Source organism: Dermacentor silvarum, unplaced genomic scaffold, assembly GCF_013339745.2.
Source record: "Dermacentor silvarum isolate Dsil-2018 unplaced genomic scaffold, BIME_Dsil_1.4 Seq1012, whole genome shotgun sequence".
Taxonomy (NCBI): domain Eukaryota; kingdom Metazoa; phylum Arthropoda; class Arachnida; order Ixodida; family Ixodidae; genus Dermacentor; species Dermacentor silvarum.
This window is the reverse complement of record NW_023605447.1, coordinates 43,808-187,986: the sequence shown is the minus strand read 5'-3', so window position 1 is coordinate 187,986 and position 144,179 is coordinate 43,808. Positions and strand designations below refer to the sequence as shown.

At 47.9% G+C, this 144,179-nt stretch overlaps 1 protein-coding gene across 1 annotated transcript; it reads right to left on the bottom strand.

Moving 5' to 3' along the window:
• Positions 1-54,663: 54,663 nt before the first annotated feature.
• LOC119434343 (E3 ubiquitin-protein ligase DTX4) lies at positions 54,664-116,942 on the bottom strand. Its single transcript, XM_049659452.1, has 13 exons — positions 116,591-116,942; positions 116,357-116,502; positions 100,073-100,260; positions 98,290-98,367; positions 97,538-97,615; positions 96,776-96,853; positions 96,027-96,104; positions 94,434-94,600; positions 93,085-93,149; positions 91,440-91,577; positions 83,724-83,975; positions 80,852-81,091; positions 54,664-54,926 (listed from the first exon to the last, which is right to left on the bottom strand). The coding sequence occupies exons 1-12, from the start codon at positions 116,817-116,819 to the stop codon at positions 80,882-80,884; spliced, it is 1,707 nt and encodes a 568-aa protein (XP_049515409.1). The 5' UTR covers positions 116,820-116,942; the 3' UTR covers positions 54,664-54,926; positions 80,852-80,881.
• Positions 116,943-144,179: the final 27,237 nt, after the last annotated feature.

Below are 144,179 nucleotides of genomic sequence, written 5' to 3'. Positions count from 1 at the left end.
TTCAGCTGAAGGCCTGCTCGCCTGAAAACTTCAAGAACTGCCGACAATCGGCTAAGGTGACTGTCAAATGTCGGTGAGAACACGATGACATCGTCAAGGTAACACAGGCAAGTTGACCATTTGTATCCACCGAGGAGGGAGTCCATCATCCTTTCAAATGTGGCTAGGGCATTACACAGTCCAAAGGGCATTACCTTAAACTGGTAAAGTCCATCGGGCGTAACAAATGCGGTCTTTTCACGGTCTTGATCATCCACGGAGATCTGCCAGTAGCCTGACCTCAGGTCGATAGAAGAGAAGTATGCAGAGCCGTGTAGACAGTCGAGAGCGTCATCCATCCGCGGCAAAGGGTAGACGTCCTTGCGCGTTACCTTGTTTAAGTGGCGGTAGTCGACGCAGAAGCGCCAGCTGCCATCTTTCTTCTTCAACAGGACGACCGGTGATGCCCATGGACTGCATGAAGGTTCAATGACGTCCTTCGTGAGCATCTTGTCGACTTCACCCTGTATCACTTCTCGCTCGGCATGGGACACGTGATAGGGACGTCGTCTGATTGGTCTGGCGTCCCCAGTATCGATCTTATGAGTGACCACAGATGTCTGTCCCAAAGGACGGTCATTGAAGTCAGATGTCGCGGTAGGACTTCAATATGCGCCGCATATCGGCTGTCTGTGCAGGAAGGAGGTCAGACGCAATCATCTTGTCAATATCACCGTCGACGAGAATGTGTGAGAAAGAGGAAGGGGCAGAGGATAAAGAAGCGTCGGTGACGAATGCAGAAACGGCACACTCATCGATAGAAGCAATGTGGCCTAGAGTCATGCCGCTTGGGATGAGTTGCGTGCACCAGCTAAAGTTCAGTATGGGTAGCGACGTGTGATTATCTGCAACTCTAATAAGCGTGTGAGGAAGAGCGACGTTTTTTGGCGAATACGACGTCAACGATCGGGGTCAAGATGTAATCGCCATCGGGAATGGGCGAACAAGACCGCAAGTTCACATACATAATGGCTTGAGGAGGTAGCCTAACGTTATCCACTGACCACAAGCGCGGTTGGCGTGTAGTAGGATCGTCATGGTAGCACGGTAGGTCTAGCTGAAGCAAGCCGGTTCCACAGTCAATAAGGGCAGAATGGGCAGACAGAAAATCCATACCGAGAATGAGGTCATGGGAGCATTTCTCGAGCACGGCAAGGAGTACGCTTGTGGATCGGTCAGCAACACTTATTCGGGCGGAGCACATCCCTAGCACCGGAAACGTTCCGCCATCGGCGACACGAATGAGTGGTACTGTGGGTGGTGTTAGAACCTTCTTAAGGCGGCGACGAAGCTCCGAATTCATCACTGATATCTGAGCCCCAGTGTTCACTAGAGCGACAACATGTGCGTCATCCAGTTTAACGTCTATCAGGTTTCGTCTGGTCTGCAGTGTGGTCAGAGGATTTGGCAGGCGGGTCGTCGATGCAGCATCACCTCTGGGAGCTGCATCGTCTATTTTTCCCGAGGGAGTCGTTCAATCGGCGACGTAGGGCGGCGAAATTGGGGCGAGCGAGATGATTGGCGACGCGACAACGGCGAACGGGACTGGTGACCACGTGGGGATGGCGAACGACGATACGACATGGGGGGAGCGTCTTCAGCGGTGGTTTGGGGATGCTCGTGGTAGGGCTGAAATCGGCCGTGATCCATGTCGGGGCGACGGTTGTTTCCATAGGGAGCCTTGATACGTCGCGTCTAGCCAATAAACAACTACATGGTGACTGTAGAAAAAGGAACGTTTATTGTGCTCTCCACAGTCGTATTTATAGGGGTCCATGACGTACACGTCACGTGATCCAGGTTGCCAGCCGGAGACACCTCATTATCTTCCCCCTACAGATTGAGGCGGACAGGGGCTCTGCGTTGGCGGGTAGACCTTCGGAGTGAAGTCTCTGGATCAGGGGCTTGATGCGCCGGTATACTTTGGCTTGGTATATCCAGCCTTGACGGTCCTGGCATCGTGTTGAAGTTTGCCGGTGAATCTTGTTCTGTCGGTTGATCCTGCAGTGGTAGTTCTCGTCTTCGCCCTTGCTCAAAATCTCCTGGCATGTTGAAGTTTGTCTGTGGATTTCGCTCTGTCGGTAGATCCTGCAGTGGTAGTTCTCCTCTTCGCACTTGGTCAAAATGCCTTCGTTGAACCCCTTGCTGCGTGTCAACGGTGACCATTCTTGCTCCCTGTTGTTCCCTCACTGTGGCTGGTATCCATTTGGATCTCGTCCAGCTTCGAGTCCAGACCCGTTGACCCTTTTGCCAATTCTGTTTGGTGTTCTGGCGCTCTGCGTTTCTTGTTTGCTGGTTCGGCGTGATGCAGTCTATCTTCGTTCTTATTTGGTATCCCAGCAGTAACTCGGCCGGAGACTTGCCTTCTTTGAGAGGGGTTCGACGGTAGCTGCATAAGAATCTGGAGCGTCTGGTCTGTAAATTTCCCTCTCTCATCTTCTTTAATCCGTCCTTGACTGTGCGGACTGCCCTTTCTGCCAAACCGTTGGACTGGGGATGGTATGGAGCCGTGGTGAGGTGCTGTATTTGATTCCTATCCATGAAGTCCCGAAAAAATGCACTGGTAAATTGTGTCCCATTGTCGGTTACTATGGTTCTGGGTAAACCGAACCTTGCAAAGATGACTCGTAGGGCGTCCACAGTGTTTTCTGACGTGGCTGACTTCATAGGCAGTGCTTCAATTCATTTAGTTGTTGAGTCTACTGCGACTAATATCATGTGCCCGTCCACTGGTCCTGCGAAATCTAGATGCAGGCGGCTCCATCTTTCGTTCGAGACTGGCCATGGTACTGGCGTATGTCGTGGAGGCATCGGTGCGGCTTCTATACAGACGGTACAGGCTCTTACTAGGCGTTCAATTTCTGCATCCACGTTTAGAAACCAGAACAAGGATCTTGCTGTCTTTTTCATAGCTGCCATGCACGAGTGATTATCGTGTAACACATTTAAGACAGCTTTAATTGCAGCAGTAGGTATGACGATTCGATGTCCCCAGAAAATCAAATCCTGCGTGATCGTCAGTTCTTGTCTCTTGTTGAAATAGGGACGGTATCGCTGTTGATGCTCCCCTAAGAAATTCGGCCAACCTTGCACAATCCACTGTTTGACCTGTTGCAAAGTAGGATCCAAGTCCGTCAGCTGTACAAGGTCCCGTGCTGTGATAGCTTTGCTTGTTAGAAAGTCTGTGTACAGCACATACTCCGGGTTTTCTTGTAGGCCCTGAGACTCTTCACTGGTCTGGAGTGGCAGTCGGCTCAGTGCATCAGCATTGACGTTGTCTGCACCCTTTCGGTACTCTAAGACGTACTGATAATTGTCCAGCAAGAGGGCCCATCTTTGTATCCTGGCTGCCGCCATGGGAGGAATGGCTTTGTTCGGATTGAAGATACCCGTGAGCGGTTTATGCCGTCACCAAGACAAATTGGTTTCCGTACAAATAGTCTTTAAACCTGGTCACCCCAGACACAAGTGCCAACGCTTCCTTTTCCAGTTGCGAGTAGTTTCGTTCTGCTTGATTTAACGTCCTGGAACGGAATCCGATGGGGTAGTCAATTCCATTTACACGGTGAGAGAGAACCGCGCCAACTCCTACTGCTGATGCGTCACACTCCAACCTCAATGGTTTTTTCGGGTCGAAGGGCTAGAAACTTCGAAGTCTGAATTGCTCCTTTGACGTGCTTGAAGGCCGTCTCTTGTTTGTCCCGCCACTCCCATGTGGCACCCTTCTTCAGCAAGTCGTACAGTGGAGCCAGTGTGAGTCGACAATTAGGCAAAAACTTGGCATAGTAATTAATCAGGCCTAGAAATGCCTTGAGTTCCGTCACCGAAGTCGGCGTCGGTGCCCTTACGACAGCTGCTATGTTGTCATCCTTGGGCTTGAGGCCAGAAGCATCCACGCGGTGACCCAGAAAGGTTACTTCTTTTTGTCGAAATCGGCATTTGTTGCGGTTCAGTCTAAATCCATTCTCTCGTAACCGCTGAAGCACTTTTCGGAGTAGTGTGAGGTCATTTTTCTTCTCCGCTATGATGATGTCGTCAAGGTAAACTTGGACACCTGGCAGATCCCTGAAGAGCAAGTCCATTCGTCTTTGAAAGATGGCTGGCGCTGAACTTACTCCAAACGGAAGTCTGTTGAAGCAGAATAGGCCCTTGTGGGTGTTGAGCACAGTCAATTCCTTGGCCTTGTCGTCCAAGGGTAGTTGATTGTACGCTTGTGTCAAGTCGAGAGTGGTGAACACTTCGCCGCCGTTTAGCCGTGCGAAAATGTCTTCTACCCGTGGAAGGGGATATTGTTCAGTAACCGTAGCTGTGTTCACAGTGAGACGGAAATCTCCACAAACGCGGATAGATCCATCCGGTTTCACAACAGGCACGACCGGTGTGGCCCATTCCGCAGTCGTTACTGGTGATAAGATGCCATCTGCTACCATTCGGTCCAACGCCTCCGAAACTTTGTCCACCAAGGCATAAGGCAGGGAACGAGCCTTACAGAAACGAGGAGTTGCTTGCACTTTGAGTTGGAATTTCACGGGTGGGCCGGTGAATTTCCCAAGTCCAGGGGCAAATACATCGCTGAATTCATCCAGTAAATTCTGCAGAGCTTTATCCGGTTGTGTTTGAATCATAGATACCTGGTTGGGTTTGAGCATCGCTATCCCAGATTGATTGAAGGCTTTTATAATGTCTCTTCCACAAAGTGACGGGCCGGGGATGTCGACGACGACTAAAGATCCGACTACCGTCTGTCCATCACATGATGCAGTCATGCGTACTTGACCCGCTACGGGGAGCTCTCCCAAAAAACATGATAATCGAACAGTCGTGTTCGTTAATGGCGGCCAATAACGGCGATGCTGCCGAAACACCGATGTGGAGACGACGTTAACTGGCGATCCGGTATCCACGATCATGCGAAGTGGTACCCCATTCCAAACGATTTCCTTAACAACAGGACTCACCATGTCTCTGTTGCTGTCTTGATGTGCCACGAGAGTATAAAGTGTTTCGTGGTCGGTTGAGCGGTCATCGGCATCCGCCAACATGGGGTAGGTACCGCGAGGCTTACCTCGTATTCCAGAACGGCACACCCGGGCGATATGTCCACGTCGACCACACTTCCGACATATGGTTTGTTGATGAAAACACGCTTCTTCGGAATGTGTGTCGCTTCCGCATCTCTGGCACTTTTGAAGACGCTGCTGAAATCTTCCTTCTCTAGACGGCGTTCTCGTATAATGGACCACCCCCTGTTCCGAGGCTTGCAGTTTCTTGCGTTCTCGCTCGCGTTCTGTGCCGAATAACGAAGTCTTCTGCCTCCGACAAAGTCAAATTACGTCTGGTGAGTAAATGCCGCCGGACATCTTCATCTGTAACGCCGCAAACGATTCGATCCCGAAGCATACGCTGCAGGGAGATTCCAAAATTGCACTGTTCGGCCAGACGCCGAATCTCTGCGATGAAGCCTTGTACTGTTTCGCCTGGTTGCTGCGTTCGCATAAAAAATGCGTAACTTGCGGCTATCTCATTGACTTCCGGCGCATAATAATCCTGCAAATATCCAATGGCTTCTTGGTAGGTAAGGTTATTGACTTGCCTTGGGTGACATCGTCCTTGAATAACTCTTACCGCCGCGTCGGGCAACGAAGATATCAAGATGGCGGTCGCTTCGTCTCGTCTGTTATCTCTTGCGCTTCCAGGTATGCCTCGAGTCGAATCTTGAAGGTCGTCCATGTAGTCTCGATTCCATCGAACACGGGTGGTTTTCCGAGGCTCATCCTTGCTTTCCTTGCGTTGTGAAGCCGCTGCGTTCGCTTCTTCCTCGTCGCCACTGATACGTCGCGTCTAGCCAATAAACAACTACATGGTGACTGTAGAAAAAGGAACGTTTATTGTGCTCTCCACAGTCGTATTTATAGGGGTCCATGACGTACACGTCACGTGATCCAGGTTGCCAGCCGGAGACACCTCAGCCTGATACCAATACCACCGGCTGTTACAATGGCGGGCCACGTGTCCAATACGACGGCAGTTAAAGGAAATGGGACGGTCATCAGCAGTCCTCCACTCGGCTGGGTTGCGATTACGGAAAGGCGGCGTCTGACCTTGGGCGTGCGAAAGAGAGGGACGGCGGTAGATCGGCTGCGAAGGAGCTGCGGCGCACACAGAGTCCAGGCCAGCATTGGAGAGCTCCTGATGAACGATAGCTTGGACTAGTGGCACCATCTGGGAGCTATGATCACAAGTACGGCCACACGTAGAAGCAGGAGACGCACCGTCAAGTTCACAATCGGATGATCTTTTTGACGTGTTCCACGGTGAGCGGCGCCGACGGCTCAGGTACGTCTTCGCAGGACCACGTTGCTGCCGTGTTCGGAAGTCGAGCGAAATTATTGGCAATGCGTCGACTTCTGGCGGCCTCAAAGCGCTTGCACTCTTGGATGATGGCATCGATGGTGTCGCAGTCTTTGCAGATTAGCAGGTTGAAGGCATCATCTGCTATGCCCTTTAACACGTGGCCTACTTTCTCAGACTCCGTCATGCCGTCGTCGGCTTTGCGGCAAAGGGCAAGCACGTCCTGTATATAAGTCAGGTATGACTCTGTCGCTGTCTGTGCACGAGATGCCAGCTCCTTCTTTGCTGCTGCCTTTCTACCTGCGGACTTGCCGAACAGGGACCGCATCTTTTCCTTGCATGCATCCCAGCTCCCAATTTCCTCTTCATTATTCTGAAACCACACCTTCGCGGTTTCCTTGAGATAAAATAATATGTTTGCCAACATGATCGTCTCATCCCAGTGATTATTCTTACTTGCACGCTCGTACAGGGGTAGCCAGTCCTCGATGTCGACGTTGTCAGTCCGCAGAATGTGCCTGGGTCCTTTAGCTGAGCCAGGACGACCGTTGTCGTTGCAGCCGCCTCGGTGGGCGCAGACACTTCTTCCGCCATCGTGGATTAAGCCAAGCGTCGGCCGCTGCGGAGCTCCGTTGTACCGTGTGGGTACCCAGCGCGTCCCACCAAAATGCCACGGGGATGAGAGTAGCAAAAGGGATAGGAAAATTATATTTACATGATATATACAGAGAGAGAGACGGCTGGCAAGATGGAAGAACAACAACACGAGCGCTGCCCAGATCGTCGTCTTCACCGTCTTTTTGGCGCATTCTTCCATGCTCGGCATAGCGCGTAACAATATATTCAGGTATATGTATATGCCACACCTCCTTATATGACGTGCGGTATATACGGGTTATATTGTCATATCATTCTATCAGTAATGTTGCTCATACGTTGTCTTCAATTCTTGGCAAAGCTATTCCTCAGAATTTTGAGAATGACAATCCACAGACAAATGTCATGAAACAAAACACCCACAGCGCATGCCTTTTGTGTTAAATCTTCTCACAATGAAATATTAAAAGCGCGAAACAAAAAGGAAAACCTGAAAACGATGCATTTTTTTTTTGGCGCGGTTGTGCACTATCTCCGGGATCGGCCCACACAAGAGGCCACGTTTCTGCCACCTGCAGCTGTCGGGAAGCATGAGAAGCAGTCAGGGATCTTTGAATGCTATCGCTTTCCACTCGTAAAAGCGAAGCTTAAGCTTCCTTCAATTTGTATTTAGCCATGCTCTAACTTATGGAGTAAGAAACGAGAAGTTTCCCATGTGTTCATTTATGTCAGCGTGATTGGTCTAAATTTGTGAATAAAATAGGACTCTCTTTGTTCCCGTTCACGAGAAGAGCGGAAGCCTGAAGGGTGACACCTATTTTGTCAAATGAATGCTCTGGCAAGCTGATATGTTTTGAAAATTGGAGATTTGGTAGAGCGCGGGAGTGAGCTCTGTGGTTATTTCGACGGAGTCTGAACGCGTTTCCAGTCTGGCCCATATACTGTTGGCTGCAGACGCCACAATGGAGCATGTAGACCACATTGATACTGTCAAAATTTAGAAGTTCCTTAATTTTGAATGTAAGATCAGAGCAAGTAGCCTTAGCAAGGCAGGTTGAAGTCATGTGCTTGCAGACATTGCAGCTTTGTTTAACAGCCTGATTCTATGTTTTGAACCGTGGTTGTTCAAGCTTTGACGAGGATTTTTTTTAGATTCCTTCCCCGGTGATAGACAACTCGGGGTGGATCTGTGAAATTTGAAGACAAGCGTATGCTCTGCTGAATAATATTAAAGTGTTTGGCTAGGGTGTTGTTGACGTGCGGTTATGTAGACGAGTAAGTGAGGACAAGGTTAGTTTGATATTTAGGATGGCGGGGCTCTGAGCCCGTCAGAATTTCATTTCTGTCTAAGGCTTGTGCTCGGCTTATAGCATCATCAACAATACTTTCCGGGTAGTGCTTCGCCACCAGGGCCGTTCTGAGTTCCTTTGCGTAACTTTCGAAGTCTGTCTCGTCAGAGCAGATGCGGCGGTATCGGTGTACTTTCAAATACGGGATGGCTTTCTTTCCTTGTTGTGGATGCCTACTTTTGAAATCAAGATATTGGTGGCGGTCTGTTGGCTTTTTATACAAGGTTGTGAATGTGCGATTATCTTTAATTTGTACAGTGACATCAAGAAAGTAGCTGTAAACTTTCCACAGCATTTTTATCGTCCCTTCTCGTTGTTCCCCACTTTGTCGCTATGTTTCCCAAGTCGTAAGATGTTGTCGGTCATCTTTTGTTCCTACCGATCACCACAGCCACAGTCGAGCGCTCCTTTCCGTCCCTGAATCGGGTTTTGTCGTCAGAGAGAAGCCGCCTTCTGCCTAACCACGTGAATGAGCTGCTGAGCATCACCATTGAAGGCCCAAGTGCCAGCCGTCCGAGATGCTACTGATAATGACCGACGCGTTTTTCAAGATTTTATCGCGAAAGCGCATGGTGGGGTGTTACAGCAAGAAACCCAGGCGGATGTAACTGTTCGGAATGTAGTTGAGAATGCCTACATATATTTGTGGCGGACTAGTTTTTTGGTACGAAGGACTTTGATGCTCACTTCTTGGTTCATAATTCTTTCATTAGTTTAGTTATGCAGTGATTGGTCAGGATGTGCGAAGTACCTGTGCTTGTACATATTCAACCATGTGTGCAGCAGCACACATATCCTGTTATATCAATGTCATGCATATCGGCCGACATCGAAGCTCCCATATATTCCTTCTGCGTGTGCCTACAGTGTCCAGCACAGATTCGATTTCCTGGTGTGTGTGCTTAATTAAGAGTTGGTATCCCAATGGGCAATGAAAGTCCGGTGGGCATCCACTGCTCCGCCAGTTTTGGACATATGGATGTCCGTCGGAGATCCACAGAAATCCACCGGATTTACTACGGACCTCTATAGGACGCTTATGCGCAAGAAAACGGGCAGTCCGTCGAAAATCTCATGGCTGCCAGAACCGTATATACAGACGTTACAGGGACATGCACAACCATGCACTTGCCCCTTTTCTGTACATCCATCGGACATGCACAGGAACACAGTTATTGAAACTTCTGCAGCGACGAGGTTGCAAATTCGGGGCGCTTGAAATGTGGGCACTGTCTTTTGTTTTGCTTGTAGAAGCGTGCAATATTGCCACGAAAAATTCTGTGAATTCACGATAGAGACTTTATGCGACGTCGATTGCAGATGTCGCTTACACCATACGCACTGCAGAAACTGGTGAGAAATAATCAAATAGATGATGCCCCATGGATGTCCCTCTGTCGTCTGAAGCATGACGTCCGCATTAAATCCAGTGCAGATGTCCTTAGGACGTTCGAGATTAAAAATAAACGGACGATCAATATAGCCAGCACACAACGTCCCTGGGTAACCCTGAAGATAATCAGCTCTGGACGTGGACGTCCGGATATAATTCGGATGTCCACCGAATTTTCATACCCCATTGGGATGTTATGCCTAGTGCACAAGCGCGTGTGTTTTACAGCATCTTCCACGCCTGCGTTGCGCGAGTGGGGTTGAGAATACACGCAGAATTGTCGTGCGACTGGACGCTCGAGGCACTTTCCGTGCATTTGCGGGCTTCTTTCACGCTCAGAAAAACACTTTTATGTAGCATGTATTGAGCAACAGATAGCTGTATCGGTAGTTTTTCATGTTGCTCTACAACTTTTTTATTGACACTTTGATAATTAGGACAGTACTTCTCGAGTTCGATAATTAATTACAATTACTTAATTAAATTTCAGTAACGAAAAAATTACTGGCGGCAACTCCACTGTACTAGAAAGAATACACACTAGGTTTTCTTCGCGTAACGCCGTTCCTCTTTTTTCAAATCGTGCTGCGTGATAGCTGGGACACCCTCCATACATAACCCTCCGTATAGAAATCCTATGCAATACAGGAAGTTACTCGGACCTAGAACGCCAACGCTTAAAGCTCGCCGCATTGCTATGCGTGCATTCACTCTGCGAAAGGTCGTCTGCTACGCTCAAGCGATGTAGGCGGCGCCACGGTCGAGGAAGGAGCGCGAAAGAGAGGGAGAAACAAGGAAGAGAAGAGTGTCGCTACTTTACGAAGTTTAAGGGGTTTTAAGGAGAACGTCTTGTTGCGCCCCCTCTCGGCAGGCAACATGCAGCGCCTCCGCCTAGGCCCTCCTCTGAGCCCACTACAAAGCCTTCTATATAGTCGGGTACAACTTTAGAAGGCAGGAGGAGGCCCCGCCCAGTTGACCGGAGCGCAGCAGCCAATTACTCCGCGATTAAAGAAATAGTGCCGCTCAAAAAATTGGGTACAGCTTCTAAAACGCGCATTTGTCGGTATAACTAAGATTTGTGAATCTTGACGAGTGGTTTGGTAAAACTATCATGATGGAAATGCTACAGCACATGCCGGATCGCGAGAGAAACATAACTCCGTGCCTTCTACAACGTTGTGCATCGTCTGCTATGAGCAAGATCGACGGCACCGGGCGTAGCAATCGCTGGCTTAAGATTCATATATCCTTTTTGTGTGTTTGCACAAGCTTATTTTTTTAATGAGTTGGGCTTATTTTTAATTAATATTTTGTTTCTTTTTCGCGGTTGCGAACCTGCGATCTCGTGAGTTCGCGCACGATCGCGCGCGGCATTCCGTGCCAGTTTTCCGCCATGGAGCCCAGCGAGGTGACATCGGAACGCGATCCTTTGTTGCCGAACGAGCGTTGTGTCGCCTCGATGACCACACCACCAAGGAGCCTCGGCAAGAACAATAGCGGCCACATCCTGAACAGTGATTCACGCAACATGACTTTCCTCTGCTACACGTTTTGGCGTAACAGGCAGCCTAAACGCAGCGTGGAGGATACGAGCAAGTTTGTCGCCGACATGCTCGGTGTCAGCGAAAGGACTGTGTTCAGTGTGAGGGAGGAAGTTAAAGCTTCGCATTTTTCGGGTGGAAAACTGACGAAGCCATCGCGAAAGCGCCCACGCAATGCGGAGAAGACGCAGCGCGAAGTTTGACAGCTTCACGTTGTGCGCGCTGAGTTCATGTGTGCACGATTTCTTTCGCCGCAACGAGATACCGACGGTCGAGAAGATAACTACCGAGTTCTCGGAGCGAATGGAACTCCCATCACTAAGGCGGTGTACTGTGCGTCGCCTGCTTGTCGAGATCGGCTTCAAGCACTAAAAGAGAAGCCGCAACTCGCTGCTCATCGACCGGAATGACATCACCAATTGGCGGAATCGCTACCTCCGTGACGTGGAGCGCTACCGGGCGGAAGGCCGAAAGATCTTCTACCTGGACGAGACATGGGTGACGGCGGGACAAACTCGGTCGATCGTGTGGACAGACACCGTGGTGCAGAAGCGCGGATGACTGTTCGCTCGAGCAAATGGCCTGACGACGGGTCTAAAACAACCTTCTGGGAAAGGTCAGCGCCTGATCGTGACGTACATCGGCAGCGAGGATGGTTTCGTCGACGGCTGCTTGGATGTATTCAGAGGCCAAAAGACAGGCTACTACCACGAAGAAATGGACGGCAATCGCTTTGAGGGCTGGTTCAATGACGTTCTGCAGAAGTGGCCAGCTGGTTGCGTCATTGTTTTAGACATAGATAGACAGATAAACTTTAATTCAAAGATAGTTTTGTCTTGCCCCAATGGGGCAAAACAAAACTATCGCTAATGGTCGGGGCCCCTAGTCCAGGGCTCCGCTGGCTCTTGCCATCTTCTCTGCTCTCTGGATCAGCTTGAGCTGGTCGTCGAGGGCCGAGCTAGACAGCAGTGCCTCCCATTGGTCCCTCGTGGTGTTCATGTCATGGTGTTCTATGTTGTGTAGCGTGCACTCCCACGTAATGTGGTATAGGGTTGGTGTGGCCCCACACCACGGGCATTCGTCCCTGTAGGCTGTGGGGTGCATGCGATGTAATATGTGTAGGTTCGTGTAAGTGCCTGTCTGGAGCCTACGCCAGGCAGCGGCATCCACCGTCTTTAGTATTCGATGGGGTGGGGGATATCGCAAGCGCCTCCCTCTGTGCTAGTTCAGGATTGCTGAATACTCGGGGTCAACTGGGTCAGGGTCATCTGCAGTCGGCGTGATGAGTGCTCGGTTATGTGCAAATTCTCGAGCTGCTCTGTCGGCATACAGGTTACCCGTGATGGCAGCGTGACCCGGTATCCAAATGATGCTTATGATGTTGTCGTCAGTATCCTCCTTGGGTATTTGGGCTAGGACTTGTGCCGCAGGTCTTGCGATTCTTCCCTGTAGGAAGTTGCGGCAGGCCTGCTGGGAGTCCGTGAGGATGGTCAGTGGTTTGCTTGCGTGTTGGCCTTCGCGGATGGCTAACGCGATGGCCAGCTCTTCCGCTTCCGTGATCGTGCAGGGGCGGGTCGATGCACTGGAGGTGACGTGGCCTCGGCGGTCGCAGACCACTGCCACTGCGCCCTTTTTCTTCGTTCCGTACATAGCGGCGTCCGTAAAACGGGCCGTGGTATCGAACCTGAATGTTTTCTCTATGTATTGGGCCCTCGCTTTTCTCCTTCCGGAGTGTAGGTTAGGGTCCATGTTGCGTGGTATTGGGGCAATGTGATACCTGTCCTCGACGTGACGAGGTATCGTGCAGGCTTCTTGGGTTCGTATTGTTGTGGCTTTGAATCCCAAGGTTTGTAGGACCTGCCGGCCCGTGTAAGTCTGCGCAAGTCTCTGTTGTTGAGACGTGAAGGGCTTTTGTGAGCTCGCTGAGGGTGTTGTGTAACTCCAGCGCCAATAATTTAGTCGATGTACTCATCGGCAGGCGGAGAGTGGTCTTGAAAGCCATCCTCAAGAGCGTGTCGGCCTGTTTCGTCTCGGATTGTGTGAGATGGTAGTAGGGCAGGCTGTATGTGATTCTGCTCACCACCAGGCTTTTGACCAGTCGGAGTGTGTCCGCTTCCTTGATGCCTCTATTCTTCGATGTTACACAGGATATCATGCCTGATATCGCCTTGACACTGGTTTTGAGGAGCGTAAGGGTGTGTGTAGCACGCTGGTTAGACTGTAGCCACATGCCCAGCACCCTGAGCAATGACGTTTCTGGTATGAGGCTCCCGTTGAGGTGTACCTCGATTTTTGGTGTTGGGTCTGTGGGGACTGTGTGGTTACCCCGGCCTCGCCAGACTCGTATGAGTTCAGATTTCTCGGGCGAGCATTGTAATCCCCGTTGGCTGACGTATTCTTGGATGCGGTCAGCTGCAGTTTGCAGCCGTTCTTCTTTTTCAATAAGGGACCCTGTTGTGGTCCAGAGTGTTATGTCGTCTGCGTAGAAGGCGTGGCGGAGGCCTTCTACGTCCTGCAGTTTTCTTGCGAGGCCGATCATGGCGACATTGAAGAGCGTGGGTGAGATGACTGCTCCTTGTGGTGTGCCCTTGTTGGGAGGGTGGTATACTGCAGTCTGGATCTCCCCAATCTTCAGCTCTGCCGTGCGGTGGCTTAGGAAGCTCTGGACGTACTTGTACGTTCGCTCACCGCAGTTGGTGTTGGCGAGCCCTCCTAGGATTCCTTGGTGGCTGACGTTGTCGAAAGCTCCTTTGATGTCGATTGCTAGAAGGGCATGTTCGCCGCTGCGGGGAACGTTGCTGAGGACTTCTTCCTTGATTTGGAGTCAAACGTCTTGTGTGGACAAGCCTGCGCGGAAACCAAACATGGTGTCGGGCAGGTGCTTGTTGTCTTCTAAGTGTCTCTGTAGTCTCTTTTGTATGATTTTCTCGTACACCTTACCGAGGCAGGATGTGAGCGAGATTGGTCTCAGATTTTCAATTGCCAATTTCTTCCCCGGTTTGGGGATCATGATTATGCGTGCGTGTTTCTACATCGCCGGCACCGTACCTTGTTCCCAGTGTTGGTTGAGAAAGGTCGTGAGCGCGGAGATGGCCTTGTCGCTAAGGTTTCTGATCATGGCGTTCGTGATACGGTCCGTGCCCGCCGCTGTGTTACGGGCGGTGGCTGTGATGGCCGCTCTCACCTCGTTTTCTGTGATGGGTTCGTCCAAAAGTGGGTTAGGTTGTCTCATGTATGGTGTTGTGCATGGTTGCGTGGGAGCTGGATTTCCATAGCACTTGTTCTTGATGGCGTCGATGAGGTCTTGTTGGCTGCCTGGGTAGGTGGGTAGTAGCCGCTCCAGGGCCTTGTGCCCCTCTCCTTTGGTTTTGGTGGGGTCCAGGATGGCTTTGAGTATGTGCCACGTCTTGGTGGTACCCAGGGTGCCACCGAAGGAGTCGCAGAATCTATACCTGTTCGCCGAGGCGAGTTGCATGGCATATTCTTCTGCTTCTGCTGTTATTTGTGCTATGCGTGTCTTCACTTTCCTGTTGTACTTCTGTGTTTTCCAACGGCGGGTGAGGCCTCGTTTGGCGTCCCACAGGTGTAGTAGGTGGGGATCCACCTCTGGGGTCTCTTCCGTTCTGGCACTTTCCTTTGTATGGTGTTGTTTCTGTCGACGTCGACGTTGTCGCACCAGTCTTCCAGGTTCGTGATTGTGTCCGTGTCCTGTTCTTGGGCTTCCCTGATTTTTCGCCAGTCAGTGATTTTGGCTGTGCCGATCTGCCTGCGTCGGCGTCCGGTTTGTAGCATTATGTTCAGTATGTAGTGATTGCTGCCTAAGTTTTCGAGTGTGTTGAGCCATTCGGCTCGCGTGGTTTGTGTGATGAAGGTGAGGTCGGGAGTGGTGTCGCGTGTTACGCTGTTCCCTTCCCTCGTCGGAGTGTTCGGGTCTGTGATCAGTGTGAGGTGACTCTGTTCCATTAGTGTTTCTAGCTGGAGACCCTTCCAGTCCTGCCTCTGATACCCCCATAGCGTGTTCTGAGCGTTGAAATTGCCCATGATTACCAGAGGGCGGTCTTTGGCAAGGCGGAGAGTGTCCCTGAAGAGTTTGCCAATGTTTGCCCGCCTTTGGCTGGGGGATCAGTAGACGTTTAGAACAAAGGCACTCTTTCTCTGATTGCCTTTGTAGACGAATTCTAGGAGTACATGTTGTGTACGTCTACGTCGTGTATAGATTTGTGTTGTATAGTTGTTATGTTTTTGTCTACGAGTGTGGCTACCTTCCATTTGTCGTCTTGACTTGCGTGGTATTCCTCGTAGCCATGTAGTGTTGGTCGGGTACCGGACGCTTCTAGGGTTATGACCCCTGGCGGCTTTGAGGATTGAGCGATCAATTGTGTCAGTAGCCCTTTTTTTCCTTCGGTACCCACGGCAGTCCCATTGCCAAAATTTCTAAGTTTTCTTTGACTTGCTTGTGTGGTCTAGGCATTGTTGGGTGTTGTGGTCGGTGATGGGTTTTGTGGTCGGTTATGTCCTGCCGCACGTGTGACTTTGCAGAGGTTCTGTCGTAGTGTTTTTCGCAGTTTTATGGAGTGAAGCTGGCCCTTAAGCTTGCTGTCTACAGCGGCTTCCATGTGCTTGATTGCTGCCTCTGTGCGTTGTAGGGCAGTCTGTGTTATTTGTTCCAACTGGGCGCGTGTAGCATCCATGAAGGCTTGCATCTGGGTTTGGATGGCATCGACATTGGTTTGTAGGTCAATGATGGCCTGATGTGGTGCCATCCCTTGTGGTTTTTGTGTGAGCTGTATCACTTGTTGTTTGAGTTGTCTGTTTTCTTGTGTGAGTGTTTGCATCTGTGCGCGCATGCTCGCGAGTTCCTGTTCGAATTTCGTGGGCGGTGGTGTCTCTGGTTTTTTGTACGAGGGGGAGGCTACTGCTGCCCAGCTTACCTCTTGTTCTTTGGTGTTGGTCCTCTTGGGTGAGGATTCCTTGGTCTTCCGTTGGTTTTGCTGGGACCCCTTATCTTTAGGTGCCGCTATGATGGGTGCACCCTGCTGCTGTTGCTTGGGCGTCGACTGAGACCGCCGTCTGGGCGACCGGAGATGAGGCCGGGGCCGCAAACAGGAGCGGGACCTGGACCTCGGGCTGGAACCGGACTGGGATGTGTAGGTCATCGACGACTCCGAGTAGTCGGAGTCGAAGTCTTCCTGCTCGGGGCTGAACCACCGTGGGCGGGGATGTCGTTTGGTTTTGGGGGCGGTGGTGGAGGCTGGTTTCCCTCGGGGGGGAATGCGCTTTAGTTTATTGTTGCAGTCCTTTGCGGTCGTGAGATGGGCCCCTCCGCACAGGGCGCACTTCGGAACACAAGTGTGTCCGGCTTCTGGGTTAGGGTGGTTGCAGGTATTGCACGCGCGAACCGCTGGGTTGGGTTAGGCGTCTGGTCGATGTCCGGTGTTTCTGCAGATGGGGCAGAACTGCCTTGTCGGCTGGTAGTCTCGGCAAGGCATCTCCTCTCCGTAGAAGTACACAAATCTAGGCACCTGGGGTCCCTCAAAGTGGAGCAGGGCTGTCTGAGATTGACCAAGCATACGGGCCAGCACGATGCGGACTCCATGTGTGCGGACACGAAGATTCGCCATAAGCTCTTCTTCGCTGGTGCCTACGTCGATGCCGTGTACGACACCTTTAAGCAGGTCCTCGGGTGTTGATAGATACACCTTCACCGGGTGTGATCGTGCGTGGAACATGAGGCTCATAATTTTCCTGAGGGTGGCCGCCGTATATATCCTCGTGAGGGGTGCTCATGATGATGATATTCGAGCCTGGTCGTAGGCGGGTGATGAAATCGTCCCCCTTGCAGGTCGGCGCCCCTCCGGTGGCTTGGACGATCGCCCTGGCCACTTGATGGGTCTGTAGTTTTCGAAGTATGAGGCCCGGGGCCGGGCGGATGATGATTTTCATGTCGGTGCGCGGGAGCGGAGGCGCGCGTCGGCGAGGCCTGCTCCTTGCAGTTGCGTCTTCAGAAATGGGTGTTCGGGCTCCACGCTCCTTGCAGGTAGCTGGCGAACTGGCTTTCGCGTCGGTGGCTGACGCCTGGGTTTTCGATGCCGCGGTTGGCCCGACTGGGTCCTGCTCACCCGTGGTTTGTTCTTTTTGGAGGCGGCGTTTCCGATGAAGGGAAACGACCGTTTGCCACTGGAATTCTTGATGGTGGAGCTGCTCAGAGAGAACCGCAGACGGCCCGTGCAAGGCCTCGTCAGGCAGGGGTGTCGGGTGACTCTCCGATGCAATTTCCATATTTTCCTGGTGGTGGGCTGATGGGCCATGGTGCCTGGGTTTCGGGCGATTGTAGCGTTGCGGGTTGGGTCGCCTCCGCAGCTCACCGACGATGCGGCGGCTGCTTGTGGGTGCCCGGCCTCCCGCACGCCAGCGTTCGGCATTAGGGCTAACCCTCCTGTCGGCGTGGCCGAACGAATGGGGCGCTCGTTGGTCGTAAAAACTGCGGCTCACCGAAGGTGTGGTTCTGCTGAGTCGCCTTGATGTTTACGAAGATATTCCGCTGATCCCAGCGGGTCCAGAAAATTTTGGGCGCATGGAAAATTCCAAAAGTCACGGAGCCGATGCGAAGCACGTCTGCACGCCTCGGTCGTCTTCTTTGTTTTAGACAATGCCTCTTACCATAGCCGGCGAGAAGAGAAATTGCCGACGACGGCCTGGAAGAAGGAACAGATACAGGAGTGGCTCACAAGCAAGAACATCACCTACGGTGAAAGGATGATAAAGAAGCAGCTGCTTGAGCTGGTGGCATCTGTAAAGTCACGCTTTCTGAGCTACATCGTAGACAACACAGCTGTAAGGGCCGGTTGCATTGTACTCAGGCTCCCGCCGTACCACTGCAAATTTAATCCCATAGAGCTTGTGTGGGCCAAGGTCAAAAATGGCATTGCTGCGGACAACAGAGACTTCAAGCTGTCCACGGTCGACGTCATCTTTCAGCGAGAAAATCAAGCAGGTAACGGCGGAAGACTGGAGGAAGAGCATTCAGCATGTGATGGACTTGGAGGCAAAGTTCAGACTTGACACGTCTGGGAGTGAGCACATTCAACCCATCATCATCCAGCTGGGTGAAGATGACACTGAAGAAAGCGACTCCGACTGCGAGCTGTCTGGCATTGAGCCACTCGACGAAGCATAAAGGCATAAAGGCATATTAACGAAAGAACAGCCCTTATTAGGACTACCAAAATTTTACTGGTGGGTTCGCAACAGCCAACCATCCATTCCGTGACCTCTCAAATAAATAAGCAGTTCCATTTATGGCATATTCCTTATAATAGAAGCTCAATTCTGATAAGCAACGTCCTGCACACATTGTGCTCGATTTAAGAAGTGGCATACAAACACATTTAAATGCAGGCATATCTGAATTGAAACACTATTGTTGACCCTGATTATCGTTGGCGGGCTCAAAATGCTCATTCGGGCAGCCACCATCGAGTTTGACGCGCCCCATAGTGAAATAGCAGTATTCAGAGCAGGCTTTATGGTTCTGTTGGCAGTCTGCACTGGAAATCACAGTCATGTCACAGCGAGTGGTGGTGAAAAAGCAGGAGACAACACGAAACTGACAGCCACTGTCAGCAGCTTGCATGCCAAAGCACATTCATGTGGTTGCATTGTTTATTTTGTTATCTGGCTCACACAAGTAATGCAATTAAGAGAACAAATATAAGACATCATTAGCTTAGTGAGGCCCAAAATGCTCATTCAGGCAGCCACCGTCGAGTTTGACGCGCCTCATAGTGAAATAGCAGTAGTCGGATCACGCTTTATGGCTCCGTTAGCAGTCTGCACTGAAAATTGAAGTGTTGTCATAGCCAATTTTCAATTCATTAATCTAACTCGAGCAAGTAATGCGAATACAAGCACAATTATTAACGTGATTAACTTTGCTACCATTTTTTGTCATATTTACGTACCGGAAAAATGCTCAGTAAAGTTGAACATGTTTTAGTGAGTCACTTTGTTCATTACAATCCGTAGGCAAAGTGACGGACAGATTCAGACAGTGATATTGGGGAAGTTATAAATGGTGAAAGTTGCAAAAGCTCTCACAGCACTGCTTTGCTGGACACCATTCACTAGAAAACTTCATTTGTAATGATGAAACCGTCAAGACAGAAAATGATACCCCACTGAACAATTTTATATATGTGTACCACCACATGTGACGGGCAGCAGAACCATCTGTTTATTAAGACTGAATGCAACAACATAGCAAGGTGCTGTTTCACAATATGGCACCTTTTCATGTGCACTTCTGGCAAGTTACCGTATGCACTGATGCATAAACACAAAAACAGGGGTAAGAGATGAAGTAACAGTGCAAGCCACGTGATGCTTTTAACATTTTGTATCTGTCAATGTTTCTGTTGTCACAGCTGATAGAACTTTCTTTGGTGCAAGTTGGTTGATCACGTTGCGGCAACAGCACAAGAAGCAAGGTCAGAATAGTAGGAGAAAACAAAGCAAGGTGACAGACTGAGGAGGGAAGGTAGACAAGAGAGGATGGCTTTAATGACATCGAAGAGGTCAGCCCTGCTTTCACAGGACTTGGTGCTTTGAATGAGACGAGTTAATGGAATTGTAAAGAAAGACGTGGCTGCAGCATGCTTACAAGATCAAATGCAAAAATGAAAGGATAGAAATAGGAATAAATACATTTACGCACGGAATAACTCACATATTCACACATATGATCACAAACGCGAGCGCGAAAACTAAGATATGAAATACAAAAAGGGCAAAATAACAAATATACACAAACACACAAGAAAACACGCAGACGCGAGTAGAATTATTAGGAGTCAGTTCACAAGCAGCTGTGCCTACTTTGTCGTACTTTTTTTTAATGTACATGTTGGCTCTGTTGCCTTCACAGTCATACGAATTTTTTAGTAGCGACATATCACGACAAAGCGCAAAGCTGTGTTGTGGGAAACCAAGTCGAGCGCTGACAGCACAGCTTATGCGCGATTGCGTCACAGCAGGCTTTCTACAGCTGGCGCGTGCAGTGAGCGAAGAGTTCTAAGCCACACAGCGACGCGAATTCATGCCAAGCTCCCTTGCAACGGCACCAGTGTATCAGTTCTAATTTTATATTAGCATTGAGGCTGACATTAAGGAAACAAACATGCTTCCAACGCCTGACCGTTAACAATCCAATGACATTCGCTCAAGCAGGCGTGTAGTCACTGATTGTTAGCATTGGTGGAAAGCAATCAATCGACGGTGCTACACCACTCGAACGACGCTGCTAAACGCTCGGCTATCTTATCACACTGCTGCCAACGATTGCTCGTTTGCACGCTGAGCTGGCAGCAACGAATCTTTGCGTTGGAGGTTGCTTTCACAAATCTTTTTTGTTAAGAAACTCGCCGGTTGGTTTCATCCGCTCACGCTTTTTTCATTTATCCTGATAATGGTTTTGCTCCATCACTTCACCACGTCCGACGAGAAACGCAGGGGCACAGTACACAAACACACCCGCCGCTCTCAGTAGGTACTAGACTTTGGCGAACTCTCCTCGTCGTAACTTCACTTAGGAGCAAAACAAAACACCACGGAACAAACACGTACGATGTTTGTTTGCAGCGGTATGTCGCCGCGGGATCCTGTTTCCACACGAAGCGCAGTGCAGCGTCACCGATGTTCGCTGCAATCTTTCTTCGCCGGCTCACGGCTCAGAACAAACGCACGCGGCACAAAGTGTGCATCGTAAGCTCACAATAATATTTCCGGCATGACAGACCACCACAAACAATTCGAATTCACTCTGACGAAGGGAGACGCACAGAGCTGACGCGACTCAGCCCAGTTCGAAGCGAGGGCGGCCATGTTAGGCATGTTCTCCGTCGGCGGGGACACCGGCCGTCCGGCTCATGACGTCCCCTGAAGTGCGCGCGTATTGGTGCCGGCTCGTGTGCATCCGCCTTTGAGGGGCAAATGCCGCTGCCTTCTAAAGTTGTATCCGACTATAGTACACCGTAATTGCGATGTCGGAGAGAGAATGACCCGCGCGCACCGTGGCGAGAGGAACGACGTCACCAACCGCGCTGCCAATTGCGCGCCAGACGTTCCTTCTCCCCTCGCTCCCTCATACTTGGCGCGTGCGCACTCCCCGCATGCTGCGCTACGTCACACCCATGCTGCGAAATAGAGTAGTAGTAGTGATTTTATTGAAGAAAAGTGACGCTTATTTCTGCTGCCCAGCACGGCGCAGCGTCCGGAGAATAGGAACAAGGAGATAAATATGTTGAAAGGAAGGGAACAGAAGGAGAAGCAGCAAGAGTCTCATCCCACCATGGAGGAGGCTGGTGATAGAGGCGTTGGCCTGCAGCGCTTAGCGATGGGCGGTGATCCCGTTCAATTCGACAAACTCCAAGAGGCTATCGAGAGCTCGGAGGTGGGGAGGCGACGGGAACAGGAGGTCGCTGGTTGTCGCAGCAGGTAGACCCTGTTTCCTGTAAGCAGTGATGAACCTTGAGCGGACCTGTGTCAGCGTTGGGCAAGCGCAGAGAAGGTGCTCGAGGGTCTCGGGCTCGCAGCAACGTTCGTAGGCCGGTGAGGTGGAGCATCCCTTGGCGTGCAGCCGCGCCGCCGTCCAGACGGTTTTTAATATTCAGTATGTACCAACTGACCCAGACTGCTACTCTAGTCCAGACACAGCCCGTGCGCAGTCGAAGCAACGTTGCGCGTTCCCTCCTGGTAAGGCCACACTCTAGAAGTGGCCTGGGACTCTTGCCGTTTGCCACTCTGACACCCGGGTGGACAGTTGTGAGCAGTTTTTTCAGGCGCTGCCTCGAAAAAAAGGAAGCGACTGCTCGTATGAGCGGCACTTCAGGATGGTGGGCGTTTTTGGCGAGGGTGTCCGCTGCTTCATTACTGGCTATTCTCACATGGGAAGGCAGCCAGTGAAACGACATGGCGACCCCCAAGGCAGCCAATGCTGAGAACTTCGAGCTGTGCAGGGCCCCCGTAAGCCCTTATCGGCGGTGGTTGATTATGCTCTGGCGCGCTGGCTTCGACTCGCAGAGCACTGCCACCGGTTGCCCAGGAGGGTCCTCAGCCAGGACATAGGCGGCTAGGTGGAGCCCCGCTAGTTCTGCCGCGGTGGAGCTCGTGGCGAAGGGGATCCGACATTGTCTGTTGACCGCCCTAGCCGGGATGGTGCAGGCTGCAGCGGCCGATCCGTTCGCTAGGACTGATCCATCTGTGCTAGAGCACTGCACGGGCCGATGTTTTCAGCCCGGGCCTGGCGCTGGCCCGTTTTTACGTTGGGCTGCCTGCCCGAGCCCGATCAAATGTTTTATGGCGAGACCCGGGCCCGGCCCGGGTCCGGAAATAATCTACGTTAAGGCCAGTACACGCACGAGCCGCCCACCGCCGCAAGCCGCACCGCCCTCGCGCGGTCCGCTTAAAATGGCTGCTCTGACGTCACGAGAGGCGGTCGTGAACTTTTGCCAGCATGCAGCATGTATGCGGCGACCGCACAAACATGGCGCTGGTTCGAAGCGAAGCTAAGCGTGAGGCCTAGCCTGCCTAGGCTGCTGTGGCAGTTTGTTTTTTGTGTTTTTTTTTATCATTCCAAGAGTTATCGAGCACTCGCAGAGATAGTCGTCGAACGCAGCAATCCGCTGTACCCTGCCTGACCTCTTCAGTTCGTGCGATCGCCAACGGCAACAGACGGAAATGTGTTGTGTTTACGCGAAGTTAGGAAGCAATGAAACCGGCGATTTCGTGTGTGTTGGGCCGTAATTCGCGTGTGCAGTACCCGCAGTACAAATGCGAAGGCCATCACATACACGCGCATTCTAAGCATGACACATGCATTCAGTACGCGCCAGGATGAAAACGAGTGCGATCGCCCACCTCAGAGTATGGTGTGCCTAGGTGCTGTGTGCGCGCGCTTCATCACTGCGAAGCGCGTACGTGTATGTGCAACGTGCAGTGCTGTGTTTTGTTTTTAAGAAGTGACGGTACGACCTGTAGCGATGAGCTTTATTGTCGCGTCATCGCAGCCATTCGTAATGTGCTGTTTGTGCCTTGCTTTATGTGAGCTGTTTTGGGGGCTGCGATGCGCCTTGGTGATCGTGAACACGTACAGAACGTTTGAGTGCTGGGGTTCTTACTTTTCGAAGTGAAGGGTACTGTTACGTATACGTGCAATGTGTCGCAGTGGTGCTAGGCGTATAAGTGTTCGTTTTGTGCGATGTGCATATGCTCTGAAGTGAACCGTGCATACAGAGCGGTTTGTACAGAACATTAGACCCGAAATTCAAGGATGCCAAAATTCAAGCAGGCGGGAACAAACCGTACTTGTACACATACATTGAAAAATAATGAGACCTCTTTCTCCTTAGCCGAACTTCCTTGTAGCTAAGCAGCTGCTGAGTTGGACACACGCTACAAGCTATTTAGGGGGCTTTTTATCCATGTGCTCTGAAGTAAACACTGCAGAAGCACTGCTGGTCGTTTATGCTCTTTGCATCTCAGTATAGGTATTGTAGAAAACCAGCTTTGCTTGCTTTTTACACGTGTTGTTTCCAGAGTTGTGTCTGCACATTTCACTCCTTACGAAGAGGGGAGGATAGGGAACAGCTTAAAAGTTATATCAAAGCTCCACGTATTGCAGTTGTTAATTTTGTGCTAGGTGTCATGTGCTGTAATGTAAACAATGCACATGTGCCACATGCTATATTTTGAGGATGTGACGACACAGCTACTCACCTTCTCTGCCACTGCCCAACCTTTCATGCTGAACAATGTGCTTTGCGAGTTATGCTGCATCTCAGTAGTTCCTTGCACCACTGGGGCAGCTACAGGGCTTCTTACCCAATAGGAAGGTTGAATGCCCCTCAAGGATGTGTTCATCCGCGCTGCGTCAGCTGCTCAGCGTCTGCTTGCCATCCTTTCGATACATCCACCACTGTCGGTGCAGTGATGCAACAAATGTTCCTATGTTGTAACTATATAAGCTGCGTTTCCATGAATGCTACTGTGGGGCTTCACTTCATCGACATGCTACCTGGGCAGTTCAATGCAGCCTCCTTAGCCAGTTTTAGTAAAAGCGAACCCCCCTGATGAATGTTCACATGCACTGCGCCATCTGCTCAGCGCACATTTGGCGTTTGCTCACCATTGTCATCATGTACTATACTAGAGCAGAGTAGGAAATTAATGATGCAGTGAACAATGAAACCTTCGTAGCGCTCTGCATCGTCAGTGCATCGCCATCGCTACTGCTGTGGTGCCATCTGCTAAATAGAAATCGAACCACTTTTACTGCCTGTGTAGTCCTAGCAGTGTCAAGGCAAACAGCTGATCTGAATAACAACAACAAAAAATACCTAATGCTTTGTCCTCAGTCTGAGATGAGACTAGGCAGTGATGGATTTTACCATTTATTCCTTGCTGTCAGGGAATACAGCTAGTAAAAGTGCAAATTGGGGTTGGATTGAAGTGGGTGGTCTGGGCTGCATGGGTGGTGCCATGTTGCTGCGTAATCACGGTTAGGGTGGCTACTAATGTTACCAGTGCTAACCGCCACAGTAATTCATAGTACAAGATGGGCATGCGAGAAGGGCCTAACATCTGTGAATCTTTTGTGAACGTCACCATATAGCCTCACCAAAGGACAACAGAAAGCTAGGCAACATGAGAGACGTAAGGCGTGGAGTTGACGAGGGAACAATATTTAGCTTCATGCACCTTCGCAACGATCCATCTCCTTACATTAATTATCTGCCATCATGTCAACAAATTCATTGCAGTTCGACTTGTCAATATAACATGCGTGTATTATGCCATTGTCATGATCTAAATAAAAAATTGAAGAAAGGTGCATCAGGCATTTTGCAAAAAAAAATTGAGTAGGAGGTTTACCCTCGTTTCTTATATGGGAGTAGGCAAGAGAGAAAGGTCCTTTGCGTTGCTGGTCGGGCAAAGAAAGAATGCCTCTGTACACGAAGAGCAAGTCACCTTCTTGTACTACAGATTCTTTGCTTCTATTTCGGCTCTTGCAGTGCCCGGTTGCAGTGACCTCGGGCTATCGTGTGTGCACGATGGTTTCCGCTGACGCCTTCATGTCCCGGTGTCCAAATTATCGTGGTGCCGGGTATTTCGTTGAGGCGATGTAGAATATCGCATACGATTTTGTGTAGATGGCCGTTCGCGTAGGCTCGACATGCTGACTGACAGTCTGTAAGAATATATAGTTCTTCGTTTTGTCTCGATGCCGAGATGGCGAGGGCAATAGCGGCCTCTTCGGCTGCGGCGACGTTCTGCGTACTAATGGAGGCGGATACCAGTTCTTGCTGTCTGTGTCCAGCCACGCTGATTACCATGCCCTCTCCATTCGGGTACATGGCCGCATCTGTCCAGCGAGCAGTGGAGAGAGTGCCGTATCTCCTTTCTATTGTTATGGCTCGTGCTTTTCTCCTGCCCAAGTGATATTCCGGGTGCATGTTACGCGGAACAGGCGCCACCATTATTTGCTCGTGTAGGGACTTGCGGAGTACTTCTTGATTGTTGGTTGTCGCCACGGGGTATTGCAACCTTCGAAGTGTTGCTCTGCCTGTTCTAGTGAGGTTGAGGCGCGTGATTTGCGCATGTCGGTGTGCTTCAATTAGTTCTTCTAAGGTGTGGTGGATGCCCAGGGATAGAAGTTTCGCTGTTCCGGTGCCTGGAGAAAGGCTGAGGGCTTGTTTGTACGCTTTCCGCAGTAACACATTTGTTTGGGCTTTTTCTGTTGATGTTAAGTTCAAATAAGGTGTCGCGTACGTGACTGTACTGACGATAAGGGCCTGAGTCAAGCGTAATAAGTCTTCTTCCTTCAAGCCATGTCTGCGATTGGCAACTCTATTAATCATGCGAGCTACGCTGTAGGCAGTTTGTTTTAGTGCGTTTACAGTGTGGTTATTGCGACCACTATTTTGCATGGAGACACCTAATATGCGGAGTGTTTGGACTCCGGGTATAGTTTTTCGGCTTAGGTGTATTTATATCGCCTCTCTCTCTGTGCTTTTTCTTCTTGATTTCTTTTTGAGAACGAGGAGCTCGGATGTTTCTGGGGAGCATTCCAGGTTGCACTCTTTGGCGTATTCGGTGGCAGCGTCTGCCACCGCTTGAAGGGCGTCCTGCTGTTCTCCATCCGAGCCTCGAGTTGTCCAAATGGTAATGTCATCCGCATATATTGCGTGACGAAGGTGCGGAATCTTCTCTAGATGCTCTGGGAGGTTTTTCATGGCGACGTTGAAGAGAAAAAGCGATAAGACTGATCCCTGAGGAGTGCCTCTATTTGGAACCTTTTTCTCTTTTGTTGTGAGGGTATCCACGCCTACCGTTACCGTGCGGTCCGTTAAGAATGCTCGAATGTAGTTGTAGATTCGTTCGCCGCAATTTAGTTGCGATAAGTTTTTTAGGATGGCCTCATGAGCTACGTTATCAAATGCGCCTTTAAGGTCCAGTGCGAGTATGCATTTTACATGTGTGGTGACATGGTCCAGTTCTTCTTCCTTCAATAGGAGTAGTATATCTTGAGTCGACAAATGCGGCCTGAAGCCGTACATCGTGTCAGGAAAGAAACCCGTGTCATCCACGTGAGGCTTCAGGCGATTGAGCACAGCGTTTTCGAAAAGCTTCCCCAGGCACTACGTCAGGGATATGGGTCGCATGTTGGTGAGACCGGGAGGCTTGCCCTGTTTCGGTATGAGTACTATGTGCGCGTGTTTCCATTCATTTGGTAGTGTTCCGGCTTCCCAATGGGTATTAAAGAAAGTCGTTAGGGCTTCTCTTGAGTTGTCGTCCAGGTTACTCAGCATTTTGTCCAGACCCAAGTTCAGACACACTACAAACTTACTACGACATGCTGCAGCACTACCGCCTTTCGAGAAGAACGATGCCGCCACCCCACCCATCCCTCACCAGAGCTGAAGCCACGACCTGGAGGCAACTCCAGACCAACACCTATCCTCACCTCACGCTCCTTCACGCGATGTGCCCCACCCTTTATCAGCCCCTTTGTCCTTTCTGTACAGAGCGAGCTACCCTCTACCACACCACATGGGCATGCCAAAATATCCCCAATAACTCCCCAAATCGGAACGCAACGCACGAGCAGTGGGAGATGGTGCTGACCAGCTCGGCACTGGAAGATCAGCGAAAGCTTATCGGCAGAGGCGAAAGTGCTGCCACCGCCGCTGGGGCCCTTGACTGAAGGCTCCACCCACCACGGAGATCGACGCTTCTCCGTGCCTCATCAAAATAAAGTTTTCTCTCTCTCTCTCTCTCTCTCTCTCTATTTCGGCTGCTACTACACCGTTTTAAAGAATTCTTGTGGTAGAATACTCCTTGGAAGACACTTTACAACTTTTATAGTATAACTAAAATTTTCCACAGGGCCCTGGCGAACGGTCCTTTTAAATTTCTAAGGGGCCCATCAAGGGTTTGTACAAATTAGATGAGTCGTTTCTACGTAAACCTCACATTGACAAGCTCTGCAGAAATCTCAGCAAGGCTTGTTATATTCTGCTCAAGTGCCGAAATTGTTTTGATACAGAAATCCTTCGAGAAATTTATTTCAGCTTGTTCCACAGCCATCTGTGGTACTGTGTTACATCTCGGGGCCATTCATACATTGAGTCATTTATAAAAATTCAAAAGAGGGCTGTCTGCTTTATGACTTCCTCACATTACAACACCACTCTTTAAACACGTACACATTTTACCGTTTACTTCATTACTAAATTTTTAAACTCTTGTAATGGTTAATAATAGCATGGTTACTGACTACCCACTCTCTGCTACCTACTTTACCGAATCAGGACGCTGTACACGCAGTGCACTAAAACAAAATTTTCTGGTTCCAAAGGCCTGTAATGTGTGTGGTAAACGGAGAACTTGAAGTGGTGGAGTAGTCGAGAGGAACGTTCAGCCCACAGAACTTAGAAATGCAGCTAATTTTCAGAGATAATTAAAAGTGCATTTTCGTGATCTTCTTTCGTATGTTTATTAATACATTCACCGCTTCCTTTTTATTTTTTCTGGTGCATTTTCCTTTACTTGTAGATGTTCAATGATACCACTTGCATTTTGAAGATTCTTTGTATTGTATTCTCTAATTCTTCGAATGTAAAGTACATATTATTGCTGAGTTTAAGTACATGTGTCTGTGCTAAATTAATTGCTTTGCTTCCTCTACATAGTTTTCTTACGGATCGCAACTAGCCTCGAGCTAGGTATGCCAATGTATTTGTTCACATTATATTTTACTCTGTACTGTACGCAAGAAATAAAGTTTAATTCAAGGAAACATTTTTTCTCACAGGGCCCCCTGGCCTGGAGCTGCAGCCCCCTTAGCCCATAGGTTAATCTGGCCCCAGTAGTAGTAACTAGTATCACAAATGCAAGTTATGGCTCGCCATCCCTTTTATCAGGTTAACATTGATTTGCACAGCAGAAATCCTAAAATTCATTGCATGCAGAAAACAGCCTTAGATCAAAGGACGCAAGTAACTTGTGCCCTCAAGAAGCTAAACCTTGGTTGGGGTTTTCTGGAATGAAAGCAGTTTAGGTACCTTAGTCTGAATCTCTATTTTGCTTGACTGCAGCATTTATCATGGACGCGAAGTGGGTCTTGTGACAGAAAGCCGGTGTGCACATACAAGAAAAAGTACTGCAATGCCGCTCAAAAGTTTTCTATGTGTATTGTGCAAAACCACAATTAATGTACAGGAATGACATGACAGTGGTCATAACTTAAAGCAACGGTTCATTACAGATGGGGTACACATGTATGGTCACATAAACATAATGGTGCAAGCTTGACATATAAATGATAGTCCTTTTTACGATAGAAGTGGCATGGTGACATACTGGGAATCAATGCTTGTTATTTCTTTATTCCCAAAATTATCAGTTGTACAATACGTGTGCCCCAATACAATGACGTATCTCTGAATCACAAATGTCACATCCTATCTGCCCTGTGAAATACTTTGCCACATGAAATGGAAATCTCATATACATAATCAATTATGGATTTTGCATTAGTTTTATGCTGCTTCTTGCAGTCTTGTCTTTCATGAGTACTTGCATAATGTGGGAAAGGGTACCTTGACATTCTAAATGTTATCTATATATGACCACACAACTCTTATTTTTTCCTGATCAGAGGAGGCTCTTGTGTCATTATATTAATTGAACTTCTTTAACAATGAATACGCGGCAGGTACTTGCATGTGAACAACTGTATGTAGCCTCCCAAAGGCAAGCACGTTGACGAAAGTATCTTTCAGTCATATTGGCAACAAAACTTTCCCATAAGCATTTTTTTTCACGAAAGGTGACCACACATCTCTTGATGTAGCTGACTGATCTTGTATGCTACAATTCTGTGCTGTTTTCCTTGAAACGAGTAGCTTTACATGTCTACGACACGTAGGTCCTTCATCAGCTTTTCTTTTTTTTCTACAACTTTGATGTTTTCTTGGGAACAATATATTGCACGTTTTTGAAAGCTAGCCATTCAGCAGCCATTCTTTCTTGGAAAGCTTCTTTACAGCCAGGCTCTAAAGTTGTTGATAGACTATTTATGTCGATTTTTTTGACGTAACAATCAATACTCCTGCATTTAAAACTTATCCTTTGTCCCCAATATTTAGCTCTCTTATTGCACGAGTTAAGGTGTGGTACCTAATTTAATTATATGGAAATAAATATTGCTACCACAGTTACATGTGTCGTCGTATGACTATTGAATATTTGATACATAATATTATATTCAATTCGTATTTGAAAACATTTACATTCGCCCACCTTTACTTATTGTACAATGCACAAAGAGGCACCCAAGCCATAGTGGTGCTTAATAAGGTCTCATTTTCGAGATACTATTTCCCAAATTGTGGGACGAAATACATTTGCGTTCCAGTTACTATCTTGCTTCAATGTAGAAAACTGCATTTTGGTAAAAAAATAAGTGGAACAACAATGCATTTTTACGCCGAGTTTGATGGCGCATAGATCCAACTGGCGTCATTCTGGAAACTCATCCTAAGTGGATACGCCTGACAAGCTCACCGGCTCCAATTCGTAAATTGCAATATGTGTCATAAAGTAATTAACTAAGAAGTCATTAGTCAATTTTTGTTATTAGCTCAATCTGGGTTTCGGTTTCTCGCGTTACTAATGTCCGCCTCATGATGATGATGATGATGATGATATATAGATTTTATTGGCGCAAGGGACAGGGATGACCAAAGAGCGCCAAGAAAGGTAGTATGAAGCAGTCCATGAAGTGGTAAAGGGCAGATGGTGATTGCACATGGGCTGTATAGGGGCCTAAAACCTACGATGTAAATGGCGTAAAATATATAGACACTAAAATAATGAGAATGACAAGTGATATGGGCTATGATCATAAAACATACTCTATGTCTGAATAATACAATAAAATTTGACAATCCAATGGCACAGCTGCCTCACCAGTGCCCTTGAGCGCAAGGGCCCAGAGGCTTGTGCCTCACAGTACTGCTATCGCAGCTGCACCCTCTATAGTGAGGGCGTGCTACGAATGTCTTGGGCTAATAACGTGCAACACAACATCGTTTAAGAAATTAAGCACCGCTTTAGACCCGAAGAGTGGTTCTGCGCCAAGAAATAGTGCGGGATGAAGGGGGATACACTGCTGGTAAGCTTGAGGAAAATGCTTTTTTCGTTCAGGTTCCGCTTCCCGACACTCCACCAAGACGTGGAGGACGGTCATCCTCTCGCCACATCTACCACAGCTAGGAGGTTCAGCACCAGTTAAAAGATAAGAATGGGTACCATAGGTGTGCCCTACTCTCAGTCGGCAAAAGAGCACATCACATCGTCGTGATTTTGATAGTGGCGACCAATTCCCTAACTGGGGTTTGATTGCATGCTGCTTATTCAAGGTTTCGGTATCCCACAAGTGTTGCCAATGGCTCCTGAGCTTTTTACGAAGGAATGGCTTTAGGTCTGTGGCTGGGACTGCTATGGAGAAACTGCTAGCTTTCGTTACCATGGCTATAGACATTTCATCTACTAGTACATTTCCTTCAATGCCTCTGTGCCCAGGCACCCAGCATAATACAACATGTTGGTTTGACATGTAGGTTCTGCATAGCAGTGCATAAAGGTCGTTGATCAAAGGATTTTTATGTTTGTGTATTGATTTTAAAGTTTTCACTACACTTAAGGAGTCTGTGAATATAATGGCTTTTGTGATATTTGTTTTTCTAATATGTTTCACAGCCGCCATCACTGCATAAGCTTCTGCAGTGAAGATGCTGGTTTCCGGGTGCAGGACGTCGGATTCTGAAAATGACAGACCAGCAGCTGCATATTATACGCCAGAGTGTGACTTCGATGCGTCTGTGTAGAATTGTGGACAAGAATACTTCCACTGGAGTTCAAGGAACTGCATACGAATGTGTACTTCTGAAGCGCGTTTCGTGATTTCCTCAAATGATAAGTCACACACTATCTCCTGCCACAACCATGGCGAAAGCGGCTTTGCTGGAGCCATTATTTCATGTGTAGGGAGCGGAATACCCATGTCCTCACTCAGTTACCTTACACGCAGTGAAAAGGGCTGTCTCACTGAAGGTCGCTTTTGAAAAAGTATACTAGACGTTGTATCGTTTATCGTTGAATAGCATGGATGTTCACAGTTGGAACTTACTTTCAGAAAGTATAAGAAACTAGAGTATGTCCTCTGCAGTTCAAGAGACCACACATCTGATTCTACATACAGGCTCTGTATGGGACTTGTTCTGAAGGCACCGGTCGCGAGGCGGATGCCTAGATGGTGCACAGGATCTAGCATCTTCAGAGCGCTGAGTGAAGCGGATTGGTAGACTATAGCACCGTAGTCTAACCGCGACCATATAAGGCTTTTGTGCAGAGTCATGAGGCTCTTGCTGTCATTACCCCACGTTGTGTGCGACAGGATTTTAAGGATATTTAGCGTTCTTATGCATTTACCTTTAATGTGCTTTATGTCAGAAATAAAGGTAAGCTTTGAATCTAGTATGACGCCTAAGAATTTGTGTTCTGCATTCACAGGAACGCGTTCTCCATGGAGTTCAATAATGGGCTCTGGGACCAAGCATCTTTTTCGTGTAAACAGGACACAGGAGCTCTTTTGGGGATTGAGCTTAAATCCATTCTCATTAGCCCACTTAGACAGTTTGTTCAGGCCTAGCTGAACTTGTCTCTCACAGATGGACAGGTTACATGACTTGAATCCTACATGCACGTCATCAACATATGCGCAATGAAATAAACTTCGCGGAATACAGGAGCGCAATGAATTCATTTTGACAATAAAAAGGGTGCAACTGAGGACGCCACCCTGAGGCACTCCAGTTTCCTGGACAAATTGCCTAGACAAAAAGTATCCAATTCTAACACGGAATGTCCGGTTAGAAAGGTAGCTTTCAATTAAGCTAAACATGTTTCCACGGATTCCCATTTCGGAAAGGTCTCCTAATATTCCGTAACGCCAGGTAGTATCGTATGCTTTTTCCATATCGAGGAATACCGATAGAAAGAATTGTTTTGAATGAAGGCATCACGAATAATGCCCTCAATGCGTACGAGATGGTCAGTCGTCGACCGGCCTTCCCTAAAGCCACACTGGCACGCATCAAGCAGTTTGTTCGATTCCAGAAAATGTAGAAGACGGCGATTAACCACCTTTTCGAAAAGCTTACAAAGTCAACTCGTAAGCGCTATTGGGCGGTAGCTTGTTACAGAGGAGGGATCTTTACCCTGCTTCCGAACTGGAATAACAGCTTCTTTCCATGCAGCTGGAAGGTAACCGGCAGTAAAAATTTTATTAAAAAGTACTAGGAGCGTACTTAATGTGTCTGTGTGGAGGTTTTTAATCATGTCATACATGATTCTGTCGGCCCCCGGGGCAGAGCTTTTACACATGTTCAAAGAAGCTTTTAAATCAGCGATACTAAAAGGAAGGTTATAAGCGTTGTTCTTTGTGCACTTGCGGTCGAGTGCCTTGCCTTCAGCTATCTGTTTGTGCTTAAGAAATGATTCGGAGTACTGGTCGAGCTCGACACACGCTCAAAGTGTTCACCGAGAGCATTCGCCTGGTCCTCCAAGCCGTTCCCTTGTTCATTGACAAGCGGTAATGGGTGGGTTTCCTGCCCCTTTAGCCTTCTAAGGCCATTCCATACTTTAGACTCTTGTGTGTAAGGTGTTATGCCAGACAGAAACCTCTCCCAGCTAGCCCTCTTTGCTTGTCGCCGCGTCCGTCTTCCCTGTGATTTTGCCAGTTTAAATTCTATGAGATTTTCCGCAGTCGGGGAGCGACGGAGTACACGCCACGCTCTGTTCTGTTTCTTTCGTGTCAGTCTGCACTCCTCATTCCACCAGGGGACCTCTCTTTTACCTGAGAGACCTTTTGTTTGTGGAATGAATTTTTCCGCTGCGTCGATTATAAAACCAGTAAAATACGCTACTGCGTCTTCAATATTAAAATTGTTCATAAAATCTTCTGATAAGTATGTTGACTCTTTAAAACTTTTCCAATCAGCGGACGGTATTTTCCAACGGGGGGCGTGGGGTGGACTATCATGTTCCTGTATTAAGTTAAGCATAACAGGAAAGTGGTCGCTCCCAAATGGGTTCTTGACAACATTCCAGTCTATGTAAGGAAGGAGGCTCGCAGTGCCAATCGCTAAATCTATAGAAGAATATGAATTATTGTGGATATTATAATACGTGGGCTTTTTTATTAAAGAGGCACACACCAGATGTTACCAAAAAGTTTTCAATAAGTCGACCCCTGGCATCACACCGGGAGTCTCCCCACAAAGTACTGTGAGCGTTAAAATCACCGGTTATAATATAGGGCTCCGGGAGCTAGTCAGTCAGCTTGTAGAACTCTGTTTTGCTAAGTTGGTGATGAGGCGGTATGTAAATGCAACAGATGGTTACTAATTTTTTAAAGAGAATTGCTCGCACAGATACCGCCTCAAGGGACGTCTGAAGAGAAAGGTTATGACAAGCAACAGACTTATCTACTATTATTGCTACTCCACCGGACGGGGTGACAGCGTCGTAACGGTCCCTCCGGAAGATAGCACATTGTCTGAGGAAGTTTGTTTGTTGGGGTTTTAAATGCGTTTCCTGAACACACAGCACTGTTGGCTTATATTTATGGAGGAGTTCTGTAATATCGTCGAGGTTATGGAGAAGTCCTCTCACATTCCATTGTAGGATTTTGGTGTCCATTTGAATAGTGTTTTATGCTGTATGTTCAAGAATGCAATGTTGGCTCACGGGCCTTTTCCAGGCGCCGTGACACGAGATTTTTCTTTTTTGGAGCGGTCGATAGAATCGCGCCGCTCCTTAGGCGCTGGTGGCGCCGTCTGGCCGGTTGTTGTGTCCATTGCATCTTGCGACACGCTGGACACACGCTCTTGCGAGCGGTTAGTTTGACGTGAAGGCCTCGTCTCGAGGGACGGGACCTTGGAGGCCACCAGCCGGAGGTCGATGGCCCCTTGTTCTGAGATGGCGGAGCAGCGCTAGCTGCAGCCGCCGAGGGGGCGGATGGCGTCACCGCCGGCTCACTATGCGTGTGCCAGACAGCCGCCGGAAGCCGTTGTGGCGCTGCCCCCTGACGCACCACTTCGGCAAAGCTGGTTTTCGGCAGGTGCGATACCCGCCTGCGTGCCTCCTTGAAAGTTATGTTTTCCTTTACTTTAATGGTTACTGTTTCTTTTCTTTTTTCCAGGATGGGCACGACCGCGAGTAGGGGCGGTGTTCTCCATCACAGTTAACACAATGTAGAGAGCTTGCACAAGACTCGGAGGAATGTTCAGGAGCGCTGCATTTTGCACAAGTTTGGCGGCCTCGGCAGTTCTGGGAACTATGGCCGAACCGCTGGCACTTAAAACATCTCAGAGGATTTGGCACGTATGGCCTTACACGAAGTTTGATGTACCCGGCCTCGATAGACTCGGGCAGAACACTTGAATTGAAAGTAAGTATTAAGTGCTTGGTCTGGAGTTCTTTGCCATCTCGCCTCATTTTAATCCGTTTAACATTGATGACATTTTGGTCACTGAAACCCTCAAGGAGTTCAGCCTCACTCAGCTTCAACAGATCATTATCTGAGATAACGCCACGGGTGGTATTCATAGTACGGTGTGGTGTTACTGTTTATTGGGCATCTCCAAATGACACTAGATTGGGCAATTTCTCGTATTGTTTGAGATCACGGAGTTCCAAGAGGAGATCCCCGCTTGCCATCCTGGATGCTTTATAGCCTGGTCCAAAAATATCAGTCAAAGTCTTTGACACAAGAAAAGGTGAAATTGTCCGCACTGGATGTCTGGTTTTCTGAGTGGATCACATGAAATCGGGGAAGTTCTGTGTTTGGCGTCCAAAAAACTGGAAAACATCTTCGGTGCGCCCTCTTTTCAGACGGCGATCAGGGAGTGGGGGGAAAGAACTTGCCATACGTATACGTGAATGTTCGGCAGCGGCGCAGCCACCCACCATGGAGCCAACGAGGGGACGCTGCAATACCGGAAAGATTGGTCCTGCAAACGCCAGCTGTACGCCACTACTATAACCAATATGGAAATCCAAGGTTGGCTACCCACACAAGGTTAACCTAGCTGCCTGGGAAAACAGAAGTAAAGGAAGTGAAAAGACAGGATAGATTGAAAGTGAGAGAGAAAGACGAAGATTAAAGAGGAGGACAGGAAAAGGCAACTGCCGATTTCCCCTGGGTGGGTCAGCCCAGGGGTGCCGTCTATGCGAAGCAGAGGCCGAAGAGGTGTGTTGCCTCTGCCGGGGGGGGCCTTAAAGGTGCGAACACCCGGCATCGGCTCAACCCCCAGGATCCCCCTTTCCCCAGACACGGCTCAGCCGCGCACGGCTACACGCGGGAGGGTCCGACCCTCATGTGCTCGGGTCCGTGGTGGCGCAAATCACCGAACGCCTGCTTGCGCAGACGCCCCTGCGGGGGGAAAGACGCAGATTGGAGAGGGGGGCAGGAAGAGGCAACTACCGATTTCCCCCGGGTGGGTCAGTCCGGGGGTGCCGTTTACGTGAAGCCGAGGCCAAAGGGGTGTGTTGCCTCCGCCGAGGGGCCATAAAGGTCCAAGCGCTCAGCATTGGCTCAACCCCCAGGATCCTCTTTTCCCCGGACACGGTTAAGCCGTGCACGGTTAGACGCGGGAGGGTCCGCCCCTCGTGTGCTCGGGTCCGTGGTGTCGCAACACACCAAACGCCTGCTGACGCAGACGCCCCTGCGGGGTCCGCCTCATCGAATAACCCAGCTCAATGATAACAATTATGCTACCTGCCACAGACGATTTCTAAAAATCTCTAAAACTTAAAAATGAACACCCTGTATAACGCTGCGGCGCTTCAGCGTACGTGCTACGCTGTTGCTGCGACAGATCCCTAGTTCATTGGCTACAGACGCGTGTGTTCACGTGCACGCGTGGTCTTGCAAGCTTACGCTAACAGATCTACAAAAAATGCGCCATCGCGCCGCACACAACAGAGTACATAGCGATGTATGTTGTTACAACATTATGCGGTAGCAATGAATTAAAAAAAAAGAAAACGAAAAAAAGGCGCAGGTAAGATCACTGCACAGTGTTCGAAAGGTGGGTCACCACGCCAACGCAACACATGCAGTCGCAGAACAGAATATGACAGTGCAAGAGTCGCGTTTTCGCCCTGACACGGAAGGTTGAACCCATGTCGACAAAAATATGCCAGTCTCGTCTGCTGTTGACGATAGTTGTCGACTTGGAACATCTATGCCCCGCCTCTCGGTTGCCAGCTCTCAAGAGACGTCGCGTCCCCAAATCGTCGCGTCCCCGAATCGAACCGCTCGAGCTAACTAATCAGAAAATTAACTAATAAGAAAACAAACGTAATAACAAAATCCTGGCTAGGGCCAAACTTGCTGGTCGCCAGCACACAAACGCTGCGACCGCGCTGTTGCATGTTGCCAGTCGCTGGTTATTTGTTTTGCCAGCCAGAGGGCGCATGCGAACGGCACCGCTCGAGCGGTCCCAGCGTGAATCGAATTTTGTGCCCGGTTGCTCCAACCGCCCGCCGCCACTGAACCGCCCGCGTGCGGTGCGGCTTGCGGCGATGGGCGGCTCGAGCGTGTACAGGCCATTACCCGCCCGGCCCGCCACCCCTTTACCTTAGGCCCGAGCCCGGCTCGAGCCCAGCTTGAAACCGGCCCGAACCCGGCCCGAGACCAAGAAATACATGTTTTTCAGAGTTGAGACGCCCGAGAATAATTCCCTGCACGTTACATGCACACCACCAGAAAGCCCGAGCCCGGCCGGGGCCCGGGTCAAAAAGCACACGCCGTGCCCGAGCCCGGCCTGAGCCCGTGAAAACATTGCTCTAACCGGCCCGGCCCGGGCTTTCGGGTAAGCCCAAGCCCGTGCAATGCTCTAATCTGTGTAGACCAGCAGACTTGCTTCCCGCTCCTCGTGGAGTTTGCAGGCTGCAGCCTGTTGCAGTGCTGCAGCTGGTGTCTGTCGTTTATTCCCTCCATTGAGCGAGAGATGGACGTCCGCGGGCCGATGGTGTGGTGGAAGAAGCGCGATTGTCACAGAGGAGTCCGTGATCACCTGCTCGTACAGCAGGCACAGACATCCCATCCGTGAGGACGGCTGGCTGCGGAGTCGAGCCAGCAGGACTCCGCCATCCGGAGCACGATGGAGGCGGTCAATGTGCTCCAGGGCGCGTTCGAGCATCATCAGCAAGAGTGGGCATTCACCAGCCTCGGCCAGTGTTGCAGCGACCGGTGAATACTTTGGGAGCCCCAGGATGCTCCTAATAGCACCTCTGTGCAGACCCTCCGGCTGCTCTCTCCTGGCTGGTGGGAGCTTGACCACTGAAAGGGCATACAAGAGCACGGACGTTGCTGCGGCCTGGTTCAGCCGCAGCGCCCACTTTGTGTTGCAGCCACGGCCTTGTTGCTTTTAGCTTGCTGACAGTTCCCTGCACCCGGCGCACCTTGGTAGTGGCGGCTTTGGCTGCAGGAATCCACATGAGGCGGTGGTCAATGGCGAGCCCAAGGTAAGTGACCATTTGCTTCCAAGGTAGGGCACGGCCAGCAATCTTCAGCTGCTTTGTGTAGCGTCGAGCTGAGGCCAGTCGATGAATCAGCATGGCGTCAGTCTTGGCTGTGGTGACGGTGAGGCCTATGCTACCAAGGTATGCGGTCACCCCATCTAGTGCCCGTTGTAGCGAGCACCGAATGGATGGCATGGACTTCCTCGGCACCCGGGTCCAGCATGCCACGTCATTGGCATAAAAGGAGCAGCTAACAGGGAAGCGTGAGTCCGCCGGGAGAGATGCGGGCAGGCCCGCGAGAGCTATGTTGAACAGGGAAGGGCTGAGCACCGATCCGTGTGGGAGGCCAGTCGTGATATTGCTGGGCTCACTAAGTTCCTTTCCAACGAGCACCCGGAAGGTTCTGGCGGTCAGGAAATCGGATTTGAAGCCCTGAGGCAGCCGCCCAGGCCGAGGTGGTCCAGGCAGGTGTGTGTGGAAGTCCGTCAAAGGCACTCTTGACTTCAAGAAGCACCAACATTGTCACGTCCCCCATGGCTTTGGCATCCTCCAGGGTGTACTAGACAATGGTCGAGTGGGCCGAACGGCGCTCTCCCGCTGAGGCACCGCGTGTGGAAAAATTGTGCGAGGGCGCTGCGAGCGAACTGGATTGGGGCGGAGACGCGCTCCGCTGCATATTCAACGTACTTTCGCTGCGGGCGCCGAGGCTGATTGCGCCTAGTACGCTCTTTAAATAGAGCTTCATTTCAACTGCAAAATTATGTTTACACCATTTTCAATCAATCAAGCAAAGGGTAATTTTATTACACAATAATATAAAAGATGCGTACAAGGATATTTGGTCCCATAGCCTAAAGCGGCTAGTGATGGGTCCAATACAAAAAAAATGTATTGCAATAATTAGCAGTCTTATACAAAGTAGCGAAAGTATCATACATAAGCGGTTAATACTATATCTATTCACAGAACTGCGCTGAAAACGAAAAAAAGAAAGAACAAAGAAAAAACAGCAAATTAACATACACATAGTTTTTTAATATAAAAATCTCAAGAACGTGCTTGGTAAGTTAAGTAGTGGCATTTGCATGTAAAGTCAAAATTTCTTGCGAGTTTTATTTCAAGAGGCAAATTGTTCCATAGCTTAACACCAGAGAATTGAATTAACCTTTCGCCGTACACATTCGAACATAAAGGAAGATTAAGATTACCATTGAGTGCATGCCGTGTGTTTAACGACGGAAACGTGAAAATGGTACACGGCAGAGGTGTGTTTCTGTTTAGTATTTTATTTACTAAGCAGGAAATCTTGTAGTTCCGTATGTCAGTAAGCGGCAGTATACGCAGCCTCTGAAATAGAGGATTAGAGGGATGACGCACCGAGGAGAAAGTAATCGCACGAACAGCCCGTTTTTGTAATCGAAATAACGGAGTAAGGTATGTTATGTACGTTTGGCCCCACGACTCGCAACAATAGCTAAGGTGGCAGTGAAATAGGCTAAAATATATTGTTCGCAGCAATGTCAAATCAAAGTATTGACGTGCTCGTATGAGAGTGTAACAGCTGAATGACAACTTTTTGCAAACGGTATACTGATTTGGTCTCTCCAGTTAACGTTACTATCAAATATAATGCCTAGATATTTAATAGTCGGAAGACATTCAATGGTCCGATTGTTTAATGATATGCTAATTGAAACGTTGTTCAGAGTTTTCATTCGTGAATAGAAAATAACGTATTTTGTTTTATCGGCATTTAGTAACAGTTGGTTTTCACGAAACCACATTGAAACAGCTTGTAGTTCATTAGATACCGTATATTGTAAGGTTTTAAAGTGAACTACCTGTGAATAAAATTACAGTATCGTCCGCATACATTAATGCTTTAGACGATTGTAGAATCCGCGCGAAATCATTAACGTATAGAGCGAATAAAATGGCACCCAATACGGATCCTTGCGGTACACCACATGTGACATTCCTAGATTCGGATAGAAAACCATCAATTAGTACTTTCTGCTTTCGTGATGTGAGATAACTGGATAAGAAGTCATGAGGGCCATCAGTAATACCATAGCACTTCAGTTTTTTCAGTAGTGTCGAGTGACAAATGGTATCAAATGCCTTTTTTATGTCGATGAAAATTCCAATAGCAATCTTTTGATGGTTGAGGGCAGAATTGAGTATTTGAGATAAGGTAAGGACAGCTGTTGATGTGGATTTCCCTGGGACGAAACCATGCTGTTCCGGGCAAACTATGTTATTCCTGCTAAGGAAGTCCTTAAGCTGTTGAGCGATTAATTTTTCAAAGACATTGTTTACTATACTCAATACGGATATCGGTCTGTAGCTGCCGGGAACATTATGGTTGCCCGTTTGTATACTGGTACAACTTTGGCCATTTTTAATACATCTGGATAGTAATTCGCATTTAATGAATGGTTAAATAAATGACGAAGTGGAGCACTCAGAATATCTGGATTGTCTTTCAGTACCCTAGCTTGTATACCGTCAATCCCTGTGGCTTTGTTCAGCTTTACATTTTTTATAGCAGACGTCACCAGCTCTTCTGTTACGACCTGAAAGCTAAATTGTGTTTTCACATCTTCAACGTAAGTGATGGGCGTGACCTAAATGTGTTTCGTAATGTTTTCGCCAACCGTGCAAAATATCATTAAAATCATTTGTAAGGCTAGCGTGACGTTGTCAGGGAGAATCTTCTTTTGCTATCGAGCCCTGTCACTTCTGACCATTTGCCACGTTTGTTTTGTATCGCAGTGGCAACGATACGTGCATAATATGCCCTTTTAGATTTACGCATTAGCCCAACTGACTGATTTCTGAAGTACTTAAATTGAGCCTTGTAATATACATTTTTTGTTTAACTTTAGCTTATTGTGATAATAATCTTTTTCTCAGTAGTGCAAGAATAGGCTTGTATCCAAGGACATATGGCGTGATCATACCTACGTCGTGTGCACGTATACCATGACTGCTTTATTGCATTCGTGTACTGCAAATAATGTTATCACATTCTACGTATGTCGTCGTTATACAGCGTTTCGAACATAGTGTGTTGCAAGAGGGTCCGTACTTGTGAATAATTAACGCGTGTGTGAAATCTCGGGAGCAACTTTTCTGTTCTACGAGTATGATGCAAGTATGATTGTGGTATGAAAAGAAAAGTCGGGTGGTGATCAGCAATTGCAAAATCATAGACACCAGCTTCTACGTTAGTATCAAGACTGCACAGCATGTGATCAATAAGTGTGGCAGAAGTTTCCGAAAAACGTGTTTGTTTGGTTATAACATTTCTAAGATTAAATGATTGTAGGAGGAACAAGTAGTCGGGGCACTGATTCTTTAGCAGATCTATATTGAAGTCACCAGAGATTATTATCTGAGAATGCGAAGTTACACATTGATGCAGCACACTTTCCATGACAGATATGAAGTCATCTACGCTTGAGCTTGGGGGGCGATATACTACACCGGCTATAACACCACATTCAATCGTCGCAATAGAGTTTCCGCAGATTGCTGAGTGCTCGAGATATCAGTTAGACGCTGAAAACTGAGCACGTTCCTGATAAACATGGCTACTCCACCGCCACGTGTCGCATGCACTCTCGGCTGTGACAACATCACATATCCAGGTATATTTACGCACTCATCTTCCTTTAGCCATGTTTCTGTTATTGCGATTATATCGTATTGAAATGAATGTTGTGACAAATAGATTAGTAGCTGGTCGAGATTTTTCTTTATGCTGCGGATATTGCAATGGAACATTGATATGATTTTATGTTTGAGCCACGCCCTTTCAACTTCTGCGTTATTAATCATCTCGATCGGTTACTGTACTCTTTCGAGGTCCTCCGCGCATGTCACGTGCAGAACCTTCGAATTTTCTGTCTTGCGCATTAACACTTTGCCGTCTGACACCCAGGCGAACTTCCAATTTTTTTCGCGTTTTGCATTCAGTGATTTTGCTAAAAGTACCTTATTTGCTGGACAAAGGTGCTCATTTACGAACACTGGCGAACTATCCTTGAATCTCAAAGTGGACGTGTTCAACCTCTGCTTTTTTGCCGCTCTCAGAACCCGGTCCCTCACTTTGCGGGAGTGTAATTTTACTATGATGTTGGGTTTCTCTTTGTCCTTCGACGGGACTCGATGAATTACTTCGATGTCAGACTCAGCAATTTCAGAGCCAATGCAAGTTGAAATTGCTTTCATTGTCGAGGTTAGATCTTCGTCTCGGGCGAAAGGTATCCCTTTTATTTCCAGGTTGGTCTTACGACTGTATTGCTGCATGTCAGTTAGCTCTTTCCTAATGTCTCCGAGTATATATTTTGCCAAACATATATACTTAAGGCATGGGTTATACATCGCAATGTCTTCAAATTTGCTGTTGTTGTTCAGCGCGTCTTTTGCTGGCGAGCACGCGTTCGCTACGCGGGCGCTGGCGGACGCCCAGTTTTTCTCGCAGAACCTCTGTACAGTACATTTTTTAAAATGTTTTAGTTGCTTTGGTGCGCCCATGACTCTTTACGGCCGGTACCGAATGTAGTTTTAGCCAGGCGAATTAACTGCTGTTTTTACCACTGTCTTCTAAAAGTAACTGGTATATCTGCCCCTCGCGGGGCATCAAGGGTCTTTAGCACATCGCTGGCATGCCGCTGGCGCCTTACGACGGCTGCCCGGTGCCTATGTACAGAGCGGGCTACTGTTAAAGGGAACACCGGAGCGCGTGACTAAAACCCCTTGATGTTGGAAAGCAGCGGCGCTCTTTGATCTACGCCGCAACACCCTCACCGGAGCCGGCAACGTCCTCATTTATTCCCGCTCTTTGGCGGAGCCAGCGCATCCGCCACGCGGAATGCCTGCGGCGCGCAACTACCCCGTCAGGTGACTCTGACGTCACGAAAAACGCGCGAAACTTACTTTCGCGCGCTTTTAGTTCCTCGCGCCCGCCATGCGTGCGCCTTCCAAGCGCTGGTCGCCCTGCCGCTCTGAACGCGTGTTTCCTAGGGTTTTCCGTCTTTCCGTAGGAATCTGAGCTTCGTTCTCCGTGGAAATGCCTTGCTGCTGCGCGTTTCAATGCAGCAGGTCAGAGAAAGGGCTAGCATTATTTTCTTTCCCCCGCGGAGAACGGAATGTCGTGCGCCGGAACAGTGGCTCCATGACATGGGGAGTAAGGATTTCGCCTCTTCTAAGGACGCCGTTTCTTGCGAGGTGAATCTTATAGCTTTCTTTATATTTGTGGGTGAAGTTGCATGGAGATTTTAATGCTCTTTCAATAGCCGGACTCTTCGTTCAGTTCAATACAGAGCACCTATAACTGTGCATATATGGAGTCGCTGAACTTTTTGGTGACTCTTCGTGCCGTGACAAAGCTTTTTTTCGTCCTTTCGCGTATGCTTTAGTTTTCAAATGTATGTAATTTAAAAAGTAATGCCTGTAACTCCTATTTTATAATTGTGTGTGCGCGCGCGTGTGTGTATGTGCTTGCGTATGCGTGCGTGCCTGTGTGTGCATGTGCGCACGCGCGCGCGTCTGTGTGTGTGTGTGATCCTTGCGCCTGATACTCGTGAAGCCAAGGAACTCTTCTGCTTTTATTGCGTGCTTTTTGTATCTTCACAAAGTTTCAATACGGCGAGCATTTTGTTTATTTTTGTACACTTGCGAAAGCATCCATGGACCCCAATATATAAACAGATAAGTGGCGTTTGCTTGTAGTTACATGTATAATAGAAATGTGCATGCTTGTGCCATCTTCCTTTCCAAGAGTGCAAACAAACTCAAATGGAAGAAATTTGCTTCTTATATGCGTATACTCCGACATCACTGTCATGTTTCAGCTCCATTTTACGAATGATTAGTTTTAGCCGAAAGTATTGCAAGCCTTTGGAAAGAAAAAAAGTAATCCCAACGCAGTTCCTTAGTTGTTCTCGCATCGGCCGGCGCCAAAGGAACGACCTCCCGGCAAAGAGGTGTGAAGTTCGCAAGAAATGCTAAAAAAAACGTAAGGCATTTTCTAATCATATTACACTTAATTATTACAGCATTCGTCCGCGTAGCGTCACTACATTATGAAACACAATGGACGGCGAAATACAGTTGTTAGAAATGAGACCTTAATGTGGAACAGGGATGAACCAAGAAATACATGCATACAGCGCTGAAATGCGGAGAATATTAGTTTATTTGCCATATATCCCGTAGTTAACGTGGCACTTTTTTTCGAATCTCCTACCAGTTCGGTCCGCAATCTTCGGTGCCGCCTAGATCATTCTGTAGTTCAATGCCATCAGTTATATAACACTGGTAGCGATTTTCATCATGGAAAAACTTGGAATAAGAATTGTGTTGTTAAATTAAACTAAACAATTAACCTCTTTCCTGCATATGGGCTTATGAATGTGAGTTGGTTAAGCGAAAGTAGCAAGTGAATTACCAACCGCTTAATGATATCTTGGCAGCAGCCGTGAAGTAAATAGCCATACGCACGGAAGCAAAGTTACGTATCCGGTGTGTATTATTCGCGGATGCTCATAAAGTACAAGCCACGCGCTTTTCATAGGCCAGTATTCAGAAACGGAACTTACCCTTAACTTAGGCGTTTTGCTCGCGTTCGCACCGAACGCGCGCGGCATTGGTGACTGTTGCCGGTGCCTCTGGGGAGCCTACCGTCGCGTCTCTAACCTAAGCTGCTTCGCATTTATAACTTAAGTAGCCGGCCTATGCTTAACGCGTTTCATAGACAAATCATGTACTTAAGGTAAACTTTAATCGACATTTGAGTGCCGGAAAGTAAAGTACCATTCGCAACCTTAAGTGCGACTTTCGCTACTCTCGCCTAGCAAGCAATTAAGACGGCCGACTGCTACGGCACTCTTAATTGCTCTTTAAGGCAACCTTCAGTGCTCCGGGACCTCGGCGCGTTCTTTTTCGGAAAAGTTTGTTGTCTTTTTTTCCATCGCCGGTGCGCGTTGAAAACACACACACACTACGCACAAGCACCGAACGTTTGCAGCAACAAAACAAAAGTCGGCACGGCGACACAAGCACCGCAGTGGCTGCGAGAACCACTGTGAACTTGTGGCCAGACGAGTTTGAGTAAAGCGCTAAAACCAAATAGTTCTTTGTATTTTACTCAGCAGTATGTGCGCACAAGCATTGCAACATTTATATTCTTATATTTTTTATATATTTTATAGTTTTTCTTACAATTGAACCGATCGTACATGTAATTTATTTACGTGTCCTCGACACCAGACGACATACTTGACCTGAAAAGTGTTACTTTCGAAAGTGATACTTAAGTGTCGTTTTTGAAATACTCCCCTAAAACTTTCCTAACACTTTGCTTTTCCCGCACTTACTGACGCCCTACTTAAGTTCCATTTGTGAATACGGGCCATAATCTCCCTGAATTCTGATAAACATTACATCTTGAATTCAGTCAGTTAATTATCAAGTGCCATAGTCTTAGACGTTTCTGTTGAGAAAACGTTTCTTTTTCTTTTTTTTTATTTCTCGTCGTTTCATCGTGACGGAATACAGGCGCGTGCGTTAAGTTCTGTATTGGCTCTTTCTGAAACACAGTGTATTTTGCACAGTGGCATTGGCACAGTCTTTAGGCCCACAGCTTTCGGCGAATTCACTTTAAATAAACTAACATTTCTTCTTGCTTACGTTCTTTCAGCTTTTTAAGAGCCACGATTATGAAACAAATTCTGGTGTATATTCTACACTGCTTACATTATATGCGCTCAATACACCTTCGCGTTAGGGACAGCCCAAGTGGCGACGGAGACAAACCGCTCAGCCAAAGCTTGGTACTCATTTTTTCGGAGCGCTTCCGCTTGTATTTATCGCAGCATCTCCAAAAAAAGCGTCAGCCCTTCCACTGGGGTGGAGATGGAAGACCAGCGAATGGTGGTAATTATGTATTTCCACTTACGACTATTAAGATGTGGTGTAATTGGTTATTGTAATTATTAAAGAATTAGAACTATATATGATCCGGTGGTTTTCATTTATTTAGTGATCACAGTGACTATGACCTTATGATCGCTACGGTACACTACCATAGGGTGTACGGCAAAGGTTGGCACGTTCTTCATAAACACGTCACCAACGCCGCGCTTGGTGCTAACGCGGGCAAAACGCCGCCACCGTCGAGAACAGTTCTTCATTCTTTGTGCGTTCTTTGTATGACCACACACAACCGCTGTCAAAACGCTGGCGTGAGCAAGCGCGCCCGCAGCAGCGAGCGAAGATTCATGTGGTCTATCGCTTCAACAGAAACTGAGCGGCGAAAGCACAGCACATACAAAGGTAGGAGCCGTGTTGCAGATCGCTTTCAATATACAGTGCGCGCGACTGCCCGGCGCCGCACAATGTAGAAGTTGCTCGCAGAGCAGAAGCCGCAACCCCTCCCTCCCGCGCTGCCTTCCCGCTGTCCTTTCGCGTGGGAGATTGAGTCGCCAGTTAACCTTGCGCCCGGTCGCAAGATACGCATTTTGGTGCCGCAGCTAAACGTCGCCTCCCCTCCCTCTCTCCCGTCCACCCAAGGCTTTTCGCGCGATGGAAGAAGTCGTGTTTGCTCTCCACCGTGCCTTCGCTCCCCGTGAAAGCGCGCGTCCCTCGCGCGCTTTCACTCCCACATACAGCATACGGCCAATGAGAGGTTTTTTTTCTACACGCGGACAAGACCAACGAAGACTAAGCCCTTAACAGCTTCGCTGTAAGAAAATGTCACGACGTTCTATCGGAAGCGTACTTTCATCATGACAGTTTCACAAGGGTTAAAATTCCCATACAACACTTCAAAAGGCCGAATAAACAAGCGCGTGCATACGCCTTTTGTATGTCCCGAGTGCGCATGCGCTGCACCCTAGCGGCGAGCGCCGAAAACGTTTTGTACGGCGTCGGTGGTTCGTGCAGCAGACGACGCGCGCGTAAGCAATAGCGCGTGCAGCTAGCAACGTAGTCGACGAGGACGCGAACTCGTATATTGTCGGCCCAGTGCCGACGACGCGGTATTTGTGCTGTGTTTCAGTAGAAACTTCAGCTGTTAACAACGTTATTCGGTTAACGTCTGGTACATCACAATCAATGCCGACACGACACCGATGTCGATATGAAGTGGACCTCACGCCATTCGGCCGGCTGTAGTTGGCAGACTGTGTCAGTGGGGGACCTATATTGTCATACAAGTATGCCAAAGAAGCGACCGACGACGCGACCGAAGACAGCAAGTCATCGTAGTGTGATAGGCTTTTGTGCCGACGACGCCGACAAAACCAGTGTGCTGATCGCCGTGCGAGCGGCCGACGAGTGAGAACATCGCACCGACAACACGAATGTTGCAGCAACTGCGCTTCTCTATGCATTTACTAACGCTCAAAATGAGTCGAGGCGTGCTTCACAAGATAAAATGCACAATGTCCAGCCCTTTCCAGCCATCTACATTGAGTTTGAGGCGGTGTAGATCTCGTTCAGCGCAGCTTTATTAGGCCTAACACAGCCTACGAGTTCGTACGGTACCGGCGGATATGCAAGTATACGACGAAGAAAACTGCTTTTATAGTTCGGTCCTGTCACCATACCGACTTGAAGTGACCCACTCTTAGTATTGACCCTTTTCGCGGCGATCCCGTGGGGCGCTGCCATGTTTGATCAGGTGGTGACGCGTTCATTGCTTGCCTCCGTTGCCTTTGTGTTTACAATGGAAGTGTATGACGCCGGTGCAGCTTAGCAAACCTCTGTTTCGGGAGATATCTTACACGGTGACTGGATGGACGACACGAAGCTTTGGTCACAGCTTCAGAGGACACGTAAAAGCGCTTTCGGAGCTGATTAAGCTACGTCTAAACGGCGCGAGCAGCGTATATGGTGCTTGCTCTAAAAGCGAGGTTACAAATGTATTCCAAGCTATCCAAACTTTCCGCTTATGTATTGAACCAGGATTATCCTGTTTTTCTCTTCGCTCTCTATTTGGGAAATATTTTGAACCAGCGGCTTATCACGTTTATGACTCAGTAACGTTCCTCGGTACGGTGACTATCTGATTATTGTCTACCTAATCGCTCACGGTGTGGTCAGTTCCGTTATATTTGTTCTTGCTGCTCACAAGGCTTGAAAAACGTAGCTGTTCTGTACATTGTAATACCTTGTAGCAATGAGGTATTATCGCTAGTAACTCGCTTACTCTTGTGGCCCGTCACGAAATGTTCAGCTTCGACCATTCGTGCTCTATCGGTGTAGCACCGTCATTTATTGTGCGTATATAGTGCGCGTATGTTCAAGTGTGCGCCCATTCACTTTTTTTGACACGTTGCCGAAAGAGTGGGCGTAAGTTTCCGTGCCAATTGGGGTAGATGTGTGTAAACACTGTGCGCGAAACTTACTATATGACAGGAAGCGGCGCTACTCCCTTTGTCATATTTTAACGAGTGGCACTCACTCTTACCGACGTAAAGAGGCAGAAGCCCTTTCCTTGTAGTTTAGCGATACAACGCTGGTGGATAAGCAAATTTCTGTATCCTCGAAGAAAGCCGTACACCTCCAAGTGCTGGAAACACGTACGGACAGTTGCTGCAGCGGTCTGCGAACTTGGCAACACACATTCATTACATTCCTTAATATGCAAGTCACTATTTTTGCAACCAACTACGGCACACGTCTTCAATCGACGTGATTCAATCCAGCACGATTGGAGCACAGTGCGTTAGCGAAAACTCAGTTGCATTTCCGTCAGCTCATCGCTTAGAAGCAAGGTAGAAGCAGAAATGGTTGCGTATTGGTGCGCGGTCGCTGAAGAGACGTACGGTGCGCCGCCGGAAGCGCCATCTCGTTTCTCTAGAACAAAGTGCTTCGCGAAAAAGGTCATACGATGCACACACAAACAGTGGGAAGCGGCGACAGGGCGCAGTGCCAACACCACGGTACATCACCGTTCTTGATCGAACGGCTGTCGGTCACACTCGCCGGCGCTTCCATGAACGAGAGTTCCAATCAGCCGGCCGAAGTGAACGGACGTGCCATCGGCGTGCTCCGCAACCACCGAAATGCCGCGACCTTCTCCAGCCCCCCTTGCCCGCGCCTTTTTCGCCGGGAGTTGTATGGGAAGCGGCCTTCTCATCGTTTCCCAAGGTCCGTCGTCTTCTCGCTAACCAGAACGCCGACGAGGCGTTCCGGCAACGCCTGCGCCGGCGGCGCGGGCTCCGGCGCGGAGCTGACCTAACCATGGTTACGGAAGCAACTAGACATTTCACGAGCACCATAACGCTACACCGGCAAGCATCAAACGACGAAGACAGAAAGGACCTCACCGGCCCCAGCACGTCGACTGGGTACCCAACAAACCATACAGAGGTGAGCGGACCTATTCTACCTAGCACCAACCCCCCCCCCCCCCCCCCCCGATGACGATGCAGACTGGAAAATGGTGCTAACGCTACGCTAACGGAAGCAACAAGCGTTGGAACGTAAGCGCGGCAAAGCGCCGGCCAAAGACAAGCTCGAAGCGAACACGGACACCAAGAGACCGCCCATTCCGAAAGGAAGGAAACTACTCAAACTCCCACCTCTACCAGAGGATGATTTCAAAAACGTCATACGACCGCATCAAGGCTTACCCCAACGCAACATCCTCACAACAGCAATGGCGACAGCAATCATTGAAACCTGCAACCACGCATTTTCTGGGGAACAATTTCTCCTGCAAATCAAGCCGGGCTCTAATATAGCCATCCTCTCTACTCCGCTCGAAGAGGTGGCCATCAAAGCACGGGGACTTTGCCTCCTGACCATCTATGGCACAGCCCACGCCGTCAAAGCATACGCGGCCATCGGGGAAGACGCACTGAGAGGGGTGGTGTACGGTATACCGCGACACACTCCGTCAGAGACCCTGCTTGCCAACCTGCGGATTTGCAGGCAAGCAGTCGAGCTGATCCAGGCCTGCATGATCGGCAATACCCAAAGTGCCACGCTTACGTTCAGCGGGCCTATACTACCAAGAACCGTATCCTATTACGGAAGGGAGCTCTTGTGTCACCCCCACCGTGCTACCATCCAAGTGTGCAAGATCTGTGGTGGCAAAGGACACCGCACGGACCTTTGCCCAAATCCTACGCTACGAAGATACGTAGCAGCATGTGCGAAATGCCAGCGACGCAAGACACCATTGAAGCTCCCTGCCGGGTACCTTCAACCACTCGACATTCCCGCAGAGCCATTTCGCATAGCCATTTTTTCGGGTTGGTTTGGACATAGTTGGCCCTTTTCCTCTATCTACCTCTGGCAACAGATGGATCGTTGTGGCCACGGATTACGCCACGCCCTACGCCATTACCCGAGCGCTTCGTACAAGCTGCGCCACAGATGTCGCCGATTTTCTTTTACGCGATGCGATTTTAGTACATGGAGCTCCACGACAACTTCTCACAGGCCTTGGCCAGACATTCCTATCCAAATTATCGCAGACATCCTACAGTCCTTTGCAACCAGGCACAAGCTATCCATGCCATACCATCTGCAAACAAATGGCCTCACGGAGCGCCTGAATCACACTCTCGCAGACATGCTCGCGAACTATGTCTATTCAGACCACACTGACTGGGACCTCACTCTACCGTTCGTCACGTTTGCGTATAATTCCTCGCGCCACGACGCAGCCGATTATTCCCCTAGGTGGCTCACTGTTCAATATACTGGGCTTCACAGATTACGAAAGTCACAAGGGAAGAAATACAGGAACAGGACTAGCTAGTGCATTTCATTGATCAGAAAGAAGTGCATGGCTGGTGCATTACTGCTTCCAAAACCACATTGGACAGATCTTGAAGCGTACCAGCACATACAAAAGGTTACTGAGGACAGCACTTCACTCACAAGTGAACATTGTTATAGAGCATAAAGAGGTAGTTGCACGATTTCTAGTGTGCACGCAACAGAAAAGCATAAAAACAAGGCAAAAAAACACCAGATACAGAAATTGACTTAAAGATAAAACAAAAAAATTTCCTCTTAATTAAAAAGGTAGGTGGACTCCTTATCGCTCAAAATGATTATGACTTGACTGAGACATGCTTCCCTCCTTTTCTTCATATGGTATGATTCTACGAGCTCATAATTTAGCTGATCTTTACGTCTGAAAATAATCTGTTTCTTTGAAAACAGAATAGCAACCACAGTTTTTGCAATGGTCAGGAAGATATGAAGATCCTGATGTTTTTAACAATGCATGATGTTGCCTGACACGATCATCGAAGCATTTTTTGAACTGTCCCACATACACTTTTACCAAGAAGTGTAAGACCAGTATTGAACTTCAGGCCTGGTCATTTCTAAGTTGGTCAAGAGGGGAATAGTAAAAGCTAGCTTTGTGTCTACTTTGCAAAAGTCTTGCTTACACCTCTTGAATGAGGGCCGTAAGGGCTAGGTAGAAAAATTTCATGATGCAGGTTACCCTGGAGAAGTGCTCACTTCCGTATTTAAGAACTTAGCAAAGAAAATAAAAGGTAGAAAAAAGAGAATGATTTTGGAAAAAAGCAGCTCAAATGACAAAAAAGAGGCAGCACTCATTCTGTATGTGCACAACATGGCACATAACTTGAAACATGTTGGTGCTGGGTATAAGATTGATGTCTTGTTTACCACAAAAAATAACCTTTCACGTGTAAACACAGGCGTTATTACAACTAAAGCATTATCGTCTGCTCTGTGAAACGTTGCACAAAATTTGTCAAATGTATCGGTGCAGTATACTACATAGTTCACCTTTCTTATGGCAAAGTGCATGTGGGACAGTCCGGATGATGTGTCAACGATCGCCTCAGGGTATATCATGCATTGTTAAAACATCAGAATCATCACATCTTGCTAATCATTATTGGAGCTATGGTTGCTATTCTGTTTTCAAAGACACAGATTATTTTCAGACACCAAGATCAGCTAGCTCGCGAGCTCATAGAATCATACCATATGAAAAAAGGGGAGACGCATGTGTCAGTCAAGCCACAATCACATCGAACGACAAGGAGATCGCCTACCGTGTTATGAACGCGAGACCGTAATTTTTGTTTGTTTGTATTGCGAGTCACTCGTGGTTCTGTTCATTTAACCTGTTTCTATGATCTGCTGTACGTGCACTAGAAATTGTGTAACTACCTATACAGTCATTGTGTGCAATAAAAATTAATTTGCGAATGAAGTGTTGTCCTGTGCTTTTCTGTTACCTTTTGTGTGTGGGCTGCTGCGCTTCAAGATCCGTTTCATTCGAACTTTCACCAACCAGCCTGACTTGCCATCTTGTTGCTGCCAGTATACATTCACTGAGAAAGTTGGGAACACCTACTGTTCATGATTTGGGCAATGTTATTTGTTATTGTGCTTGTCAGTATAAATGACAAGTAAATAGCCTTGTGCAACACCCACTACCATGCAGAAGCACTAAATGTTTACTATTAGTACTCTTTGTTTTGCCTTTGCCCAAATGAAAACATTACAGTGGAATCTCGATGATACGATCACGGCTAATACGAATTTCCGAATACGTATTTTTTGTGGTCCCGGCCGAGCAGCATTACTATGCACCGTGCTAGAGAACGGTTGTTAGGAATCGATTTTCGACCCGCGTTGGTTGATACGAATAGACGCCGCCCCACCGACGGCCGCGAAGAACAGCGCGCAGTCACGCGCGTTCTCCCTTTCTCTTTTGGTGCGGAGGCGCGGACGCGGCGCCGGACAGAGCGGAGGCCGCTACTGGGCGCGAAGAGTTTGAAGCAAGAGTTTGAAGCGGTGGCACTTTTGTTGCTTTTGTGCTTTTCCCCACGCAGGCGTGGGGAAGCGCGGCCGCCGCAGCGAGCGAGGGTTCGTGCGGTATATCGCTTCAACGGAAACTGAGCGGCGTAAGCACAGCGCATACAAAGGTCAGAGCCGTGTGGAGATCGCTTTCAAGATACGGTGCGCGCGACAACACAGACGGCCGGCACAGGCGCAAAGTACATGAACGCATTTGTTGGCAGAGTAGAAGCCGCCCCCCCTCCCTCCTTCTCTACCGCGCTGCCTTCCCGCTTTGCTCCTTTCGCATGGGAGATTGCGTCACCAGTTACCCTTGGGCCCGGTTGCAAGATACGCATTTGGTGCCGTAGCACAGCGTCGCTCCCCCCCTCCCATACCCCAACGGCCTTTCGCGCTCGCGTTTCCTCTCCGTTGTGCGTTCGCTCTCCGCGAAGGTGCGCGCGTGCCCCGCGCGCTTTCACTCGCACATACAGCGCGCGGCGACGATTTTATCGCCCTTGGACTCATGCTCCACGTCTCATGCTCCTCCTCTGCATCGCCCTCGTTGATCTCCTCTCCCATCGGTGGGCGCACCTCGTTGAGAAGCGTGGTCGCTACCGCCCTTGTCGGCGATATTTTCCCGCGGAAACCGCATTATGACCGATATTTCATCTCACGCGGCTGCACTGTAAGCGGTATGCGTAGACATGGAGTTCTATGGGAGGGTAAATGGGAGTCGGAAAAGGCCGCGTTGTAGCCAGTTCTGCACTATAAACGGTTACGTTATAAGTGGTCTATACTGTAAATGCTTCGTACGTACGTGTGCCTGAGTGAGTTGACCTCCGACTCTTTAATTTAGCTAGGTTTAATTGTTTCGATGATACCAATTTCGGCTAATACGAATATTTTTCGTGACCCCGTGAGATTCGTATCATCGAGATTCCACTAGTTACTGTTCGAAATGCCAAGTCCTAACTGCACATACCAGCACAGTACACTTTCATGCAAGGTCATCACTGAAAATAGATGGTCATTGTTGGCTTCATCAAACATAACAGTTGCAAGATTATGTTAGTGGACCACATTGAGGGGAAGGTGGCTTAACAGTTAGGAGAAATGCTCTTAGGCATCAGTTAGCATACAGCTCAGTGGCACATGTAATTTTAACAATGGCATGATCCTTACGGAATACTGTACTTAACTGTCTTCCAATATCACCCTTGCCCATCAAAAGTATTTTTACCAGTCAAGAAAAGTATATCAGCCTGCTGCTCAACTTTCAAAGGTGCTGATCTACTGGCAGAGGGTAAAGAAAGGCACAGCGTATGCCAACATTTCTAGAACAGCTGGAGCTTTAGCATTTCTGCATGGTACATCACTGTCAGTGTGAGAACAAATTGGCTGTTAGTAAGAGACGAGCAGATGCCTGTCAGTTGCAATTTCCACAACACCTCTTTATTGCAGATGAGAGGTAAGAATTCTGAACAAATTTGTACCTTCTGTCTCAATGATAACCATACAAGACAGCAGCAAAGACTCCAAACAGATCACTTCAGTTTTTGCATGTACATCTCGCATGTGCAACAGCCATTATAGTCAAAGCATTAAAAACCATCAACTAAAATAAAATTTATAACAGTATGATCCGTGATGTCCGTAGACGATGCAGCAGGACATTCGCAGACAAGCGCTGTATGCTGGCCTCTCCTGAAAAACACACAAAAGTAACAACAAAGATATTGGTAGGTTTCTTTGAAATGCATTCAGGGCAACTAGTGTGGTTATGCATTAACAAAGCACACCCAGGCGCTAAATTAACATGCATTACATAATGCAAACTCAGTGCTAAGTTTCTGTATCTACAGTTTTAAATGCTATAAGCGCTATTTTATAAGTCGTTAATTCTATATATCAAAAGGTAATTTGAGGGTAGCGACCTCAGTATTATATGATTCATTAGTTTTATATATCAAAACGTAATTTGAGGGTAGCGACCTTGTAACATGAGATGAAATTGCCACACTGGACTGATCCATCAGCACGTTTATACACAGACGAAGCTCCTTGGATGATTACGGCGGCTGCTCTAGCTTTCGCTTCAGGGTCTTGCTGCCATTGCCAGCGTGCTGCTGCTTCTCATGCTCGTAGCTCGGGGTTAGCTTTGCGGCATTGCCATTGGGCTGCCACGTCTCGTTCTTGAAGTATAGGATCAGAGTCACCGCGGCAGCGGCATTTGTGCTTATGCTCGCACTCCTCCATACTGCAGTGCTAAGTGTAGCAATAGCAGCGCGGCGCCGGCGCAACCCTTGCGCGCGGTTGATACGAGTGCTGCGTGCGCTCTGCGAATGGTTCTGCGCATGACGTTGTGCGCTTGCACGGAGAGGTGTTTCGGAGCGGCGCCGGCGCAACACCTGTGTGCAGTCGGTATGCACGCTGCGTGCGCGACGGCGAGCTACGGCGACGACGGCGACAATGGACATCGTGAGAGCCTAAGGAGCTTCGCTCCTAAAAACAAAGCTGACGCTGCTACTTTCTGCACTGTAATGAATTCCGGTCAAATCCGCTTCACTGTAATGAATTCTGGACAAATCAACCTCGAAAACCACAAGTGAACTGTGGAAGAGCGAAATTGTCATGCCTTAGCAGACAGCCATGAGTGACATGGAATTCATGCCTCACCATCATGCAAACATGATGCAAGCGTCTTTATCGAGCTGTGATCTCGCTGAAACGCTGTGGATTCTCATGCTGGCATCGTTTGGGTGCAGCGCATGGGCTGATCACACTAGCTCAACAATGCCGATCACCTTGCTCAAGGTCAATACGCTGTGAACACATTGATGTGTCACTGACAGTGTCCTAAATGAGAGGAAAAAAAGAGTGACTTTGGCTCCCACCTCACCGCTACTGCATGAGGCCACAACAGAATGGCAGCAAGCAACCAAGCAAATGCACAAAAGAGAAGGAAAAGTGGGATATGCGGCCGCGCATGGCTTCTGGGTCAGCTAGTAAGCTGCTGCAGGGTGCAAAGCGAGTGGAGGTGACGCTGCCCCATTGCCTTTTGCCTGGTATTTTCTATGTGAAAATTTCGAGATATTATCCAGAGAGCGGTGGAAGAACCTTTCGAGATAAGAGGTGAGAACAGATGGGTTGACACCAGAACCAGGAAAAAATTTTGAAATAGCCCATATTTCGAGATATCAGAGTTAAAGTTAACGAGGGTTTACTGTAGTTATCGCATTTTCTGCCACAGTTAACAGTGATGAGCTAGCTCAGTGGCAGGCCTCAATATACCGGGAAAGCGTGGCCCTGGTGTACCTTCCACTTAGTATGCACAAGAAGATCCTTTTTCTTTCATTCTTTTTCATTCTTCCTTGGTGATTGCCGTCAATAGGGCAGCACCAGCAAGGTGGAAGTGATGTGGGAAAGTGCACCTCAAAGTCTTCACGCAGACAGCGTGCCGTTATCGAGAAAGGAAAGAAAAGTGCACCAGGACGCTCCTTCGATTAAAGAACAAAAACAAAACGTGGGCATCTTGCACTAGTGGTACAAGGCTGGAGTAAACAGCTGGGCTGGTGATCGACCTAGCTTCTTCCAGGTTTAGCTAGGTTTGGCTAAGTTTTGCTGGCAAATGCTAAGTGCTGCTCGGCACGGTATTCCGAATCAGCTCGCTGCCCATACACAGATTCTCGCTTGGCTGCACGACGCGCTTCAAGATGAGCGGCTTCTTCTTCGGGTGTCCAGATCTTCTTTGGTCAGCCCATGTCAAGGCTACACGTACTCGCCAGAGTCAACGAGAGTTCTGCCGCCGTCACGGTGGCTCCGAGCTTTATGCCCCAGGTGACGTCACGGCCAAAGTGCACCTCCACACTTTTCGGGGCGTGGCTGGTCGAAACTTGCCGAGCTGACGCCAGAGGCACCGGCTGCAGTCAGGGACACAGCGCGTGTTCAGAGCGAACGTGTGGAAACAGCAAAATGCGGATGGCATCGGCGACAGCTCTGCGCCTTGCCTCGTTGGTGCTGATACAATCTTTCTCTCTCGCTCTCATTTTCTGTCTCTCTCCGGAGAATAGCGCACGCCATGCGCATGCTCTCCTTAATGTCCCATGTCAAGGCAACATGTGCACTGCACGGAGAGGAGGCGAAGCACACACCGCTCCGCAAGGTGGTTGCTAGGCAACGCTTTCGCTCGGCGAGGGTTTTTTTTTATTCAGCAAACACATTACACCCGGCTTAAACAGCTCAGCTGTTAAAGAAAGGGAGATTTCGACATGAGTGCACTAACAGTATTAACGGACACTTAACTGGAAACTTTGGTAAGGTAACACTCCAATATTTGGAGCATGTGTTTAAAGCTTGGCACATGCATGTGTACCAAGAATCACATCTCACTACTTAGACTAATGACAGCTGACGCTGCTGTTCAGTGCCACAGTGTGCACACAGCCTCCCGACTGGTCTTGTGCCCTTTCGAGCTGTAGGAGCTGCCACGTACTGCCACCAGTGGTGCAGCATCCTTAGTGGGCGCGTGGGTGGCCACATGTGTTCGTGTCAAAGATCCCAAGGTGGAAAGCAGTTCACTGCAACCAAATTCTAGGAGTTTGTTTGCTAACAGAACTTGACCAGACCAGTGGGAAATTTGTATCACTTCAAAATTCATTTGAGTCGTGACCATTTCACTGAGATTATAGTGTATTTCTTTTTATTTATGCTATTCCTTCACTTCTGAAAGTAAACACATGGTAGTCGCACTTCTTCTGTTCTCTGGTTAGTGTCTTTCACTGCGTTAGCTTGCAGCGCTGGTCTAAGATGCAGCTCACAAGGGTATGGAACGTCTTGCTCAAATCATAGGATGTCTTGATAGATGCAATTTCATATGAACGCATACGGTAAAACCTCGTTTTACCGCACCCGCTTAATGTGCAATTCCGGTTTAAATAGAGTCATAATGAGTCCCTCGTTCTGTTGTCATTGAACCCAATGTATTGGCTGACCACTGTAGGCGCTTAACACATGCCAAACAAACAGCGTGTAGTATTGTAGTGTAGATAGTATGTAGGAATGTCATGCACGCAAACTCAAGATGCTCACGGCCTTGTCAAGTTTGAGGACGCCGTCGTTGCTGCAAGACCGCAACGGCGGCAAGTGAAAATCACAGATTTCGTGCTGCCTGCTTGCAAATGAAACTTGTCTTCTCGCGTGTGTTTGAGTAAGAATTAAAGTTTTTTTTGTCCGGTAAGTCAATAGCCACTCATCTGCCTACTTGATCCATGTTCCCTGCCAACTACATATTAACGAGGTTTTACTGAAGTACTGTTTGCAGACATTTACATTAAACTTAAAAAGAAATATTACCAGTGCTTGATACATCTCCAAAATATCCAGACATTGCAGGCTGGTCAGAAAGAGAAACTGGTCACAATTTTAAAAAGGCATAGCCCTTCATCATAATTTGTTAAAGGCCAACTGAAGTAAAATTGCAATCCATTCGTGGTTCAGTAAGGTGTGCTAACTTCATCTAGTTCATGGGTTCTCAAAGTGGGCTCTGCGAGCCATGGATAAATATTTCCTCGTTCTGCACTCGCCAAGTCCGCATCGCCATAGTCATCAGCGGCAATCGTACGTGATAGCAACGCTGGAATGCTTTGGTGCCTAATTGTGCCTTTAAAGAGTTTATTCTTGTGCTTATCACTGCACATAACACCACACTGGCGACTGGCCACGTGCCTTCATAACTGCGCAGTCGCCATCCATGATTGCGTCAATACCCACCCCGGTTACATTTGCAGCGGTTGCGGCATACAGTAGTTTCATTTTGACTCAGTGCGCAGGTCGGCCACGTGCCTTCAAAAAATGTGTAGTCGCCGTTTATGTACACGGCGATAGCAACCGCGGCTTCGTCCCCAGTTGTTGCAACAAACGGCAGTTTCATTTTGTCTTGGTGCGTGCGTCAGCCACCTGCTTTCAGAACTGCAAGGTCACCGTCGATAGTGGCCGTGGTTTCGTCTGCAGAGATTGCGGCAAACAGTAGTTTCGATTTGACTCAGAGCAAAGATGTAGAGGATGAAGTGCACCGTCTACATCGCAATGGACGGACAATTTGTTAGCGACCAGCTCACTGGCCAAAAATGTTCAAGCAGATACTCCTCTAGGAGTTGTCTAAGTATGCGTAAGCATTGTGCCACTTGCTCATTACCACGAAGCCGGGTGTCATTATCAGTGTTATGACACTTTATCCGGCCACTACAGACAGCGCTGCGGCGACAGACTGGTCAGGACGTAGGAGCAAGGTGCATTGATAACGCACGCAAAGAACTGCAGCTGGCAGCGCCATGTGCACTGATGACGTTCCGATCATCATAAGCAGTTATCGCTCTTTAGCTCCTTGTCCATCCATGCCGAACCATTATGAACCGTGATCAAATGACTCCGGCGGCAGCACGGTCCGATCAAATGTACTCTGGCATGGCAGCGCAACGTATCTTAAAATCGATCTGCGAAGCGGACAGACAGTGCCAACTGTTGAAACAGCCGCGCGCTGTTTTCGACGCTTCATTTGTGTTGAAGCGCCAGGTGGCACGAGGATAAAGTCGCTCGCTGCTGCAGGCTCCATCTTGAAAGCGATCGTCTTATGTGAGGGACGGACGGACTGACGCACGGACAGTTTTCTCGTTGGGAAAGCATTGAAATGCTTATGCATTTAAAGATAATGTGCGCACGGTAGTGAAAATCGTGCTTCAGCTGGAGAGGCGCGTCGTGGCCGCTCTGCGAAGGAAGTCACGAGGCCTTCGCCGCTGCGAGCACTAATCAGATACAAGATGACGAGAATTGCAGTTTCCGTACTGCTTTTGTGCAAAATAGAAACAGGATTTGCCGATTCATTCAGTGGGCAAGTGAGCGCTGCAGCTATGCGGATTCGTTAACCTCTTTTGTGCTTTCTGGTGCAGATCTTATCCGCCAGAACGACTGCATGTTCATATGAAGAGCCACAAGCCTCGACAAATCTACTGGACATGCACACGACTTCCCTGCAGCGTTGCCCTGCCTCTGACGCACTGATCTGAAGCTCGGATGCTTTTCTACCGAATCCCTTTCTGCCAGCGGCAGCCTCATCGACGCTATCATCAGGCTTTCATCCGCAGCTACTTAAGAGCGAGTCGACTGCGTGGTCCTTCGGTGGGCATGTGAGTGTGGCAGCTATGCAGATCCGTCAACCTTTATTGTGCTTTCTGGTGCAGGTTAGTCCCATTTCATCATTGTACTCTAAGGACACAAGCGATGTGAACCTGCTGCTGTTTCCATGCTCACGTGTACTTTTTGACATTCCGTGTGAATGCTATGATGTTACCAAGTTGCTGTGTTGGGGGGAGACATTGAGTTGAACTCCGGTCCTCTAAAGGAGGATCCAAGTAAAAACAGTAGCGACTCTGTGGCGCTATTAAAATCCCTTAATGCGAAAATCGACAGAAATCACGCCGAGGTTCTATCGCAACTTAAGGAAATGAGAGAAATTCAATTGAATTTACAAAAGCAAGTAACTGACATTAATAATCGTCTCATCACCGTCGAAGAAAAAATGGCTGTTTCAGAAGGTTGTGCTGGAGTCATTAACTTCAATTTGGTATCAACTGCTGTACGCACTGGTACTGCCATTAATCAACGCTTAGACGAGTTTGAAGACTGATCCCGGTGCGAAAACCTATTCTTTTATGGGCTGGATGACAAACAGTCCGAGTCGTTGGCTGAGTAAGAGAGAATCTTGCACAATCTACTGACATCAACGCTTGAACTTTAGCTCACGGATGAAGCTATTTCTCGTGCTCACAGGTTAGGGAAATATCTGCCAAATAAACGCCACCACATTATCGCCCAGTTTTCGAGCTTTAAGGTGAAGGATTCAATTTTCATGGCTAGATTGAAACTAAAGGCAGCCGGCATCAGTGTTACAGAAGATTATTGCAGTTCCACTCGTACACCTCGTCGGAATTTGGGAAGGCTGACAGTAAATGCTACTTAGTTGTGCTGCAGTCATTAACTCCGATTTAGTACGAAAACAGAAAAATCCTGTTATAAATAACCTCTATTCATTACTCTGCAATATTATTCTAATCAACAGCTTGTAATATGTTGGGTGCCTGGGCACAGGTATATAGAGGGTAACGAGCTTGCCGACAAAATGGCAACTTCCATAGCAACAAAACCTAGCAATTTTTCCATACCCGTTCCTGCCACAGACTTAAAGCCATTCTACGCAAAAAACTCAGAAACTATTGGCAACACTTATGGGATGAACAAACACTGAACAAACTCCATGTAATTAAGCCCCTTTTGGGCAACTGGCCATCATTAACAAAGTCACGACACACTGAAGTTCTCTTTTGCCGCCTTAGAATAGGACATACATATGGTACACATTTATACATTTTAACTGGTGCTAAACCTCCCCTCTGTGGCAGATGTGGGGAAAGGCTGACCGTACTCCACGTCTTACTGGAGTGTCGGGAAGCCGAAACAGAGAAGGAAACATTTCCCTGTAGCATACCACTATCATATCCCTCTTCATCCTATGATGTTTGTTGGTGAAGAACCTCTTTTTAACGCCAAAGAAGCAGTTCTCCGTTTCTTGAACGATGTTGTACTACACGTTATTAGCCCAATAAGTTCGTAGCGCATCCTCTCTCCAGAGGATGCTGCTGTGATAGTTTATTTTTATAGCACGTGCCTCCAGGCCCTTGTGTTTCAAGGGCTTTGTTTAGGCACTTGTGCTTCTGGCCAATTCTTGCCTCTGTTATATTTTGTAAGTCGTATCATTCTCCCTCAATGCATTCTTCATTTTCATAGCACACCTCATTAGCCATTGCCATGATCTTAATACATGTATGTTTTACGCACTTTACAGCGACTATTTTAGGCCCCTTTACAGCCACGCCTCATTTATTTCTCAGAATTCATCGCTCCACTGCAAGCTCACAAACACTGGCATGGCGCTCTTTGGCCATACTTGGCCCTTGCGCCATTAAACACCATACATCATCATCAACTCTGATTTAGTATTAACTGCTGTACGCACCGGAACTATTGCCATTATTCAACGCTTAGATGAGTTTGAAGACCGATCCCGGTGCGAAAACCTATTCTGTTATGAGCTGGATTGGATGACAAACCATCCGAGTAGTGGGCTGAGTCAGAGGTAATCTTGCGCAATCTATTGACGTCAATTCTTGAACTTTAGCTCACGGATGAAGCTATTTCTCGTGCTCACAGGTTAGGGAAACATCTGCCAAATAAACGCTGCTACATTATTGCCCGGTTTTTTAGTTTTAAGGTGAAGGATTCAATTTTCACGGCTAGATCGAAACTTAAGGCAGCCGGCATCAGTGTTACGGAGGATTATTGCATTTCCACTCGTTTATCTCGGAATAATCTGTCGGGATTTGGGAAGGCTAAAAGTACGCACTACTCCATTATATACAATAAGCTTTATAAGAACAATAAATGTTATAGGTACATGTCGTCCACGGATAGTGTTTGCGAAGTTGATGTTTGTGTGGTTCCATCATTTCGCAACCGTGAAAGCACCTCCCATGGTCATAGTTCCTCTCCGTCATAGCAATCACGAAAACGCATTCCTTCTTGCAGAATTTCACTTCTTTTTTCGAACATACGTGGCGTTGTCAACAAGCGTGATGATATATCATCATTTACTGACACGTGTAAAGCTGATGTCATCATACTAACGGAAAACTCATTATCTTTAAAAATATGCAACGCTGAAATATTTGAATGTGAAAAGGATTTTAATTGTTACCAATGTGACCGCAGTGATAGAGCAGGAGGTGGCGTTTTAATCACTGTGTTTGATATTTTTCACTCCTTTCACATTCGTATCGCTAGCAGTTAAGAATTATTGTGCACATGTATTAGTATCAGTCACCGTGAAATGATCTTTTCTGCCTGTTACCGCTCACCAACCACACATTTATCTTTTTGTTCTCAGCTTTATGACGTATTGAATAGCATTTTACTCAGGTACCTCACTCACTGATATTTTTAATGGGTGACTTTAATTTACCTAAAATAATGTGGTATGGCATGTATCCAATACACTCTGTTACTTCTGGTTTAGGAGAGGATTTTGTGAATCTATATGACTTTAACTTTGCACAACTAATAAGTGAGCCAGCCCGAACGACATCTACAAGTGCCCACATACTTGACCTCGTCCTCACTAATTTCCCCGGTGTTGTTACCTCCCTCAACATGTTGCGTGGCCTAAGTGAACAGTGTTTCATAAACGTTATGCTAGAGGGCAACATCAAGCGAGTTCCAAAGAAACGAAAATATATACGGGATTGTTGTAAAGCTGATTTCATTTAGATTAACGAGGAATTATCACATTTCATTGATGACTATAGCTGCCTAATTTTTCTGAACGAACCATTGAGTATAATTGGTCTTGGTTTAAAAATAAAGTGAACTACCTGATTAATAAATTTGTGCCATTGAGTATTATTCCTTGCGAACATCATTCGGCATAGTTCAATACTTCCTCAAAACGCCTTCTTAATAAAAAAAGTGCATGTTTCGCAAAGCTAAGCGATCAACAACTCCGAGTTGTGGAATAAGTACCACCTCGCATTTTTGGCATTTAAGACATGTGAAGCGAAGGATTTTTTTTTCGATAAAACTCTCCCATCATTACTTATAGAAAATCCTAAAAAGTTTTGGAACATAAATGATGGTTCTAAGGACAGTACAATCTCGTTAAACAATGACGCTGTCTTTATTCCACTTTCTCAATACTGTTTCATGTTAAACGAAATGTTCGTCATATCTTTTTCGCAAGTGTCAGCTGTTTCCCAAGTGTCTTCTGCATATTGTAGAATGGATTACCCACCGATGGATCCTGTGCTTACAGATTATTTTCGTGTGTTGCACTTAATGAAAAACTTGAAATTGTCTTCGTCATGCGAAATGGACGGTATCAACTCAAAATGTTTGAAAAAAAATTGCCCGCCACTCCACCCTGTGAAGGTGGTTGGAAAGCGAAGCTTTTTACGCCACCCTCACGGTGACTGCGGCGCACTTGATATTTCACACACTACAACGTAACTTTACCCACGGCCTTTATTATTATTTACTTCACAACAACGTTCACTACTGCTTTATGATCGGTGTGATATACACTCAAATTTTCAGTTTTCATTGTAGTTACATTCTTTGCCAAGGTTAAATCAATGCACGTTCTGCGAATGCACGTTCTGCCGTCTTTACTTTCCGTGGGCTACCCATAGTGGGGTAGTCTAGAAAATCAACCGAAGCAGTTACTAGGCTGGAAGGGTTTCGAATGACGTCAACCCTCTTTCAAGCAGCTGCATAAGCTTTGCAACAGCTGCAATCTAATCTTACGGACCGCGCCGAGCCTGTTTCCGTTGTTTGCCCGCAGCCCTTATCATCCATCATGTTGGCTCACACTTTGAAGCTTGTTTTGTGTTTTTCTTGCGAAAACGAGTGCTTAGTTGTACGCTGAATGCCTGAATTCAAGTAAGCTATACTGCTATACCTGCAATCGTTAGCGGTTCATCGGGATCGTTTTTTTATTACAATGACGGACACGACAGAACCCTTGGCTGGTAGAGGTACAAAGCTTCGCTTTAAAACACTGCAATGTACTCCTCTATTATATTCACAGAACTTTTTTCCCAGTCTATCGCTTCTACCCAGTTACCTGGCGATTGGAAGGTGGGCAAGGTGGTACCGCTTTTCAAGTCTGGTGACATCAATTCACCATATAATTACAGACCTATATCATTAACTAGCATTCCTTGCAAACTATTAGAACATATTGACAGGTATACATGTTTATCTTTCCCCGGTGGCCTCTTTCCACGGGCTAACAAATGTTAAACGTTATCGCTCGGTGCAGGACGCGCCTGTATCAGAAGTTTCTAGAATGTTATCGATGCTTCTTTCTGTTGCCTGTTTTCACCGACGCTTATGTTATCTGTTTGTATCACCGACGCGAATTGTCTAGAACTTTCTGGAAGACACTGCGGGTACCAGGGATTAATATGGAACATTCGATGACTCATGTATAAAAGCCGGCGCGTTTCACCGCAGATGAGATTTTCGACGATCGCCGACTGTGTTCGCCGCTATCGTTGTGCTTTGAGTGTAGCTTGCTTTTGTGGGCACAGGTTCACCCAATAAAGAATCAGTTTCCTCATACACAGTTTTACGACTGTTTTCTTCAGCGTCACTATTACATGACATCTGGTGGAGGTGCTTTTGTGTCCATGCAGCGGACGCCCCCGAAAAGCCGTGATCCAAGCCCGAACCCCAAAGAGAGTACCAACGTTGTCGCGGAGCCATCGAGCTAGGCTCAGGCTACAAAACCAACCCCCGGAGTACGGACTTCTTCCCGAGAAGACCAGGAAGTGCACGGCCACGACGACCGCACCAACCATGACAGCCTCAGTGCCGCCTACACTGATCGTGTTACAGCACCCCCGAGAGCCACCAACGTTCCGCGGATCAACATTTGAGGATCCGGAAAGCTGGCTGGAGACGTAAGAAAGGGTTGCTGTATTTAACAACTGGAACAGCGACGACAAGCTGCGCCATGTCTTCTTCTCTTTGGAAGATGCTGCCAGGACGTGGTTCGAGAATCGGGAGTCGACCTTGACAACATGGGACCTGTTCCGCCACGGCTTCCTGCAGACCTTTACAAGCGTTGTGCGCAAGGAAAGGGCCGTAGTTCTCCTAGAAGCCCGGTTACAGCTGCCCAACGAGAACATCATGATTTTCACGGAGGAGAGGACTCGCCTGTTCAAGCATGCCGACCCCGACATGCCAGAAGAGAAAAAAGTCTTGTCGAGATGCGTGAAAGTGCATCAGCTGCCTCGTTGTCGGTGCCTTTGACGTGCCGGATATCCGTTGTGAACTCCGATATATAAGCCAGTTGACGAATTTCACGTGCGACGTACTTGGAAGAGTTTGTACGGAAGACATACACGAGAGGCTTATGATCCGTGAGAACATAAAATGGCTGGCCCTCCAAGAAGTGTCGGAAGTGCTGGATGGTGGTGTAGATGGCGAGCAGCTCGCGGCCAAAAACGCTGTAGCGAGTCTCGGCAGATTGGAGCTTTCGAGAGAAAAAACCCAGTGGGCCCCACTCGGAGTTGATTTTCTGCTGGAGAACAGCGCCGATGGCCACACTGGAAGCATCCACCATGATGCGGGTTGGTACGTTAGTTCTCGGGTGGATGAGAATTACCGCATCGGCGACGGCTTGTTTAGCAGCCCTGAAAGCAGCTTCAGCTTCGGGAGACCAGGAAATTGCGGATGAGGAGCCCTTGGTCGTGCGAAGAAGGTCAGTCAGGGGCTGTAGAAGCTCAGCGCAGTGCGGAATAAAACGTCGCGAGAAATTCACTAGGCCGAGGAACTCACGCAGCTGGGTGTAGGTAGTGGGTGCTGGGAAGTCTTTCACGGCCTGGACGTGAGAGGGCAAAGGACGAATTCCCAGTGCCGAGATGTGGTGTCCCAGGAACTCGAGCTCGGAAGACCCAAATACGCATTTCTGGGGGTTTACAACCAGGCCAAATTGTTGAAGGCGTTGAAAGAGTTCCCGGAGGTGACGCTCGTGATCTAGTGGATTTCGATCGCGACGAGGATGTCGTCGATGTAGGCAAATACAGCCGGGAGGCCACGCGTTACCTCGGCGATGAATCGCTGGAACGTTTGAGCTGCGTTGCGTAACCCAAAGGGCATGCGCACATACTCAAACAGGCCGAAGGGTGTAGTAATGGCTGTCTTCGGGATATCGGCAGGCTCAACGGGGATTTGGTGATAGGCCTTGACAAGGTCCACTTTACTAAAGATATTGCATCCTTCCAAATGGCCTGTGAAATCTTGGATGTGTGGAAGGGGATAGCTATCGTGGACCGTGTGAGCGTTGAGCGCCCGGTAGTCACCGCACGGATGCCAGTCACCCGGTTCTTTCTTGGGCACCAGATGCAGTGGGGAGGCCCAACTGCTGGAGGAAGGGCGAATAATACCTAGCTGGAGCATGTGCTCGAATTCCCGTTTAGCAATGGCCAGACGCTCACCGAAGAGGCGGCGTGGACGAGCTGCGACGGGTGGACCACGCGTGACAATATGGTGGGTGACGCTGTGCTTGGGTGGCTGATTTAAATTGCAGGGCCTCGTCACTTCAGGGAAATCTTCGAGGATTCGAGCGTACGGGCATGAAGGGATCAGCATGCGGATGCCAGTGGGAGCGACAGCCGACAGAACGCCAGCGATGGAGAGGCGCGTCTTGCTGTCAATCAGGCGATGGCGGCGCATGCTGACGTCGAGGTCGAAATGGGTCAGGAAGTCGGAGCCGAGGATAGGCTGATGAACGTCGGCCACGATGAAGACCCACCGGAACGTGCGCCGCAGGCCAAGGTCGAGAGTGAGGGACCGCAGACCATACGTGGCGATGGAGGTAGAGTTTGCCGCGCGGAGCGTAGGTCCAGGTGACTTAGAAACGCGGTCACGCTTGGAGGACGGCAGTACACTGACCTCGGCACCCGTGTCTACAAGGAACCGCAGGCCGGAAATGCGATCCGTGACTATGAAAAGGCGGCCGGGTTGTAAGGCGAGGTCACATGCCGCCGTCAGTGATCTCGCGGTGTTTCCCGACCATTCACATGGGGTCTTGCACCGACGGGCGCGGTGCTGGAAAGTGCGATGGTACCAGCAGATAGGCGAGCGTCGAGGACTGCGCGAGCGGCGACTGGTCGGGGAAGAGGGACGGCGGCTGGGACATGAGGTAGAGCCGCGCTGGTCATGGGAGGACGTCCGAAGGGCGTCGATGGAAACGGCGAGCTGGTCGATCCGAGACTCTAAGCGGGCTATGATTGAGGACTGTGGCGTTGAAGAGAGGGCGGCGACTGAAGGAGAAGTCGCGTCGTGGACTCGATCAGCGAGCTGGGCGAGGCGGTCGAGGGTCAAGTCCTCTGTAGCAGCCAAGACAAGGCGGGTGGACTGTGGTAAGCGCTGCAAGAAGAGCTCCCTCAACAGCGCACCGTTCGGGTCGACCTTGCTTGTGCCCAGGAGCTGTCGCATGCTGTTGAGCAGCTGGGAAGGGCGGCGATCTCCAAGGTCGGATGTGAGCAGGTGCTGGAGGCGCGCGCTCTCGGACGCCGTGGTGCGTTCTAAAATACTCTGCTTCAGTTGCTGGTACGGGGCATCACTCAAAGGTGCAGCGATAACGTCTGCCACTTCTTGAGCTACCTCAGGAGACAGGTTGCAAAGTAAGTGGCGAAACCGCAAAATCTCCGAGGTGATGTGTTGCAGATCGAAGATGGCTTCGACCTGGGCGAACCAAACCTGCGGGTTATTGCGGCAGAACGTGGGCAGGTGGAGCTGTAGAGCTGCGACGTCCCGTGGGCGCGAGGTAGCGTCAGGCGAGGGGTTGCCTGAGGGCGGGAGGTTGCTGGGGACGGTCATCTCTTAGGCCGGAGTCACCACTGTCGAGAACCGAGGGGTCGCAGCGGAGCGCCAGAACAAGGAGACCAGCTCGGCAGGCGTTTAGAACCGACTGGCGCGTGCCATGCTTGCGCCGTTAGCACGCGCCACCCAACTTTATTGTCGTCGTCATTCGCAGCCTGCCCCAAAGCGCTGGCCAAGAGCGCCGACCTAAGCGTCCCCGCTTAGCAGCGTCGGTGGACGCTACAGTCTGTTTCTTGATGAGGGGTGTCAAGCAAGCGCTCTTCGCGGGATTGATACGCAACCCGCACAAGACTGTTGCTGAATTTATTTCTGAGGCCACAACCATTGAGAAGACGCTCGACATGCGGATAAGGCAATATAACCGCCCAACGCTGGCCGCCAACAACATCGGCGTTCAAGCACTTGGCAGCGACGACCTGCGCGAGACCATCAGAGCGGCCGTTCGCGAGGAACTGCAGAAGTTCTTCCCCAAGTCGCAGCCTCAAGTAGCATATATCACCCACATCGTCAAAGAAGAAGTTCAGCGCTCATTTGGAGTTCCCAATGTGCAGCCGCAATCGCCGCAACCCCAACCAGAAGCGCTGACCTACGCCGCCGTCGCCGGTCGTCAAGACCCCCCTCCGCGCTCGCGCCAGGGCCCCGTAATGCCTCGTTCCGACGTCCACCACCGCCGCCGCCAGCACGACCGTTCGTCGTCTAGCGCAGCTACCCGAGAAAGACAGACATTTGGCGTGCCCCCGACCACCGCCCGCTCTGCTATCACTGCGGGGAAGCTGGTCAAGTCTACCGCCGATGCCCATACCGCGAGATGGGCCTACGAGGGTTCGCCGTCAAAGCGCCACGTCCACAGCTTGGCGAGCGGCCACGTGACATCACCGACCACCTCGCCGGAGCCCAGTGGCAACCATGATGACCCTCACCCTCGCCGTCACCAGGACGCTACCTGTCACCACAGCGCCGACCATACACTTCCAGCCAGGGGCGGGTGCGTGAGCCCCGATCCGGGAAATTAAAAGCAGCAACCAATGGAGGTGCGGTTGCTGTACGACGCAATGCCAAAGACCCTCCGCCGCCATCGAAGATTATTCGCGAATCATAACAACGAGATATCAGCACGCCGCCTGGAAAGAGCCTTCACAACACTTCACCGCCGAAAGAAGACCTGCCCACGCGACGTAGCAGCAGCGGAGCAAGCCGACGCAGCTGTGATCCGACGCCATGACTTAACCGCAACGCGAGACGACGGTCTACCGATCTAGACATGCTAATCGATGGTCACAATGTCACCGCTCTCGTCGACACTGGAGCCGCCTATTCCGTCTTCAGTGGCCCGTTCGCCGCCAAGAAGAAGAAGGTGAAAACAGCCTGGCAAGGACCCGATATCCGGACAGCGAAAGGCCACCTAACAACGCCGGCTGGAATCTGCACAGCACGAGTCACGGTTAACAACCGCACTTACCCAGCGAGCTTCATAATCCTGCCGCAATGCTCCAGGGATATCATCCTAGGCATGGACTTTCTAAACCAACACGCTGCAGTCATCGACTTAAGGTCCAAGTCGATACCACCGGATACAAACATCAGTTACCATGCCTTAAACGTGCTTGAAGAACAAGTCACTGTTCCGCCTCGCTCCAGCGTAATGATTTCCGTCGGTACCAAAGTGCCTGCAGACATGGAGGGCATCGTCGAGGGCGATCATCACTTACTGCTCAACTGTGAAATTTGCATCGCTAGAGGCACAGCTCAGCTACGTGAAGGGAAAGCAAGAGTGATGCTCACGAACTTCAGCCACGAATACAAGCACATCAACAAAGGCACCATGGTCGCCTACATCGACGAAATAGTACAAGCCAGCAGTGCTTTCACCTTCACGGATTCCAGCGCACCTGCAACGACAACTGTAGTACCTGAACCAGCTTTTGACGTCAATCAGAACTTTCCCATGCATAAGAAAGACAGCTAAATGCCCCGCTCCTGCGATACAAAGACTGTTTCTCGTCGTCATCAAAAATTGGACAAACCCCTGTCACCAAGCACTGCATCATAACCGACGAATATGCCCGCCCACTCCGTCAGAGCCCGTACTGAGTCTCAGCGCGTGAACGCGAGGCCACATGGCAACAAGTCGACGAAATGCTACACGACGACATAAGCCAGTCGTCCAAGAGTCTGTGGGTGTCCCCCGTGGTGTTAGTGAAGAAGGATGGTACCCTACGTTTCTGCGTTGATTACCGTCACCTCAACAAAATCACGAAGAAGGATGTATACCCATTCCCAAGGCTTGACGACGCCTTGGATCGACTGTACAACGCAAAGTATTTTTCGTCGATGGACCTCAAAACTGGCTACTGGCAAATTGAAGTTGACGAGAGGGACCGGGAGGAGTCTGCCTTTATAACACCAGACGGACTGTTCGAGTTCAAGGTCATGCCGTTTGGTCTTTGCTCGGCGCCTGCCACTTTCCAACGCGTCATCGATACAGCACTGGCAGGCTTGAAGTGGCAGACTTGCCTCGTCTATTTGGACGACGTCGTTGTGTTTGCCTCAAGCTTCGAGGAACACCTCCGGCGCCTTGAAACAGTTCTTCAAGCAATCAAGACCTCCGGACTCACGTTGAAGCCAGAAAAGTTCCGCTTCACATACGAGGAGCTCTTGTTCTTGGGCGACGTCATAAACAAGTCTGGAATGTGCCCTGACCCACAGAAAACGGCGGCCATCACTGACTTTCCTCTGCCCGCCGACAAGAAGGCAGTGCGTAGATTTCTTGGACTGTGTGCCTATTACAGGCGCTTCGTCAAAGACTTCTCACGGATCAACGAGCCGCTGACGTACCTCACGAAGGCTGACGTCGAGTTCAAGTGGGAAACACCGCAAGTCGAAGCATTTGAAGAACTGAAGTGATGCCTGCAATCACTGCCAATACTTGCGCATTTCGACGAAAACGCCGATACCGAAGTCCACACCGACGCAAGCAGCGTAGGACTCGGCGCCGTGCTTGTGCAGAGGACTGACGAACTAGAAAGGGTTGTAAGTTGCACTACCCGGTCGCTATCGAAGGCGGAAGCAAATTATTCTACAACAGAAAAAGAGTGCCTCGCCATCATCTGGGCTACATCAAAGTTTCGCCCCTACCTCTATGGCAGGCCCTTCAAAGTTGTGAGCGACCACGACACCTTGTGTTGGCTAGCTAACTTCAAGGATCCTTCAGGTCGTCTCGCACGATGGAGTCTGAGACTTCAAGCATTCGACATCACCGCCGTTTACAAGTCCGGGCGAAAGCACTCAGACGCCAACTGCTTGTCTCGCGCCCCCGTCGAACTGCCGCCACAGGATGACAATACTGTCTTGGGACCCATCAGTGCTGACGAATTCGCTGAAAAACAGCGAGCCGACCCGGAACTAAGAAGCCTTGTAGACTACCTGGAAGGCAAGACCGTCATTGTGCCCAAGGTGTTCAGGCGAGGATTGGCGTCGTTTTTCTTGCAAAACGACATTCTTTTAAAGACAAACTTCTCGCCTCTTCGAGCCAACTACCTCCTCGTGGTACCCTCAGCATTGCGTCCAGAAGTTCTGCAAGCTCTCCATGACGACCCAACGGCTGGACACCTCAGTTTTTCCCGCACGCTCGCAAGGATACAAGAAAAATACTACTGGCCTCGCCTCTCTGCCGACGTCGCCCATTACGTAAGGACATGCCAAGACTGTATGTGACGGAAAACACCGCCGACAAGGCCAGCCGGACTTCTACAGCCGATCGAACCACCTCGCCGACCGTTCCAGCAGATCGGGATGGACTTATTGGGGCCTTTTCCGACGTCGACGTCCGGGGATAAAAGAAGCGTTGTAGTTACGGACTACCTCACCCACTACGCCGAAACAAAAGCCTTGCCCAAAGGCAGTGCCGCAGAGGTAGCCTGATTCTTCGTTGAGAACATCCTTCTGCGTCACGGTGCCCCAGAAGTCCTCATCACCGACAGAGGTACAGCCTTTACGGCAGAACTCAAGCCATCCTGCGATACAGCCAGACAAGCCATCGCCGGACCACCGCCTACCACCCGCAGACGAATGGCCTCACCGAGCGCCTAAATAGGACCATCACTGACATGCTGCCAATGTACGTTGACATCGAACACAAGACGTGGGATGCCATCCTTCTGTACGTCACCTTCGCATAAACACGGCCGTGCAAGAAACAACGCACATGGCGCTGTTCCACCTGGTCTACGGTAGGAACCCGGCAACGACGCTTGACGCCATGCTACCGGACGTCACCGACGAAGAAAATCTCGACGTTGCCACCTATTTTCAGCGTGCCGAAGAAGGTTGACAGCTCGCCTTCCTGCGCATCAAGAACCAGCAGAGGACCCACAGCCGACACTACAATCTTCGACGCCACTACGTCGAGTACCAGCCCGGCGACTGTGTTTGGGTCTGGACTCCGATACGCCGACGAGGACTTGGCGAGAAACTGTTACGTCGCTAACTCGGACAATATAAGATCATCCGACGTATTGGCGCACTGGACTATAAGGTCGTGCCAGACGGCATTTCGCAATCACAGCGGCGCCGCGCACGACCTGAAGTCATCCACGTGGTGCGTCTTAAGCCTTTCTATGCCCGCTGACAAACTTAGGTACTTTGTTATTTTCTTTTCTTTATTAGGTGTGGTTTTGTTTTCTCTTTCACATTTGTTTATAGCATTGGGACGATGCTTTTTAAGGGGAGGATATTGACACGTATACATGTTTATGTTTCACTGGTGGCCGCTTTCCACCGGCTAACAAACGTTAAATGTTATCGCTCGGCGCAGGAAGCGCCTGTATCGGAAGTTTCTAGAACGTTATCGATGCTTCTTTCCGTTGCCTGTTTTCACCAACGCTTATGTTATCTGATTTTATGACCGACGCGATTTGTCTAGAACTTTCTGGAAGGCACTGCGGGTGCCAGGGATTAATCTGAAACATTCGATGACTCATGTATAAAAGCTGGCGCGTTTCACCGCCGATGAGATTTTCGACGATCGCCGACTGCGTTCGCCACTATCGTTGTGCTTTGAGTGTAGCTTGCTTTTGTGGGCACAGGTTCGCCCAATAAAGAACCAGTTTCGTCATACAATTGTACGACTGTTTTCTTTAGCGTCACTACTACGTGACAATATTATTTACTCATGTTTAGGTCATTTCCTCGAGTCCAATGTATTCTTTACGACAAAACAGCATGGGTTTCGTAATTAATTTTCGTGTGAGACACAACTAATTTGCTTGACCAATGAACTTTTCGCTGAACTTGACAATCGGTGTTTTGTCGACTGTATATTCTTGGATTGTCATAAAGCATTTGACCTTGTCTCTCACTCTGTGCTTCGTTTAAAGCTAAAAAAATCCGATCCTAACATTTTTGCATGGATTGACAATTTTCTTTCCAATAGAATGCAATTTGTTACAGCTAACAATTTTGATTGCTCTTACTGTCCACTTATCTCCTGTATGCCGCCGGGTTCGGCCCATGACCCACTTTTATTTTTAGTCTACATTAACGACCTGGCTGATGTAGTTGAATCATCCATCAGGCTATATGCTGACGACTGCGTAATTTATTGCATAATATCTTGCACTGATCTTGTAGCAGTTCAATCTGACCTCGACGCTATAACTGGTGTAACGCATGGCAAATATATTTCAACGTTAAAAAGTGCAAAGTAATGAGAATCTCCCGAAAAGCTTCTACTTGTAACCCTCCTCTTTACCACATTGATGGCTCTGTACTAGACGAGGTTACCACGTATAAATATTTGTTACGGGCCGCCTCCTTGCATAAGGAAGAAGACGACGATCGCTGAGGGATGCTGCGCGTGTTCAGCCATCTTGGCAATCTCTGCGAACAGTCCCCATTTATAAATCTTGTCCCGCTTCTATCTATTTGACACCCCGTCGTCACACATTGGTGGAGGTGCGGAGTATTCTCGGCAGACGACGGAGCTCCGAAGCGGTCGGCGCTGCGGTGCGACCACCATGGCACACCAACCAGAATCTCCTTCTGCGCCGCAGACACCGATTGTAGCAGTCCAACCCCGAGACCCTGGAACGTTCAACGGGACCAATGGTATCGATGTTGAGGAATGGCTTACGCTATACGAACGGGTGAGCGATTCCAGCCACTGGGACCTGACAGTCATGCTAGCCAATGTGGTGTTTTATCTTAGTGGAACGGCGAAGTTGTGGTATGACAATCACGAGGTCGACTTTGGGAGCTGGGATACGTTCAAACAAAAGCTCCGTGACCTGTTCGGTAGGGCCTCCAGTCGAAAAATCGCTGCGAAGCAACAGTTGTCGACCCGCGCCCAGACGTCCACGGAATCGTACTTGTCGTACGTACAAGATGTACTGGCGCTGTGCCGTAAAGCTGGCAGTAACATGCCAGAGTCTGACAAGGTTGGCCACGTACTGAAAGGGATAGCGGACGACGCATTCAATTTGCTGATGTGCAGAAATTGAGCTACCATCGATGCCATGATCGAGGAGTCTCAGCGCTTCGAGCAGGCTAAGAGCCGCCGTATTGAACGACCATTCGCCCGGCTTCCCAACACCGCTGCAACGTCTTCGTGTGAAGAGCGACCGCAATCAAACCTTTCGCCGCATTCGGCCGAATTGACGAGGATTGTCCGCCGCGAAATCGAGGCAATGGCTCCCGCTAGCCTCTTTACCAGCTCTAACGTCGGCGACTCAAACGCACCAGCAGTTTCACTCGTTCAAGCCATCGTGCGAAATGAACTCGCGAATCTCGGGGTTCACGCTGCTTGCGCCGTTGTCAGCGCACCTACTTCCGGGGCCCCAACATCGTTCCCTCGGTATCCACGGTTCGCTCCACGATCTCGGAACCCTGCTGATTGGCGAACTGCAGACGATCGGCCTATCAGCTTTATCTGCCACTGTGTCGGGCACGTTGCTCGCTACTGTAACAACCGCTGGTCGTTCCCGCAACGTACTCCATCCTTTGGCCATGCTCACTGCCTTGATCGCAGCCCTTTTGAGACAGTATCTGCGGCACACCCTTACAATCCTGACGCTGCCACGACATGGTCCAGCCGCTCACCGTCACCTAGAGGTCACCAGTCACGTTCGCAATCGTACCGCCGTCCGTCCTCCCGCTCCCCGCCCCCTCGCCGCGCCCCGTCGCCGAGCAACCGTGGCTCCTTCACTCCGGAAAACTAAACGATGCAGCGCCCGGAGGTAACGCTGCATTGACGACTCTGCCCCAAAACCCTCTAGTTACTCTGCCGACTCGACGCTGTGTGTTGGACGTTGACGTTGATGGCGTGACGATTTCTGCACTTGTCGACACCGGGGTTCTATTTCTGTCATGAGCTCTGGTCTTCGCCGTCGCCTAAAGAAGGTGGTCACACCTGCTGTTTCCCACGTTGTAAGCGTGGCCGATGGAGGAACTCCCACCATCCTTGGCATGTGCACCGCCCGCATCACCATTGCCAGTCACCCACCTTCTGTTTTATTTGCCGTTCTTGAGCAATGTCCGTACGACGTTATACTTGGTCTAGAATTTCTCGCAACTCATTCTGCCCTAATTGACTGTGCAACTGGCCTCCTGCAGCTTGAACTACCTCTCCTAGCCGATGGCCAAGCCACGCCTTCAGCCCGCCTCTGCTCTCTCGATTATGTGCGCATGCCCCCGCAAGCCGCCATGTATATCGCCATGGTCTCGAACCCTCCCGTCACTGATGGCAATTACGTGCTATCCCCGGTAACAGAGATGTTCTCGCCAAGAACGTCGCCGTGCCTAACACCCTCGTGACTGTCACTGGCAACCGCATCACCATTCCTATTTTAAATTTCAGCGCCTCTCCTCAACTGATTCCTGCAGGCATGTCACTCGCCGCCATCACTGCTGCCGACGACTGAAATTTGCGCATTGGATCCCACCAGTCCGCCCTTCATTTGCACCACAAGCAGCTTGCCGCATGGTGTCTTCGTCGGAATGATCCCTGCTGACCTTCCTTCTGATCAAGCTACTGACCTTCGCCACCTTCTCGAGACTTACCACGACATTTTCGACTTCGACGATCGTTCTCTGAGCCAAACGTCTGTTGTCCAACATCGCATCGACACGGGGAACGCGAGCCCTATCCGCCGCCATCCCTATCGTGTCTCCCTCAGCGAACGTTGCGTGATCCAAGGCGAAGTTGACAAAATGCTCGTAAAAGGCATTATCGAACCTTCTTCCAGTCCGAGGGCGTCCCCTGTGGTACTAGTAAAAATGAAAGATGGCAGCTGGTGCCTTTGTGTTGACTACCGACACTTGAACAACATCACATGCAAGGACGTATACCCCCTTCCCCGAATCAATGACGCCTTAAACTGCCTCCATGGCGCCACATACTTTTCCTCCATCGACCTACGCTCCGGATGCTGGCAGATTACCGTGGATGCCATGGACCGCAAAAAGACTGCGTTTGTCACACCAGATGGACTTTACTAATTCAAGGTTATGCCTTTTGGATTGTGTAATGCCCCCGCGACCTTCGAGCGAATGATGGATTCTCGCCTTCGGGGCTATAAGTGGTCTACGTGTTTATGATATCTAGATGACGTGATTGTCTTTTCACCTACTTTTGAGGACCACCTAGCCCACCTGTCGGCCATTCTTGATGTGTTTCGCCGCGCTGGCCTACAACCTAACTCCTCCAAGTGTCGTTTCGCTCGGCGTCACATGACCGTTCTCGGTCACCTTGTTAGTGCTAGCGGTGTCCAACCTGACCCCGACAAGGTGCGTGCCGTCAGAGACTTTCCTGTTCCTCACTCAGTTAGCGATGTACGGAGCTTTATCGGCTTGTGTTACTACTTCCGCCGCTTTGTCAGGAATTTCGCCGACAATGCCCGGCCGCTTACTGACCTACTTAAGAAGGACATCTCTGTTTCCTGGGATCGTGCACAAGCTGCCGCATTCACCACCCTGGTCAGTTTACTGACTTCACCGCCCATTTTGGCGCATTATGACTCGTCGGCCCCTACAGAAGTTCACACCGACGCCAGTGGCCACGGCATAGGTGCAGTACTCACCCAATGCCAGAATGACCAGGACCGTGTCATTGCCTACGGCAGCCGCCTTCTCTCGTCGTCGGAGCGGAATTATTCGATAACGGAGTGCGAATGCCTCGCTTTGATCTGGGATGTAGCAAAATTCCACCCTTATTTGTACGGCCGAATGTTTTCCGTCGTCACCGACCACCATGCCCTTTGCTGGCTCTCGTCGCTGAAGGATCCTACAGGAAGGCTTGGTCTCTGGGCGTTACGACTACAGGAGTACACCTTTGACGTGCTCTACAAATCTGGCCGGATGCACCAAGATACTGGCTGTTTATCACGCTACCCTGTCGACCCTCCCGACACCGCCGAATGTGATACCGGTAACTTCGTCATGGCTATTGCAGATCTGGCCAACATACGCGCTGAACAGCAAAGTGACAACACGTTACGATCTATAATTGGCCGTCTCCATTCTCGTAAGCCCGACCCATCGCTTCATCTGTTTGAGCTTCACGACAATATTCTTTACCGTCGTAGTACCACTCCCGATGGCCCAGAGCTTCTGCTTGTTCTCCCCAAGCACCTTCGTGCTACGGTTCTCAAAGAACTCCACATTGCTCCGACCGCTGGCCATCTTGGCGTATCCCGCACATACGATCGCGTGCGGTGCTGGTTTTTCTGGCCTGGTCTGCACCGATCTGTTCGACGCTACGTTGCTGCGCGTGACCTTTGTCAGCGACGTAAACGGCCCTCGGGGTTGCCTGCACGCCTTCTGCATTCTATTGACATACGCCAGGAGCCCTTCTACCACATCGGTCTTGACCTCCTCGGTCCATTTCCTACGTCTCGTTCAGGGAACAAGTGGATCGCAGTTGCGACCGACTACGCTACACGTTTTGCCATCACGCGAGCTCTGCCGACTGGTTGCGCCACTGACGTCGCCGATTTCCTCCTTCATGATGTCATCCTTCGTCATGTTGCCCCTCGGCAACTGCTCACAGACAGAGGCCACTACTTCTTGTCGAAAGTTGTCGATGACCTCCTTCGTTCCTGTTCTGTGGAGCACAAGCTCAGTACTGCGTACCACCCGCAGACCAACGGGCTCACCGAAAGGCTGAACCGCACCTTAACCGATATGCTGTCGATGTACGTGTCCGACGATCATCGGGACTGGGACAGCGCTTTGCCATACGTCACGTTCGCGTACAACTCCTCCCGTCATGACACGACTGGTTTTTCGACATTTTACCTGCTGTATGGACACCACCCTGCATTGCCTTTTGACACGCTACTACCTTCTGTTGTACAACATACGACAGAGTATGCCCGCGATGCTGCCGCGCGAGCCCATCTGGCACGTCAGATCGCTCATGACCGACTCTCCGACTCACAATTATGCCAAAAGGACCGTTATGACCGCAGCCACCGGCACCTCTGCTTTTCTCCAATATCTCTTGTGCTTCTCTGGACTCCTTCTCGTCGCGTCGGTCTCCCCAAAAAACTTTTTGTGCAATACACCGGATCTTACAAGGTTTTACGGCAACTTAGTGATGTGAACTATGAGATCACCCCACTGAACAGTTCTTCACCATCTACCCTGCGATCTCGTGACGTCGTGCACGCATCCCGACTGAAGCCGTACTTTTCCGTCGCTTCCTCATGTAATTAGTCTGCGTCGAGATGGCGCTCAGCCCGCCGGGGCGGTTAGATGTTACGGGCCGCTTCCTTGCATCAAGGAAGAAGACGACGATCGCTGGGGGATGCTGCGCATGTTCAGCCATCTTGGCAATCTCTGCCAACAGTCCGTTTATAAATCTTGTCCCACTTCTAGCTATTTGACACCCCGTCACAATATTTAAGTGTTCACCTGACTGCTAACCTTTCTTGGCAAACCCATGTTAACTACGTTGTTAACAATGCTAATCACACGTTAGGTTTCTTACACCACAACTTTTCAAGGGCATCATCTTCTCTTAAATTAACATTATAAAAAAAGCTTGTAAGGTCTAAGCTTGAATATGCATGTGCTTTGTGGGATCCCAGTAAACTATTTCTTAATATCCAATTAGAATCAGTACAAAGTCATAGTGCACATTGCATTCTGTCAAATTATTTCCACTTTTCAAGTGTATCATCGAAGAAACAAATTTTAAAGCGTCTTAGCCTTTCTCTGCCAAGAAAAGTGTTTCGTTTATCGTTATTTTATAAGATTTTTATAATCCACATCTGAAGAATTAACTTCTTAATGGGCCATCTTATTTGCCTTGTTGTACTAATCACCGTTATAAAGTAGAAATCCCTTTTTGCGATACTAACTTATTTTCTGATTTATTCTTGCCAAAGACATCGAAGGAATGGAACCACCTCCGTCATCACCATTCCAAGTGTTTCTACATTTAAATCCGCTGTCGACAATTCTTACTGTGCATACTAGCCGCCAACAATCACAACAATTACGTATTTTTTCCCACTCCCTTGTGTAACGCCTTCGGGCATTGAAGGTAACGAAATAAATAAATAAATAGAAGCGGGTTGACGTAGTAGGCATTTGTTTGTTATTTTTTTTACACCCACGATAATTCGACATTCGGTTAATACAAATTCGGGCATTCTTTTTCGGTCCCATGAAATCAGCATTAACGAGGTTTTGCAGTACACAAAGTAAAGTCGGCACTAATTCGAAAACCTCTTGTGATGAAAGGTATTAGTCTCCCCGGGCGATATGCTCTGAAAACTCATTGTTTCTCATCATATCTTGGTTGCAATGCTGTCTTGTCTCGGCTCATGACGATTGCACCCAGCTTTCACCACGTGCTTTCCACGTCGCCATCAAAATAGCCTGTCCATCACCACCATTGGCGGCAAACATGTTGCATGCTACGCAAGCATCTTTACTTGGGGGAAGGGGGGTTTCTTGGCACTTGAAGCTTAGCAGGGTTCCCTGGGACCAACATGCTTGAGAACCCCTGATCTAGTTGATTAGGTTACTTACTGAAAACAGCGTAAAATAGGCATACGAGCAAGAGAACGATATGAGTAACTTGTCTTTTGCACTGTTTTCAATAGAGAACAGGTAGGACGAGATGAACTTACATGATACGAATCTGTGCATTCAGATGCTTTCTAGCCAGTGACCCCGTGCGCTCGAAGCTCGGCAAGGAGGTTGTCCAGATAAGAAGGGTCTGGAAAACCATCCCCTGTGTCATTGGACCCACACTCAGTCTTAAGGTGAATCACATTCCATGTCACTGTGTCTTGTTCTCCAGTGGTGGTCGACTGGCCAATGGTGAATATGAGCCTCCGCTCCCAGGCTTCCACCAGAAGCTTCAGTGCCTGCCAAAAGCCCCACCATCATACGGTTTGAGACTCAGCTTGCTGATGCACAATGCTTCACATGGGCTGGCCTGATTAAGTGGTAGCAAGCAATAGGTGGGACACACTGTGATGCTTCTAAATTTAGCAAGTCATCTGTCAGTACTGAATTTATTGGCATATGTGAAATCTTCTTTACCTTCTTTATTCTACTATTCCTAGTATGCAAGATAAGCGTAACCCCTTCCGTCACCAATTCTGTCTGTTGAAATCTCAGTTTTAACAGTCCTAGCAACTTTAGCACCATCAAAGACATGTAGCAGCAGAACATATCTGGAAGCTAGAATTATTAAATAAGCTTTCTTTTGTGTCCACAAATATTAACAGCACAAGTGAGTTTTGAAAAAATACTTGAGGTGTGGAAACCATCTTGATTAGTAAATCATGTGATTTGTCCTTGATAAACAGCAAGCCGCTTCAGAAATTTGCCTTGTGCAAATCATCATTGTTAAAAGCAGCGTAAGTAGAGAACCCTTTACATGGTGACAAACTAGCTTTGAAGTAAACACACAGGCTAACTGTAACTGTAACACTTTTCACTAAACCGCTTGGAGCGTATTACTAAACTTTGCAGCACAAGTGCAACCAGAAGTGTCTTGAGATGTGTACTATTGTACACAAGATGCTGTAGATAAAGCAGGGGTACGATAAATTATTAACTACTGCCAGAGCACTCATACAGCACGCACAAAAAGCACCCAAAAAGATCACGAAGCTTTAACCCTCTTAAAGGAGTGTTGCATACAGGCAACACATCAGATTTTTTTTTTTGCAGAGCTTTGTTCGTGTACAGTTGCCTTCAGTTAATTTGACTCTGGCGGGACCAACGAAATTGACCAGAATATCCGGCAGGCTGAATTAAATAACATGCAGAAAAAAAAACGGCATAATACACCGCTGATTATTTTCCCATATTTGCCCTATTCTAATGTGCCCCCGAATAAAACGCATGCCCAGTTTCTACATGTTCAAAGCCGAAAACGAACTTAGAAATTCCGTTGAAGCTTCTAAACAATGTACAAATCTAAGGTGCATCCGTTTTTTTAGCAAGTAGAATGGCGAAGGGTCTATATGTGTTGAACAATGGTGGCTGGCTTCCTGAAGCCAGTGCCGCCATAATACATTCATGTTATGCGGTAAAGCATACAAATGTGGTGAAGGTGGTTTTGGTTTTGCATTTGATTGCAGCACACATGCAATTTTCCACCCCATCTTTCTGAAAATAAAAATTAAAATAAAAAGCAAAAGAGAGTCCACACATTAGAATCGGGTAAGTAGTGTAATCAGACACTGTGAGCTACGTTTATTGCCTGAAACTCCTACTAGGGCAGGCAGAAAATAGGTGTTTTCAACGGGACGTTGGCATATGTTCAACGCATTCACTGTCCCCTAGGGTTCGCCGAGGCAGACATTGTCACTAAAGGGGCAGCTATTGGGGTCACCATAGGGGTAAGGCACGTGCGTGCTGACTGATTAAGATCGACTTCTCCAGCAAAGGCCAATTTTAGAATCGAAATAACGAAACCTTGGGCCAATAGAAATGCATGGGCGCCGGCCAGGACCTTTGGTCAGGGTAAAGAAAAAACCCAACGATTGAATTAACCAGAGTAGAATTAATGGAAGTGTACAGTATAGAGTTTCCTACCAAATGTCCTCGGCCAACAGTGAATGACAGGCAGCAAGTGCTATTTGTTACGTTAGAGCAGAAACAAACGACTAGAAATAAGTTTGGCACATGACTTGCCTTTTCTGAAAGCACGGTCAGAGGAGAAAGACCTATGCAAGATTCCCGGCTGCAATGGTATCACACAGCCAATGCAGAGCACATGCAATGCAAACTTCTGTTTCACATCTGACAAGAACTGTCTGTACAAGCTTCACATGCAGCCATAGGTGGCTTGGGGTGAAGCTCCCTTCCAGTGTTCTACCTGGTTTTGCCCTCCTAATTTCTGAAAAAGCTTCTGCAAAATATTTTTTAATTACATTGAACATCCTTATTCATGTATTCTACACATTTTGAATAAAAATAAACATTTACTTTGGGTGTTTTTATGTCTCACACTTAAAGGGTAAAAGGAATAAACCTTTCTCTCCATATGTATTGTATAAGTGCCATGACTGACCAACTCGGTGAAGTTGGTTCACCAAGCTAAGCAGAGTTATCACTGCTCTGCCATGCTCAGCATTCCCACACTAAGTGCCAGTGCTTATCCACCAATGAGGAATAACACTGAATGCTATCATAATGACACGACTTGACAGCCCCTCATGCAACAAAGGACGCAAATAAAGGTACGCACACAAAGCTGCATGCATCCTTTCTCCTGTGCCCTTAATCTTTTTTTTTATTCAAGTCAACATGTTCAACCCAAAAGCCTAAGCTCTAAAGCTATCATAATGGCACACTACTGAATCTGACAAGGAGGGCTGTTGTGACCATTGTTATGTGTGTGGAGCTTCCTGCTTCGAGCATGGCTCGCTAGGCCGACAGTTTGGTCACACGAATCTCCAAGACAGCAGCATGTGTCGCATGCACAAGGCTGTGAAATTTGGCCCACACCGCCTGCTTTCCTGTGTACATGACACATCTCACCTGTCGGCCTTGATCATTGTTGGGCAGGTATCCATGCCTAGGGAATCCTCTCGCAGTGTACGGCGTGCCAGGCCGTGGGTGCTCAGGCCCTTGAACTCCAGAAGGGATGTGGTATGTGATCTGAATGGTGTCACAGCCCTCATAGCCAGGGAGTGTGAAAGGCAGCACTTGGAAGTTCATGATGCCTGATGGCTGGTTGCCCTGTTTCACTCCATATATGGCCTTGCACACAGGACACTGCAGGTAGCTTGCCTGCAATGCAAACACACAATGTGAATTGCGTGTTTCCTTGTGCAATGTGAATAGCACAGCGTTGTTCTATTGAATTAGCATGAAACAAAACAAGACAATTGAACAAAAAATAAACACTGAAGAGTAGATGACAAAGTACAAGTTATCCATAAATTGATTCCTAAAGAAATGCACTAAGTGAGAGCTAGTGACATGTACGAGGTCTGTTAGAAAAGTATCTGACTTTATTTTTTTTTGCGAACACCTGATGGATACGAAACAAGCGCACCTGCATCAGCCGACCTTGAACCTTTGTGCGCATGCTCGAATTTTTTCCCGCCTGCCGATAGCGTCAGTCGCAGGGACGCAGCGTTTCAGTGAGGTAGTGCGCAGTGTTCTTGTCGGTTTTTTCATTGCAAGGAAAATGTCGGAGCGACTGAAGCAGCGCTACTGCATCAAATTTTGCCGCAGCCGTGGCCTAGTGGTAGAACGCCCGCCTCGGCTGCGGGAGGCTATGGGTTCGATTCCCACCGCCGCCGGGCACCCACTGGTTCAAATGGGCACAAGCATCCCCCGCTTGTGCCCATTTCCACTGGGCGACAGCCAAGTGGAAACCATTCAGAAAAGTCAGGCGGCTTTCGGTGACGATGCTATAAACAGCACACAGATTAAGGACTGCTAAAACCGGTTTAAAGACGGCCGCATATCAGTGGAAAGCAAGCCATGCTCCGGTGGGTCATCAACCTGCCGATATGACCAGGTCATTGCTGAAGTGAACGCTGTGGTGATGGGGGGACTGTCGTGTGACTATCCAAGAAATTGCGGAAGAGGTGGGCATCAGCACTTTTTCTGCCCATTCCATTATGGCCTTTTGGCCGTGAAGAGGTCAAAAGGAAATTGGTGCATCCATCACGACAATGCTGCTGCACATTCCTCGCACTTGATTCAGACTTTTTTGGCAGACAACCAGACTCCTGTAGTTCAACAGGCTCCTTACTCTCCTGATATGGCCCCCTGTGACTTTTGGCTGTTCCCAAAATCAAGAGGCCATTGAAAGGAGCGTGATTTCAGACAAGAGAGGACATTATGGCTGCAACGACAGCTGAGCTAAACTCCATTCCGAAAGAGGGCTTTCTCGGAGTGCTTCCAACAATGGCAGCACCTCTGGGAGAAGTGTGTGGAGTCCCAAGGAGACTACTTTGAGGGTGATTAGGTTTCCAACACTCCACTTATGCGAGTTTTTTTCTTCGACCAAAGGTCGGATACTTTTCTAAGAGACCTCGTATACAGCAAGTTGAGCCAGAAACATATGCTAGTTGAGCCATCAACCACCTTAATTTATGCCTACAGAATTCAAGTATGCATCAAGTAGTGTTCCAGTGGATACCAAAATGACTTCTTCAGAACACCTGAGTTCTGCAGGGCTCAGTTTGGCAGCTTCTCAGCTAGGACTTGCATAGCTGAGTAGTTGAAGTGGTACCCTGCAGGCCCAGTAACAGTCATTTTAGAGCATAACGCTGTGCTAAAACATTCTAAGGACACTAGATCAATGATCCCCACTATAAGGAAAAAATGGCACATTTGTCACTGCATCAGAGAGAGCAAGAATAACAATACAGGCGCGAGTGATTCCAACAATTTCCACTATGTGATGTAACTCTTGAGCACACATGCCATTTTCTTAAAGGCACAATAAATATGACAAACAAAGCAGCCAACGACTAAGGTATATGCGAAATGTGATGTTTTAGCAGGGATCAATTTTACTTATACAGCCAACTTTCGTTAACCCTTTTAGTGTCGAGTTTCTTTCGAAGCTGACAGATTCCCATATCGAGCTTTTTTTCTCAGATATGTATTATAAAATGAACACAAAGGTTTATTTACGGTTATGCAGAAATTTAAAAATGTCACGGATAATTGCAAATGCACTCTTTGTATGCTCCTCGCATTCTATTTGAATAAAGGAATAAAACGTGCAGCAGACTCAAAAACACCACTGTTCGCAGTACTTTTTCATGGCGTCAGGATCACAATCTGACACAGTTGAAGTTGCCTGTTCTTCAGATGACAAGCTGTCATCTTCTGAGTTAGAACTTGACTTGTATTCAGAGTCGGAAGAGCCAATGCTCCAGTCAACAGTTGAAGGTCTCGTGCCGAGCAGCCATCTCAAAGCAATCATGCGGCCATGCTCACGGAAGGAGTGCTTTTGTTTATTTGAACTTGACCAGATAAAGCAACGAGAGCAAGAGATGAAACAGAGCAACACATGAAAGAGATATGACATGGGGCAGACACATCGTGAAGAAAGCACACCGATGAAAGGAGCACCCTCAACGCTGGAAACAAGGCGTGCTGTAGAGAATACAATGGGAGAGAGAGACATACACACAAACACAAAATTCTATAAACATACCACAGATGGCAGAAATCTGCAAGACTGGTGGCCTTGTGCTACGGTGCAAATATTTGAATGAAGAATCACCACTTTAGTGGTGTACAAAGTCTGGGAGCTAGAGCTGCCCCTCAAATCTGAGGACGTGCCTGCTCCTTGTGATGCAACCACACTCAGGACGGGGCATGTTCCACGGCCAGTAACAAAAACCCAGACTGAGTTAACCGAGAGTGAGGAGAAAATATGCTTCTAGAAATATTAAAGAGATGGCAGAACACTTGGGGCTGGCGTAATTCATGTTGCTGCACACATCTGTGTAGGGAATGTAGGGGTACGTCAGTGACATGGAAGGGCAGAAATGTGGAAACACACCGGTATGCCAGTGACACCGAAAGTATATAATTCGACCCTGACGGGAGTGACAATATCAGTCGAATTAAACAAGAGGCAGAATGACACCAATACGCGCCGCTGATTTATTTGGTGGAATTCGCTCCCACTCAAGCACACCTCCAAATCAAATGCACACCCGCTATTTATGGGCTCAAAGTATAAAACTAACATGAAAATTCCATTAAAGCTCTTAAACAAATAAGGACTCGTATGTGCACCGCATCTTTTTGCTAGAAAAACGTAGCAAGCCTCTGACTCTGGCAATAAAAAGACAAAACGAGTGAGCTCTACCTTCACAGAATGTAAAGAAACCCAGGAAGTCAAAATTAATCTGGAGCCCTCCACTACGGCGTGCCTCATAATCAGAACAGGTTTTGGCACGTAAAACCCCAGAAAGAAAATTTATTTACTAAATGTCCATTGTCATCAGTCCCACGCAGCACTTTCTTGCTGACTATGAAGAACCGTAACATGGCCTTCGTACAGTTCATAGCAAGTTTGATATTCTGCATTTATTAAATGACTCCGCACCAACCACAACCGAGATGGTGCCCCTCACCAAAGCACTCCGCAGTTCTGCGACACTAAGCAATTCACTGGAATGCCAAGAACATGCGACGTGATTTATTGCCGCTACTTTAACATGTAAAATAACTTCTTTTTTGAATACGCTTTCGCAATCGAGCTGAAACCAGCCTGTTGTCATCGTCATGCTCTGGAAGACCTAGGAGCGTATTCTGTAACGCTTAGGTTTTTGAACAATTTGCTTTGTGAGCAGCGACTGGTCGTCGCCTGGGTGACGCTATCGCCTCAATGCGCGCACGCGTATTATGATGAGGTCACCTACATGTCAATCATGCGGAAACCGAATTCGCGTCTGCTATAAGGCGAAATGGCACGAAGTGCTTCAGTGACATTCAAAGGCGCCGTTTGCCATGTGCAGAGCCTGTGCGTGCTGTGTGCACAGGCGAGATTGGTGTTCCTAGTAAAATGACGGCGATGGTGATCCCTGTGGCGTCTGTGTTAGTGCTTTTAGCGAGCATCTGTGAGACGACGACCGTGACATCGAAAAGACACGTTTGAAATGGCAGACCAAGAATTCAGGAGGCAATTATTTATTTACCAAGAAGCATTCCTAATTTTCTATATTTTCCCTTGGTTTGTGACATTCACTTCCAGAAAAAGAAAGAAAAAAAAAAGCTGCACGCCGATTGGCCTCTGTCCTTTCTCACATTCTAATTATGTCAACGAACCGCTCAAACATGACGCCACAGCCAAATTGAATTCTTCGAAAACCGAAGTGTTACAGAATACAACCCTGAGCCGCTATTCTGGACATTCCGCCATTTTCTTCGAGGCGTGACATAGGCGTGACGCTTACAAAATGGGGCCGATGGCCCCGTTTTGCTTTCGTAACGTGACGTAAATTTGATGTTTCGCCTAAGAAACTGTAATGTAGGCATTGAACCTAGCGTGGTTGATAAATCAAAACAGTTTTCCTCCCCAGTAAAAATAAAGCAGCTAGCTCAAAGCGTATGATTATTCCATCAAAATCGCTTCTCGCTTCCGTCGTCTGCATGCGTGCAGGCTGTCGTCTGCTTCATTAGATAGGATGTGTGTCCTCGGGGAATGGAATGAGTCATCGTATATTGGCGCCCACGCGCTTGCTTCCTACCTTGACAATATACGCGACCTGCCAGTGATGATCAGCGCACGCTCTAGGCCGCGTTATCACTATCTCGTGAACCGCAAGTGACTAAGCCCGATTCGTCTGGCTGAGAAGCAGCCGAATATCATCGATAGCGTTGCGCGCACCACAGATATCTGCTTGAGCGGCACAAGCGCCGGCACTGCCATCTCTTGTGCACTTCGCTGCTTACTAGCACCGCGAGAGGAAACTGCAAGGCGCCGTCTTGCGTACATTTCTTTTTATAAATTAAAAAGTCACCATTGTCATAGCCTTTGATGACGCGAAAAGTCATTAATATTGCTTACAATACAAACGCAATAGTGAAAAGTGCAAAATGTCGCAGAAGGTTTGCTAGTTTCAACCAATATTATTTCAAATAAACGTGTTTTTATTAAAAATGATGGTGCAAAACACAAATGCCAACACCACCCGAGAGCGATGCAAATGCTATGAGCACGCGTTGTGAACAAAAGATTTTTATGGGCCGAAATGACAGGGAAAATGCGGCGATACGCATGCCTCTCCACTGCCATTGCATATGGCTGCTCATTACCATAATTCGCGCGGCTCGTCGCACCACAAATTATGGCATAAAATCTCTGCAATGGCGGCCTAGCGCAACGACAAATTGACGTTTACGAAACGGCCCTTCCTGTGACGCTCCTCACGGGATATTCCTTCAGTCAATGAACAAGCTGACATGCTGGCTATCTTGGAACGCCACCACATATTCGCGAAATTGCAGATGCATTGCACGAGCTTCTGCACGCTACAGTCCACTTTCTTTTTAAAGCGCTAAAGTCGCAATATGGGTGCCAAGGACCACAAAAAAGTATTAGTCGATAAAACTTGCAGCTCCATGTCACGCTTCGTCATTCTGACGAAAACGCAAAATTGCATTTTGCAAAACTTCCGTTTCCCGGCACAAATTTGGAAACACATGACCTCTGGACAGCCAATGAGAGAGCCTAGATGGCAGATAATGGCGGCTGTGCAGCTGCCATGCGTGTCCAAAATAGAGCCCCTGGTTCTATTGCCATCAATGGCGGCTATCTTTTAATGGCAATGACGATGAGACTGGCTAGGCTGACAGTAGTCTATGAACGGTTTAGGTTTCATATTGAACTTCACCGCTCTAGCAATTTTCGGGTAAATTTTATTGAAAAAAAGGAGGGTGAGGGGCACGATAGAATCGGGTGAACACTGCTATATTTAGTTGTAAGCCAGCATTTAAGCTTTAAACTCTTCCTGGGGGAGGTCGAAAACAGGTGTTTTTGACGAGAGATGATGTGTTTGACTCATTCACTATACCCAAGTGCTGCCAAAAAGGATGGTGTCGCTATTTAAGAGACCAATGCAGTCATCATTGGGGTTTGGCGTGTGCATGATGATCAGCCAAGCTCAAATTATCCAGCAGAGTAATTTCAGGATCTGATAATGAAAGTTTGGTCCAACAGAAGTATACAGGTGCCAGACAAGATCTTTGATCGGTATCAAATAACCAAAAAACTGAATTAACCACAGTTGAATTTTAACAAAAGTTTACTGTAGTGTGAACCGCATATAACGTAATTCGCCGGAGTAAGAATATCCGCACTATAAGCGGTACCGCACTATAACCAAAACAACTATTTTATTGCGATAATGGACACTCCAGGCGCAGTTCTGCCATCACTGTCACTGTGCTCAAGGTTCTGTATTTGCTTATTAAATAAATTAACAAGCACGGTGTCACGCGCACGCAAGCAAACATGAACACATCTCGCTCGTTGATCGCAGAAACGAACTGTCAAAACGCTCGAGTGACGAAGCATGGCGACCAAATTGACCTTTGTGCGATCATGCCTCTCACTTCAATGCAAACCTATAAGGGGCGAAAATAAGGCGCGCGGTGGACTTTCCCCGTCGCAGATTGCCTAAGCACATGTACTGCAGCACATGGAGGAAGCTACGGTAGCTAGGCTCGACGCGCGTGCGAGGCGGCCATTTTGAAATGCCGATGGCGATATGAAAACGCAGATTTAGGGTCGTACTCGATTCTAACGCGCACTGAATTTTTGGACCTGTTTTATCGGAAAAAAAGTGCGTGTTAGATTCAAGTATATATGGTATTTGTGGCTTGAGGGGAGCGTTTGCTGTCTAGGTTGACTGCCAAACTTCCAGGCAGCCGCACTCTAACCGGTATTTTGTCCCGCAACTGCACTATAAGCGATATGCGTATAGGTAGAGTGATATGGGAAAATTAATTGGAGTCTGAAAAGACCATATTATATCCAGTCCTGCACTATAAGCAGTTACATTATAAGTGGTCTATACTGTATTGCACTCGAGCACATTATGACTGAGACAAGGGTCGGTATTAAAATGTGCCATAAATTTTGTTCTGCTGTCATTAGACTAGAATGACTAAACTAAAAGGTTTTCCTTTTCTTTTACAGGCATTCTGGTGGAATAAAATGGTTTGCTCAGTAATGAGCACTAGCACAGCACAAGAAAAGCACAATATGCCATTCAGTTATAACATCATTTGACAGCCTGCAGATCCTTTGAGTTTTATTTCAAACACTGAGTGCACTGCAAGAGCGTCAAATAATTGAAAACACTGCTTGCTACTCGAACCATAAAGCGCTTAGGTTTCACTAACAGAGCTCACTCAAGTATTCACAGTCGGTTTCTCCTAAAAAGTAGCGTTCCCACACTGCCTTCGCTGTCACTTTCTGTTGAAGCATGATATGGCACCATGGCAATGTGCAGCACACGGCTGTCAAGCCCCACCAGAAGGCAAATGTTCATGCATAACCTGCATCTCTATTTTGTACTTCCAAGAATTATCAAATTTCTAGAGTGGTCTAAATGCAAAAAATTATATTCTGTCACAGTGACAAGTGTGACAACAATCAAGACAAATGCAGACTGGGCATCAAGCAGATCGAGGGAGCAAAACTATGTACGCGTGATAACAATGAGGATGAACTACTCCAGTGGTTGAACAATGTCAGTAACTCACCTTTCCATTGCTTTTATACATAGCTGCAAGGCAGGCATAATGGAAATGATGGCTACAGTGGAAAAGGCTCACCACCCGGCCACTGCTGTTGTAGGATGAGGAGGCGACCAGTGGTTCACAACAGATGCTGCAATCCTCCTAAAACAGACAACAAAATTTAGGTGCAGTATGTGTGACAAGAAGGGGTCAGAAAAAAGAAAGAAATGAGAGAGCTGATGGGGTGATGCCTGATGTCACTTCCACATGCAGTAGGTGCTTTTGCAAAAGCTTAGAAGTAAAAATAAGAAAGCGTAAGAAATAATAAGAAATACTAATGGCAAGATTTGATCAAAGCCAAATTAGTGACATTATAAATTTTAGGTTGCTGTATGTCCCAGAGCTATGAGAGGCACCATGGTGGGAAGGGTGCTCTGGATTTACTTTGACCACCAGGGGTTCTTACTGCGGACCCAAAGTGTGGTACACGAGACGAGTGTTTTTGCATTCTGCCCAGATCGAAACGAGGCTGCCATGGCTATATAATTGAACGCCCATACTCGTCGTCTGCAGCAGAGTGCTCTACAGGCCCATCAGTTTTATTCTGACAGGTTCAGTGCATCTTTCTACGCTATGACACAATGAATCCCTCAGTGCAGCAATAACATTGATCATCATTTCAATGTAGGCATAAACCAAATTTCAACTTTCTTTATTAATCACAGGCACTCAATCTCCCAAAGCTGCAATGTGGGCTTCGAGGGTCAGGCTCCAGATCAATTTTGAACACCTGGAGTTCCTACATCTAGGCACACGAGTGGTTTATGTTGGACTCCCCTACCTAATGCACCTGTGATAGCTAGGACCTTGTGCTCAGCCTCTTAATTTCTTATACACTGACTTGCATAGGCAGTTGCTGCATGCTATATTTATGTCTACTGTAGGATGAAGGCCTCTCCCGTCTTGCGCTAGCTGATTCCAACTTGCGACTACAAATTTCCTAACTTCATTACCTCACCTAGTTTTCTGCCCTCCTCGACGGCGCTTCCATTCTCTTGGTATCCATTCTGTAACTCTAACGGTCCACTGGTTATCCATCCTACGCATTACATGGCCTGCCTAGCTCCATTTTTTCCTCTTAATGGCAACTAGAATATTGGCTATCACCGTTTGCTCTCTGATCCACACAGCTCTCTTCCCATCACTCAACATTAGGCCTAACATTTTTCGTTCCATCGCTCTTCGTGTGATCCTTAACTTGTTCTCGAGCTTTTTTTGTTAGCCTCCAAGTTTCTGCCCCATATGTTAGCACCGGTAGAATGCAATGATTGTACACTTTTCGACAACAGTGGTAAGGTCCCAGTAAGGATTTCGTAATGCCTGCCGTATGCAATCCAGCACAGTTTTATTTTTCTGTAAATTTTTCTCATGATCAGGGTCCCCTGATGTTCATTATATCCCAGTTCAACTGTATCAAACACTGCTCAGGGCAATACTAATATGTGAACCACAAGCAATTTTAGGAGTCATATATATGTAGTCACTATGGTCTGAGTCAGCTATTCCCAAGTGCTAGACTTTTCCGAGATGCTTATCTTTGCTGAAGACACGTTAAACGAATGAGAACAAAAAGATTTTCATCTCAGGAGAAAGTGCTGCAATGATTTACAGCTGGAATTGTTCCTGTGACATCAACCATGTGCCTTGCCAGGAAATCCTCAGGTTCAGGAGGATCTGCATGAAAACATGGGAACTTACAGAGACCAAAAGAAACAGTTCTTTCACAACACAAGCAGCATATAAACAACCTGAAGAGGGTCTCATGAATGCTTATCAAGGTGTCACAATCTTTGTGGAAAGGTCTGCGATTCAAGAAACCACAGTTTACCTTCATTAAATAAAAGTGAAGCATAAAATGTATTCTCTGGAGTGGTCATTGATTTGTTGTTCAATTACCAGAGGCACAACAATGACAAAGGCACACATTCATGGGCTTAACAGCTCAAGTATCAAACCACACATAAACACTGGAATCATGCAGACCTCAAGCAGCCAATGCTAAACGCGAGCATATTCCCGGTTAGGGCGTAATCAGAGCAAGTGATATGAAACAGATATAATACGTCCAGTGGTAGCAAATGGTCAATGATTGGGTCCCACATTTGTGGTTTTTACCAGTGGTGCCACATATGGCTAGACTGAGGAGCCCATCGTTCCATTCTCACTTGAGAGTGCCCACATGCTCTAATTACCATTGATATGTGGATGTAGCAATAATTTTGGGGATTTACGTCTCATATTCTTGGTATAAGCACGAAGAAGACACGGACGGTGGCGGAAGAAGAAAGGACGAGCACTATGTCACAACTAAATCTTTATTGGAAATAACAAACATAAATAAGTGATCCAATAAAGTGATCCAATATAAGTGATCCAACTAAATGTTTATTTCCAATAAAGATTAAGTTGTGAGATAGCGCTCGTCCTGTCTTCCGCCACCGTCCGTGTCTTCTTCGCGCTTATACCAAGAATATGTTACCGTACCAACTCGCCCAACTATCCATCCTTTTGCAGTAGATTTACATCTCGAAAGTGCACCGTCAGAGGGCTATGATGGCTGCTTTAGTAGACGTTCAGATTAATTTTGACCTGCTGGCGTACAAAAGTATTTCTGCATTCATCAGCAGCCGTGACGCAATCTCATGAATTTGTGGTCAGCAGCAGAATGCCAGTCAATGAGCCACTATGGTTATATAGTGTACCCTCACATCCAAGTCAGGGAAGCAGTAGAAATGCCCTTGAAAATGTAGTTCAATGTAGGCACCGGAATGCTTGCATACTTTTTTCTTTTTTACACTGAATAACCTCATCAGGTAATTGAGGCAATAATATGAAGCACCTCAGTTTAGACACCTCAATGGCAGGCTCAGCTATGAAACATTTGTCCCTGGTATGCTAGAAATGCAGCTTTTTCAGGTATTGATGTCCACATCAAATGAGAATCCTAACATTGCGCACCTTGCACAGAATCGGGCCATGAATTGTTGGGTAGCTTTATGTCATGAAGAGAATTAGAGCCCTCCGTCTTCAGGCTCTTGGTGTCTGATGCACCTTCTATTGTAGATGGAATTCCAACAAAAGAAGCAGTGTGGATGCTTCTTCGTCCCTTGCGTCTTTTTGGAAAACTGAAATACAAAGGCGTAAATATGACCAGTGAGATACAGTCAAACCCTGCTACACTGAAGTCTTTTCTATCCCCATGAGAGGTCCATAAAAGGTACTGCATAAAAAATTCTCGCCGCAGCGAACTTTTGCATGTGCCGTGCCACTTCAACAAAATGTTTTTGAGGAATAGTGCCGAGTTTTAAAACTTATTTACTGTGCAGGAAACAGAAATCCGAAAACCTTGTACATATTGGCACAAAAAAAATGTCAACGAAGTTGAAATAATGGGTTGGCTCCACTATAAACTACCGCCAATTACTGCATCGGCTGCCCTGCCTGAGCCAGTACACTGTACAAGGGTGTAGTCAATTTACCAGCCAAACGTGGAGGCTGCCATTGTTTGATAGTGATGAAGCTGGCCCTCCTTTGCCGACGAGGAAAGGAGGACCAGTGATGTCAAATCTATTCTTGTTCTCTTGCATCTGGCCATAAAATTTTCGTAAGCAGCCCAACGACTCCATTGACAGCCACCCCCACTGGCGTTTCAGGAAGACACCAAGCCGAGCTTTCTGGTTGTCGGAGCAGCGTCTGACGGCGCTTGCGATGAAAACACCGCTAGCCATATTGCCCTTATTTTCGTCAGCACTTTGAAGTCCGGACAATTATCTCAAATTTAAATGAAAATATGGTTGCATTTATCGACACCGTCGGCAGCGAAGAGCAAAGCGGGCACAAATAGCCACTTATTTTTGTAGCGAAAATTTTTGTGTCCCGCCAATTTTGTTATAGTGGAATTTGACTGTATAGGTTCAAATTAATGCATTTTCCTAAAAGCGCTTTTGTTTCTATGGCCATGACAGTGGCGTCAAAAACAGAAGCAAGTTGGAGCTATTTTACAACTGTGATATCAGCATTCCGGTGTGTTGCATATTCGGATTAAACACGATAGAAAAACAATGCAGCCCAGTTTGGGCAATATTTAGTGTGCGCAAAGCACCGCATAACAGAACATGCATATTAACAAAAATGAAAAACTGCAAAAGTGTCATTTCTTGTTATTCCATTGCTTGAAAAGATGCATTAGTGCATTACACATTTATGTGCAAGAACGTCAGAATAAAGTTGCAGCTACAAGACAAATACGTATCTTAAATGCCCTGTAAAATACTCAAGGGTTAGTGACCAGGTCTCCTTTTAGGCAGATAATCATACTAACCACTGGTTGATCCAAAGCGGGGGCCCTGGGAGACATGCCAGCTGATAGTAGTGAGCGTTCAGCCCAAGAACCCCTCCCCCCCCATTTTCTGTACGCTTCGATAAGGACCTCCTTCTACAGGCTACCTTGGATCCTCCCCTGATACTAATGCTTTTCAATGAAATTTCACAGAGATAAATCATACTATGTGCTCTGCATAACACAAATCGGCAAATTAATTTTATACATACATTTGTGCAATCACTGTAACATCGGAAGAGTCACTATCGCTTACAGGAGACATCAGTTCCGTAGGGTTTGGTTTCCTGCTGTGTGACAAGGTGATAGCATTAATTTGTTGCTTTCTTACCACAAAATGTAATACAAGAAAATGTCAGAATGGCATACAACACTTTCCCCAAGTACTTAAAAACCAAACAAGTCACTCACTCCGCGGGGACCTCAACACTGCTGCGTTCCTGTGATGTGGCATATGATAAATCCCCTTAGATACACTGAGCACTGAAATTCTCAGGCAAGGATTTCTCAAAGTGGCAACTGTGAGATGCATGTTGAAAAAAAAAGAAAAACTGCAAAAGTGTAATTTCCGGTTATTTCATGGCTTGAAAAGACGCATTAGTGCATTACACATTTATGTGCAAGAACGTCAGAATAAAGTTGCAGCAACAAGACAAATGCACATCTTAAATGCCCTGCGAAATACTCAAGAGTTTGGGACCAGGGCTCCTTTTAGGCAGATAATCATACTAACCAATGCTGGTTCCAAAGTGGGGGGGCCCTGCGAGACATGCCAGCTAATAGTAATGAGCATTCAGCCCAAGAACATACCCCCCCCCCGTTTTCTGTACGCTTCGATAAGACCCTCCTCCTACAGGATACCCTGGATCCTCCCCTGACATTAATGTTTTTCAATGGAATTTCACAGAGCGAGCCTATGTTCTCTGCATAACACAAATAGGCAAATTAATTTGATACTTACATTTGTGCAATCACTGTAACATCGGAAGAGTCACTTTCGCTTGCAGGAGACATCAGTTCCGTAGGGTTTGGTTTCCTGCTGTGTGACAAGGCGATAGCATTCATTTGCTGCTTTCTTACCACAAAATGTAATACAAGAAAATGTCAGAATGGCATACAAGACTTTCCCCAAGTACTTAAAAACCAAACCAGTCACTCTCACTCCACGGGGACCTCAACACTGCTGCGTTCCTGTCATGTGACATACGATGGATCTCCTTAGATACACTGAGCACTGAAATTCTCACACAATGACTTCCCAAAGTGGCAACTGTGAGATGCACGTTGAAAAAAAAAGAAAAACTGCAAAAGTGTCATTTCTTGTTATTCCATTGCTTGAAAAGACGCATTAGAGCACTACACATTTATGTGCAAGAACGTCAGAATAAAGTTGCAGCCACACGACAAATGCGCAGCTTAAATGCCCTGCTAAATACTCAAGAGCTAGTGACCAGGTCTCCTTTTAGGCAGATAATCACACTAACCACTGGTGGATCCAAAGCGGGGGGGGGGGGGGGGGAGGGGCCTTCATGACATGCCACCCCTGATAGCGGTGAGTGTTCCGCCCATGAAACCCCCCCCATCTTCTGTACACGTTGATAAGGACCTCCTCCTACAGGCTACCTTGGATCCTCCCCTCATACAAATGCTTTTCAATGAAATTTCACAGAGCAAGCCTATGTCCTCTGCATAACACAAATCGGCAATTTACTGTGATACTTACATTTCTGCAATCACTGTAACATCAGAAGAGTCACTATCGCTTTCAGGAGACATCAGTTCCGTAGGGTTTGGTTTCCTGCTGTGTGACAAGGCGATAGCATTCATTTGTTGCTTTCTTAACACAAAATGTAATACAAGAAAATATCAGAATGGCATACAAGTCTTTCGCCAAGTACTTAAAAACCAAACAAGTCACTCTCACTCCGCGGGGACCTCAACACTGCTGCGTTCCTGTCATGTGACATACGATGGATCTCCTTAGATACACTGAGCACTGAAATTCTCACACAATGACTTCCCAAAGTGGCAACTGTGAGATGCACGTTGAAAAAAAAAGAAAAACTGCAAAAGTGTCATTTCTTGTTATTCCATTGCTTGAAAAGACGCATTAGTGCACTACACATTTATGTGCAAGAACGTCAGAATAAAGTTGCAGCCACACGACAAATGCGCAGCTTAAATGCCCTGCTAAATACTCAAGAGCTTGTGACCAGGTCTCCTTTTAGGCAGATAATCACACTAACCACTGGTGGATCCAAAGCGGGGGGGAGGGGCCTTCATGACATGCCACCCCTGATAGCGGTGAGTGTTCCGCCCATGAAACCCCCCCCCTCTTCTGTACACGTTGATAAGGACCTCCTCCTACAGGCTACCTTGGATCCTCCCCTCATACAAATGCTTTTCAATGAAATTTCACAGAGCAAGCCTACGTCCTCTGCATAACACAAATAGGCAATTTACTGTGATACTTACATTTCTGCAATCACTGTAACATCAGAAGAGTCACTATCGCTTTCAGGAAACATCAGTTCCATAGGGTTTGGTTTCCTGCTGTGTGACAAGGCGATAGCATTCATTTGTTGCTTTCTTAACACAAAATGTAATACAAGAAAATATCAGAATGGCATACAAGTCTTTCCCCAAGTACTTAAAAACCAAACAAGTCACTCTGACTCCGTGGGGACCTCAACAGTGCTGCGTTCCTGTCATGTGGCATACGATAAATCCCCTTAGATACACTGAGCACTGAAATTCTCACGCAAGGAGTTCTCAAAGTGGCAACTGTGAGATGCATGTTGAAAAAAAAAGAAAAACTGCAAAAGTGTAATTTCTGGTTATTTCATTGCTTGAAAAGATGCATTAGTGCTTTACACATTTATGTGCAAGAACGTCAGCATAAAGTTGCAGCCACAAGACAAATGCGCATCTTAAATGCCCTGCTAAATACTCAAGAGTTTGTGAACAGGTCTCCTTTTAGGCAGATAATCACACGAACCACTGGTGGATCCAAAGCGGCGGCCCTGCGAGACATGCCAGCTGATAGTAGTGAGCGTTCAGCCAAAGAACCCCCCCCCCCCCATTTTCTGCACGCTTTGATAAGGACCTCCTCCTACAGGCTAGCTTAGATCCTCCCCTCATACAAATGCTTTTCAATGAAATTTCACAGAGCAAGCCTATGTGCTCTGCATAACACGAATAGGCAAATTAATTTGATAATTACATTTGTGCAATCACTGTAGCAGCGGAAGAGTCACTATCGCTTACAGGAGACATCAGTTCCGTAGGGTTTGGTTTCCTGCTGTGTGACAAGGCGATAGCATTCATTTGTTGCTTTCTTAACACAAAATGTAATACAAGAAAATGTCAGAATGGCATACAAGATTTCCCGCAAGTACTTAAAAACCAGACAAGTCACTCTCACTCCTTGGGGACCTCAAAACTGCTGCGTTCCTGTCATGTGGCATACGATAAATCCCCTTAGATACATTGAGCACTGAAATTCTCACGCCTCAACAACATTGCCATGACAAAGTTCGTACTGAAGACAGAACAAACTGCACGCCCTTCGCAATTGAAGCTCTGCTGCACCTCGAGACAAACCACGCAAGTACTGCGTTCTTCACGGATGAGCCTGCTTGAACGGGTTGCACAGTGATCAACGGCTGTGCCAAGGCATCAAGAAGCTGGGCAGCTTGAGGGCCTGCAGGCATCTGGAAGACCTATGCCTGGCACAGGCGTTGCTCATTTCACCTTCTTGCATCTGGTCACATGTACGAGGAAGCAACCATCCCGCCATTAAGGTGTGTTATCACTTTTACTCTGCTATAATACCACACCTCACCAGCAATCTCATTAAACAGGGGGGAGCAGTGCGGGTGCTATCCAATTGAGAACTATCCATCCACGGGTGATCCCTTCTAGGAAACTGGGAGCGACATTACAAGGAAGAAGCAAGTTGCACAAGCAAGGTGTGGCTCGAAACGGGTAGCTGGGGCTGAGGCTCGTTATTTCTCCACACAGCATGTAACGAGCAGTCGATGCCCTGATTGATAAAAAAGGGTAAAATAACCCTTTTCATGGCACTCTATACACAAGCAGTTTATTTTTTTACTGTGAGAATCTGGATTTGAATGGCAGCTCTGAAGGTGAACCATTGATAAGGAGTGCAAAGAAAGGTAAGTAATGTAGCAACAGCATCTTATTGGTTACCTTGACAGTTGTTTACAAGCTCAAAAGAATGTATATTGTGCATAACCTTTCGGGGAGATTCAGGTTTATTCTTGGACAAGTGATGTAGTCAGGTGCCAGTGGGTAGTTTTCTCCTTCAACTCTTCGAATGACATGGCAGAGACTTGTCAAATTGTTCCTTTGATGCATGGTTGTGAATTCCACAATGTATATGCATTCAGGATAGTTGTCTTGCAAGTTAATCTTGGGCAGCCCCTAGACACAATAATGACAGCATGTATGTGAAACTCCATGGTTTAAATATAGGCACTAACAATTATAATAAATGCTCTCTATACATCAAAAAAACAAGGAAAAAATACTAATGAGCAATTGATAAGGAAGCAGCCTAAACAATTCATACAAAAATAAGTTATCACCACTTCATTATGCCATCTGAAACACGGAGGTTGCTATCTTTTTTCTCTACATTCACCAATTCTGAGAATGCTGATCTTTTACTGCACAGCTGTAACGGGACACCAATGTTAATACGCTGACGACATTTTGACCATCACAAACTGCTATCATTTCTGAACACAGGACATCATTAAATCGATCGGTTTTACACACTGCTGCATGCAGCAATTTTTTGTCGTTTTTCACTGGTCAATCTCGAGCACTCGGATTTCACAAATCCGAATCTGCCAGTTGAAAGCAAAAACGCTCCGCGGGAGATCATGCAGGAAGTCGCGTTCACATTGTACAAACTGGTTCCGGAAACTACGCAAGACTTCCGCCCTGTAGGTTTCCACGGCAAACAAAGTGGCCATCTGCCACGCGTGTTTTGACTATGGCAGTCGGGGAGCCCGTCATTTCGGTGTCGCACCCCAAAGAGCATGAACAATGTGGAAGTTATGCCTTCTGTGCGCCGGCTGTTGCTGGATCTCCTCAGGGAAGGTGGAAATGAGTCCAACGGTAAGTGGCACTTACTTGACATGGTTCATAACATCAAATTCTACGTGGCATTTTAGATAGTCAAGTCAGCCAAGGAAATATTTTGTCGCATAGTATACTTAAGCACGTGTTTAGATATAACAAACGTGCTTCAAGTGTCGAGCGCAAGTATGCAGTTTTCTTGTTGTACTTAACACAATTCAATTATCAAACATTTTAATTATGCAGAAAAACTCATGCTGGAGAGTTAAATACATTTATAAGCTATTTTAACTTGGGTCGCTTCGGGTGATTTAGAGGAAGCCTTTCGGAAAATCTGTCTGTAAACACAAAAAATAGGTTATAGGGGTCACGTTTAAGCCGACATAAAATCCCTAGTTATATATACCTACACACGCACACTGTCGTGTATTTCCCAATGCTCGGTGATTAGGTCGAGTTCACCCCCTCTGTAAAAAGCATTGCACGCTTTGTGCGATCGCAAGTGGCTTATGCTTACAAAACAGCCCTCTTTGTTTTTAATTCTGCCCGCAAGTTTTTATTCTTGTTTTCTGCATTCTGTATTTAAAGGTGCTGCAGATTGTGACATCGACTCTTCTACCAATAAAGACCAAAATGGGTATCAGTATATGGCAAGTTGCTCTGCGCTCAACAATATAGTCTGTATAGAATCGCTTTCTGCGGCGTATATGGTCTGTACCGGCACGCCGACTGCACATACCACAGCCACAGCCGTAAAAAACTCCACGAGCACCACTGACCAGGCACACGGACACATGATCCGACCCGCGATGCTGAAAGTCACTTATTAGTGGACGAGCTCCCTTATCTTTAGCTTTACTTTCATGGAAACTCCGCGCATCATACTGCTCTCCTTTCTCTATAAAACCCTCACCACAATCGGCGTGCCCGCGTGGTTCCCTTCTTGTTACAGACATAAGAGACAGAAAAGGCGCCTGCCCATCTTGTTCACTATAGCTCTACAAGCCTTGTTATTTTTCTATGGCTTTGAGGGAAAATACTAACCTTAGTTGTGTTTATTTCCCGTGGCTTTTCACAGGCTTAACTATGTTCACTAAACTAGAACATTACGATTTTAATGTTTGCCCCTTGACCTTCTCAAGTACTACTTGAAGCACAGGAAACAATGTATCAGAATTCCAGGACACACTCAAGAGTGAATTTAGGAGCAGGTATCTCCCAAAGAAGCACTTGGAGCCAATACTTTTTAACATTCATATAAAAGATATAAAAATCATCAGTAGCTTAGCATACTATATAATAGACTCGGATGACACCAGCCACTTCTCACACCATGCTGATAAATGTTTTAGTGACTGTCACATCCAGATAACATGGTGCTTGATAAGCAATCTTTGTCAAGCAACACAAACCTAAGCAAGCCTCGTCATGTTAACGATGACATATGGGAGCAACAAACTTTGGCCGTGCTTTTTGGTGGAATAATCACAGAAAAGGCTTCAGTGTTGACAATCCATGCTATTTAATGCCAAAATTTGAAGCACATTATTAACTGCGTGAATGTGAATGACAATAACCTATGCCATAGTTATGTTGGCTTTCTTTGTATACTTTGAAATTTGTAAGAAATGTTTAGTCTTTAGTGCAATATGTGCTTGTATTTTTTGTATTGGAAAGATGTGTCACTATGATGCATCAGTTTGTGACCATATTCGAAAGGAACTGTGTATTGTACAAATAATTTGTTTGGTCGAGATATCACTGTGTATACCGTAATAAGCATGTTTGTCAGTGCATTAACTCTTATATGAACAATGTATTCAAAATGTCTGTTGCCTAATACATTAGGGGCAGAGGCCTTTGTCAAGACACTAGAAAAGCTTGTGTTTTCCGTTGTCCTAGCACTTGCATTATTCGTTTTGTAAAGAACGAATGCTCAATTAAAAGAATGATGGACAAAATATAGGTGGCCATGTCTCAATAAGCAACATGTAAAGATAATGCCTGAAGAACTTCTGTGGACTGTCAAGCCTACCTTAATGGTTTATTTACATTAGTGCTTTTGAACTATCAAACACAGGTTCAGCTGCATCCATTGGGGCATCTGCAAGTGGGGCTGGCCAGATAAGGCTGCTGCGTGTGGCAACTATGCTTACAATACATTAACCATTGGTTCTAATGGAAGCGGAGAGGGGGGCAGAGGTTATGGTTGCCTCCCTGAAGAGAGCGCTTGTTTTTATGTGACATTTCCAAATTTACACTGAAACAAGCTCCTCAGCTTCTAAAAAACACTTTATAAAGTCGCAAAAATTGTGATGTAAACAATGTCTAAATGTTTGTTTCATCGCTGAAGTGCTGGAGGATACCCACCATCCTCATTCATTGTACACAGCTCTAAAGCCAGTGTGTATACAACAAAACTCGTTCCCTGCTCAGAATAAGCAGTCTGCTGCTCTGAATAGGCTGCCCTATTAACGAAAGGCTAACCTTTTGTTTCTCGAAAGCACAATTTTTCTCCCTAAAAAACCAGTCCGAGGTATCGCTACTCAACATTCTCTAAAAGTGAAATGCTTAGTGCAAATAAATGGCAGCAAAGAACGGTACCAAGCTGAACTGGTTTAAAACAAACATATAGAAAATTTCCTAATAAGCTGTGCAGTTGAAAGTGGAAATTGGTATTGAGTGATTCAGTTTGCTCCTTAGAATGACATTCTTTAAACTAGATCCCAAACTTTTTGCATGTTCATCTAATAGATTATTACTGCATTTATTTTGTGTTATAGTTACATGGATGCTTGTACATGCGTACAAGCATACACAAACTGCCTGTGCTGCTGTTTTCCTTAAGGGGGGACGTGTAAATTGCAGTGGTCAAAATTTTCAATTATCTGATTGATTTTTTTCCGGACCCTCAGAACTTTATTTACCTTGTGGTGAAATATTATAACAAAATACACGATAGCAATCAAGAATACAGCACTTTCCTAGAGTGCTGTCATCAAAAATTGCCAAAAAATCAGGCTTGGAGCTCAGTTTTCTCAGCTTTCATTTTTTGTGCAGTTGCTTTCAGTCATCCCAGTGCCATTTCTTAACAAATGAAGACAAAATTATTGTCTTTTGCCCTTTGATTTTGAAACATTATTGAGTGCAACAAAGTTGTTCATTTTATCTGCACCTTATCATTTTTTTGCAAAGGTCATTAGTTTGACAATATGCATCGGAAAGTTCAAAATACAATTTGGTGCTCATTTCGGCATTTGAAGAATAAACCAATAGCTTTATTGCACAGAATGAACCTTTGCGAACATGGTGATGTGAAAATCTTGAACTCATGTGTAATTAATGAATTTTGGGATGACCATTGGAGGCTGTCAAGTGTTGCAACTTGAAAACTATGATAGCACGAACCTGATTTCAGTTATATCAGCATAACAAATCACACCTGCCCCATGCCAAATTTCATCAATTTATTCCCATAAATAAAAAGTTTTTATTGCCACGTCCCCCCTTAAGTACAGCTTAAACTTCATTGCTGAAGCAATTATGCACTTTTCATATACAAGATTAGTGCTCGGTACAACAAGCGAAATGGTGATAAATGTCAAAAAATTTATTTTGCTGTTGAACATTCCAACTCCAGGGTGCGAATGGACAAGTGGGGAGACAAAGCTGCTGCTCGATTTGCATGGAACTTACTTCCCTCAAGTAGGCCCTCTAAAAATTCAAAAACAAAAAAGCAATGTTTGAAAAAATTGCAGCAGAGCTGAGACAAAGAATTGGTGCGACCAAGAGCAGAGAGCAGTGCTGCACGAGATATAAAACAGTGCTAAAGAGGAAAAAGGTAGCAGCCGTCGAAAATAATATATCGGGCAATTCGCCAACTGAGGTCCCCTATGAAGATGAGCTTGATAACATAATGTGGCTCGAGGACAGCCTGGAACCAGAAGTGGTGAGGGACGCGAGCCGCGTGGTGTCAAGAAAGACATACCAACAGTCACCAGCATCAGTCTTTCTGCCTTGGCACATCTAGAACTACAAGTTCGGCTAGTAGTGCCACAGAGACTGCTGCTGGTTCCCTTGAGCAGGAGCAGCAGCCCAGAGATGATGGCATAAAAAATCGGCGAAGTACAGCGCGGATCCTACAAATGACTGCATTATTGGAGAAGGTATAAGGGATTGAAGAACGCAGGGCAAAGCAGAAAGCAGCGAGAATGAAATTACACTGTTTAAGAAAAGTTTTCAACTTAACTCTACTAACAACGTTGTACACATTCCTTAAAAAAACAAAGCAATCACACTTTCAGTGATGGAAGCAACATTTTACTTTCCGGAGCAGAAAAAAATGCTCGTTACGAGCATCTATTGGTGTATTTGGAGCAGATGGCAAGATATACCATACGGCTCCTGGAGTAAAAAGCACCACTGAAGCGTCTTATACATATTAATATTTATTATGAAACATAATGCACATACAATAATCAATGCAAATTGCAAGAAACAAACAATCAAGAAGATGGATGGGTCTGAAACGCGCAGTAAAATGAGCTATATAATAAATATACCAGTACTTGTGGCACAAATGACATCAAACCGGTAAAGCTGAGCAACACATTATAAAGGTAACGACAATCACATATAACCATTGCCAAAGCAGCAGTTAATAATCGATATGACATCGAATTTATCTCAGTCACTTTTACATTTCACAAAAATACTGTGGCAGTCAAGTTCAAAAATACAGCTAAATGAGCTATATATTTAAAATGCCAATTCTTGTGGCAGAAACGAGATCAAAGCCAGTAAAGCTGAGCATCACAATCTAAAAGTAATCAGTCACATATCACAGTTGCCACAGTAGCAGTTCATAATCAGTATGAGATCGAATTTCCCAGCACCATTTCAGATAAGTTACCAACAATAATTAATTTGGAGCAGCATTTTTCTTTTGGAGCAACAGTTCCATCACTGCATTTTGAAAATGCATAACATTGCACATGCATGTACACCAACCCCACTTTTTTCTCTTCTGAGCATTGTACTGACAACGTAAAAGAAAATTGTTACACAATTATTATCTTGTGTGTAAAATATTTGTTAATGTAACTTTTTGTTTTACTTTTTTAGGTACTTTTGTTTTATGTAATTACGCTTCATAAATAGCAGCTGCCATTAATTCGTTTTTAATAACAATTGGTGGGGCCCCATTAGCAAGTTTGTTGGATCTCAAAATATTTACCTTGTAAATGTACAACTTATGGTAATTACCCTTTCAAAGGCTGATGCAAAGCATTTGTGGTGTGCCTTTCAACTTGTCTCATTGACCTGTCGATCATGCGACTGATCGGTTAAAAGAAGCTGTAGTCGCACCACTTGCTCGGCCATGGTTGGGTCTCTACAACTGCTACAATAAAGTTTTGCATTCTATAACTGTTCCTGGTAACTCAAACAGTCTTTGGCACATCTTGGGCACTTTTTTTAGGTAGGTAGGTTCCTCTCTAGCACTGTTTGGGGGCCTCCTCAAAAAAAGAAAAATTCAAGTCTCGTGGCATCAACCCAGCCCAACAGCCCCAAGCTCTAACCATTAGACCATGATCACGCAACTACTTTTCTCATGCCTATGGAAGCTAGCTCGTTCAGATGTCTGGCGCAAGCAGCATGTCACAGAGCACGAGCATGTGTACACACGCCAGTTTTCGTACTTATTTTCCATACATTACTTAATTAGTTACAATTTCATTGCATTAGAATATTTACATATATTTGCATTATCCCTAAAATCACACACAAGCTACCAGTTTGCATTTCCTGCTCAAATGTGCATTGCTTGAATCAAGCGATCCCGCTTTACCTCCCCTTGTCGACGGAGTGCGGCTTCACTCGATGTCAGGGGGCCGCAGTTCTGGGTGTCATCATCTGGTGGTGCTTGCCAGTTCCATGCTGAGCTTGCATCATCACTATATGGTGGCATATCTACATCCCCAGAACTAATGCACAGGTTGTGCAAAACACAACAAGCAATGATAAACTTATTCATTTCTTCTACACAAAAGAAGTCTAGGTGCAGCAGCTGGCAGAACCTACCCTTGAGGTCACCAAAGGCATTCTCAATTTCCACTCTTGCTGCCAAAAATGTTTAAAGGCATGTTGTCTTGAATGCAGATGGCCATAGTCCCAAAATGGTGTGATGATGTAATCCCAAAGTGGATAAGCAGCATCTCCAAGAACATGAAACTTCCCAAAGCAACAAATGCCAGGCAACCGCTCTGCCAGCCCAGACTTCCTGAAAATCCTGGAGTCATGGATTTTGCTAGGACTGCCAACATGTGACGTCCAGAAACTTGTAGTCGCACACAGCTTGAAAAGTCAAAGATGGGTAGCTGTGCCTGTTGATATATGTAGAGCGCACCTTTTTAGCAGAGCACCGGACACTTATGTATGAGCCATCAATACATCCAATGGTATTGCAATACACCTGCAATATTAAGAGAAATTAAGCAACACCTCTGACAGAAATTTAAAATTTACACAGCTTAACTGAACTGAATGAGTAGCTTTTTGGCCAAAATGGGGATCGAGTTTAATCGGGCTGGGTTCACATGTGACGATATAAGTCCAAATCATGCCAAAATTCCTAAACAGAAAGCATCATGTCGCACAATATTGTTGCTAAATAGAGTGCATGGCATCAATAACAGTAAAACATCAATAAAATTCTTACCTGCTCAAAGTCTTCTGACAGCTGACCGAGGTCTCCTGGAAACGTGCGATGTTCACCAAATACTCAAGCATGCACTCAACAATCCTAAATGCTGTTGTATCCCCAATGCCGAATCGACTGGCTACATCCCTCAAGCACGCCTCATTTGCTGCGAATCTGAAAAAGTATACATATTTTATGAACAATCAGTATAAGCAGCAAGTTAGAAGGAATACAAGGAATACCTGCAATAAAATGCTAACCGTTCAAATAATGGTATGCCCTTTAATCTGTTCAGGCGCTATATACAATAATGGAGCTTCCAAGCTTTGTGCCAAAAAAGTAGAAATAGTAGGAATATTAGCCAGGTATGCAATGTAATGCTCACTCCTTACAGCTTTTCAGACGGAAATAAGGGTGGAAGCCTGTCTATTACATGCTGCTTTTATCCCTATGCCTATGATGCTATCCCTATGATACAGGTGTGTGCACAAATGTTAAAATTTTATCCTTCAACATCTACAACCGAAATGCGCAAGATAGACTGGTGCCTGTCTTGTCATTCAAAGCTACAGTGTGTATAAAAGTGGCCCTTGCGTCAATCATTTTCTTCGGCATTTACGAATGCGGTTCAGGTGTGTTGCATGTGAACCAGGGGATCTCATGCTGGACATTTATGCAGTGTCGGCAATCTTCAAATGCAATAAAAAGAGACAGAAACAATTTCTGCGTAAAGGAGTCAATTGATGTTTTATGGAAATAAACATTTAAGGCTTTGAATGACTTTGGAATGCAAAAACACAAGCGCTCGATCTAATCGCACACCTTGTGCATTTTGATCAAGCGGCCGTGACGGAACGAACACCACAAAATTGCACTAAATTTCACTACTTGAAAGCTGGACGTAAGGTTAAGTAAACAGGCACACAAGACTTTAAACAACTCAATGACTCACCAAAGGAAGACCAGAACGTGCTCTTCAGCGGTTTTAGAAGGGTACCTGCCATGATCACTGCAAGGACAGAAATCAGAGTTCTCGAACCTCCTGATCAGGTTGTCCGCTACAGCTCTCGAAACTCTCAAGTTCATGCGGAACTGCAAACAAGTAAATATTTACCAGACGGAATAACGAGATATCTCCAGTATTAAAGTTGGGCAATGCTTACCTCTTCATCTCAGTATAGCCGCACAACGTAACGAATCCGACAATCCTTGGACATTTGCGTGGCTGTTCAGAGAAGACTTCGTACAGCGCCTGCGTAACCTCATAATCGCTGCCGTCCGAGCTGGAAGAGCTACTGTTCGAACTGCTCTCATCGCTAAACCTGAGCTCTACAGCAGCAGCGAACGCAGCTTTTTGCGTAGCAGCACAATACACAATGGCTGTGTTCTAATACTCGCCCAAGACGGCAAAGTAGACAGCGGCCATCTTAAGTCATATTCCAATTCTCACGAAGGCGTCAAAGTAGACAGCTTCGCGAAGACAGCATCGAAGTCAGAAATGATGCAGGCTACTTTCCTGTCCAAACAAGATGGCGGCTGAGCACGATGCTTGGAAAGCCGACAGGAAGGTCATCAGCGCACAAGAAAAGGTGGACACGCTTTCCTAGCCCTTAATGTAAGTCACATCGTGTTTTTCATAGGTTTGCAGGTGCAAGGACTTAAAATACAGAACTAATTTGTGTTTTTCTCAATGTTTTTTTCTCGTTGTGTCTTCTTGTCTTCCATACGTTGAGTTTCTTGTCTTCCATAAGTCATCCAGACGGTTAAAACGAGTTCCATTATGTGGCCTCGAAGCTGTCTCGGCTGTCTCCTTAGATGTCTACATAGACAGTCTCTGATGCTGGCCAGAATTGGAACACACCGGATGTTGTGCGCACGACCTACTGAACTCCAGACCTGCACAGATCTCCCTGCTCCAGCACCCCTGGTCTAGTTCACCCATTTTGCCGCTAGGGATGGAACGTACGAGCAGAGTGGCGCTAGCTATAACCTGTTCGCTGTCGTCTGCTTCTGCAATCTGTTCCAGCGCTCGTGCCGCTATTTCGGCAGCCACAAAGTGTTTACATTGTTTGTAAATGCATAAATTCACAAAAATAAAAAAGAAAACAAAATTTGCGAATGATTGCTTCTCATTTCGATCCCGAAATAGAGTAGGAAGAGCGGTGCAAGAAAGGAAAACGAGTACAGCCGGCAGACGATAACATTTCTTCCCGTTGCCTTTGCAGTAGGGGAAAAACAAATCTGATTACCAGAAGATTCATAGAATAAAATATAGTGCAATAGAGTAATAATGAAACACAATAATAAAGAACTTGATATATTGATATGAACGAGGAAATTTAAAAGAATCACGCAGACGATATTGTTACAACGCTGGGAACAAGGTGGAAGAAGAAGGGCACGAGCTGGTGTCGGAAGACAACAACGTTAAGGACTTGCCTGCGCTGCCTGTCTCGGAATATCAGCTGTAAATAGATTTCACTGTTACTTCCATCCTTGTGTCACATTTTGGTGGAGCTGCGGGGTACATCTCATGCGAGACGGAGCTCCGAAGCAGACGTAGCCTGGCCGTTACCACCATGCCGACTGATGAAGCGGCTACAACGGCGACCACAACGGTGCCCACCATGCCAACCGTCACCTTGGCTCAGCCCCGCGACCCTGGCACGTTTACGGAGACCGACAACCTGGACGTCTAAGATTGGCTCTGGCTATACGAGCATGTCAGTGAAAGTAACAGGTGGGACCAGACCGTTATGTTAGCCAATCTGATCTACTACTTGAACGGCACGGCAAGGGTCTGGTTTCAGACACACAAAGAGGAGCTAACGAGTTGGGAGCAATGTAAGAAACAGCTCGGCAACCTTTTTGGGAGGACAGTTGGGCGACAACGAGCCGCGAAGAGGGAACTCGGAACTCGCGCCCAGACGTCAACCGAGTCATACATGACATATATTCAGGACGTTCTTGCCCTTTGCCGCAAGGTGGACGAGCGAATGCCGGAAGATGAAAAGGTGAACCATGTGCTGAAGGGCATAGCTGACGATGCCTTTAACCTGCTCGTGTACAAGAACTGCACCAGCATCGACGACATCATAAGTGAATGCAGACATTTCGAAGAAGCTAAAGGCCATCGAATTGTCCATCACTATACCCGTCTTCCGAATACAGCCGCTACATCATCGTGCGAAGACCATTCCTCGCCCCAGCCAACCACGTCCGAAAGCATTGTGCGCATCGTTCATCGAGAGATAGAGGCCGCATCGCCGGTGAACTCCCAGACGTATGCCCCGAACGATTTTTGACCGACGGTTTCCCTAATCCAGTCTGTCGTTCCCGAAGAACTGGCGAACCTTGGTGTTCCCTCCGTTTGCCCCATCAACCTATCCGATGCCTTTACTACTACTGTCCCGGCTCCGCGGAACCAGTACCTCTCACGGCCCTATCGTAACCCAATGGAATGGCGAACACCAGATGACGGGCCTATTTGCTTTAACTGCCGACATGTTGGACATATTTCTCGTCACTGAACCTCACTGTTGCAGTACTGTAGCAACACCTGGACACGCTACTGATGCAGTCACTGAACATCACTGTTGCAGTACTGCCGCAACACCTGGACATGCTCATTTCGATCTCCATTCCAACCAGACCATCGCTCACCAGGTAGTCGCCCGCCGCCGCAAGAACCCACAGAGCCTTACCACCGTGCTGAGACCTCGCCACCTACACGGCCGAGTCGTTTGGCTTATCCTCGATGGCCCCTGCCTCACCCAGCTACTGTTCGCCGTTCTCCGTCGCCCGTGTACCGGCGCTCGTCGGAAAACTGACGGGTGCAGCTCCGAGGGGTGACGCTGCTACATCGACCCGGACTGAAATTCCTCTGCTGACCCTGCCGATGGATATAAATTTACTTCAGGTGTATGTGGATGGTGTCCTTGTGACGGCTTTGTTGCCGGCGCGCACATCTCTGTTATGAGTGACCATCTTCGACGCCTGACTAAAGTCATCACACCTGCTGCGTCCTGTGTTGTGCGGGTCGCTGATGGCAGAACACCGGCCGTCATAGGAATGTGCGCTGCTCGTGTCATTGTCGCCGGCCGTCAGACCTCTGTTCTTTTCACTATTCTGGAAGAATGTCCCCACGACGTTATTTTGGGTCTCGATTTTCTATCAGCGCATTCGGCGTTGATTGATTGCTCCACGGGACTTGTTCAGTTTGATTTGCCCTGCTCTTCTGACCCTCCTCAGGAAGTTTCCAGCAGATTGTGTTCAACCGAGCAAATTCGTCTTGCCCCCCAAGCTATGACGTGCGTCGTTCTTTCGCCCTCGCCACATGTGCCTGACGGCGATTACATCGTCTCTCCTATTTCGGACGTCCCCCTGACCCATAACATTGCACTTCCTCACACTGTCGTCATTGTTACGAACAATTCCACGTGCCTGCCTATTCTAAACTTCGGACCATACAGCCACGTTCTACCGCAAGACATAGGTTTAGGCGCGCTGTCATCTTGCGAAGACTACCAACTCGGCCTTGACGACTGAAACGTCGTCTCAAGGTGCTTCATCGCCCTTCTTCACGAACTACCTTACCCGACGTCTCTAACATGATTTCTCCTGATCTCGCGCCTCAGCACGCCGACCAGTTACGTCGTTTTCTCGCCTCATTCAGCGACATTTTTTACTTCGATGGTCGCCCTTTAGGGCAGACTTCCATTGCGAAACACGTCATTGACACTGGCGACGCCCATCCGATTCGCCGGAGACCATATCGGGTGTCCTTGCATGAGCGACAAGTTATTCAAACGGAAGTCGAAAAGATGCTTTCTCTGGGCATTGAGCCGTCTTCAAGCTTGTGGGCGTCCCCTGTAGTCCTAGTTAAAAAAGGACAACACCTGGCACTTCTGCGTGGACTACCGGCACTTGAACAATATAACAAAAAAAGATGTTTATCCTCTCCCCCGCATCGATGACGCGCTGGACTGCCTTCACGGTGCGAAATATTTTTCTTCCATCGACCTTCGGTCCGGCTACTGGCAGATTGCTGTAGACGACATGGACTGCGAGAAGACAGCGTTTGTAACACCAGATGGCCTATACCAGTTCAAAGTCATGCCTTTCGGCTTGTGTAATGCCCCAGCCACGTTCGAACGTATGATGGACGCACTTCTGCATGGACTCAAGTGGTCCATCTGTCTTTGTTACCTAGATGACGTCATCGTTTTCGCTCCTACGTTTGCCACACACCTCGAGCGCCTTTCATTAGTTCTTTCTGTATTTCGAAATGCTGGCCTCCAGCTTAATTCGTCTAAGTGTCACTTCGGTCACTGCCAAATCACTATCCTTGGCCATCTTGTTGACTCATCTGGTGTGCGCCCAGACCCAGATAAAGTGCGGGCTGTGCAGAATTTTCCCGTACCGACCAGCGCCAAGGATGTACGGAGCTTTGTGGGCCTGTGTTCTTACTTCCGCCGCTTTGTTCACAACTTTGCGGAAGTCGCCCGACCTCTTACTGCACTTCTGAAAGCTGATGCTTCATTTACCTGGGGCCCTGAGCAAGCGACCGCCTTCTCGAAACTCATCTCCCTGTTGACATCTCCACCTATTTTGACGCACTTCGACCCGGTCTGTGCCTACGGAAGTCCGCACTGACGCCAGTGGTCATGGAATCGGCGCAATTTTGTCTCAGCGTCAGCGAGGGAATGACCGTGTGATTGCATACGCAAGTCGTTTGCTTTCGGCTGCTGAACGCAACAATTCTATCACCGAGCGAGAGTGCCTTGCACTTGTCTGGGCCGTCGCGAAATTTCGTCCATACTTATACGGTTGGCCATTTACAGTCACTACAGACCGCCACGTGCTGTGCTGGCTCTCTTCCCTGAAGGACCCTACCAGGCCGCCTCGGTCACTTCAGGAGTACCCGTACACCGTGGCCTACAAGTCGGGTCGTTTACACCAACATGTTGACTGTCTGTCACGTCATCCTGTGGACCATCCGGATATTTGTGCGACCGACACTCCTGCTCCCTCGCTCTCTGCATTCGCTGACCTCGCCACCGAGCAGCGCCGTGACCCCTATATACGTGACGTCATGGACAAGCTCGCGTCTGCGCCGTCTGACCCCTCCCTTCGACTGTTTCTCATCCAGGACGGCACGTTGTATCGGCGCAGCATGCACCCTAGTGGTCCCGAGCTGCTGTTTGTCATTCCCCGCCATCTGCGTGCCACCATTCTCTCTCAGTTACACGATGTACCCACGGCTGGTCACCTTGGCGTCTCTCGCAAGTACAATCGTGCACGACGCCGATTCTTTTGGCCCGGTCTATACCGATCTGTCAACCGCTACGTCGCTTCTTGCGAGTTATGTCAGCGCCGGAAAAAGCCACCTCTACTCTCAGCTGGTCGCCTTCAACCTATCGACGTGCCATCCAAACCGTTCTTTCGCATTGGGTTAGACCTGCTTGGACCTTTCCCTATATCCGCTTCTGGCAACAAGTGGATTGCTGTCGCTACCGACTATGCAACTCGGTACACGATCACCAAAGCTCTTCCGACATCCTGCACGACCAACGTCGCTGAATTTCTTTTGCACAACATCATCCTTCATCACGGCGCTTCTCATCAACTTCTTACAGACCGCGGCCGGTATTTCCTCTCCCGAGTTGTGGACGACCTACTCCGTTCTTCCGCCACCAAGCACAAGCTCACTACTGCCTACCATCCGCAGACGAACGGCTTGACTGAGCGCCTTAATCGCACCATCACCGACATGCTATCAATGTATGTTTCCGATGCCCACCGTGACTGGGACAATGCTCTCCCTTCGTCACATTCGCGTACAATTCGTCGTGTCACGACACAGCCGGTTACCTCACCTTTATCTATTGTACGGCCGCGACCCCGTATGCCTTTTCGACAACCGTCCTGCCCCGCTCGATTCTACTTCGGAATACGCCCGAGACGTCATTGCCACAGCCGAACAGGCACGTCAAATTGCTCGTCGCCTTTCTAATTCCCAGAACAAGCAGAAGAACACATATGATGGTCGCCAACGTGACGCTAATTTCCTTCCCGGGGACCTTGTCCTTCTATGGTCTCCTAGCCGCCACGTGGGCCTATCAGAAAAGCTAATGTCGCGCTACGCTGGTCCTTACTGGGTCCTCCGCCAGGTGACAGCTGTAACATACGACAGCTGTCACCTGGCGGAGGACCCAGTAAGGACCAGCGGGAGTCGGTCACGACTCCCGCTTGCTCTGCCCAGCCTCCCCGTGACGTCGTGCATGTTGGCCGCCTCAAACGCTACCAGTCTTCATCTACATAAGACGCACCGGGACGGTGCTTCCACGCCGGAGGGCCATATGTTACAACGCTGCGAACAAGGTGGAAGAAGAAGGGCACGAGCTGGTGTCGGAAGACAACAACGTTAGGGACTTGCCTGCGCTGCCTGTCTCTTGTATTATCAGCTGTAAATAGATTTCACTGTTACTTTCATCTTTGTGTCACAAATATGTATACGCAGACCACACACAGACTGCGTGAATCTGCAGACGCTGCAGAAGGCATGTAACTTCAGCCTTGGACGCATGAAGCTTGCTTGAGTTAATTATACAGATGGGATAACGTAAACGATCACATTATGTTATACTGCTGTGGGCCATCATGTAAGTCAGAACAAAGCAAGGAATCTAGCATCAGTTTTCACAGTTACATAAAAGCTTTGCGATGCGTATTCGACGGACCAAACAAACACGTAAACAATCACTCGATCAGTTGTTTTTTTTCCTTGTGTGGAGCGGCACAATATTTTCACATAATGGCAAACCTAGAAAGAATTCGTCTACTATTTTACACGTTATTACATAGCGCTACAATGAGTACACTTAAACAATTTTGGCATACTAGCTGTTGTCTTCGCAAGAAATTGTCACATATGCTAGCAGTCCGCCACAGATGAGCAGGTGCCCACATTCGAACGCCGCCCAGCCGCCGCCGAGTAGCAGACGGATGGATGAGGCTGAACCCTTTAAACCGGGCAGTGGCATACGCCACCTGGCCATGACTATTAACATATTTTGTACTTTGTGGCGGGTGAAATTTCACCCCTGCCTTGATTTTATCCACCAATCAGATAACCTCTGTTTGGTTATTTCTACCCGCTATTTGGTTAGTCTATTTTGCCTTCACTGTCCCTAAACCCCAATGCTTTGAAAAAATCAGCCCCGTTGCCTTGCACTGTAGGGTTAAGCCCTTTACAGACAAGTATGAGGTGTTCAGCCGTTTCCTCTTCTTCTCCACACGCACAGCACAACGTGTCTATACCTTGGTACTTGACTCGGTACATCTTAGTCCGCAATACAGACGAACAGGTTATAAAAGCGCCACCTATGGCCACCAGTTGAACGAGAGTGGGCGCACGCGGCTCCCATAGAAGCCGGGTATCTGTGCAGGTCTGGAGTTCCAGTAGGTCGTGGTTGTGCGCACCGATTTCACTTTTAAAGACTGAAGTGACGCGGGCTATTTCCGCCCGAATCCGCGCCTCGTTGGCGGAGCAAGTGAGAGCGATCTGGCGCGGAGCGAGTTGATCCGAAACGACCAGTGGAAAGCACCAAAGAGGAAAGCGCGAACCCGCTCCTGATCGACCAGTTAAATTGGAATTCGTTGCCGCGGAGCAAGAAATCCTGCTCCGAATCGACCAGTGAAAAACGCCATTAGAAACGAAATTTCACATACCTGTTCCTTGGCTTTTTCAATGAGGCAAGAGAGATGAACGCTGTAAGGATACCACTCTCCGCTGTTCGTTCGCCATTCCCAGTTGACTCCTTTCGCCGGAGCGCTGTCAAGAGGATACAGATTCCTTCGTACCGGGGAAGCAGCACCTGTAATTTTGTCATGCACCATCACGCTTACGACAGGCATCAGACTACAGCACGTGCAGCGAGGGCCACGGAGAGTATGTGCGCTTACAGTGATCCGGTTCGTCGCCAAAGACTTGCTGCATTTTCACAACATCAACAAAGTGAGCTTTGACACCGCTGCACGAGATGTCAATCGGTACTTTCGTTTCATCCTTGCTTTCCGACTTGATCCTCGCCCGTTCAAGCTTTTCGCAGACGTCCGGCGGGTACGCCGTCCATGTTCCCGAGAAATGGACATATTCCCACACCGCTACAGATAGCGTTACAGCATTAGCCATTATCTAATGTTCTTTGTGGCCTATTAAAACTCCACTAATGTTTAAAATCTCAGACTCCGCACACACGGCACAGCCTGATTTCAATGGATTTCACGACCAGCTTACCGCGCGGCTACCCTTGTGTTTGCTTGTTTTCCAACACATGCTGATATCGATACTAGCGAGGCTATCCTAATAAAAAAAGACGACATAAAATATTTTCCTAACGCAGAAAAAAATGAACAATAAATAAACTTGTCATTTTATGTTGAAAATGTCTTGCGTAGCATTTTTGGCTGTTCTTGCGGTAATTTAGCGCTCGTTTTTGCGATACTTAGCTTCTGTTTTCGTTGCGAGGCGGAAGCCGCAGAACCATGCGAATCGCGGCAATTTCAAATTACACACTCTATTTCAAGTTCTCGTATTATGGCTATAGGTGCTCTGTGTTATGGCCACCATACGCGTACGATAGATTCTTCGGTTTTGTTAGATATTTTCGTGCTAAATATGCTCATATTAGCACGAAAATATTGGCTCATATTGGCTCGAGTTTTGCTTCTGCCTGGTTATGCACTTTCATAAGCGGCGTTTAGGGCATGTGGGTGCTTTTTGGAACGACAGCCAAATATGCTGCGGCTTTGTGCACCTTTCAGCTTAATTCAACTTCACCAGTTGTTGTGCTAACATTTATGTTTCCTAAGAATTAGATGGCATAATCAGAGTCGTGTACCAAATAAAGCGTAGAGAAATGTAATAATGAAGACGGGAAAACCAGAAAACAGTTACATTGCTCGCTCAGCTATTATAATTTATAATGATTCCTTAAGTGCCAGAATTCGTCGTAAAAGAATATAATGCTAGGAAACGCGAGATTCACATGCTCTCGAATTCAATACTACATACGGTAGGTTGTATCGGTATATCGGTAAAATATTAAAATTCTTGCTTTTCAACCAAGGTTCCAGCAGAACATGGTCAGCAGAACTCGCTGTTTCGAAACGTGACGAAATAAGTAAAAAATAAATGAAACACGAACCATACTGTGCGTGTGGGCCGTTATGTCCCGTTTCGAAGTCCGTTCTTGTGCAAAAACATACAGCCACGTTGCCTACGCGTCGTTGCGAATATGTTAAGACTGCCGGCGCGCCGGTGGTGACGGAAGCTGAATTCTGAATTGGTAAACTCGTTTTCACTGCGTCAATTGATTGAAAGTCATTTAGGCGCAGGTCCTATGTGGGGATGAACGGGGCGTTGCCAGACTACAAAGTCGTTCACATGGTTATGGTTTCCAGTCGTTTGAGTGACGGTCACTTGTGCTGATGCTGTGTGCGATCAGGAGCCTGGTTTATCAGTCCCCCTAAACCACCCTTATCAGGCCCCTCTGACTACCATATGTGGCAGATAATAGCTGCGTGTTAGGATCAGCGAGCAACGCTTCACGGTAATTCGTGCAATGTAAAGCTTGTATGGTCATTCTTCCTGTATCGAACGCAGAACATTGCCATAATAAATGATGAAGGTCTGCGCGGTAGCGCAGCCCGCAGATCTTGCACGTCACTGTAGTAATGTCGGGTTGTTGCCTTGTTGCTATAGAGTGTGGTGTGTAGGCTGAATTTGCGAAAAACCTTGTTGTCGAAGACCTCTTGAGAGCGTGAAAGGGGGGACTTGCTCGAAAAGGGGACAGGTGGGGTGACCTGCTGAAAACGCCGTCTACTTCAAGTGCGCAGGGACGTGCGCACATATAGTATAGTTCATGGTGGTTACCGAGGGAGCCATATGGAGCTCATACGTGTTCACCCTGAGGGGTGGGGGCAGAGAAAGATTGGTCGACCCACCTGCGGAAGCAGCAGCGGCGTGTGCCGCCGTATTGCCCCCGGGTACACCAGTATGTCCCGGCGTCCAGATGATTTCTCTCGGAATGTTTCATTTTTCGTGCCTACGAACGATGCGTTGAATAGCAGAAGCTGTAGCATCCTCCGAGGCTGGGCGAAATATTTCAGAGTAGGCTGTGTGTGAATCAGTGAACTTTAAAAACACGGACCGGTTTCTGTATGGTGTATGGGAGGCTTGCAGTCGCTCCCCAGATAGCAGGGAGTTCAGCATGCACTGGGGAACCGCATGGAAGGTCGCAGCTGTAGGCCCCTTATAGGCCTGTTCACCAGAGAGCCATGTCAGCGTAGATATCAATTGTATCTAAGCTCGCTGACTTGAGTTGTCGCGTGGCAAGTAGTTGGCGGGCAGCAGCGTTATTGCGAGGTATGGGACGACGGAACCGTCGAGAAGCAATCGGGGTTTCCCATGAGGGTAAGGACAGGTTGAGAGGGAGCGCATCGTCATGTTGTTGATAATCCCAAGCCACAAGGCGGCGGCCTTGTGGCGTGTTTTCCATGCGGACATGATGTCGAGTGTGGGCTTCGCGGATGACGTCTTGCAGTGAAGGCAAGCGCACAGCGCGTTCAAATTTAGGTATCTTAGTGTGTTTAGGGAGTCCTGTGATAGTGCGGAGGGTGGCCCTATGAAGGCGTTCCAAATTTCGGATGTCTGTTGGGGAGTTGTATATGGGAGCGCCGTACAAAATCTTTCCAGCGGCGAGAGTCGCTGGAAAGATTTTGTCGGACTCTCGCGACATGCCTGTCGCGAGAGTTCGACAGGCGTGTTGTCGAGCTCCCCCGTATTTGTTTGAAAATCGACGTATCATATGTAACATGGATGGCCATGCCTGTCGCAGTACGCGTACCCACTTTTGTGGGCTGTTGCAGCTGGCAATAGGTAGATCTGGGACTTTGATCTGTCCATTGATCTGTCCGTTTTTTGATTGCATGGTGTGCGCTCTAATGTGGAGCGAGATGTACATGTTGGGGTTGGTGCGATGCTTGCCGTCTGTGCTGATAAGTTCTATTTTATGCGGAGCGAGCTGCAGACCTATTTCCTTAAAAATTGCCTCTAAACTGAGTAGGGCTGCCTGCAGCTCGGTCTGCATCATTTCTTTGCCAACATATAGTCTGCTGCTTCTACCAATATAATATAGTCATCGGCGCAGATGGCAAATCTAGCCGTTATGTCCTGCTCAAGGTTTTCCGCTACCTCGGGGCGCTATAACGTAAAATGATTCCAAACTGTTTTGATTCCGATTTCTGCAATCAGCCTCCACGATTGGTCAAAAATTTTTGGGCCACTCCCAACTTCGCCTGTCTGTCACGCGACGTCCCGAAAACCGCCATACCTCCCCATCTGATATAACGTGTACACACTGATTATGCATGATTAAACCACGCAAAAGAAAAATAATCATTCCTGATTCGATGCCTTTTCACCATTAGCCATCTGCTATTGGTACAATGTTTTCTGGCTACGCCCACTTCGCCTGTCTGTCACGCAACCTCACAAAACCGCGAAAACTCACCACATAAATATGACATGTACGCGAAAAAATGCATTAATATGCCAAAAAAAAACTGAAAATATTTCTGAATAGCCACAGACTGCCCCGTTCCGAAAGGAATAGAAGATGGCTGCCGGCCGATCGCTCAGGCCCTCGCTACTCGCACCTGCCGGTGAGCATGTTTATTTGCACATGATAAACCTTTTTGCGTGGAAGTAAAACGTTATCGAGCCCCTTTCGGTACGTATACGACATCGCTCTGCCAACTCTTCCTTGCTGAAAATCCGTTTTAGCGGCATTCTTATCCTTCCGTTGCACGCCGCCGGGATTTTCGACCAGCCACCGCAAGCTAAGTAAGGCGAAGCGGACCAATCGAAGAAGCCGGCACCGCCCTCTTCATGCGGTTACCTATTTTCACTGTGCTGGCTCGGCCCCATCGAAACCCTCTCCACTAGAGCGTGCTCCTCGCCTCTTGTCAGCCAATTAGATACGAAAAACCGTTTAGTGTAGACAATGTTATAGGTTTTGAAAGCGAACAAAGGTGACCTTCTATAAACGAGGAGAATGTTTGATTGGGTTGTTCAGACAACGCTGCGGGTGACCGCTCGATGCTTGCGTCGGTGGTTACGTAAATTTGACGTCAGGAGTTTGGAATTAAAACAGTTTGGAATCATTTTACGTTACAGCGCCCCTGCTCATGACCAGATTAAAAAGCGTAGATCCTAAGATGGATACCTGTGGAACACCTCTATCCGGGTAATAAGTCCTTGGGCTTCATCCAGCTAACGTGTCACTTAAGCGAATTGGTCGGGCAGCAACAAAATTTGTGATCCATTGCTGCGGACGCTGGCTGGGGTAGCGGTTAGCTAGCTCTTTAAGAATGACGTCATGGCGAACATTATCAAACGCTTTTTGCATTTCAACGGCCAGCAAGTAGTCAGGCAGCGTCTTCCGTGATGTGCGATTAACAACGCACCGTAGCAGCCAAAGGCAATCATGGGTGCATAGGTTAGGCCGAAAACCCACCTGGGCTGGGTAGTAGCCTGGCCCTATTATCTCGAGGTAATAGGACATACAGGTGTTAATCATTCATTCGATGAGTTTACAGAGAGTCGAAGTCAATGTGATTGTCGGAGGTTTTTGTAGTTTTGTCTCCTTTCCGTGTTTTGGTATGGGATAAATGAAAGAGAGCTTAAGTTAGTCTGGTACGCTGCCTGAAGCCCAGAGGTCAATCCAGCACCAGGAGGGCATCCTGAGCTTCTTCGCCAAGGTTGCGCAGTTCTTTGCCACGTTATTTGGTCGTGGCCTGGCACCGATCGAGGGCGGCCTTGCTTGATTGTTGCTAGCATTTCTCTCTTGCTAAATGGGCGATCAAGATCTGGATCAGGTTCCGTTATGGCGCAGGTGTTCGGAGGTTTGGGCGGAGTGAGCGAAGCGTTAGGAAAGAAACTCGTGATAATTTCCTCTTCTACCTTTGCGGGAAATGTTTTCATGAAGAGCTCGGTCAGAGGAGAGTGACCTTTTCCTTTCCCTCTGAGGCTGCGAAAAATGCCCCAAGACTCTGGAGTCCCGTGACGCGCCCAATGTACTCGCAGGTGAATGGCCAGGCTTCGCTTTGAAGACGGCGCTGATATTCGCCTATGAGCTTAAACTGGCGCTTTACCTTCATAAGGTCAGCATGTCGTCTGCCGCGCGAGTGGTATCTCTGTATACTAAATAGTCTGCTCTTCTCCAGAGGTTGGCTAAATGATTGTCCATTGGTTGAGTAAGGTCATCGCATGGGACTGTTTCTCGTGCCACTGAACGGTTCTGCTGAAAAATGTCCAGGAGACTCTCAACCGTCGTGAAGGATACACAACACGAGTCCGAAAGGTGCCCCACTTAGTTATTGCTGTCGTCGTTTTAACGCGGAGGCATTTGCGATTAACTGTAAAAAAATATCGGGAGATGATCGCTCCCCCATGACTGGCTAGAGGCGGTTCAGTGCCGTACGAATCTGGAGCTGGCGAGGGTACAAGATCTGGGGTCGTGTCTTTCTGCGCTTTATGTAGTCCGATTCTGGTAGGGGTGTTGGGGCTGTTACGAATTTCTACGGAACAAGGTTCAATAGCTTCATAGATATATTTGCCGCGTTGGTTAGGCTTCGAGACACACAAGGCAGGGTGGTGTGTGTTAAAGTCAGCTCCAGTAAGCAGATTACGGTTTTGAGCTTCCTGCTTAATGGTTTCCAGCCACTTGTAGGACACGGCTACAAAAGGTTTTTGCCCTGGTGGACAAATTTTAACAGAAACTATTTCGCGATGTTTAGCAATAAGGCCAGGAAGGTCCAGCTAGGTGGCTGGGCAGTCATTGCGGACAATACGCGCTGCCTGGCCTTTGGGGATCTTCCGTTTGGGTTTGATGGTAGGAGTTTGGAAAGCGCGCTAACCAGGAAGAGTGAAGGTGCCGCGCGTCTCCTGGAGAAGAAGGAATAATGGGCGATGTCTTTGAACATATTTGCGGATTGTGGAGCACGTTTGATTAAAACTACGACAGTTCCACTGCACCCCCTGAGCTGACGAGCTCATGAAGGTGGCAATAGTTTACGGCGCTTATTGTCATCTTTGAGGACATTGCGCTGCAGTTCGTCGAACATGTTTTGAAACCGAGTCTGTATGCCTTTTAGCGCTTGTGTCAGAGTGTTGACCATATCTGATCGAATCGTTTGCTCCAGTTTACTGTGTTCTTGAGACCGTTCTTCTCTGAGGAGCCCAATAATTTGAGAGTAAGCGGAATCCCTGTCCGTGATCGGTTTAACACGATGTGTCGGACAGTGACTCTGTCGGTTATTTCGGGAACGACTGCGTTTAGAAGTAGGGGACCGATTTCCTTTCTTCGGGCTCAGCACGAGCTCGCGGAGTCTCTGATTGTCCTTCCGTAATTCTTGAATTTCCTGGCGAAGGCTGGCGACAAGCTGAGTCAGATCGGGAGGAGCAGCCTATTGCGCCCAGGTGACTTGTTTGGTCGTCGATGATGTAGACTCTGTGGACAATGTCATATGTGTTGAATTATTAGTGCTGCGAGTGGAGGCGGATTTAGAAAGATTGTCACTTTTAATAAACAGGCGACTTCTAAAAGAGGCCGTTAAGGTAAGTCCGAGTCGCCAAAGGGGCAGCGCAGCACCGACAAAAGACCAAGGTGCTAGCTCGTGAACAAGACTGTCCTCGTCTTCTTCTGGAAGCAAGGGGCACAAGCGCGTGGCATTACCCCTCCTCCCAGACGAGCATCGACTCGATGCTAAACATGGACGGGCAGAAAGACTTGTCCCAGGAGAAACGTAATGGTACGGAAACCACGACTATTGTGGTGTGCGATATAGTTTTAACGGCACTACGTGCACAATCTCGAGCCGCGGTTGTCGGCGTCGTGCTGGCTGGGTGCCGTCAGGAAGAACTTCATAAGTGAGGTCACTCACTCGCCGAAGCACTTTGTAAGGGCCGAAGTACCGACTGAGAAGTTTTTCTGAAAGGCCTTTAAGGCGGACGGGGGTCCAAACTAGCACTTGGTCACCCGGTTGGTACCCAACTTGTCGGTGGCGAAGGTTGTAGTGTCGCGCGTCAATACACTGTTGTTTCCTGATGTTCACGCGAGCCAGTTAGCGTGCTTCCTCGGCACGTTGCACGAAACGTTCAGTGTCTTCATAAAGATTGTCAGAATTGTCACATGGTAACATGGCTTCTAACATTGTCTGCACTTCGCGGCCGTAAACAAGAGCAAACGGCGTGAATCGTGTGGTCTCTTGCGTAGCGGTGTTGTACACAAACGTGACGTACGGTAGTACCTCGTCCCACGTTTTATGCTGCACGTCTATGTACATCGACAGCATGTCGGTCATTGTTTTGTTAAGCCTTTCGGTTAAGCCAGTTGCTTGAGGGTGATAGGCAGTCGTCATTCGGTGCGTGGTGTAACTCAGCTGAAAAACTTCTTCAAGCAGCCTTGCCGTAAACGCCGCTCCTCGATCTGTGATGACACAGGATGGGGCTCCATGACGTAGTACGATGTTCTGTACGAAAAACTGTGCAACCTCAGAAGCTGTGCCTTTAGGAAGAGCCTTTGTTTCAGCATAGCGGGTTAAATAGTCCGTGGCGATGATTATCCACTTGTTTCCGGAAGTAGACAACGGAAACGGGCCTAGGAGGTCCATGCCGACTTGATCGAAGGGCCCTCGAGGCAGCTCGATAGGATTCAGCAATCCCGCAGGCTTCACATTCGGCGACTTTCGGCGTTAGCATTCACGGCAGACTTGGACGTATCGTTTAACACAAGTGGCGAGTTTCGGCCAGTAGTACGATTTTCGTACCCTGGCAAGGGTTCGTGTGAAACCCAAGTGGCCAGAGGCAGGCTCGTCGTGGCATGCGAACAGGATTTCGTCACGAAGCTCTGCGGGTACGACCAAAAGATAAGTATTGTTGCTGGAAGCAGAATTCTTCTTGTATATATGACGCCCTGTCGTAAACAAAACGACGACAAACCGCGAGCAATTTGCGGGGGCAGAGTGACGTTGCGGCCTTCTAGATGTTCAATTATGGGGAACAATTCACAGTCTGCTCGCTGCCGTGTCGATACGTCTGTCCCGCTTATGGCGCCGAGAAAAACGCTGTCGTCTTCGATGTGCTGATCGGCAGATTCAACAGGTGCGTGCGAAAATGTGCCGGCATCATCGTGTGTGCGGCCTGACTTGTGCACGATGGTCACGTCGTATTCCTGCAGGCGCAGGCTCCACCGTGCCAGTCGTCCAGAAGGGTCTCTTAGGTTTGCCAGCAAGCATAAGGAGTGATGATCCGTCACGACCTTGAATGGGCGGCCATAGAGGTAAGGTAGAAACTTGGCAAGTGCCCATATGACGGCAAGACACTCTTTCTCCGTGGTACTGTAATTGGACTCGGGTCGTGATAGGGTGCGACTGGCGTAAGCTATGACCCTTTCGTCGTTCTCCTGCCGCTGTACGAGCACCGCACCCAGACCGACGTTACTGGCGTCGGTATGAATTTCTGTTTCGGCGTCCTCGTCGAAATGTCCAAGAACCGGGGGCGATGCCAGGCGATGTCGAAGCTCGGCGAAAGCTGCTTCTTGTTCAGAGCTCCAGATGAACAGCGTGTCGTCTCTAGTGAAACGAGTAAGTGGTGCAGCAATTTTAGAGAAATTGCGTATAAAGCGCCGGTAATATGCTCACAATCCCAGGAAGCGTCGAACGCTTTTCCTTGTCTGTAGGAGTCGGAAAAGCAGCTACAGCGGCAGTTTTCTCGGGATCGGGACGGACGCCTTCCGCGCTCACGACATGCCCAAGAAACTTCAATTCTTCATAACCGAAGTGACATTTCTGAGGATTTAACGTGAGGTTAGCCGATCGGATTGCCTCGAGCACTTGCCGCAGTCGCTTAAGATGTCCGGAGAAGCTGCCTGAAAATAGGAACACATCATCCAGGTAGACGAGACAGGTTTGCCATTTTAGGTCAGCGAGCACCGTGTCCATCATCCGTTGGAAGGTTGCCGGAGCAGAGCACAACCCGAACGGAAGTACTCGGAACTCGTAAAGTCCATCCGGAGTGACAAAGGCTGTTTTCTCCCGGTCACGCTCGTCTACCTCAATTTGCCAGTACCCACTTTTCAAGTCAAGGGAGGAAAAATACTTGGCTCGCCGTAGCCGGTCAAGAGACTCATCTATGCGCGGCAACGGATAAACGTCCTTCTTTGTGACGTTGATGAGTTTACTGTAATCAAACACAGAAGCGAGCGTGCCCGTCCTCTTCTTTAACAGGACAACCGGTGACGACCACGGACTTTGAAGCTGGATGACGCCATCGTCATCATTCCTTGACTTGTCGTTGAATTGCTTCTCGTTCTTTCGCGAAACACGATATGCTGCTGGTGAAGGACGTGCTCTCGTAAGTCATTCTCCTATGCGTGATTGGTCTGACTGACTTTTGACGATCGAGCAAAGCAGTCCTTGAATTCACGCAACAGTCCCCGCAGTGCCGCCTTATTGTCCTCACAGCTCGTTATGATGTCGATATCTGGGACGCATTCTTCATCGCTGTCGCTTTCTCCACAGCGAAACACTCAATGACGTCCTCCCAGGCTTCAGCGTAAGCGACGGCAGTGCCCCGGAAGTGGTGTCGGTGCTCATTTGTGAAATTGGTGATCAAGACGTCAGCTTGGCCATCCCTAACGTCAATGATTCCTCGAGCCACGCTAATTCCGAGGGTAAGTAGAAAGGAGACGTTACACTCTGCGAGGACTTCGCCTTCATGTATGCCCTCGGACGTTACCGGAATCATGACACTAGCACGAGGTGGTATCTTGACGCTGTCGTCGGAAATTCGAAGAGCGGCTGTGCAGCGGCTGGCGTCTCGTGTCGTCGCTTTCTTTGTAGAGAAAGAGATGCAGCGTCGGCGGAGGTCGATGATGGCGCCATACTCTCGAAGAAAGTCTATGCCGAGTATTAATTCACGGGCTCATTCTCGGAGAACAAGGGAGCTGATCGGAAACGTAGAATTTTGAATTTCTACCCGAGAAGTGCACACACCAAGCGGTTTGACGACATGTCCGCCAGCTGTCCGTACGTGCGTGCCTGTTCATGGCGTAACGACTTTCTTTAAACGGCTTGACAGTTTTCCGCTGATAATCGAATAGTCAGCGCCTGTATCGATTAATGCAGTAACATTTCGACCGTCGATCAGCACAGGTATATTCATGGAAAAGTCTCCAGCCTGAGATACTGGCATCGTCAAGTCTCCGTCGGTCTGAGGTCGCTTCGATTGGAGGTCTTCGGCACGTCCAGTATCAGCGGCCTCGCCTCGAAAGGTCGCTGACGTCAGTTTTCCAGGCGAGGGCTCGGAGATCGTCCTTGCGACATCTGCCTTGCACCTCCCGAATAGGATGGTCGTGGTGACGGCGATCGCGACTGGCGCCTTGATGATGGCGCGCGCTGTCGGGGGGAGAAAATCTTCAATCTCGGGGTGGCCACTGTCCGAAACGGGGTCGGGGTGAATTGACAGGAAACCCCTGGAGTCCAACTTAAGTATCGTAACAGCGCAAACAATACAGGGACAAAAGGAAGGAAAAACAACAACACGGCGCTGACTCTCAACTGATATTTTATTGAAGGATCGTCTAATATATATACAAAAAATTTCAAAAGAACCATGACTTGCGCAATACACAGTGATACATCAAGGCCATGGCGACAAACTAGGCATAATCAAAGTTGCAGAAGGAATGAAATTCCTTGTCATGAAGAGCGATCGATGGTTCACTGATGCATCCCGTGCCCCTAATCGTTATATTGTATGCCTCAGCGATTTCTCTTGTCAACTGGTTAGTGTGTTTAACGATGATAGAAGTCTTGTCAAAAAGGGGGCGACACCCGCATGAGTTACAATGTACCGGAAGATGACGTGGTTCAACCCCTAGAAGAGAGAGCTCATGCTCCCTAAGTCGTACGTTTACAAAGCGTTTTGTTTGGCCCACATACTCATTACCACAAGATAACGGTATTGCATACACAACGTGTTTAACACATTTGATGTAGCTGTTCACATGTTTAACAGTGCATTTTCCTTTTGCCTGCTTATCTTTGAGCATATTGTCAATAATCGGACATATGCGCCCTATCTTATGTTTCGCGGAAAACCAAACATCAATACCGTACCTAGAACCTACGTTATTCAGCCCATGCGCCATTTTGTGCACATAAGGAACTACCGCGTTTTTTTCTTTTTTCATCTGACTTAGTTTTTCTGCTTTTGTTACTTATGTTTGACGCCAAGAAGATACTTTCACACACAGAAGAATGAGCACATTTGGGTACCAGAGTCTTTTAAACGAGTAACTTGATCATAAAAGGCAATCTTGGTCATATGTATACACGACTTCTTCAGTGCAGCAAGAATATCAGTTGAGAGTCAGCGCCGTGTTGTCGTTTTTCCTTCCTTTTGTCCCTGTATTGTTTGCGCTGTTACGATACTTAAGATGAATCCCAACCAACTGGCCCAACTTGTCGTCTTGTTGCCCAAGGCGGCGGTACTGGCACTCTCGGTATAAATGTCCCACCTCACCACAGTGGTAACAGAGCGGTTGACGGTCGGGCATGCGCCAAATGTCCGATTTACGCGCGGATGGCCGAGCCTCTCCAAAATAAGGAACCGCCTGCGCTGACTGAAGCGTCGCATACGGGGTGACGGCAGGTAGGGGCGCTGGTACAGCGATAGGGGGCACGAATGCATCGGCATAAGTTGCCCGCTGGTAGTAACTCATGGGTAGGAGGTGTCACCAGCGACGGGGCGGTGCATCTTAAAACGTCAGCGTAGGTAGCGCGTCGAGGTTCACTTGATGTTGTGAAGGCCTCAACTGGTGGAGCGGCCTGAAGTGCTGCTTCGTAACGTGGTGCGCCGAGCGCATGCTGCACTTCGTCACGCACGACGCTAGCGATGAAGTTGGCTGAACGCTGCTGCGTCTGATGCAGCTGTCGCAGCTCGTCGCAGAGTACCGCTTGGATAATCTCGCGAAGCGACTCGACGTCGGTCGTGAGAGCTCCCTAGGCCACTGGTAGCAGAGGAGAGATTCACTTGCCGATCGTATTGGTGCGAGTGCTGGTGCAGGGCCTTCTCCATGGCGACGGCGTCAGTTAGAAACTCCGCAACCGTTTTGGGGGACTACGAACGAGTCCACCAAAAAGCTGCTCTTTCACTCCGCGCATCAAGTGACGCAGCTTTTTGTCTTCCGACATGGTAGGGTCAGCTCGCCTGAAGAGACGCACCATGTCTTCCACGTACATAGCCACACTCTCGTTGGGTTTCTGAATGCGAGACTGGAGGGCCCATTCTGCTCGTTCTCGGCGATCGGAGCTGGCGTAGGTATCCAAGAGCCTGCGGCAGAACTCACGCCATGTTGTCAGGACGCCTTCGCGGTTCTGCAACCACGTGCGAGCGCCATCCAAAAGACAGAAATAAACGTTTTTGAGCTTCGCCTCATCGGCACATCCGTTGAACTCTGCTACGCGCTCGAAGTCCGCCAGCCAGTCTTCCACGTCTTCTAGAAGGTCGCCATGGAAGGGACTTGGCACACGCGGTTTTTGAAGCGTGTAATAAGGAGGTACCGGAGCTACCGGAGTAGCCGTCGCAGGGTTAGTCGAAGTCGAAGTTGTCATTGTCCTCTCAGGTAGAGGCCCAAACTCAGGGGCCAATCCCTGGATTCTCCGTCTGGCGCGATGTACAGGCGTGAGCTCCGGTAGCGATCTAGCGTTCCTGCTGCGAGGAGGCTGTTGCATGGGTCGAAAATACCCAGCACCTCCACCAGAAAAATGTCTCGTTCAATGAACAGACGACTTCTAAAAGAGGCCGTTAAGGTAAGTCCGAGTCGCCAAAGGGGCAGCGCCACACCGACAAAAGACCAAGGCGCTAGCTCGTGAACAAGACTGTCCTCGTCTTCTTCTGGAAGCAAAGGGCACAAGCGCGTGGCAATATTGCATTGGGGACATTAAGGACTGAGTGCAATGTGTGTGAACTCACCACAGGCCACGTAATGGGGAAACTGCTTACAGTTCGGGTCGATGTCACGCGGAGCTTTGCCGCAGTACCGGTAGACCGGCGGAAAAGAACAGTATTTGGCAACATGGCCCAAACGGTGACAATTGTAGCACGCCACCGGGTGAGGTCGATATTCATGGACAGGGATGACTTCATATTCAAAAACCATGCGTTGTCGTGTGCGCTCCGTATCAAATGTCAAGAGCAGCAGCTGTGTTTTACGGAGCATGGGCGCATCTGCAATCGTAGCCTGTTCACAGCACAGATGCGCTTTGATGTAGTCAATCGTTAGGCCGTGTCACTATAGAGCGCATAATCTAACGCGCGCCGCGCGTCACTCAAGCCAGCAAGGAGCAAGCCGGACCCACAGCAGCTTCGACAGAGGGAGAGAAAGCATACGCCACAGACAGCCGACGCGATCAACGGAGTCTAGAAGTTACAATATACGTGAAGGCGACGGTAACGAGAGAGAGAGAGAAATTTTCCTCTCACCTGGAGAGTCGAGAGAGAGAGGGAGTACAACAGCGTGAGCGTGCGCCGACGGATGAGTCACCACCCTCCTCGACGACGCTCCGACGGCCGCGGTCGAAGACGCGAGAAATTAGTAGGAGATTCCCAGGATTTGTTCATGCTACGGGATCACAATTCCGACCGAAGGTTCCAGAACCACCGGCGAAGGTAATAAAAAGTGCGGTGCGGTAATCGGAAGGGGATCAGACCCTGCCGGTGCATGAAGAGATGTGACGTGAAGACCGACCATCTGCGGACGAAGGGGATTCCCCGGCAAGCTAACCGACCGACGAGTTCCTCGAGCGTCTGCATTTACAGAAGTTCCTTCTTCGAGATTTGCCGCGAGCTATGCCGAGATTGTCTGGCTCAAGGCCAGCACGGGTGAATACGATTGGACACTTTGTGTTCGTATTCATTCTGTACTTTACGTGTTGGACTTTTAGTGCTTGTCGTTCATTATTTTCCAGTGTTTTGGTAATACCCATCTCAGTTATATTGCGATGTGCCTAGCCGAAGTGTGCACGCGTATGTGTAACTGCCTTGCTTGAAGAATATATTTTGTTGTGTTTTGACAACTCTAGACTCTGACTCGGTCTTTGGACCACAACCGGCGTTTGCTGGTGCACCAGAGGGCCCCTTAATAGTTGTCCTTGCTTTCGTGCAGTTTTTTTAGGAAGCCGATGAGTTGGCTTTGAAATTTTCTCCGGCGTTGGCGCCTCACGAGGTGTGCGACAGGCCGGGTCTTATCTTTATCACGCCACGAGAGCTGCCTACGGCATGTGCCTGAAGAGGCGATGTGTCTACGTCAAGAACGCGCATGTTGCCGTTAATTGTTGCGACTAAGCGCGATAGTATGCAAAGTTTGTGAAAATGGCCCTCGTCGCGAAGAGTGATCTGTATGCAGTTACTGGCTGTGTCAAATCGGAGAATGGCCATTTCAGCAATGAATATTGATGGACCACTTTGTTCTATGGCGTCCGTGAGCGCCTGCTTCGGAATATGTCTTGTGTGCACTTTGTTGAGCGGCCTGATCAAAACGGTGTAGCGGGGCCGACTCACCCGTTCGGCGTGGAGTCTTGTTGGTGACACTTGGCGTCGATAATAGGTGACGCTTCTCTGTCTCCCGTCGTCACTAGGTTCGGTGGTCCTGATGGAAGGACCCGCTTACATATCGGCATCAGCTGGCCCCTTAGACAGTTTCGATGACGGTGTAGACTGGGTCGCATCCATGCATCTCGTTTCCGTCATATAAAATTGATAAATCACTGCATTTCGATGGAAGGCTCGTGCGTTCCGCATAGTAAACGTCCTGATGAGAGACGGAGTGAAACGCGCCGCGCGTAGCCGGTTCACCAGGCACCGTGCGGCGGCGGCCGCAGGTAGCGTGAGAAGCGTCCGGCAGCGTCTGAAGCGTCACACTAAGTTGAGGGCATTCAGTTCAAAAAACGGAAAGAAAAAACTTGCCCCAAGAAAGTCTGGCTTTTCGGCGTAGGCTCACCGCGTAATTGAGATTCACTTCCTCAAAAAAAAAAAAACCTTCTAAAACCGAGCAGAAAGACCGGAGCCGAGGTGAGGCACGTCTGCCACCGCCAGCGGCGCCATCGAGCCCCCACTACGTCAATAATGCTGCTGTTTTGTGGCTCTTCATTCGTACCTGTTGATTAAACTTTTCAGTCGCATCAATTGAACAAATCTTTTTCTTTTTACTTGCACGAAGCTATTTAAAGGGGCCCTAAAACACTATTTATCGAGGTCGCGAAATGCATTTGAAGTTAGACTATTTCAGAAATATCTAGCAGCAAAAAGCAATTCAGTGCATTCAACAAAAGCGGATTTATTGGCAATCAAGTATCACCTTTAAACCCCTTCGCGGTGCTCCCCCTCCTTGTTGAATGCCTTGCGCTATACCAAACTACAGTGTCCTAGAATATTCTAGTATACTGTAAGCATACTTGCACTGCGAAGGCTATGTCAGAGTAGGGCGCGCCTACAACGCTCCGCCTACTGAACGTGACCATGGCGGGCAGTTCAAATTTGATTTTAGATGTTCACATAGACACCACAATTTGCGATTTGTGCGCCTACGACGCGCCAAACGCGGTTGTCCTCAGCGAGCCGCCGCATTTGGGTGTGCTGTGCGGCAGTGCGACCTGCTCAAAACCCTTTGATAATTTGAAAGTAGCGCACTCTCCTCCCAGCGGCGCTTTCTTCCTCGATTCTCGATAATGCCATAAAGGAAGTAATTAGAACAAAGACAATTCCCGTTGGATGTCGCGAAAGCGAGATGAACCTCATCTACAAACGCAAAGGAGATAAGGATAAGACGACCTCGTACAGGCCAGTTACAGTAACGTCGGTGATATATAGAATGGCAATGCAAGCCATAAAATTAGAACTGTTGAAGTGGGTGGAGAAAAACGATGTATTGGGGGAACTACAGAGTGGGTTCAGGCCAAGCAGACGCTTAGAAGATAATAACTTTGTGCTAACTCAGTGCATAAAGATTTCCGTAGCTCAGAAAAGACCTTTATCGGTAGCACTTGTAGATATTAAAGGAGTTTATGACAATGTAGAAGGGAATTGTTATGGGTATTCTTAAGCACGAAGGCATAGATGACGATTTCGTGGAGCTGCTGAGGGGGATATATAGAGACAACCAAGTACAAGTTGTATGGAAAGGTTGAAAAGGTAATGGAATGGTGGGAATTCACCAAGGATTAAAGCAAGGATGCCCTCTGTCACCATTGTTGTTCACGCTTTATGTTGTGGGTATAGAAAGATGACCGGAAAACAGCGAATTAGGGTTTGATTTATCCTACATGCGTAATGGACAAATGGTGCAACAGAAGGTACCTGAACTGGTGTATGCAGACGAGATTGTGCTACTAGCGGACAATAAAAAAAATTACAGATACTGGCGCATATCTGTGGCAACGCAGCGACAAATGTGTGCCTTAAGTTTACACAGAGGAATCGGGAATTGTGATCTTTAATGAAGAGACGAGTAATTAGGTGGTGGCAATTCAACAGCAAGTCATATCCATAGTCAAGCAATATAAGTACCTCGGGGTACACATAAACGAAGGAAAGAATTACTCAACCAATCACCAAGATAACCTGAAAAGATAGGGGAAGTGGAACGTAGCAATAATGAAACACAGAGCACTGTGGGGCCACAATAACTATGAGGTGGTGCGTGGAATCTGGAAAGGAGTAATGGCGCCAGCGCTAACGTTCGCAAATGTCATTCTATGCTTAAAATCCGATATCTTGTCGGGTTTGGAAGTTAACCAAAGATCAGTACCCGGTTGGAGCCCACGGTGAAACCACGGTGAAACCACAAATGAGGCAGTGCAGGGTGACATGAGTTGGGCCTCTTTTGAAGTCAGAGTAGCACATAGCAAAATTAGTTTTGAAGAAAGATTCAGGAACATGGATGAAAAATGGGCGGCTAAAGTGCACAACTATCTGTACGTGACAAGAGTGGACACAGAATGGAGGAAGAGGTCAAGGAATTTGGCAACCAAGTACATGATAATCAAAACTGTAAATAAACAACCAGGAGTCATCAGAAAAAGAGAGAAATAGAGACAGTTAATTGGATGCAAAGAATGGAAAATGGAATGGAGTGGAGATTTAAAAGAAAGAGAAGATAGAAATTAGAAGGGAAAATCTGTACGATAACGCAAAGGGCAGTGCCTCGCTATTTGAGGCTCGAGCCGCTTGCCTAAGCGGCCAAAACATGCCGGAGCAAATATTCGAAACTAGATAAGGCATGTGTATGCTGCATTAATAAATTATGGGGTTTTACGTGTCAAAACCACGATCTGATTATGGACCACCTGGGGTTCTTTTACGTACACCTAAATAACGTGCACCTAAAGTACACGGGTGTTTTCGCATTTCGCCCCCATCCAAATACGGCCGCCGTGGCCGGGATTCCATCCCGCACCTCGTGCTCAGCAGCCCAACACCATAGCCACTGAGCAACCACGGCTGTTTGTGTATGCTGTAGTAAAGATCCGGAGACCACTCAACACATTTAAATTGAATGCGAAGGGTTTCACCCAGCGAGAACCGTAGGTAACGTACAACTTCCAGAAGCGCTTGGGTTTTAAGTGGAAGAAAACATAAACCGATCAACCGTAGAGATAACCAAGCGACGATTAGAGTAATGGTGGAAAAAAAGCAGGAAAGAGATTGATACGACCGGATCTCTTAAAATCATAGGTAGCGGTACAAGGTAGATTTGGGGGGGGGGGGGGAGAAAAAGATTAATGAGAGGTATACAAAAATGCTAGATAAAGAACTTGTATAATATACGTGGTTAAATCAAGCAGGCTAGGTAACTATTTGTTACCGCCCCGTTTCAAGGGGATGTCATTAAATCATCATCATCACCATCATCATCATCATCTCCTTGCGCACTGGCGGCGCGCTCTGCGCACGGCACGCTTTTGTGCCATGGCTCCTGCGGACGGGCCGCAGCATTCAATGGAGACGCATGATTTTGGGCCAGTTGCGCGCTCCAGTGGCATAGAAAAATTTGAAAAATGGTGATAACAGCATCGACAATACTTAAGGTAACGTTTATGAGAAGGTTGGTTTCTTCTTAAAGCCGTATGAATGGGGCATGCTGATCTAAAAGGAGCTTTTAGGCGAGTTCTAAACTCAATACATTTTTTTCTGCCACACGATAAACTTCTTTACTTTGTGCATCTGATCTAGTATTACTTGTGTAATATCGTTTGGCTGTTTAATGCGAAACCATTATATGCCTCATGAGGCGGAAAAACCGGTGTTGTGGGCGTTATGGACCACGATGGCCCATAAAGTCAAGTGAGCCAAACGAGGCAGTTGATGACGTCAGTTAAGGCAAAGTTAATCAAGAGAGAGTGAGTTAAGGCAGAGGTAATAAAGCTGATGGTAATTAAGGCAGGTTTATTATGATAGAGTTTATTATGGCACTCGAACCCATGACTATTGGTGTAAGTCGAACCCACATTAATTGATGTTAATTAGGGTGAAGCTAATTGAGCGCCAGTTAATTAGGATGTAGTTCATTAAGGAACTCGAACCGACAACCTTTGGTGGGCCAGACCTACGACCTTTGTTGTTAATTAAGACGAAGTACATAAGCTACCGTTAATTAAGGCACTCGTACCCATGACCTTTGTTGTGAGTCGAACCCTCGACCTTTCGTGGTAGTGGAACCCACGACCCTTGGTGTTATTTAAAGCGAATTCAAATTAAGACAACTAAAAGAGCATAGACATTGCGCGGTGATTGCAATGCTTTCGCATTCACCCACGTAGGGATAACCATAGGTGTCCCTTGAATTTTTTTTCCTTGCCTGTGCGCGCATGTGTATCGCAGGTATTATATTCAGCGTGCCTTCTTATAATGAAAGCATCTCTCTTCTCAATGTTAAAGAACCTGTTTGAGTTGTGCTCTCTAAACTTAATACGACGGTTACGCAATTCAGTGCGAGCAAGCGCGCGCGATCACGTGAATACCCCTGCACATTGACTGTATCCGTGAGAAAAGCAAATAATAATCGACACCACCCATGCTTGCCTGGCAGCCCAATTCATGACGATGCGGTGACGTCAATGGGAAGACGAAGTTTGAGTGACGGCGGCAGTACTTGTCTGCACTAACGGCATCTGGAGAGGGCATACGTGCAAGACACTAGCCATGCAAGACGCTGCAGGCATGCATCTAACAAATTCAAGAACAGAAAAAACGCAATGGGGACTAGCCAGCGCACGTCACCCACAATACCATAGGTACATTTGCCATTAATTTTTTCAGGGCCTGCATTCATTGCATCTTATAGGGACCGAAGTTAGGTCCACTATAACAATGCGCGAGTCGGCGAGCGAAAGAAAAAGGAACCTTTCAGGCCCATCGCAGGAGCAGAAGAAGTTTGCTTGCTTGCCTTCGAGAGTGGCTGACACCCACTTTGGGGGATTGGCCAAGAATCGGGTGATCGAAGAAAAAATTATCAGAGACTACGAAGGATCACTTTTGAGAAATTTTGAATGGCTAAAGAAATGAAGTCATCTAAAATTTAAGAATTTAGCAAGTAAATCGTCCTGATTCAACTATGATGATGTGTTGTGTGTAGTGGCGCCAGGGCCAGATATGGCCAAAGAGCACCATGCAAGTGGTGATGTGACAATGATGTCAATGCATGGGCAGATGGGTCGCAATAGAGGGAGGTTACATGGCTGTAAAATGGCCTAAAAATCAGTCGCTGTAAAAGTGCGTAAAATAGGCATTAAAATAATGAACATGAGAGTGAGGTGTGCTGTGACTGATTATAGAATGATTATAGAATAACATTTATCAATACGGAACTAGCACTATGGTTATAAAAGTACTTTATGAAGACTTATATACTAAAACTTGTTAATTAATTATAGCAGCACTAGTGCCTCTGCAGAGCTCTTCAGCGCAAGGGCTGCGATGCATGTGCTCTGTAAGTGACTGCATTGCAGCTACAGCCTCCAAGGAGAGGCTGTGCTACAAATAGCCTGGCCAAATGATTTCTATGGTATTCGGTTCTGCTAAAACTTGAGTACTGATTTAAAATTAAATAGAGGGTCATTGCTTAAAAAGAACACTGGGTTCAAACGTATATGATGACGGTATAAAGAAGGAAATAACTTTTTTCTCTCCTCTTGTAATAATGGCCACTGAACGAGAACATGAAGGACTGTAAGTCTACTACCACGTCTATTGCATTTCGGAGGGTTAGCTCCAATTAAAAAATATGAATGAGTGCTGTAGGTGTGCCCAATTCCTAATCTACAGAGCAGTACTTCCTGGTGTCTTGTTTTTTCAGAGATCCAGTTCCCTATTTTTGGTTTTATTAGGTGCAATTTATTGGTTTCCTGAGTGTCCCACTGCCTCTGCCAATATTTCCGTAGTTTTTATCGTAAAAATGGCTTAAGGTCTGCGTACGGTATGGGTATATTAATATCTGTATCACAAAAAGTTACAGATGTAGCCCTTTCGTCAGCAGCTACGTTGCCCTCTAGGCCTCTGTGGCCAGGCACCCAACAAAGAACAATTATTGGTTCGGCATGTATGCTGAGCATAGAAGGTTGTAGACTTCATTAAGAATAGAGTTTTTGTGTTTTCGTAGACTTAATGAATCTGTGTATATGACAGCCTTTATTATACCAGTTTCTTTTATATGTTTCACAGCAGAGAGGATCGCGTATGCCTCCGCTGTGATAATGCTGGTGTTTGGATTTAATGCAGCGGACGTTGAAAATGACGGTCCGAGAGCTGCATAAGCTACACCATAATAGACTTTAAAGCGTCTGTGTAAAACTCCGGGCAGGAGTACTTCGCCTGGAGTTCGAGAAGGTGTGAATGTATATGCACCTCAGGCGCATGGTTTGTTATTGTGACAAAATACATATCACACTGGATAGTCTGCCATTCCAAGGTGGTGCAAGAGAAGTGGGAGTCATTAGGACTGTTTCTCGATGTATAACACCGGTTTCATTAGCCAGTTGTTCTAAGCACACAGACAGAGGAGTTCGAACAGATGGACGGTTACGCTAAAGTATTACAGAAGACAAGTCAAGAACAGTTGAGTAACACGGATGTTCGTTATTCGATTTACATTCCAAGAAGTAGGAGCTTAGATATGTTCTGCGTAGGTGTAAGGACCATGAATTCGTTTGCCTCGACATAAAGACTTTCCACAGGGCTTGTCCTAAATGCGCCAGTTGCCAGCCGTATACCTAGATTGTGGACTGGGTTGAGAATTTTGAGAGCACTATCCGATGCGGATTGGTACACCACGGCTCCGTAGTCGAGGCGTGATCGTACAAGACTCTTGTACAGGCTAAGCAGACACCTCCTGTCGCTGCTCCAGTTTGTTCGAGAAAGTAGCATAAGCAGGTTCATAGTCTTCAGGCACTTCGCTTTAAGACATTTCAAGTGGGGATTAAAATTAAGTTTTGTGCCAAGAATACCTAAAAATTTGTGTTCGCAGCTGACCGATAGTCGTTCTCCATTAAGGTCAATAGAGGGTTCTGGTGATTGCCTCTCTTGTTCGAAAAGAGAACACATGTGCTTTTGTGAGGGTTAAATTTAAAACCATCTTCTTGTGACCAATTATAAAGTTTATTTAGGCCAAGCTGTAGCTGTCTCTCGCAGATGCTAAGATTGCACGACCTAAAAGCTATCTGTTCGTCGTTTGCCTCGACATACAGACTTTCCACAGGGCTTGTCCTAAATGCGCCTGTTGCCAGCCGTATACCTAGATTGTGGACTGGGTCGAGAACTTTGAGAGCACTATCCGATGCGGATTGGTACACCACGGCTCCGTAGTCGAGGCGTGATCGTACAAGACTCTTGTACAGGCTAAGCAGACACCTCCTGTCGCTGCTCCAGTTTGTTCGAGAAAGTAGCTTAAGCAGGTTCATAGTCTTCAGGCACTTCGCTTTAAGACATTTCAAGTGGGGATTAAAATTAAGTTTTGTGTCCAAGATAATACCTAAAAATTTGTGTTCGCAGCTGACCGATAGTCGTTCTCCATTAAGGTCAATAGAGGGTTCTGGTGATTGCCTCTCTTGTTCGAAAAGAAACACATGTGCTTTTTTGAGGGTTAAATTTAAAACATTTCTTGTGACCAATTATAAAGTTTATTTAGGCCAAGCTGTAGCTGTCTCTCGCAGATGCTAAGATTGCACGACCTAAAAGCTATCTGTTCGTCATCCACATAGACCGAGTAAGAGAGTGTGCGAGGTATGATGGTATGTAAGGAGTTCATTTTTGCAATAAAGAGCGTACAGCTCAGCACTCCACCCTGCGGTACACCTTTCTCCTGTGTGAATGATCGAGACTGCACATTGCCAACTCTAACACGAAACGTTCTGTCAGACAGGTAGCTCTCAATAATGTCAGCAAGTTGCCGCGTAAACCCATTCGAGAAAGATTCCAAAGGATCCCAAAGTGCCACGTAGTGTCATACGCCTTTTCCATATCAAGGAATACATACTACAAGCTGTTTGTGGATAAAGGCTTCCCAGGTGTACATTTCTATGAGAACAAGCTGGTCTGTCGTCGATCTACCTTCCCTGAAACCGCTTTGGCATGGGTCTAATATTTTGTTTGTTTCAAGATACTAGAGCAAGCGTTTGTTCACCATCTTTTCAAATAGTTTGCATAGGCAACTCGTCAACGCTATAGGCCTATAACTGTTTGCCAAGGAAGGGTCCTTACCTTGTTTCAAAATGTGAATTATAATGGCCTCTTTCCAGACAGAGGGAATCAGACCGGAAGACCATAGCATTGTAAAGAGAAATACGTTTTTTTTGTGTTTCAGATGGCAAGTGTTTTATAAACATTTCATATAATGCGGTCAGAGCCTGGGGCAGATTTATTGCAGCCGTTTAGTGCTGCTTGAAGCTCTGCTGTGCAAATTGGTCCATTGTATAGCTCGCCTTTTGCGCTTTTTCGTTCTAATGGCTGCCGTTCTATTCGTGTTTTGTGTCTTTGAAATGTGTCAGAGTAGTGCGACGAACTGGATACATGTTCAAAATGTGCGCCTAGAAAGTTCGCCTGGTCTTCCCTACTGCCACCCTGAGTTATTACTAAGGGCAGGGAGTAAGGTTGTTGACCTTTTATTCTTTTCACTCTGTTCGAGACCTTTGTCTCATCTGTGTAAGAGTTAATTCCTGATATATTTTTGCCAACTCTCTCTCTTGTAGCTTCGGTGCGTTCTCCTTCCCTGAGATTTGACATGCTTGAAATTAACCAGGTTTTCTGCTGTCGGAGAATCGCGGAGCAAGCCCCATGCTTTGTTCTGCTTCTTACGCGTGTTACGACACTCCTCGTTCCACCATGGAACACGGCGTTCGTTAGATGATCCGTTTGTTTATGGGATGCATTTGGTTGCGGTATCAATCCGAAAAAAAGGTGAAGTATTCAACCGCAGCGTCCAGGTTTAGAGCAGAAATGCCAGCCCACGATATGAGACTAGTTTTTCAGAACTGTTTCCAGGGGTGATATGCAGGATGCACCGAGTTTGGCGAAAACTCGGGATCTTCACGAGCTCTGGCGACGCCCCAAGATGAAAGAACTAATGGTCACAAGACAAAGTTTGTCCGTCGGCACGCCTCCAGTTTCATTGGTTTATCTAGATTCCCTCTGGGTGGCTATCATCCCTTCGACGTTGCCATATGGGCGGTCGACAAACTGGAGCTCACGTGATGATACGGTCTGTGCATGGTCGTGCCTTCTTTCACTTGTCGTTCCACCGAGTGCATTACAGGCACAAGCAAGTTATGAAATAAATGCATTCAGTACAATATTATTAGTCACGTTAACGTGGTTATAAGCATTTTAAAGATTAGAAGGTGTACACTCAATGTGTATTAGACTAATTCATAGTTTAATACGTTTCGTGTTACACCACGAGGGGACGCTCACCCTCTTTTTTTCCCCTTTGGATTGGATTGGCGCGGCTCGCTACGTGCTTGCGCTAGCATTTCGGAGCACAGACTGATGTGCGCCTGGTTTTCACACTAGACTTTAAACAGATCACTCGTTGCTCGCCCCAAAGTAAGGCTGCGAGACGAAGTGAGCGTCGGCTAGCGCAGAAGTGGTTTGCCGCGCGCTTACCGTGTAAGCACTCAGGAATGCCGAAAGCACTCATACAAGGGTCAGCAGAAAAGTACGCTTTATTTTCTTTTACTTTATGATGCACCTTCATACTGGATAGCACCGAGCAATGGCTTCTAACAACCGCAAGGAAGAAAGAATTTTTGTACTGGGTAGCCCGAACGATCCCTGGCTTCTAACAAACGCAAGAAAGGGTCTTTGCAGCGCGCGTGACCGTTGAGACTGCCACCACATCCGTCTCAGGTGGGAATCCAGCATCGGTGCAGGTTGCCCTAACCCCGCTAACGAGGTGGTGCATTCATTTTTTTTACAATAACTTTCTATTCTTTACGTGTGAACGCCCGTGATGGGGTCCACAATGTTCACGCTGTGGTTGACTGTCTCCTAATACAGGTTGATGCATAGCCCCATTAGCATCCACTAAATTTTGATACAGTTGTATGCGGCCAATTCGTAAATATTAATGATCCCCGGTTCAACATTGGCTGCAATAATGGCGCCTAGTTTCGCCGTCCTTCGACGGTCGACCTTGAAAAGTCGCAGCACCCCTTTGGTCCCGCAGAACAAGCCGAAGACCCATGGGCCACCATCTTTAACACCGCCGTAATTTTGGCGGCTTGGCGGAACGTTGTCGCCCGTCATTAGGCGGCCTCCATTGTAGTTTTGCTCGCCGCGAAGAAGGCACTCGTCAATTTGCGCTATCTTCCCGGGGCCACTGAGTGGAGGTGGCGCCAGCAGCTCGTCTCTCGCGACCTCACGGGTGTAGTTCCTACAGTCGGCGATGGCGTGTTCCGATAGAGGAAACACGTCGCCGGTCATCTCCTTCAACAGCCATATGTCTATGCTTTTGCTCACGTAGTACGTGAGCCAAATAATTTGGCGCCTGGAGAGAAGGTCGTTCGGATGGCCGAGGCGGTCCGTGTTGGCGAAGTAACTTCCTTCACCTCTCTGCCCGTGCAGTGCAGCGGTACCGTGTAACTGCGAAAACTGCTTACGGCCCCTGTTTCACCGGAAGGCAGCCCGGCATCCATTCAGAGTCTTCCTATATATTGTCTTAGAAGCGTGAATTGATGGGCTAGTTGGTTCATGCTCTAAGCGAAAAAAAAACTGCGAAAAACCAAGACGCAGGACCAGTAGGAGGCAAGCACACACCGGCGACTGTGTGTGTGTTTGCCTCCTACTGGTCCTGCGTCTTGGGTTTTCGCAGGTTTTTTTTTTCGCCCTATTTAATGCGACCGCTTTGCCTTCGCAGGTTGGTTGGTCCGGGTTGAACCCCAGGTGCTCGCAGGTGCCCCAGTACTCCGATGACGCCGCCGGACCTGGCCTGGGGCTGAGGCGCGGTGGACGAACAGCGCTTGAAGCCGGAGAGAGCCGAAGCGATCGCACGTTCTCCGCAGCCTTGTCACACCAGTCTGTGCTCGGAAAGCATAGGCGAAGACGAGGGCCTTCGCCTAACTCGTCACACAGCCAGAGCACTGACGTTTTGGAAAGGCAAAAATGACGCTGAAACTCTACGTCGGTCATGTAGGTGAACGGGTCCAGACGGTCATATTGGCGCTTGCTGCCGCTGGATGCGATGACACAGGCTTCTGCGGCCGCCGCCATGTTCCCGAGTTCAACTCGAGGGGCCTTTCGCGATGTACGAGTTTCGCAGGAGTTCGCCTGTCAATCAAAACCATAGGTCACGCCCCACGCGAGGCATGTAACGTGCGCGCGCCCACCACGTTTGGGCCACGCCCAACTTATTTTTCGGCAACTGCGACGTGGTGCGGAACGGAGAGGCATCAACAACCTTGACCGTCGAAATAACACATGCAAAACGCACTGTTATCGGTGATGTACTGAGCTCGACTATCAAAAACAAAGCGTCGACTCTCCCTGGCTTATGCATATATCTTCTTGCGCTGTCATGGCCCCACAACACTGTTTCATTGCTTGCATTGTGGCGATATAGCGCATGGGAAATAATTATCGGCACGCCACTGTAACTGCTTGCAAGGCGTCTATGCGCCATGGTGGACGACGATGCTGAGCAGTACGTAGTGTTTTCCAACGACAACGTATCGCAGCTGTCGTTTGAGATGGCTGCTCTATCATTGGTGATGTATCAGAGCCGCAGTGTCGCAAACACGGTCAGCGTTGAGAAACGCTCGCTTTTCTAGACCCAGTGCGATGGCATTTCTTCATCACAAGCACGGCGCACTAAACAGTTGCAACACCTTCCTGCGTTCGAAGTTTAATTTCCTAACTCCACACAAGAGCCCTCACCCGCCAAAATGCGACTGCTGCGCTGTCGTTGCGATATCCATCTGCCATCGCTGTTAGCTCAGCAGCAGAGGCAATCGGCAAGCACATTGGTGTGAACAAACACTCTAATTATGCGTACATGCGCACGGAGGCACCTTCTCTGGGCAAGCGATAACAAGCAATATATTGTGTCGCTGGGCAGAACTTTCTTCATCGCAACGCATCGCGGAGGCTTCGCGCACGCAGATAAACTGGCGCATTTTCACTGTGCTGCGTCACTACGGACCCTAGAATACCGCACAGCCATTTTGAAGCGACAGGCTACAGCCGTTGCTCCCGTCTCTATTGCTAGAGTGTCGTTTCAGTTGGTAAAGCGGCGGCCTTAATAGCCGCCTCAGTGAAGCACTTGCGGTGAACAATCATGCCGCAGCGCTGCGTTGCCATTCCCCTAATAGACAGGGAATGGACAGATCATTGTCATGACTGACTTAATCGAACATTAGGGTGCCTGGATGCCAGCGTCGCCGTTCAGGGTGGTGCCATCCTTTGACCGCACCCGCGCCTCCGCTTTCTCGCTGCGACGCCATCTTGAGTCACAGCGAGCGGTTGCGAGTGCTTGGTGCCGGTGCTTAGTTCGAGACACAGTGCGCGCGGATGCTTCGCTGACGCTTTTACTTGCTGGACAGTGTTCAGCCGCATGAATGACAAGCTTGTCAAGTGCATCGAGTCGACATGACGGGCTGTTGTGTTCCCAAGTGCACCGGATCGACGCGTAAAGGGCTTCGTTGTTTACGCTTCGCCCGGGACCCAGAGCGAAGGAAGAGATGGGAAGCCCAAGTAAAGCGGTATCACTGGAAGGCAACGGATAGCTCCTACATTTGCGAGGTAAGTGTCAAGAAAGTTTAGATATCGCGTCGTGTTTTTCATTTAAATAAGAAAATATTCTCTGATCCTCGCTCACGTACCTACGTTCGCTCACGAACTAAGCACTGCACCGATGCTGAGTAGCCTATTGTTTGCGAGCGC

Bases quoted from the DNA above. Each gene is read 5' to 3' on its own strand.
- LOC119434343 (XM_049659452.1), bottom strand. From the start codon at position 116,819: ATGGCTAATGCTGTAACGCTATCTGTAGCGGTGTGGGAATATGTCCAT. The intron at 93,150-94,433 runs GTGCGCAATGTT...GTTTTCATGCAG, and splicing joins ATGGCCCGATTCTGTGCAAG to ATCCTCCTGAACCTGAGGAT. The intron at 83,976-91,439 runs GTGAGTTACTGA...TTTGCATTGCAG, and splicing joins TGTATAAAAGCAATGGAAAG to GCAAGCTACCTGCAGTGTCC.